The sequence below is a fragment of the Anastrepha ludens genome, chromosome 3 (assembly GCF_028408465.1).
Source record: "Anastrepha ludens isolate Willacy chromosome 3, idAnaLude1.1, whole genome shotgun sequence".
In the NCBI taxonomy this organism is placed as follows: domain Eukaryota; kingdom Metazoa; phylum Arthropoda; class Insecta; order Diptera; family Tephritidae; genus Anastrepha; species Anastrepha ludens.
The window spans coordinates 86,023,161-86,134,053 of record NC_071499.1 but is presented as its reverse complement, the minus strand read 5'-3'; the positions used below and the strand labels follow the sequence as shown (position 1 = coordinate 86,134,053).

Below are 110,893 nucleotides of genomic sequence, written 5' to 3'. Positions count from 1 at the left end.
AAATGAGCATTGACTTGATTTTCGAATTCTCCAATCGCGATTTTTTGGGTGGTGACTCGTCTGGGGCCTTCCATTCAGCACTTTGACGCTTAGTTTCAGGTTCATGTTGGAAATACCACATTTCATTACCAGTTACAATGTTGTAAAGGAAGTTCTCGTCTTTTCTCGCCGCGTTAATGAGGTCTTTCGACTGTTGAATTCTGAGCAATTTTTGGTCCTTAGTTAACTTGTGCGGAATGAAACGTGCACAGTCCTTTCGTAAGCCCAAATGATCAGTTAAAATGCGATAAATCGATGGATTGGAGATTTTCAACTCCGATTCCATGAATTTCAACGATGATTTCGATCAATTTTTGATAAATTTACGAACGATTTCGATGAAGTTTTCGGTGATTACCGATTTTGGGCAACCCATTCATTGACATTTATGTCCTCACAACCAACTCTGAAACGTGTAAACCACTCAGGAACTCTGGCACGAGATAGAATATCATCGCCATACACTTTTCTCATCAATTCAAATGTTTCGTTAAATGTTTTACCGATTTTAAAACAAAATTTGATATTAGCTCTTTGTTCAAAACTCATTTTTGTACCGACGACACAACCACACTGACACTTTAGACGCAGGAACTTCGCTTCCCCATAGCAAAAATTTCACATTCGTGAATGAACTTACAGCTCCTCATTACTTTTACAATTCACTTGAATAATAACAAAAAAAAAAAAAAAAGTAAAGTACTCTTGCAATTCCAGGTGATGGATTATATTTTCAATTTCAAAGAATTTGCAAACAAAAATACATTACTAGCACATAATTAATACCAATTACAAAATATAATTCCTTGTAATTGGAATTTAAAGAGAAAACGTTTGCAATGACTTCGAAGGCATGAAAAAGTAATCGATTCTTTTGCTGGGGATTGTCAATTATAATCATTCGGAAATATTATTGAAATTGTGATGTTATTGCACTTTTCAAATCAGAGGTAGCCGCAATCAAAGAAGCGGCTGATTGGCTACTGAAATGCGTACTAACAGTCAAGAAAGTAAATATTTACTCCGATAGCCAAGCGGTAATTAGGGCTCTCAGATCAATGATGGTGCATTCGAAATTGGTCAGGGAATGCCTGCCCCACTTTCGACTGCATCCGAATTTTTTGACATTAGGATCATTTAGATTCCTAAACACAGCGACTTCGCGGCAAACTGTGAGGCGAATGAGCTGGCCAGAAAATGACATGTGGGGTGATTTCCCTGTGAAGGGAGAGAAATGGGGTCCCCCTGACCACCTGCGCTCTGCTCCTGGAAAAAAGGGCTTCGCGCCAACTCAGCGAGCTCTGGGAAAGTACACAAACTTGTAATGTCGTTAAATCCTTCTGGGCACAAATGGTTCGGGGGCGCTCAAGCGATCTTAAGTTGACAAAATCTCAGCTATCGAACTTCGATGTCAAAGGATGCATTCGATTTCTTCGTCCAAGTGTGCGCATTCCTTACCTTTTAACCTAAACCGATTTACCGAGATCTGCTTCCGTTATTCCAATGCACGCCAGTGGATGCAATTTACTTAGATTTGTGGCTGCTACTTGTTCTTTAACTTTAAACCTGCGTGCTCAAGAAGCTTTGGTAAGTATTGATTATACCACCGTAGGTTATATTACCACAATGCCGAATGCAGACAAACAAAAAAAAAAAAATAGATTTTTCCGCTTTATTGACAGTGTGAGCATTTTACTTCAGTGAGTCTGCTTCGAGCATAATCTCTGGATAATTTGCTTTTTTGGATGAACTAATATTGGCACCACTCTGGATTGGCTTAGTCATCGATAAATTCCTTCAGGAGAATGGTACTAGGACCGGTTTTTAAGTGTTAATAGATTATGATTTCCAGTTGGCTCTAAGTTTATAGAATAAAAACATTCGAAAAAATATTTTAATTTAGTAATAGAAACTCAAAACCATGGAAATTTTAAATTTACTCTACCCTGTCGATATTCCGAAGGGAAGTTACGTTTCAATTGAGATATTTTCAGAAAAAACGGAATATAGAACATTGAAAGTTTTAGTAGGCTCAGTGCAGTGCTTGCGATGGATATATATTATATATGTACCTTAGGGCGGGCCGATTTAAAAATCGCTCATTGCTCTGTGAAAATCGTATTCTAGGGATAAAAATAAGAACTTTGACCCATTTAGAGTGCTCCAATCGAGTCCAAATGTATGACCGACCCCCACTAACTTTGGACGGCCGATCCACCCATGCCAGTGGCACACCCCCTGGAACTCCCCTGGGGGGTTCCCCATACAATCATTTCAAAATATCACCATTTTTGGCCTTTAGAGAGAGAAAAGAAACTAAAAAGTTCGACCCAAATTGGGGGACATCAGAATTCGTTTTAGAGGTTTGGTTTCTTCGGCAAAGTTTCTTATTTTGATCCCTAAAATATGATTTTCACAGAGCAATGGGCGATTTTTTTGCCTCCCCACAAATCGACCCGGCCTAATGTACCTATATATGGACATATATGAGATGCATATTATTATTATTTGCTGGAGCGCCGGCCAGGCGCGCAAATTGCCGAAACAAATAAGTTCCATTGTGGTCTATTTGCAACTTTTAACTGTATCTGTGGTCACATGAGCGAATCGTCAACAGTCGTGATTTCATTAATAGGCTTCACCACCATGTCCCTTTTGGTCGTCCTCTACGACAAAAGCATTACGGATTCCAGTTCAACGACACGCTGCTGATGTCAGTAGCAGATTTACAGATTGTGGATTATGTATTAGAGTGGGCCGAAAAGTTTTTTTTTGGGATCGAATTCGAATGGTGCTTCCGCAGTTGCACTGTTATACTAATAAAGTGTGTGCCAAATTTCCGCCCAATCGAACGATATCTTCTGTCGCCAGCGGAGTCCTCAGATATTGAAATTTCAGTTGATATTCTGAAAAATTTTATTTTTTCAGGATATTTTTTTCTCTATGCATACATTCCGGAGCACAATTCATACCAAAAATAAGGACTATAAACCAATTAGACATAAATTTACCCAAGATTAAGCAGCTGTACACCATAAAATAATAATAAAACGTTATTGATTGTGTAGCTTTTTGCCTACTTTTTATTGCGAAAATACGAGTACATAAATATTTCTGTAGCCCAGAACCCACCACGTTTCCGAGATATAGCTATCGTTAATTGTAATTAAATAAATACATAAATAATTATTCATTGTTTTTTATTACTCGCTTACTGAAAAATAAAAAAAAAAGGTTTTATTGTTATAATTTGACATGTTTGACAACAGTTTGTGTAAATGATCCGAATCAATTTTGTTTCATTTGCAGAGAGTATATGTTTAAAGAATACCGGTTAATCTGACACTGTTCGTAATTGAGACTTACAAAAATTACTTTGGTCACCCTATGGAAATGAAAAATAAGCCTTGGATTCCTCAAAAGGTATGCAAAATATGCGTTGGGTTTCAAATAAGAAAAGTAATAAATTTAGGTATGAAACTGCTGCGGTCTGGAAAGAACCCGTGAACCACCACGACGACTGTTATTTTTGTTTGATTAACATAACTGGCATTAACCGGAAAAATCGAGCTAAATGGGAGTATCCTGGCCTACGGTCGACATATAGACGTGCTTGAAGCCCTAAGAGATATCACCTGAACCTCAAGCTGATCCATCACAGGAGGAGCCTATGCGTTCAAAGGCGAATACTGACCGTAGGGATAGTGACTTTGAATGTGTCCTGGAAACGCCAAGACCATTCAACCAAGATGATTTAAACGAGCTTTTCAGATATCAAAGTCTGTTTCTGAACTTTTGGCTTCTAGGCTAAAGAAGAAAACTTAGTAACAAAGGAAACTAAAATTTTTTATTACCGCACAAAAGCACAAAATCTTCTGAAATATTTTGCTGAAGAAGATGATTTTGAATTTTGTAAAGATATACCTGGTTTAATGGCTCCAATGGGATTGCAAAATTACGTTTCTAATGAATGGCGTTTATTCATAGACTCATCGAAATGGAGTCTAAACTGCGTTTTCTTGCGCTATGGGAATAAATTTGGGTCATTGCCTATAGCACATTCTACAAAAACAAAAAAAATACCAGTCTAACGGTTAGACGCGATAGAAGTGAAACCTTCCATAAAACAAACTGAGAGAGAATGAGACGAAAGCAGCATTAGGAGCGGGATAATTATAGGTTCATTATAATATTGCTATAAAGTTCATATTTTATTTTCTTCATTTTATTGTTATTCATCCTCAATGTTTTCAATTTCAACAAATGAAACGAGTGGCTTATGATAGCTAAAATATGATACAAATGCTTTGGTTTCGATGTTGTCAACATATCTTTGAAATACCGCGTCAATTGTTGTTTTTGATCGTGTTGTCGATTCAGTTCGATTGTTACACATTTTTAAATTGTATGTTGTATTGAGAAAATCAATTAAAGGAGCTGTGCTCAATGCAAAATTTACGGTAAAATCGCCACTTAAAATCATTGGAACTTTATCATAATCTTTTCTAAGTATCCGCGATACTTCTGGTGTATACTTTATTAAATTTTCGTGAATGAATTCCGTGATGCTATTTATTGATTGATTCGGTGAAATATAAATTGCCACAATTAAAACTGTTTTTCCATTGCTCAATCTGGTTTCGTATGCCCATATTTCTCCCACTTTAGAGAGCTGAACAGACAGTGATTCTAGTTGCTGTGCATTCAGATCTATCTGTGGAGTTACAATACGAGCACCGTCATTTTGATTGTGGTATATTGCAACACCGCCTGCAATTGTGGTATATTAAATATTTAAAAATGAAAATATTTACGAATATAAAAATAGGGACGCAATACAGCACACGCGGTTGCTTTATGAGCGTCGTAACGCGTATATTACACAGACGTACTAACATACACACAAACATTCGTGGGACGCTTGGTCTAAGCAAGTATTAGGTAGTGTAGTATAGGTATACATAATGCCTTCTCGCTCACCGTGGCTCCGTAATACGCAGGCGCGCACACATACGTACTAGCATACATACAAATATACATACGTATGACGCTTGAACTAAACACCAAAGCAAGTAATAGGCAGTGTAGTATACATACTACAATACTCACTATACTAGCGTGGCTCAGCAGTACGCAGCCACACACACGTATACGTATATCAACATATAACGCTTCGTAGTGTCGCTTTTTCGTTTCATCGATTCTCAAATCACTCGCAACGATTCTAAAGAAGTTTTCACATCAAAAAGAAGAATATACAATTGTTGCCTTGGTTTTAGATAAAATTAAATATGTGGAACACAACTGACTCATATGCGTCGATTTGAAAATGGTAAATTTCCTTCTAGGCCAACAAAGTGGTTACACAAAGTATCCCTGTTTTCTTTGCTTGTGGGGACAGCAGAGCTAAAACACAGCATTGGATTAAAAAAGACTAGCCTACTCGGGAAGCGCTAGTTCCCGATCAACAGAACGTATAAACCCATCTCTAATATCAAGGGATCATATAATTTTGCCTCCGTTACACATAAAACTAGGGCTTATAAAACAATTTGTAAAAGGTCTTGACAAAAAAGGAAATTGCTTCCATTTTCTATCAAAAAAGTTTTCTAAACTAAGTGCAGAAAAGATAAAAGCGGGAATTTTTGATGGTCCACAGATAAGATCTTTAATAAAAGACTCAACTTTTACGGACGTATTGACAGAAATCGAGAAACACGCAAGGAATGAATTTGTTTGGCCTGTTCAAAATTTTTTGAGGAATAAAAAAAGTTCTGATTATTCCCCACATGTCGAAAAACTAATGCGTCACTTTCAAAGTTTTGGATGTACAATAACATGAGCATTAAGTTACACTTTCTTCATTTCACCTAGACTATTTCCCTGCCAATCTTGGGGATCTAAGTGAAGAACAAGAGAGCGTCCTGGTGGAAACCTTCGTACTATCAAGGCTAAAGGAACGCATATGATGGCTGACTATTGTTGGAGCATTCAGAACAGGTCTCTGCCTTCAGCTTCAAAAAGAAAATCAAAAAAAAAAAAAGTTTTTTTTTCAACTTAAAAACTAAATAAAGACTTTATAAAAAGATTTGTGCGTCATATTTTTTTAATAAGGGCTGATACTGAAATTTCGGTTACAGATTTGAACTTCTCATACAAAATAGGCCAAAGATCATGTGTCATAACCCAATCATCTGATATGCTGTTGTGCAGAATAATTTATGATTTGTGCACATTTCTTGCCATTTTTTTTTATTTATAATCATAAAACTCATTTCCTTAAAATCCTTTAGAACGTGAGTCGAAAAAAATTACAGTCCCAAATCGTCGGCGAACTAAAATTAGACGTGGCTAACGACCCGCTAATTACTCGTATTTAAAAAAGAAGAAATAATCAATTCACTACACTAGATGAATCGCCTATATTGAATAAGAAATCACAAAACATAATGTGACTATATAAAAGAAATAAATAAATAATGGGCGCGTACATTTCTGATAAGTGGTTGGCCGAGCTCCTCCTCCTTAGTAACGTGCCTCTTGATATCTATATATATAAAAAGGAAATGATGTTCGTTTGTACGCATTTTTTTGGGCCGCTACGAGGCCAATTTTATTCGTTCTTTTTTCATATTATAGGGATCCACTAGGGGAAGGTTTTTAGCAAAAAAAAATTTTTTTTAAATATTTTCTTCATATAAAAAAAAGAAAAAATCAAAATATTGTACAAATTGTGTTTTTAGTGAAAATTGCCGCAGAACTTGCTCGATTCTTAGATTAAGTTTCGAATTAACATTCGTTTTATAGGTATGTACAACTTTTTTTGAAAAAATATGCGAATTTTTCGTTATTGTGAAACGATTTGTGTCGTGTTGCTAAGTTGCAAATTTTTTTCGACGGAGAGTAAACATAAACAACAACATGTTTATGATACAATCATGAATAATGTTAGCCATGGAACTGGTGGATTGTATTTCTTGGATGCTCCTGGGGGAACAGGAAAGACCTTTTTGATTTCATTGATATTAGCAACAATTCGATCAGATAATAACGTTGCATTGGCACTCGCTTCTTCCGGAATAGCGGCTACATTACTGGAAGGCGGTCGCACAGCACACTTTGCGTTAAAGTTGCCTTTGAATATGCAGGTAAATTAAACACCAACATGTAATATTTCGAAAACATCTGGAATGGCAAAAGTTCTTAAAGTATGTAAGCTCATCGTATGGGACGAGTGTACTATGGCGCACAAGAAACCATTGGAAGCTCTTGATAGAACTTTGAAAGATCTACGAGGAAGCCAAAGAGTCTTTGGAGGTGCCATGATTTTATTGGCTGGAGATTTCAGGCAAACCTTACCTGTAATCCCAAAATCTACGGCTGCAGATGAAATCAATGCATGCTTAAAATCATCGTATTTATGGAGACATGTAAACACGCTTACACTTGCTACAAACGTACGTGTTCAACTACAGAACGATCCGTCAGCAGCTGAATTTTCACACCAATTACTGAAAATCGGAAATGACCAAATGTCTGTCGATCCAACAGGAATGATTACGTTGCCTAACAATTTCTGCACTTTTGCACAGTCTAAAGAGGCATTGATACAGAGTGTATTTCCAAACATAGCTCAACATTACAAAAGCCATGATTGGCTCAGCGAAAAAGCAATTTTAGCTGGGAAAAATAAGGACATCAATGATATAAAAGAAGCTAATGGGTAACGTTGTCGAAGCAACAATTTTGAAAGGGAAGTACAAAGGAGAAGACGTTTTGATACCCAGGATTCCACTAATTCCAACGGATTTACCAAACGTTTGCAGTTCCCTATTCGCCTTGCCTTCGCTATTACAATTAATAAGGCGCAAGGACAGTCTCTACAAATGTGCGGTATTAATTTAGAATACCCAATTTTTTCGCATGGACAAACGTATGTAGCTTGCTCACGAGTAGGCAAACCATCGTCATTATTCATTTACGCGAAAGATGGAAAAACCAAAAACGTTGTCTACCAAAAAGTGTTACAATAAAGTTCGAATGAAATTCTATCAAAGAATTTGCTTTGTTTTGTATTAATTTTATTCTCTTTCAGCAAATCATTGAATTTATCGCCTAGCGAAGCGGGCGAGGGTACGCTAGTATAACATAATAAAATATTACTTACTCAATGCCCGCCTTTCGAATACGAATTCACCGATTCATAGTCGCGAAGTCTCGGTAGTTCTGTCAGAGAAAATGAGGAGCTCATCTCGCATACGAACTGAATTCATTGTGTTTATTGGGTAGGCATTCGTATTAACCCTCATGCCCATTTTTGTTGATTTTTTTTCATATTTATATTTTATATTATTTTCTTTATTTATACTATTTTCATTTAAGCAGAATGTTTCGTTTTGATTAGTCAAATATTTTCCAGAACACAATAAAACAATAATTGTACGTATTTAAATATACAGATGCAGCAATTAAATTTTTATTGAATGTATAGCTTTACGCAGTTCTCGATTTTCTTACTTTTTGTTTATAGGTATTTCAATTTCAGCTTTAAATACAATGTCTGTTGTATAAGTAACTTTATTTTTATTTCCATTTCTCTTTATATATATTGGATAATTTTTAGATCAAATTATGCATAAGTAATCTGATTTGTTAGCGCCTGTTTTATCTCATCTGTTCCACCAACTACATACGTTCACATCTACATAAATACTCAATTTCCAAATTGTTTACATGGTAGACTTTCAACGGCTATTATCAAGTTGACCTGCAAAGGCGATTTTTGGAAACTTTTTTATTAAATATTTTGCTGAATTTTAAACCCGTCTCTTAACAGTCGATTAAATTTTCCACTCAAAAGTTCCATCTTTCCGATATTTTGCAATATCGTAAAGTTTATTGTTGTGTTGAATTTTTTTCTTTGTTTTTTGTATATAGAATGGCTCATAATATATGTATATATCTTTTTTTTCATAATTACACGCTACATATGACAAAGCTTTTAGAGTTCACTCTTTTTTGTTTTGTATACATTTACAATTTTGTACGCTTATAATTTTGTAGATATCTGCATTAACTTGAATTTCTTAACAGAAAATAGCGATGAGAGTTTCGAAAAATTATTTAAAAATTAATTTAAGAACTTAAACAAAAAACTAAATGTATAAAAAATATGTAAGTGTACTTAAATTTAGGACCATTCAAATAACTACGCGTAGAAAAGAAAATCGCTCATTTGCAGAAAGATTGTCACAATAAAAAAATAATGATAATAATGAAGAAATAAATACAAAATTAGTTATATAGGCATAAATGACCACCTTTCATACAAAAAAGGTGTCTTTGCATCATCTGGCATAGTAATTGAAAGTTTTGAAACAGTTTTTCACGAATTTTTCTATTTCTTTTAGTTATGACGTTCTTGCTGCAAACGAGTTAAGCGAATAATTTCATCGACGCACATTTGGTACAGATGCAGCATATACACATGTGGTCCATAGTTTTTGTGGTAGAGTGTTTTTGTAGTCTTAAAGATCTAATAGATAGTTTCAAAGTAAAAAAAAAAATGCTTAAAAAATTAAAAAGCAGTTAGTTACTAAAAAAATATGGCATGTCGAAAGATGTGCATTTCATTTGATATTATTCGTAGGTTGCCCCCTAAACACAAAAAATGCTTAATATACTTATATAAAAAGCATTTCGTTAACACTAAAAACAATATTTGCAATTTCAAACGTACAGTGAATGTTAATAATAATCGTACTGATATTCATTTGCATGTTCGAAATATTTTTAATTTTTTTACTTTTTTTAATAATAAATTAATTAATTAGAAATATACAATATATAAAATTTTTGTGTAACTTTGGAACGCCATGCCAAGAAAGCAGTGGTAATCTTAGGTTATACAAGCACAACCGTAGGTAAATTTGGTAATATGTAGAATTCATTTCCTAACAAAATAAGTATAAATTAAAGTTTCGTACTTTTTAAAAAACGTGCAGGAAATAGATGAAAAATCACCAAATTAAAAAAAAAAAAAAATTATCAAGTTTTTTGGGGTTTTTAGAATATGCATTATTGCAGCTTATTATTATATATTTCAGTTAAGTTTAGTAGTTATAGGCTGCAAATTTTCTCCATTGAACGCGTTCAAGTATTTTTTGTTTCTGAGCAAATGAGCTGCAACCGAATTACCCACTTGTTTTTTAATATTTTGTAAATTAAAAAAACAAAAACTGGACTTTAGTTAATAATAGGTCTATTTATAAGTTCGTGCGGTTTTACAACAGATGGCGTAACTTGATTATTATTCCATCGATCCACATTTCCAAACATTCATTGGAGAGCTACTGTCGTAAGGCACAAACGTCAGTATAAGTTTTTTATTTGAAGCGTAAACAACAATATTTTTACCACACTTGAAAATGTCGAATTTCGTGCCAAATAATGTGTTTTTGCGGGGAATTCTTCTTCATTATTTTAATATGAAGAAAAAAGCAGCCGAAAGTCATCGTATCTTGGTGGAAGTTTATGGTGAGCATGCTCTATCTGAGCGAACGTGCCAGAAGTGGTTTGCACGCTTTAAAAGTGGTGATTTTGGCTTGGAAGACGAAGAACGCGAGGGTGCGCCGCCAAAGTTCATGGATACCGAATTGGAGGAATTGCTCGATCAAGATCCGGCTCAAACGCAAGAAGAGGTTGCAAAAACTTTGGGAGTTGATCAATCAACCATTTCCAAACGTTTAAAAGCCATGGGAATGATCCGAAAGGTAGGCCATTGGGTGCCGTATGAATTGAAGCCAAGAGACGTTGAACGCCGTTTTATGGCATGCGAACAACTGCTTCAACGGCACAAAAGAAAGGGTTTTTTGCATCGAATTGTGACTGGCGATGAAAAGTGGGTCCATTACGACAATCCAAAACGTCGGGCAACGTATGGATACCCTGGCCATGCTTCAACATCGACGTCGGCGCAGAATATTCATGGCCTGAAGGTTATGCTGTGTATCTGGTGGGACCAGCTGGGTGTTGTGTATTATGAGCTACTGAAACCGAATGAAACGATTACGGGGGATGTCTACCGACGACAATTGATCCGTTTGAGCCGAGCACTGCGAGAAAAACGGCCGCAATACGCCGATAGACACGACAAAGTTATTTTGCAACATGACAATGCTCGGCCACATGTTGCACAAGTGGTCAAAACATACTTAGAAACGCTCAAATGGGATGTCCTACCCCACCCGCCGTATAGTCCAGACCTTGCGCCATCCGATTACTATCTCTTCCGATCGATGCAACATGGCCTGGCTGACCAGCACTTCCGTAATTACGATGAAGTCAAAAAATGGATCGATTCGTGGATTGCGGCAAAACCGACCGAATTTTTCACAAAGGGAATCCGTGAATTGCCAGAAAGATGGGAAAAAGTAGTAGTAAGCGATGGACAATATTTTGAATATTAAATTTGTAACCATTTTACGTCAATAAAGTTTCAAATTTCGAAAAAAAACCGCACGAACTTATTCATAGTCCTATTATATTTTTTTTTTGTTAGAATATGTAAAAAGTGGCGCAAAACTAATCACCTAATTTTGGTTTTGGATAACATTTTTACCAAATAAAAAAAAAATATTTTGGATGATGGAAATCTTTATTCTGATTTTTACGCTCTCCATTGCTTGACTGTTTGTATACTGCAGTGTGCAGCTGTCTATTTCACAAGTGTCAAATAGGATTGACGTACGTCGCCATTTGCAAAAACTGAAGTAGGGTGATTAATTTTGCGCCACCTTATACTATATGTTTTTTTATAAATAAAAAAAAGTAAACATTGCGAAAAACAGCTGTACGATTTTCAGTGACACTTACTGTACATAAGGATGGCTCGCATTTTTGAACACACGGTTAGATGGCCAAAATTTTGTCGTGTTAAGTAAACATAGACCTCCACACTTCGTAAATTAACATTGAACATAATTACATAAATGTTTTTTTTTTCGTTTTCTATTTCAACACTCGTTTGAATAGCTTACATTAAAATATTTAGCAAAATTAGAAAAATTAAATAGAAAAATAAAAACAATTTCTGTAGTGAACCACAATTATAAATCACTATACAGTTGGATTCAAGTATCAAACAAATTTATTTATAATTATATTGTTGTTCGTTTCAAAATAACAAAAATCAAAAAATAAACTTTATGGGATTTGGTGGCTCCTTTGTAAATTACTACTTTTTTCGTAATGTTCAGAATTATTTCCATTGGTCGAAAACTGTAACTGGATTTTCTTATAACTGCAGTGTACATACCTATAATAGCTGGCGAGATTCGCTTAGTAATTAAGTCTCATCGCTTTTGTAAGTCAAATAACAAACTTTTATATCTTTAACGATAGAGGTTTAATTTTGAAGCGATGGAAGGCATTAACACTGAAATTTTAAAATCTGTTTCTTTACACTATAAACGCATTTGGTTTATAGAATAAGAAAGAAAAGAGTTGTAAACAAACGTCTAAAATGGCGTCAGCTCAATAACTGACTCTGCAAAATTCTCTGAGAACCGAGTACGGCACTGCCATATGCGCCGCCTTTTGCATTCTCTCAAACGTGAGTCTATCACAGAGTACTGTGATAACAATGCCTTAAATTTGTACCACCAGTCATACGAGTAGTAACCAACAAAGTGCATGGATGAAATATTTTTTTTTAACTTTTTCAAGTCTTGTAACACATTTTGTCGGGGAAAAGGAATTTATGAAAACCAAGTGAAAATCGTGCACTAGTAAGTTCGCCAGCTTGGGTGAAATATTTTACAACTTTGCCAGTTTTTTTTTTTTGCTTTCATTGCGTTATCAATAAAAAAGAAAGTAAAAAAAAATGGGATTAACGAGTTACAACGTCTAGTATGCCGAGCTCCTCCTCCTATTCGTGGCGTGCATATTGATGTTGTTTCTAATACGTTTAGTATTATTGGATAATCCTTTCTAAAGTCGTCCGAACTGGCAAGCTTTTACTCTATGATAGCAAAAATTATTTTTAAAAATGTAAGCTGCATTACCTATTTCTAAAGTTCAGTCGGCTAACGATTTTCTATGGTTAACTTCATCAACGATTAAGGGAAATAAAAACTAACAAAAAATTAACTAAATATTCAAATCTTTAAAATAAAAGAAAATAAAAAAATTATAATTAGTGTCATGGCGTGGAGTTGTTGTTCATTTCATTGATTAGCCTTAAAATATAATTTTGTGTATTTCAAACGTAACTATTAAATATTAGAAATTAAATACGTATCACAATCAAAAATATTCAATACATACATTTTAAAGTTTATAAATTGCCTTTTTGTTTGCATTGTCGCTAAGAATTAATTAACACTAAATGTACATACAAATACAACTAAATATGTATAAGCATAAGCATCTAAATATTAAAAACTAAAGGTTTAAAAAGACTAGCTTCGATGAATTGCATTGAATATTTGTCTTACATGCTTACATTATCCGTGGTTGCTTTTGCTTTTTGAGCGGATTGCGGATGTCGGGATTTCGGTACCTATTTCGGTATTTTGGTTCTTTGTTCTTTTTGGCTGTTTGCTGATTTCTGATTCCTTACATACATAAATTCAAATCAAATAGCTTAGATAGTACGAAAACATAAATTGTACTACATATACACTTACATACATAAAATAACTTGTGTGCGTGCGGAATATCGTTTTATAGCATTTCACTTACTTTTCGCTTGCTTTTAAAAATTTCAACTAAGTTTAAGTCTGAAAGAAGCATTGGCAAGCCAATTAAATATTATTATTAATTAGTTAATGTATGTATGTATGTAAATAGTTTTGAATAAAATGTAATGTTCAATAACATTTGTTTGTTCTAATTAAAATTCACACCTAAGGCATTTATACCCTTTCTTTTCTGCGCCTCAAATTTAATTGCTAATTACACATTGTCACCCTGTGTAAGAGTCGAATGTCGTGTTTGTTCTTTGGGGGGTAAACATATGTATGTACTTATGTAAATGCATCTTAATACAAATAAATATAGAACTGTTTTATCGTTTCTAATTGTATCTAAGTTGGTTGGTAGGTTGTGACTCGAATGGTGAGTGCTACGATTTGGACTGCCACAATCAACAACTATATTTCTATATAATAGTAGCAATAGTAATATTCTAGCCAAAATACATACATATATGTGACTGTCAATACTTATAAAATATAGATTTTTTGTTGCGGTGTTTTTTGTTTGCAGCTGTAGCGCGAAGGTTCTTCACGAACCAATCAGTTCGTTAAGAAGCAAGGGAGATCTGACAAATATTTGAGTTGCTACTAATTTTTGGTCGAGCAGACATACATATATATGTATGTATACTATACATACATACATATGTACGTGCATATGCGCAGCTTAGGCCATTAATAACTCCTCGTGTAGACCTTCGACGTCCAGTGACTTGTTCGACTTGAACATGTAGTTGCTATCCCCTTGACTGGATGTTTGTGATTTCGAACTGGATGTCATATTAAAAAGATCATCGAGGTCCTCGCTGCGCCGGTAGCTGTTGAAAGAAAAAGTTAGAACATTTAGGTATCTGTTTGTGAATAAATTAAAAATAGCGCTGCTAGAATTTAGCAAATCTATGTTAATGATTAGCGTACTTCGGGACTTGCTATGCGTACTAAGTACATACATACATATATGCACACACATACATATATTGTAAATATAAACGAATATTTATTACTGCAAAGAGGAAACGGGATTGATTTGTCGATGTAATTTTTATACTCAATGCATAACTTTGCCCACATAACGGTTGTGTCACCTAATATGATGCGATATGATGGCATGGCGATATCTGCATCGATAATATTCGACCTAGGCATGGCTCTTTGTCTGACTGTGCCAAAATTTATTGCTAGTACACGAGTTCCCAACTCAAGAGCAAGAGCAAAAGAATGTATAGAAAAACAACCACACAAAAATTGGAGTATAACTTTGAACTAGAGCTTATATAACATTATGCGGGGGTACAAAATTATTATAAGTGGCGCGCTAGAGACTTCAACTTATACTCAAATGAAAGCTTGAAAAATACGCGAGTTGCCACTTTTATGGGCTTAGATCATAATAGTTATAAGCCCATAATAATGCATACATACATATATGTTTATTATAGCGTAAGTTCAAGGTTTAACTTGAGTATAAGTTGAAATCTCTAGCACCTTAGATTTTTGAGCAAAATAGGGGTAAGTGAAAGCACCCAAAAACAAGTTGGTATATTTTTTACCACCTCTTTTCTGAAAATCATGACGCAATGGGCACCTTTAGAATCGTGTTCTGTGCGCAGAAATACACCAGAAACCAGGCGCATACCACAAAAAAAAAATATTATGCTGGTTTTCAAATAAGCAAAGTCCTCTACTGTACCAAAATTATAGTCGTCAACAGGGGTGACGCTATCAACACTTGAATGCGTTGCGTGTTTGTTTGATGAGAGTAGATACATATAATATTTTGTTTTGCTTTCGGAACATGAGGTGAAGCCATCAGCATATGCCAGTAATTTTTTGAGTTATATCCAATGTCTCGAAAACTGTTGATTCGATTACAACAATTTTTGATGAGCTATTAACTGAATATTTTGCATTGGACAACATAAATTATACCACAAGTTCTTCTACTAGCAGAATCTTTCATGAGAAATCTCCTTATAAATAAAAATCATCCGCTGTTTGTACACTGTTTTTAAAGCCGAACCTATTTAAAATTCCGCATTTTTTGTATCCAGTTTTATTAAAAAACAATGTCGAACATTCATTATATGGAGAAAATGCGCAAGAGTGTTTTTTTTTATTTTTTAATGTTCATTAGTTTCATTAGGAGATCTCAACGTCTAACAAAAACCATATAAATCTAATTAAAAAATTGTATATAAAAATTTGGAAATTTCCATAAATGTCGGGCATTTGCTATAAGGAGAAGATACCACCATACTGCATACCTAAAATCTTTCTAGAAACTACCATGGAGTTGGGATGAAAGTTTGTGGAATTTTTCTAATTTTTGTATAATATTAAATTAAAAAAAAAATTAAAAATGGGTTTATATTATTTTAGTTAGCTATAATGAACGACATACAGTTTAATACAAAAATAATGAATATTCAAACACAAAAATAAAAAAAAAATTGACAAAACTGGTTAAAATGTTGATGTTCTGTTGTTTTGTCGCGGAATGTAGATATTTCAAATGTTTTTTTGGGAAAAGAAACCAAAATTTGATACCAGTATTAAAAATGTTACAATTTCTCGGTGGCAAACATTCATTAAGATAAGTGCACAATTCGTTATTTATTGAAAAATTAAGTTTGCCAATGCTGTTACTGCAAATCAGCAACAGGCGGCGATGAAGAATCTGTCGCAAAACGCAAAACACACGAGGAACGTTCTGACGCTGCCCGATCTGCAGAAATTTATTCAATATGTGCAAGCCATCATTGACGACCATAAATGAGGGCTCTTGCGAGAGATGGTAATGTTTCTGAGGGTCTTATCCCTAGAGTTGTCCATGAAGATCTTCGATATAAATCCTACGTTACACGCCGAAGACAGTTTATATCGAAGAAAGCACGGGAAGAGCGAGTTATCCGATCGAAACGCCGTCTAAACAGAATTAAACACCCTGAAGCGACTGAGATCTAATGGTTTTTTTTTGTGACCACATCCAAAATACCAACCGCAGAAATTATCAGAATAGCAAATGGCTATGCTGCAATCCTATAATCCACGATGTTTCCAGCCACTGTTATGGTTTTGGGTGTTATGAGAAACAATGGACATACATATCACGTCACACTTCTTTACTCAAGGATTTCGAATGAATTCTGCTATATTTATCGAGGTTCTAGAGGCAGTAGTGAATCGCCCGATTAATAGTATATACGGTATTCCAGGAAGACTCTGTTCCTTCACATAAAGCGATGTCAACACAAGATTGGATGGCTGAAAATGTCTGTGATCACATAACATTGAAGTAACTCCTCAGACCTTAATGCTCTGAATTACTATATATGGGTCGTAGTTGAGCGTGAAATCGATAAGTATCCTTAAAATATCATTTTTTTTCAGAAGGCTGTAATTAATACCATTATTGCCCATATGAATAAGGGTTATTTAATTCTGGCATGCAATCGTTCCGTAGCTAACAATTGAGAAGGTCAAAGATAAGTATAATATATAAAAGCGCACAACTTTCCGATTGAGAATACGTATCGATAAACGATTATAGTCTGAATATCACTTGATAATATTTAATTCGATTTGCAAGGAACTGTAAGCGGTTGTGTGATACGAGAAGTTATGAATTGGCGTGGTAAATAGTGAAAAAGCGTTTTTTTTTGACTGTTGTGAGAAAAAGTGTAAGTGTACAGGTAATGCACAAAAGGGACAATCACAACGTAAGGATCGAAGCCTTGAAAGAATTAACATACAAATATTTCATATAATATTATGGAAAAAAGAGAAAAAACATATTTTCATATTCATATGAACAAACATTAAATAAAACGCACATTTTGGAAGAGGACTAATGCAAGAAACGGATGTGCTACATATTTTTTATGATAAATGAATATGTCTGATTTTTTGAAATTTCTTAAACGTTATCGAATATAATTTCCATCACAGAAATGTGGATGAGTGCGTTGCTTTGGACGATATGGGCGAAAACACATATAAAAATATTAAATAAAATGAATAAAAACCTTTTTTAGTTTGTGTGAACGCAAATGGATAGTTGGCCATTGCTTTTGCCTCAAAGCGCTTGTGCGGATTTGTGTCCATCTGAAAATTCAGAACCAGCATTGCCGTTTACTAAAAATAGCATTCAATCTAGTAACAAAAAAATCTTAACGTTTAATGTCAAAATTTGTTGTGTCGTAAAATTTACATTGCTTTATTTTCCCGATATGTAAATAAAGGGATAGTGGATGATTTTTTCAAGCCCGACTTTCGAGCAATGATTCTGGGCTCCATCGGCTGAAGGCGAAAAGTGTATGAAATAAATTAAGTCGATATTTCGTAGGGGAAATAAGTAGAAAAAATTGAAAAATATGATAATCGAAATACTATTTTCAAATCTCCGAAAGCTTACTCTTCGGCATCTATTGTTGAATCTCCAAGTGAATATCGGAGATGAAATAATGTCACGTAAAACAATCTGCTGTTCAAATATGGCATAAAACAGTAGCATTTTCCATTTTGAAAGGAAATCGAGAAACTCATTTCAATGTTAAGAAAAGCTCGATCTGAACCTATCTTCTATTTTCATGAATCATATTAACATTTTGGATATGTTACCTATACCAGGTCTTCTTAAAATTTTTCCAATAGCGAACTGCTTCAACTGAACAAATATATTGGCGATATCTTTTCGGGGGTACTATATAATGTAATAATGCGAATATAGACATTTGGTAATAATAAATCATACAAAAAAATTTAAAATAAAATAAATATTTAAAATAATAAAAATGAATACCAGATTCAGTAAATTCAAATTCATTAAAAACAAAAAAATGTAATATATTTGTGCTAACGTGTTGGGTGGCAGTTTAGATTTGCATAAAGAATTAAGCCCGGGTTGAATATTTGATACCACTGGACGTTGGATCTATTCGAAGTTTTGCAGAGTTGACCGACTTTTTATTGAATAAATGTTAATGTTGAAAATGCGGCTTCGCATAAATATGTGGTACAAAAGAGTAGAAGTATATTTAGTAGGGCGGGTCGATTTAAAAATCGCTCATTGCTCTGTGAAAATCGTAATCTAGGGATCAAAATAAGAAACTTTGCCGAAGGAACCATACCTCCTCTAAAACGAATTCTGATGTCCCCCAATTTGGGTCGAACTTTTTAGTTTCTTTTCTATAACTCACTGAAATTAAGTTTTTCATTTACATATGTTCTGACTAAATAAATTTCTTAAGAGAAAAAATAGATATTATTATAAATAAATAATAAATATTATTATAAATAAATAAAAATAAAGAAAAACATAGCCATTTAGCTGATTTTTTCATGTAAAGGCCAAAAATTGTGATATTTTTAAATTGGGGGACATCAGAATTCGTTTTAGAGGTATGGTTCCTTCGGCAAAGTTTCTTATTTTGATCCCTAGAATACGATTTTCACAGAGCAATGAGCGATTTTTAAATCGACCCGCCCTAATGTATATTATTTACAAAGGAAAGTCGGGAAACTATCGACTAAAATTTAAATACTTAAAAAGCATAAATTGCACTTTGCTTTCACTTACGGCAGAAAGAAGGTTCGCATTACGTGAATATTCCGTTTTAAATTACGAATATTCCGTTTTACATTACATTTACGAAGATTACACTGTCGTTTATTCAAATTAATTATTTCCAAACGAAAGGGGCCGTCAATGTTGATGTTAGAAGCTTCGGTTAGGACTGATCTTCTTACTTCCAAAGACTTTCGGTTAGTCAAAAACAAATGAGATTGAGGATTGCAGGCATTTTTCGAAAACTCAAGTTTCAAAGTTATATCACTCGATAAGTCGGCAAATCTTCTGAAGCATTTAAATCTTAATGAGGAACATAAGTTATTTGAATTGAGTATGGTTTATAAAACCAATTTCTCAACTTCAACATTTTAAGAAATATATTAATTCATTTCAGATGAGCAATTATAATATTAAGAATTAAATATTTATTAAAAAATTTTGCAGTGGACTGACATTTTCTGGGAAAGTGTGGCTATATCTGCGGAAATATTTTTTTTGGTTCACAATAACTACAAAAAAACACCTATTTGACAATTTTTAGAAATTTTTAATTATTTTAGAAGTTAGTCTTAACACATTTTTATTAAAAACTATTATTCTGATTTTATTTATTTTCTCACGCTCGTAATACCGATTTAGCTATTTTTTAAGCAGTTAAAAATGATGCTGCTTTCTTCCCATTCATATTTTTTTATTTTGCCATACAATTTTTTTTTTCAAAAGTTTTTAACGATTTTTAAAATATTTCTGACTTCTCAATCGATTTAGGGTCACGTTTTACATTCCGTTAAAACTTATTCGTAGAAAAAAAAATTTCCGCAATGCAATGGACGAAAGTTTTTCACGTTTTTCTCTTCAGGCCCAATTAATTGTATGAAAAAAACGCATGCTCGGTCATGCTTGCCTTAGACTCACTGTGAATCGACACTTGTTGAAAAGTACGATGCAGACAAACGTTGTCCACAATGATTTGTGGCTTTAAGAACTATATTATTTATCAAATATTTTTAAAATGCGTAAATCCACTTCAGTGAAAGAATCGTAACAACTTCGCATTGAAATAAAAAATTTAAAGTTTTGTTAAAACATTTTTTTAAATTTAAAAATAGCAATGAAATCTGATATTTCAACTGTTATACTTATGCCCGGTTTGACCAATCATTTTTAAAATTTGTCTGGCAGTGAGAATTTTAAGTTACACAACTTTAATTCGAAACTTTGCTGTTTTAAATTTTAACAGCCTAATTAAATTAAAATTCGTTGGTGAAGCCGGGCATTAGTTTGTATAAAAATCAGTATCTCCGCAGAAAGCCGTGCTTTGGCATGTAGCAAACAAGTTGTACAAGCAGAATTCAGGGCTCCGTGTTTTATAAAGTTAATGATTTTGACAGCATCACAAAGTTACTGCACTTAAATCGGCAATTTTTTATTTTTTTTGGCTATAAACTTTTGAAAAAATCTAGCATTCACACACATCACTGCTCCAATCCACACGACTTATTTATATACCATATATATATATATTTCTTTATTATTAAAATATCCTTCACACTTTGATCTATTATAATCCACAAACAGGAGGTCTTGTTTCTTTGTATTTGCCGGGTAATCTCCGGAGTTACAGAATCGATTGAGAAAATTCTTTTTTTACAAAAAACTACTGTAATCTGAGTTTCGCAGGCTATGCTATAGGTTATTTTAATACCTCGAAAAATGTTGATGATTTCACGCATATCCTGGTCCTGAGAACACTGAAATCGATAATTTTCGAAAAAAATAGGACTGATATATAGTATATATTTTTAACATGGGTAACAAACGAAAGGCATTTAAAAAATTTGATGGAAAAATAGTTATACATTTGGGGCATATTCTACGGAACCCGAAATATGAACTGTTGCAACTCATATTACAGGGCAGGATTGAAGGAAGAAGAGGTTGTTGTTGTTGTTGTAGTAGCAGAAACATTCCCCATGCATATTCGAGGAATGCTGCTGAAGTGACAGTCCTTGGCTGGCTATAAATCCGGATCGTTCCGGTTAGGAAGAAGAGGTATGGGACGTAAGCAGTTTTCTTGGTTGAGGCACATAAGGCAGTGGACCGGTATACAACGTGTGGGTCCCCTCTTGGAAGCAGCTAGAGACCGGGAATTATTTTCAAATATATCTCAAAAATTGTATTACAAAAAAATAAACAAAAATAAAAAAACAAATTAGAAAAAAAAGTTATTACTTTTAAATTGTATAATCGCTTACATTCGATTACGAATAGCAAATAAAAGCAACTAGTTTTATATGTGTATATACATACATGGCGTAACAGCCTTTGTTGTGTGTTTGGCCGAGCTCCGATTTGTGGTGAGCGACCTGATATTTTCCAAAAATGAAGGGATCTACAGTTCTATGCCACCTCCGAACGGCAGATGTTTTTTTATGAGAAGAAATACACTCAGGAGTTTGCCATTGCCTGGTAAGGGACGATCCGTATTAGAAAAAGCTTCTTTTATTGTTTGCTGTTTCAGGCCTCGAACCCTATTCGGCAATGGTGGCTGCTAATATTTTTGTATAATAAAATAAAGTTAATTTGAGTCCAATTTGACTTAATCGTAGTGCAAAAGGATATTTAGACTTAATTCAATAAGGGAAATTAAATCAGATTTTAATGTTAAACATTTTAATATGAAATATTTAAACATTCACTCCGGATAGTTTTAAAGACAGAATTGACACTCTTTTAACAATTGACGCTAATTGCAATTCATTGGTTTAACGCGCAGCAACGTACACCGAGTATTCGCTTGTTAATAATATTATTACTACTTGTTGTATGTTAATCATTAATTTTATTTTCATTATTGTTACTTTTATTCTTTTTTATTAATTATGCTATTATTATTATTATTATTCATGATATGCATTGGGTATAAAAATTTCATCGAAGCATTTGGTTTTAATTTTTTGTTTACATTTTTATGATGCAATTACTTTTCGTTTTAAACGCATCCAATTTTCTAGCGTACATACACACATACAGATCCAGAGGGTTATATTAAATAAAATACTCACTTAAATTTATAACCAGCGATACTAAAGGCCCCACAATGATAAGTTTTTATATAAAGAAAATATGAGTTGTCTTTGCTGAATAACAAATAAACGCTTCCGTTAATTTTAAGACGAGATTGACGGTGATTATATTTCTAAATCCATTTGAACTGCTTATACTTTTTAGATTTATTTAAATAGTTACCAAGACTTTAAACTAATAGCCCTTTCTTGTTTGAGTTTTTTTTTTTTGAGAATCTTTGGATAAAAGTTCCGCTTTCACCTACACGAAACAAAAAATTATGTAAATTAAATTAAAATTAAAATTAAAATAATCTTAAAAGTTCCGATATGATTTTGTATGTATTTAACTTTGGATTAACGTCTTCGTGAATGAGTAACAATAGGGGCTTTTCATTGCGACTCAGTCTCTTAGTTATTTTTTCGATACGCAGGTATAAAATAAAACGTAAAAACAATTTGCGTCTCGATAAAATAAACATTGAGCTTAAAACAAAAAAAAAGGTGGTTTCGCAAAATCAACGAAGAAACGAAGAAAAAAAAACGCGTGAATAGGGCTCATACGCATATTAATTGGAAAAAGCTAATTATTGAGGAGGACCTCAACGAACACCATTCACAATTGATTGCATTATTTTATATGTATGCAGCTTTATTGGCCTTCAACCGTTTAATACTGAGGTATAAAATAAATACTATATATCTAAATTTCAGGCTCACTCTTACCTGCTCACTGGGCGACTATAGGTGGACATTGCAGGACTGGCTGGATTGTTGCTATTGTTGCTTTCATTATCTTCACTTTCCTTATTCGTATTCGTACTATTGTACAGATCGCAATTATCCAAATATTCGGTACGTAAATAAGTGTCGAGTTCGTTTTCATCCTCATTATTGTCAACGTAGTCTTGTTCATTGTCTTGATCCTGCTGCGATTCTACCATGCAAAGCCACTGAGAATTGTGATTGCGGAATTTTTCGAGCTGTAAAAAAGAAAAATATCGCAGGAAACTCGATTAAATAATTGTTATTGGTTGAATAATTTTGAGCATAATCAAAAAATTACAAATTTGTTTATAGAATATCGTCTTATATTCTCAGACTGAATTGATAACACGCATAATGGGAGCCGATGTTAGGGAGAAGAAAGTGCGGAGAGGGGTGTAGTGATTAAATGGCTTACAAGTAATTAATGATTTTTTTTACCTAAGAACTAGACCTTCTAATTACTATGAAAAATCGATTGCTGAGTTCGAATGTCCACATTTTTCATTCTCTCAAATAGTTATCGAGATATGACCAAATAACGTTGGGGAGATCATAAAAATGTCTAATATTTATAGAATCCGTTAACTAATTAAAACAAGTAATATATCAAAATAAATGTTATTAAATTTGATATCTTTTTCATTAAATTTAAACCTTTTCAAAATATTTACAGAGTAAAAAAACCTCTTTTTTTCCAAAAATATGAAAATTTTCGATTTTCTATTGCAAGAAATATATAAGAAAACGACTTTCGAAAGTTTTCTCTTAGCCATTTCTTAGAACTTGCATATCTAGAAATTTTACGATATAAATAGAATAAATCTTCAAATGAATATAAAAGTTATTCGCATAAGAATAAAAATACTTATTTTTGTTTTGAGTTAAATAAAGTTTAATAAGTGGCCAACTCAGAATTGATTTCTGTGATATCATTTTCTAGAATTTCTTGAATTCTAAAATTACGTAATAATAACATCTATATAAAATTATTTGAAGAACAGCAAGAAGGCGTTTTTTCTAGTCAAATGGCGCCCTTGCATGGGCAATCATATAACCTAACCTAAATATGCAAGTATGAAAATTGAAAGATGAATTAACAACAATCTCGAAAAAGCAATTCAAATTTACTTAAAATTTAATTCTTGCTCATTTGTAAAATAAGGAAAGATAGGAGGGCGGTTCAATAAGTATCCGTGTTTGATGACAGAGGCCGTTGCTGAGGGAAGTTGGTATTAGCATCGTTGTTGCCAACTATTAAACGACGGCAAAACAAATTTTAAACTGATTGAAAGGTTAGTTTGGATTGGCAGCTATTCGAATAAGACGTGTTTTGTGATTTTCGCTGAGATGACAAAGGAGTAGCATCGTTCGGTAATTCGCCTTTTATTTTTGGATGGGGAAAAATGAGCGGAGATAAAAGAAAAATTGGATGCTGTCTATGAGGACGCTTCGCCATCTATGACTACACTTAGAAATATTGGTTCAACGAATTTAAACGTGGGCGAACATCCGTATTTGATGAGGAGGGACCTGGACGCCCGGCAGGCGTGGTTACCGAGGAAATCATTAAAAAGTACACGATATGGTTCTCACTGATCGACGAATGAAAGTACGCGAAGTAACAGAGGTCATAGGTGTGTCGACCGGAACGGCAATAATATTTTACATATGTAAGTTGGCGATGAAAAAGTTGTTGTTGGCGCTATGGATGCCGCGATTGCTTACGGTGGACAACAAGCTGATGCGGCCGTTAACTTCGAAGCTTTAGAGTAATTTAAGCGAGATCCGAAGGAATCTTCGCATCGAGTTCTCACCGTTGATAAAACCTGGATTCATCATTACACTCCAGAAACTAAGGAAGAATCAAAACAATGGATTTCTCCCTGAGAATCTGCTTCAAAGAAGGCGAAGACAGTACCATCGGTCGGAAAGCTCATGGCGACGATTGTTTGGGATGCGAACGGCGTCATTTTTGAAAAAGGAAGAACGATTACTGGACAATACTACAGTGAGTTTTTGGACCTCTTTCACAAAAAATTCTGGGAAACACGGCCGCATTTAGCGAAAAAGAAGTTGATTTTTCACCACAATAACGCACCAGTACATTCATCCGGAGTTGTCGCCGCCAAACTGCATGAATTGCGTTATCAATTGCTGCTGCATTCCCCGTATTCATCTGATCTGGCGCCCTGCGACTTTTTCTTCTTCTTCCCTAACATGATGAAATGACTAGTGGAAAAACTTTAGTTCAGACGAGGAAATCATCGCCGAGACCGAGGCGCATTTTGGAGAGTTCGAGTTGGTCGGAACGTTGAAAGAAGTGTATCTTTTTATTTCTTTCTATGTTGAAAAATAATATATTTTGTTTTTAAAGGGTGTCTTCATTTCTATCACGTGTTATTATTGCACCTCTTTCGTATATACAAAAATTATCCTGGCTATAGTTTGGGAAAGTTTGATGATATCTTCATCTATCCATGTAGGATATCTTAAAAAATTGTTATTTCGGAATCAGTGATCGATTCTGAATATGGTAATTTGGTTCATTGGTTTTTGTTTTTAGCTCTAAACTAGTGTTGTTCGATTTTAGTAAAGAGTGCTTATTTTATCGGCGTCGCGCCAAAAATTGCTTGAGAGGGCAAGCGTACTACGCTTAGTTTTCAGAAAATTTGACAATCAATTATTGAGCTGATCTTATTTTAGAGGTTACTTATTTACAACACTCTTATATTTCTAAACCCTCCAGTGATGCCAAAATGAGAAAACGTTTCCCTTTTATGGTAATTGAAATTATTTAAAACTTATCTCAGAACGGTATTTGACGTTTCAGCTTTATTTTATAATGAAAAAAAGCTAATTTGCCACTAATAAAATATGGCATCAAATTTTACAATATAAAAACTTGAATGATGAGTATGAATTTCCAAATGTAAAAAGTCATTGATATTGTATTAATTTCACGAGAGATTCTCTTCGAAAAAGAGAAAATTCTTTAACTTAAACTTTGTTGTAAAATATGTAGAGATGTGTTTTGAAGTTCACTACGTTTACTAAACGTAAATAAATGTGAAAGAGTTCCACGTTTGATAGCTTCATCAGAAAAAATTATTTGTAACTGCTTTAAGTTTCATGCCATGAGGGTGGGTTTATGCCTTAAAAAATGCATATGTGATTTTTGGCTGTTTATTATTTTAAAATTATCTTCGCTTTTAAATTAAATTCTGACTTTTAGACTCAAATCGACCAATCAGCTGTACAAACCATATAAAAAAGGGACTTTTCATGTTTCGTTGTAAATAAATTAATCTCACCTTGATCCGTTTAGCCCACTCGCTGTCACTAATTGCAATAATATCCAGGCAATAGTCACAGACCTTTCGTATTTCTGCATTCTTGTCATGCATCAAGTCGATCAGATACGCCGGCGATTCAGTCTCTTTAATCATATATTCGCGCGTGCTTTCGTGTCGTAAAATTTTTTGAAATACGAAAATGATCTGCAAAACAATTTCGTCGTCTTCCTGTTTGGCCTTCAGCAATTCGATCAACGAGAGCACAACTTTTGCGCGACAGAAAAGCAACGCACAGAGTTCATCATGCGCACAGGTACCCAAATAAACAATTGTATCGAGCACCATGTCATCCAATTTGGCACCTGGCACAAGTACATCCCGTATCCAGGGTATTAATTGGAAGTTTTGCAATATTTGTGAATAATCCAAGTCGGCTAGTGATAGATTACCAAGAATACCGAGACATTCCACCACAAATGATTCGTCGTCACAAATTGTTAATATGCGAGCCAAATCGCCGACATAGTCGATAAATTTTGGTTGTAGGGTTTCGTTTTGTGAAAGATTACGTAGTAATTTCATCAATAGCGAATCCTGATATTTGAAAGCACGATCCATAAGGTCATGCAGACGATTGCCCTCCACCATGATTTGTGCATTACGTTTATTCAGCGATAGATTGATGCATAGTGCTATGAGATCAAGATCAACTTTGCTATTTAAATTGAGAATAATGGCATCAGTGGCCATTTGAACGCATTCAGTATGCGTGAATAAGCCTTTCACCTAGAACAGCAAAGAAGCGTAAGAAAACATTTTAGCTGAGATGAAAAAATACTTGTGCGATTATAAAACTTTGAACTTACCCAATCATCTAAGCTCATGTGGTAGAGTATCTTCATAGCGATGCCGTGATGCTTTTCGTCATTAATGAACATCACTAGCTTTGGTAGGTAACCAGCACCGACCATTTTCCGTCGCAACACACCATCGAAGGATAAATTAAAGACAAGTTTCAAAGTTACCTGTGCCAGATCGGTATGACCACTTTGGAATAGGCGCGGCAATTTGGCAATGATATTGAATTCTCCCATATCATCTTTATTGTCGCGGACGATTGATAATTTTTTCAGGAATGTGGTTACCAACATTAGCAAGTCGATATTTTGTCGATCCAATGTCTTGACAAGCATCTTAACAATATGCTTGCGACGCATCTTTTCCTCCAATTTTATATTCTCGGCCATATTAAGTAACAAATAGAAAGCAACGCGCAGTAGTTGTTCTTGTTTCTTGGCAAATACCTTCAACTGCTTGTTGAGACGATCGATTTCCTCTTTCTTCACCTTAGGATCGTTGCGATCAAGAGCCTCATTGCTGGTTGCTTTCATGTCGCCGTTCGACGAGACACCTGAGTCGGGGGTGGCCGTACCAGCGGAAAGCGCCTCATGGTAACTACTATTGAGTACTTGACTTTTCATCAATGAGGAGGACATTGAGCCGTGGAAACTAGACCAATTACCGGACTTGGGGCGCTGTTTCAATTCTGGTATGCGGCGACGTGGGGGTTCCATCTAAGTAAGGAAGTACAATATATATAAAGTACATACGAATACTATCTATGTCTTTAGTCGGGCAATATGTAACTTACCTCTTTTGGTTTTTCCTCATTCATTATATCAAGAAAATCATCAGTGCTGCGATTCAGTTTCTCTTTGCTAGATTTAGCTGAAAGTGGTGCAGAGCTAACGGGATTCTTTCGCACATCCAATTCATTGCGCATGCTTTCATAGCGTCTCAGTTCGTAATCGATCACGTCCATGCAGAGGGAACCAATCTGGGAATCAGTAATAATTATATATTTATATACATATGTATATAAGTACTACATATATATTCAATGAGTCAGGTACCACACCGAGAAGGGTGAAGAAATGGAGCCCTAACTTATAACCCTAGACTTGTTAGTTGGTATACAGATGTACCAAAGTTAACAGTCTCAAGCATAGAGTGTAGATTGGGTTTTTTTACGGGTCACTGCCTTACATCTTCCCTCATCTTAGAGATCATGCGTAAGCACTGCTTCGGTTCTGCATTCCTTGTCTCGTTGAGTCGTATCGCAGATGAGAAGATCATCAATTTACTAAAGCATGTGAAGCAGCGTATCTCGAGTATAATTTGAAGCCTGCACCTCCATTAATTCTTTGGGCTATAGTACGGACTAGTTCTGCCCTATGTGATATCATTCTTGGTCAACCAAGTCAATCTAACATACCCTACATATGGATCTGGCACTAAACTATTCTTGCGATGTGTGTACATATATTTTAGATGTCAGTTCCAACCTCCGCCTGCTTAAGCCCCGGCGAAAGGTGCATCTTTTCTTTATATAATTGCTAAGCACTATACAATCGGATTACCATATCCAATCTAATAAATGGATCACATCCTTCAGCTTCAGAAAAGAGAAGTATGGAAATGCTGTATTGGGTACCAGACCATTGATGGATTGCAGGGAAGGAGCAGCTCCTGGCCCACAGAAAGGTCCCATGGATCGGAAATATTTTGTTATTTAAGCTGATCAGCATCTAAAAGGCTAATAAATAATTTGCCATAAAAGGAGTGAGTTAAGCTACCATAACCAGTTCCATGTAACTCACTGCGTTCATATCAAACTATGCCTGGAGGATGATGAGGCATCTTAAAATATTTTATGTGAGTGGCTGGATCTAAATTAAAACTTTTGAAGACGCGTATAGTTGTTCATATAGTTATAAGATTTACGATTACCATAAAACCCTTATCTTTAATGTGGTAGTCCAAAGTTGTCTTGGATATTGGAATTTTATGCCATGATGCCAGATCAAATAGACAGATGAAAGGGTATTGGTATTGGTTTTGCCCCTTAACATTACTCACCTTATATTGCACAATAACGGGATGGAACTTCGTATAAGTCGAAAAACAGAAGAATATATAAATAATATTCGTCGATAGATCTAAACTTTTGCGCCAGTCCTCGCGCAATACGCGTGACAAAGCGCTTAGGCAAGCCTCTAATGGAAAAACGGAAAATTTTAATTAGTTTTATGTATGCATATAAATTTTAATGTTCATATAAATTAACCATTTTTCTCCAGTTCCTCCAGATTATCTGGATTACGGGCCACTTGCAAGATCATAGCCGAACCACGTATTCGTTCGCTTAAATCCTCATACAACAACTCCACATACTCGTCAATATTATTGATGGAGACATCAGCGTTGGTAGCTGGTGTTTTAGCGGGCGAAAGAGCGGCAGAAGTTGGACTATTTTTGGCGGTTGGGATACGCTTTGCAGATACCACCGAACGATGTTGGCTGTTATTGTCAGCGATGTCTAAAAAATGTATGATATGACAAAGAAGTTAAAATTTTGCTACTTTACTAAATAAACACAAGTACATACATACATGCGCATAAATATTATTATTTATTTTTACCTGCACCTGCATTGTCTTTACGATTCTTCAGATAGAATATTATCTGTTCCACATCCGCCAATTGGGATTTGTGTATGAGATCACATTTGTCTACGACTTCCCTCGCTAATGCGGCAGGATCCGTTTTGGCATTCAGCGAACGTAAGCGTATAATTTTCTGACAATTCTGAAAATATAAAAAAAAAAATTCAAAATTATTATTATTATTAGATATATCGCAAATGCTTATATCTACTTATAAATACAAATAAAGAGTACAAAACCATAAAAATATTGGCATTCAATATTTGAGATACTCGAACTGGAGCAATGTTTACGTGATAGAAACCACTAAGAATAGCCTACATAAATAAGTTCAGGGAATCGAGCACAAAAACCCCAATTTCTGAATTAATCAAACAGCGGTATTTAGTTTATTTTGAAAGCGTTTATTAAAGGTCTTTACTTTTTAGTACCTAAAAAGTATTCAGCCTTTATCAGAAGAAATATATATATACAGTTAAGGAAAAAACTCTACATACACCCTCTTAGCTTGTATTTCTAAGATATTCGTAAGGTAAATTAATAAAGCGTTTGCATTAATATTTAAAGGACCAATTTTTCTGAATTTCTTTTCTATTTGCCATTTTTAAAGTTAAAACGTGTTTTACAAATCGCTTTCTGAATTTAAATAATTGTAATGTTTGACAGATAAAGCAAATCAAGAAAACTAACGGGTTTTTTCCCTTTAAGTTCTTCATTTTCCTATGTATTTTAAGAGTTGCCAAAGCTGTATGTAGACTTTAGACTAGTTAGATAAGTTACCAATATTTTCAAACTTTTTTTCTTCCAACATTCTTAACTATTAATGTCGTAAACATTCACATTAAAATTATGTTGAATATTATCACTAGTTCTCTAGAAGTTGAAAATAGTTGGGTGTATGTAGAGTTTTTTCCTTAACTGTATATATATATATACATATAATTGGTGCTTAAGTCCTTGTTTTGTGTGTTTGACCGAGCACCTCCTCCTATTTGTGGAGGACCTACAGTTTTCAGCCGACTCCGAACGGCAGATATTTTTTATGAGTAGCTCTTCCATGGCCGATATATTCAGAGGTTTGCCACTGCCTGCCGAGTGGGGACCGTTATTAGCAAACCTTTTTTTTATCATTTTAGTTTTTATACACTTTGGTTTCTCTTGAGTTGTCATTTTTATCAGCAGGGAATATAATTTTTTTCCATTTCCGTCACCCTTCTTAAATTCAACCTTTTGTAAGTGAGCGTAAAAACTCGGATGTCTATCGCTTGTTTATGTGAAGAGTATAATGATTTCAAAAAGTGTCTAAATGAAACGATTTTATTGTTTTTTAACTACAACTATTAAACGACACTTAAGTGTATTCTTTTTATCGTATTCTTGCACGATATTTTTTAATAGTTGTAAGGAGATAATACATTTTTGAAACGGAATCTGCTACAAAAACCTGTAATTTACGTCATATCCAACATTTTAGTGATACATTTGTTGCCTTTTTGTTAAGAATTATTATTATTATTTATTGTTGGACTAATATGAAATGTTATGCAAGGTGGCGAAAATCAATCAGCCTATTTGACATTTGTGAATAGAAACAACAAACAATTTAACGCGTAAAGGATTTCCTTCACTAAAAGTTATTATTTCAATTTCAATTTTGCTAACAATGGAACAAGAACACATTCGAATGCGATTTTCTCAGAGCTTTACGAAAGGGTAAAGTAGATTTTGTGCATTGATTCAGCATTTGTTTCCATCACCACGATTCTAATTCAAAACAAGAGGCTAAAGAGTTATGTAAACCAGGTTCTACGGCACCGAAACGAGTTCGGGTGCAGAAATGGGCAAAGAAGGTGTTAGTATCAGTTTTTTGAGTTGCGAAAGAAATTTTGTTTGTGGATTACATGCAAACTGGTAAAACAAAAAATTCTGACTATTATTGTAACCTTTTAGACCAGCTGAGGGGAAAAATTCGTGAAAAAAGATATAGTTTGCAAAAGAAACCAAATCTGCTTTTCAGGTACATTTGCCGAAATTAGGTAAATTTCTTTCGTAAAATTAGGCTCAAGTGGAAATCTCATTTTTTCTGACCAGTTTGCATGCATATATATTTTTATATCGATGTAATTTTACTGCTACAAACTTCTGTTGTGAGATTAAGGTTATAATGCCCTTGAGCACTACTGCGCACGAATACGAAAAGTTCGAAAGATTTGCTGGCTTGTGCCTAATGATAACTGTGATCAGTTTCGTAAAGGTCAAGTTTCTTCAACTTTCAGCAGTGTTTTCATTTCTCACTATGCCCTGAGTCGGTCTATGTTACGCCATTATTAACTCTTTATTCTAAAACTAGATAAAGTCCCGTTCGGCTCACTTTTAGCCTGGAGCCCCAACGGATCATATCTTTGTGTTCAGATCTTGTGCATAAAATTCAAAGCTAACCTGTTTGCAAATCTGATGCTGCTTATTTTCATAAATGGTAAAAGTTGTTTTAATTTATAAAAATTTTTGTTACAATACTAAATTACAATGCGTTGAAAGTATTTTATATGGTAAAACTCTCAACATTGTATGTATTTACGAAGATTTCAAAAATCAAAGAGATTTTTCAGCGACTTTAACCTTACACTTTATATATGTATATATGTAATTTGCATAATAATAAAAGTATTATATTTTATTACAAAAAAACTGTGCACTCAGTATTTTTCAACATTTTTTTTAAAGGTTATGAGTAAAAAGTTTTTACATTTTTAAAATTAAAATTAGTTGTTTAATTAAGTTTTTTTAGTTAAAATTTTTTATGCCTTTGTTTTTTAAATAAATTGTTAAATTTTTCTGAATTTTGTACAAAGTTTGAGTTAAATGGTTTTTGTTGTAGACTGCACTATGTATTATAAAAAATAAATACAAAAAAAAAAAAAATTAAATACAAAAAAACTTGGTAGTTCCTATTATTTTGGAAACGGGTGTATTTCATACATATGTATGTGTATCGGGAAACGAAATATTTGCCTACTTGAGCAGGGTGAGCTCTGAAATGTTTTCATTGTGCCGTATTCAAATTATTACACTTCCAGCTTTAGTGCTGACAGCTGAAGATGTTACACCTGCTCTTCACTGGTTATGAAAGTCAGATAAAGAGCGGGAAAGGTGTAACACTTTCTTTTTTTGAATATAAAACAAGATCAGTTTAGAGGTATCGGATTTTAAATTGTAATAAAACAACAAAAATTCAAAATTGATTGGGCAATCTTTATTATTAAAGATAATCCCTTTTAAATGTTTTCTCCAATTGCGCCGTAATCGGACATCTTTAATTTTAGTAAATAGGCTTTCAATGCCTCGATCGAAGTTGGTTACTCTCAACGCATTTAGACACTGCACATACCCCCATAAATCAGAGTACAAAGGTGTGATATCACACGATCCTGGTAGGCAATCCACTGGTCCGAGACGAGAGATAAATTGCTCACCGAAACGACCGTCTTGTTGGGAAAAATTTGGTGGAGATCGCGGGCTCCAATTTCCGCCATCAAAAACTCGTTTATCAAGGAGCAATAGCTTTCGCCATTCACTATTGGCGCCAGCCTCGACTTTGAAGAAATATGGACCGATTATTCCTCCAGCCCATAGGCCGCACCAAATGGGTGTTTTCAATGGATGTAATTGCTGCTCTTGTATGGCTTCGGGTTGCTCTTCAGCTATCTTCTATACTATAAAGGTGAATGTCTGTACGTTGTCCGCGCATCACTACGAAACGACAACACCAAATGACGTAAAAATTTTTATATATTCATATTTTCACCCAATGAAGGTTATAGGCATGTTTTTATGATTTTATTTTCTGATTTTATTCAACGAGGCATAGCAACGGATGCCGGGTATTGTAATATTATGGTTATTAATAAAAAAATAGTTTCTATGAAATTATTGTTTGTAATTATTTTATATATATATCATATATCATATCCTAAACTCCTCAAAACTACTCCTACGCGAGCGGGGCCGCGGGCTAAAGCTAGTACACCATAAGTTGGACCGAGCGCGCGATGAACACTTCACAGAGCGTCGATTTTCAAAATACAATTGTACGATTTATAAACGTTGTTGAGCGTAAGTCTTTCCATGACCAAATGTCAATGAATACTGAAAAAATTATGTATTAAGTTTAAAGTAATCACGCGTGATCAGACAAAAAACGTAAACGTTTAAAAAGTACCTCCCATCAGATCACCCTTTACTACAAATCATTCAAAAATTATTCACCCACTTTGGTTTTTGAATAACTTTTCATTAAATAAAAATATTATATTGAGTAAGGGAATTCTTTATTTTGACCTTTATGCGCTCCATTGCTTGTCTGTTGGTATACTGCAATTGACTAATTCACAAGTGTCAAATGCGATTGACATACGACACCATTCAAAAGATAAAAATCTTCCTATAAGTTGATTAATTTTGAGCCTCCTTGCATAACTTAAAACCAGCTACGGCCCCATTCTACATATACCCGCCCCCCAATAGAATGCGAATTTACATTCTCATACACATAAACACGCAAGAAACAAGAAACCAGTTCAAGTACAAGTAAACAACAAAATGACAAAATACAAAGCTTACCACATTTCTTTTCTGTGCTCTTGGAATATTTGTTTACGACCATTGGCTATGTAAGATTTTCTTCTTAGTGTGTCTTAGAGCACACTAGCAATAATTTTTCGGACCTTGTGGTGTATTCAGATTTAGTATTTCAATTTAATATAAAAATTAATTAATCAATTGCTCTATTCTTTCTAAGAACGAAATTTATGAAGGATTGGAAATGTTCTTTCAATTTAACTTTCAAATAACCTATGTATGTATCTCTAAACTTTAGTGGAAAATAAATCTATCTACTTTTGTGTCTCATCTGTTTCTACTTTTAATTTGATACAGCTCTTGGAGTCTTACATCTGATCTTATCGTTTGAAAAATATAAATTTGGTAAGCGTTCTATTTAGTGCACAAGCATTTTATTTTACACACAAGCGAGGTCTCGGACCTTGGCTAGTAAAATATATTTGTGCATATTGATATCAATGTCTTGTTAAAAGGGAAAGGGGAGGGGAGAATAGGTTTGTGGGTGATTGCTATTCAGTAGGAGCCAACTTCGAAACCCATCGGGGGCTTGAAGTACTAATCGATAGAAATGATTTTTTCTTGTCTTCGAGTATATTCCTGAGCACAAGTGTACGTATACAGAAAACTTTTTTAAATCTCGATCCTAACGGAAGTGGCTCAATATCGCAACTTAAATATTTCCTTTAATATGAGGATGTCAATGCCACTGTAGCCGAATGAGTTTGTTCGTAACTACCATTCGGTGGCGTCTGGGTCCAATACCCGATGTGGGCATGAAACACCAAAAGAAAAAGGTTTTTTCTTATAGTACTTCCCCCTCGGTAGGCAATGGCAAAGGCAAAGTGTATGTCTGCCCTGAAGGAGCTTTTATAAAAACACCATCTACGCTGCGGAGGCGGCGTAAAACTGTGGGTATCACAATTTGTGGAAAACCTTCAAGTAGCGCATCACAACTCGGAAGACCAACCAAACAGCCAACAAAGGATGTAAGCGCCAATTATACATACATACAATGCCACTTAGTAGGTTTATTTTCTGCAACAACAATATTTTTTTATGCACCGAACTCAATTCCCGAATTAATCAGACCATGAACCCGGTTCTTAGAAATATCTCGCCACCAGCGCTACCTAGCGGGTCAAAACTTATACACCAGCCCTGGCATACCTGCAAGAGCACATCAAAAATTCATCGTAATCTGATGAATGGTGTACGAGGCAGACAGACAGCCTGACAAACAGTCAAACAAACATTTATTTGTATATATTAAATGTACATACATACATACTTATAGAATTACTCTGATATAATTCATGTGACCCCTATTTATTTTTATTTCTTTTATACGTGGAACGTACTTATAGCTCTGTGTAGAACCCAGAAACAGTGTAATAATAAGTATTATGAAATGAATACTAATTATAATATAAATCACCCTTTATAAGCGCAATAATAGATTTCATCGATTTAGTCTGCTTTCGAGACATTACGTCAAATGCCATGACAACACTGCAGTTGAACTTAACTGACAACGAAAGAAGTCAATGGCACCTAAATACATAGCAATGGCAAAAACGTTTTGTATTCGCATTTGCATAATGTGCAATAAAGCCACAGCAGAAATAAACAAATACCTGTACATATGTACATACATGTATACGTATACTCGTATATGTACATAAATACGTTAGACCGAATAGACAAGCAGACGCAAATTTATATGGGCAGATAAATAATAATATTCTATCACGTTTTTAAACTTTACTAGTATGGAGATACGATTTGTTTGGTAAATCACGGAAAAAAAGTAATAAAAATATAAATAACGTGGATAGAAGGCAGTCGCGTGCTGTGGCTACACCTACTTGGACGTAATTACCTGTGCGCATACATATGTATATAGACGGCTGTTAATAATTTATGTACATGCGTGTGTATATACCTGTGGTGCCTATGGTAATTTCGGTAAATTTTATCATTAAAGTTTTGCTGAAATATTGCCATGGTAATGAATGAACCTCACAAAAATTTGTCAACAAAAAATATAAACCTACAGATAAACATACATATGAATGTAAGAGTTTTCCAAGTATTTCTGTGTTCAAATTAATAATTTCTGAGGAGGAAAGTTAGACCTGTGTCTCAAAATCGCGTTGAATTGGCGGTCAGTTCAATAATAATGGAAAATAACAGAGCTGAACGCCGACCTGAAGGAGCCAAGCACATATCGCACACTTACATCAATAGTGTCATAATGAAAAAAAATTATAATAGATAAATGTTGAAATCGCCAGTATTTTCAATGTAATCTCTCTGTTTATGAATTTTTGGTACAATTTAATATTTATTACGATTTCGGAATTAAACCGAATTAAACTTCTATTCGGAAATTAAATCTATAGTGCAGGCGGCTTCCAACAAAAGAGGTGGAGCACACAGAGAATCGCGCTTTTATGCTGTTCCACTAGTGCTTTCAGCGAAGCTTCTAGTATGGATGAAAGATTTCAAAGGTGAGCTCTTTAACAAACCGTTATTCGGCTCTGAGCGAATTTGACAGAATCAGCTGGTGGGCTGACGTTGCTTGAGGTGTGTTTAAAAAAACTGAGATTGTGTTGGTGATATATATGAAAAAAATCAGCCAATGACTCTTCGTTGCTATCTGAGCAACGGCTGATTGAACGAGTGTGTGAATACAAATGAAATGATCGTGCAGAATCCGGTTGCCGAATCCCTAAGTGACGTGGCAGCCAAAATTCCCCTCACAATTTACTTTTTCATCATAGCTATATGAGATACCTGGTAATCTGTCAGCCTTAAGTAAAAGCTAAGTGTGAAATGCTTACACTAGGCTGCCATGTATTACTTATATATAAGTTATTTTACATATTTACTTTTACACCGGGACGTACCTGTATAGTAAATTGAAAACTTTGTAGTCGTTTTTCTCGACATTTTGAGTTATGATACTATTGAAGTAAATGACCGTATGTTCTAAGCGTTCATATGTAAAGTTTCCTTTCAAGACCACAAAATTGATTATAATCAACCCATACCTCTAGCAAGTCGCAGCCACGGTGCATAGAGATTTTTGAAGAACTGAGTTCTGACTAGGCGTATAAAAAAAAGTGACGTTTTCTGGATGCCATTGTAAATTAAAAAAAAAATAACGGGTTTCATATGTGCGTAGTTATTGAGAAATGAACTTTGAATTTCACTATTGAAGCTTTACTCAAATTTTCGCTACTTAGTCCTGATTTACACAGAGAAATATTTGGAAGGGCAACATTTTGTTCATGGGAGAAGGACGGACGGGAAAGAGAGACGAAGTGGTTTTTATTTGCCGTACTGGCGACACGCTTTGTGCTTCTTATTTGTATTGTCAAACTTAAAGAAGTAAACGCCAGATGCAAAGAATGTTGCCGAAACCCATTTTGCTCGTGTAACCGCGAATGAAACGTCAAACGAGTTTTTCCAGTGTCTCCCTTCCAGATGTCTCTGTGTGTAAATCGTGACTTACTGTCAAAGTTGCAACGTATCTACCACATATCCGAACTAAAAAGCACATCAGCTGAAAATTCCTACTGCCCATCGAACCAGTACATACATACATACATGCTAATGTAAACTTTATAGGTATACAAATGTGTGTACAAAGTGTTTTCTGCGCGTCAATTGAATCCACACAAATCAAGTGATAAGCACACAAATTTGTGCATTTGTGAATATGCATCTATGTATGTATGTATGTATATTCATCGTAATGGATGGACAATTGAAGTGTAGTACTTTACGTGCATTATCCGTACTTTTCTTCAATGAAGAGCAGAGGCAACAGCAACTTTGGAAAATCAATGCGCAGTCGCGTAGGCTCGCGCAACGTCCTATGTGTACATATGTACATACATTTATACTGCAAACACATAACGAGTCAATTGTAATTTATAATTTCCGCTTAGACTGGTAAGTGCTGGCACCAAAAAAGGGGAGCCTTAGTGTCATTTAAATTCACACAAGTACAATCGCCTTTTTGATGGGTCAACGCCGCTAAATTTACTTACATCCATCTATATAAGTATATGGTATATATATGTACATATATGTGACTATACAGTGTTTATGCATGAAAAGCTAAGGGCAAAATTATAAGTTGGCTATTGAAGTACTTCGTATAATACCAAAAAACTAACTAAATTATGTCAATGGTTAATGGTAAAGGGGTCGAAGAAATAGCTTCTGTCTTATCACTCAGTTTATCCCTCTTTAGGATGCAATGGCATACAAAATTACAAGATTTTTATATGTGGGTAAAAAAAAGTTCATAAATTTGAGAGGAGTTACATTCACCTCCTTCACATATTGGTCGTTTTACTGCTTTCGGGAACAAGGGTAACGACCCGAACCATTATAATCCGTCTAAAGTAAGCGGGGCAAAATCAATCATCAATCGGAAGATTTATACGTCAATCATATGTATACATATGACACTTGTGAACTAGACAGCTGCAGTATACAAACAGACAAGTAATGGAGCATGTAAAGGTCAAAATAAAAATTTTCATCACTCAAAAGCGTTTGTTTTCATTTAATAAAAAAGTTATTCCAAAACAAAATTGGATGTTTAATTTTACGCAATTCTTCACATAGTTTACATTCTTTACATAAAGATATAATAAATTGTGAGGAAAGAAGATTTACTTTAAAAAGGCTTCAGAATTTCGTGTGCATCAGTTTTGTGCTAAACAATTTCTAAACTTCCTCCCTAATTGCGTGGGCCTGTAATTGCCATTGAAAGTCGGCCCCCACCCCGATTGTGAAATCGAAAGAAAGACATCCTACATATTAACATTATTCTCTTATATGTACTATTCGATTTCAAACGACTGCTGTTCCCCATTCGTCTTCTTTTCTGTGACTATAAGCTCAAAGCTCAACGTCAAGTGTGCGAATTAAATCGCATGGCGCAGAAAATATTGCCTACCACAAAGCACTTCAATAGTAATCCAACAACATCTGCCAAGTTCCACATAGTTTTTCACCTAAGAAGTAATCCTAAAATCTGAAGTCTTGATTTTTTTAAGTTAAGGTATGGTCGCCAAAATCAATACTGAATTTCTCCCTTCACCGGAAATATGTTTTTGAGTGGTTGTGGTTGTAACGTCACGATCGGGCACCGCTTGGGATTTATTCTGCTTACGAAATTTCATTTCAAATGTTGTTCTCACAATTATACACTCTTTTTACGGCAGCAACGAATCGAGCACCAGCTAATACAAAACATGGTAAAACAAAGTGGGAATGTGATGATTTTGTTTAATCAGGTTAAACTTAAAAATTTACATTAAATGACAATAAAGATAAAAATTTATTTGTTCTAATTTTTCTTAAAATTGTTGAAGTTTAAAAAAAATGGTTTTTGAAAACAAAGGTGGTTATGTATGTTATAAAATTTCAGTTAAGAAAGGTTCAAATAAGCTGACACATTAAAAAAAATATGTTTGTCCTAATTTTTCTTAAAATTATTTAAGTTAAAAAAATATAAATTTTTTAAAACAGTTGAGATTATGTACTTATATTAATGGTTCAAACAAGCTGTGGTATTAAATATAAAATTTTGTTTGCACGTCAAAAATTAATAATAAAAAAACAAATTTAGTTTTTATAATTATAATTTAAGTACGAAATAAAGTATATTTAAAGTGCATCGGTCATATTAGCGGCAAATTGAGAGAAGTAAAGTATCTAATAAGCAATCAGTCTCTGTATTTTACGGAAGTTTGCTATATGATTATTAAGATTTCTACTTAGCTCAAAATTTATTTTAAACGTTGCTACAGCCAAATTAGCAAAATGACAAGCTTGTATTTTTTAACTTTAGTTGAGATCACTCAAAACTCAACTAATGACTCATGTTCGAAGTGATAGAAGTGGGCTACGTGCATCCATATGAGTAAATAGGTACGTATATTCACGCATATTTTATTTCATACATTTGACATACGAACCAAAGTTGCACATAAATGTATCAGCAAAAAAAATTAAGCAAGGCTACAAATCAATAAGTTTTGGAAATTGCTGTGAGGCGTTTAGAACATTCACATTTGAATGTTCCTCTGTTTTTAAATACATACAAAATGGTGTAACATATGATTAGTATGATTAAGCAACAATATCTTAAAATTTTTACTGTCTCGTTTTATGGTTAATTTCAATAATTAGCTAAAAAGTATCGAGGAAACAAAGGAAAAAACAAAGAAAAAATAGTACTAAATTAAATCGTTGCCTAATCTTAACCAGAAGTTAATGTTTTTTTGAGATTTAATGATATAAATTAACCTTTGCATGACAAAAATCATTTTTGGATTATTAGGTAGTTTGTTCGTGCCCGTCAATTTGTAATTAAATAATATTAGTTGAGCTCAATTAAATGTTAATATTGTTTTAGGATTGTATACAAATTCACCTTACATCTGCTATAAATTTCCTTTGACGGAATAGAAAACATTTCCATAAAATAACTATCTATTTTTTCAGTTTAGGTTCCGTTATTTTTATATATGCGTATTTAGGCTTAAAGGTATTCTAATGTTGCTCACATAACGATTGTAGGTAACAACATAAAGGAATCGAGACAGATATAAAAATATATATACCAACACATACACATCAAACTTGGTACACATAATACCCTTTGTCAAACGTAGGTTGGTATTGAAAATGAGCGAAATCAGTCAATAGCCATGCTTTAGGATAAATGCGTGTTTTTCGTTGCAAGATGGCCTCCGTGGTTGAATGGGTTAGTACGTGGTGTGGGCCGGTTCGAGACTCCGGGCATGGAACACCAAATTTTCATCATTTGTTTTTTCTAAAATCGGCAGCCAATGGTAAGCCTCTGAGTATATTTCTCTCATGAAAAAGCTGCTCATAAAAACATTTGTCGTTCGGAGTCGTCTTAAATTTGTAGGTCACCCATTTGTGGAAGACCCATTAGGACGCACATCATAAACAAGAGAAGAAGCACGCCAGTCTAAGCTACAACTCTAATACTGCGAGTTTGTTTGATTCCAAAAATGCATATTCAGCGCAAATAAAATTTTGCTAAGACGTACATTTCGCTAAAATGTTCGGAGTAATTTTTTTTTATTTCCTTGATAATTATTAAATCACAAAGGTTATTTGTAAACTTTGCTACCGCTCCAAAATTTAGTGAATTTAGCACTTCCTTACTTGTTAAATTCCAAATAACCTTTCCACTTTCTCCTCAGTTTTTCCGTCCTCGAGAGGCTAAGGTTTAGGCACTTCAGCTCTCATTTTTGGCTACACTTGTGAATAGGTATAGCAGGTTTATACTCATATATTGCTTAGCTGACCAATTCCATCAGTAGTATGTAGCGGTTAACACAAGCCTTAGTGTTCATCGTTCCATATTTTGTATTTTTCCCCTGTTTCATCTTTCTTTTCTTTTTGTAAAGGGTATCACAAACAAGACAAATTTGATTTACTGCCCAATTTTGTCCTCTATGAGCAACCATGTAACCTAACCCAACCTACATTAAATACAGATATTTCTCTTGCAAAACAAGTGCGGCGAAAACTATGTAGTCTTGGGTTATGCCAAATAATGCCATAGTAGGCTAGGTAAGGTTGTAACGGTTGCCTATGGGACACACTCAGGCTCATAGCTCATTGTGATACCGCGTGAGGAACGTATCATTATCTCTCCTAAAACCAGTACAAACTTGTCAAAAACTTCAGTACATTCCTGATTTCTATAATGCTAAGATGTTCCAACTCATTAAAGAATTGTCCACCTAAAGTGGTTAATCTATGTCTAGATAGAGCAGGGCATTGACACCGAAGATGCGAGATCGTCTTTTCCTCTTACTCATTTAGTCAGTTTCTGTAGAAGCTATGTATTTGCACGCCCATCCTCTGGACATGTCTGCATATTAAGCCCTAGTAAATTTTGTTTTAATTATTCTTTATGTTTTTTCAGTAGGTGGAGCTATATTTATGAAGACTATTCATGATTTAAGACATTTTATATTATGTTGAGATATATGAGCATATATACATATACATATATGTATGTATATATACAAGGTGGTGCAAAATTAATCACTCTATCGGAAGATTTATAATTTTGCAAATGGTGTTGTACGTCTATCTTATTTGACATTTGTTCAACTAAAGGCCAGAATAAAAAATTTCAATCCCTCAAAATCATTTATTTAGCAATAAGGAAATTCAACAATAAAACTGGATGATTCATTTTGCGCCGAATTAATTTTGCATTGATGTGAGTGGTTTGAATGTTCGAAGTTAGGCTTAAGGGCTTGTTTAAATGTCAAAAAAGTAAAAAAAAAAAAATTTCGTATTCAACAAAAAACAAAAATACCAATTACGATAATAGTTTGTTGTTTAAAATGACTTTAAACCCAAAATAGTAATTAGATTGCTAGGAATCTTGGTATCTGTGAGACATTTTCGAGCGAACCAGAATTTCAAAACGAAACACGTAATTATTTCAGCATACTTATGCCTTTGAAGAACTCACTTTTTCCAACAAAAATATTACAGTAATGAATGTTTAAGTATGTACATCCTTCATTTCACTAAATTATGTCATTTCTGCAAGAAATCAATATTCCTCTAATTTTCTTTTTGTTTTAAAAAGCAGCAATGGCAATTTAAAATGTTAGGTATGTCAAGAGCTTCAAGGAAAAATATATTTTGGGCACATTTCCAATAGCCTATTGCACCTTAAAAAAGCTATTCGAGAGAAATGCGCAAAAATCATCCTTAGTGTCCTTCAGTCACTCGTAAATTCGATGCCACGTCGACTAATATCAGTTACAGTAAATAACGGTGGGCATACAAGCAAGCTATTACATATACCTAACTTTAAATTGTTTTCTTAAAATTAATTATTTTTTGAAATTTTTACAATAAAAGGCTGAAATAAATATTTAACATGTTTTATTCTTAAGTCTTCCCTTATGCCAAAAGGTAAAGAGATGTATGCTCTGATTTTTTGTTACAAAAAGCATTTTTTTGTTCAATATCCCATAGAGCCATTTCGCTTAGTGTACATTATTTACTTCATTGAATTATGCGATTTCCGCTAGAAATCAGTATTTCACTTATTTTTTGTTTTTGCAAAGAACAGCCAATGGTAATTTAAAATTTTCGGCATGTCAAGAGCTTCAAGGAAAAATATATTTTGGGCACATTTCCAACACAAATTACTGAGAGAAATATGACTTACGAGTACTGGTACATACAAGCATACGAACATACATAGTTAGTATGTATCCAATAAATATAACATTTCGTACGCATTTTCTTTTAATAATAAAAATATGCACATATGTATATTTATACTCGCACCTCACATTGCCAAACCTTGAAGAAGGTCAAGCTCAGTAAATACTCCATAGGCGCATAGAACCGCAGGCCAATTTTATTTTTAGTGAAATTTATTACATAAATTACAAATGCTTTTGTAAATGCGCAGGAAATCGCCCTGTCATTTGTGTGCACTTCCTTCATAATGACAACTGCGGAGGAAATTCCGCTGCTGGGGTAGAATCACAATGCTGGGTTGGCATAATGGCTGGTTTGCCAAATGTGTCGACATTGACCTACATTCGCAGTTATTAGTTCTAGCTTATCTGGGAAAAGAAGTAGCACATAGCAGAAGCAGTTTCAGGTGTAGGGAGAATTTGATGAATGCTTTCGAATACCTATGATGCAGTTGTAGCTACAATTTATAAATTTTTTTTTCATTAATTGTTTTCCACTGGAAACAGTGAGTTCCTGAAGACTAAGAATATAGATAGTATTTGGATATGAATGAAATTTAATTAAATAATACAAAATGGCTTGATCTACATTTTCATTCCTTAATCACGAAATCTATTACGTTTTTAATTGGTTTATTCATTAGGGGATTCTCCTTATGAATCTCATCAGCTAAAAACCTATTGCTACGCAGGTTAGTGAGTAGTTTATACAAAGCTGATAAGGATTTTATATCTTATGCCTTCATTTATTATTTTCCACCGTAATATTTATTATTCATTTACAGCCCGCCAAAAATGTTGTACATCACCATTTTGACCAGTTTTGAATCATTTAAATTTTTTGTTTTGAATGTTTATTAGTTTTTTTTATAAAATTCGATATAACTAGTTGCCTAGCAAAAACGTTATAAATCCAAGTTTCAAACCCAAGCACAACATTTTTTTATGCTATTAAAATTAAACCAGTACACTAAAAATATTTTTAAATGAAAATCGAGGTAATAGGATAAAAAGTTTGTCAAATTTTTCTATTTTTCATGTAAAAAAGGACTGATAGACCAAAAACTGAACGTTCTGTTGAGAATATTGCTGCTGTATTGCAAAGTATTTTTGAACAACCATCAACATCGATATCCCGACGTTCTCGACAATTAGGCATTCATGAATCGACTTTTTGGAGGATTTTACCTGTCGACGTGCTAATGGTGGGCATTTAAATGATGCCATTTTTCACAAGCCGTATTTTGATTAAAAATAGTAAAACCTGAAATAGTCAAAATTTTGACATGTTTTATTTTAAACAACATCTGGGCGAGACCCTTTAGATGCGTATTTATGCAGTTCCTTGGCACGTAATATTTTATTTTTGGCTACGTTGCGTATAAGATACATACGTGCGGGTGTGCTATAGCGGCAAACATATTCTACATACCCATGCACATTCCTAAACAAAGAAATGTACACAAGCGCGCATATGATCCATTCATCCAAAAATATGCAAAATTACGCAGACACGGAATGAGTATCTCATTAAATTAATGTAAGCAGCGACGGCAGTTCGCAAAGCTGGCAGGTGGCCACCGCTGTTAGAGACGCCTCAAGTTCATTACCTAAGATCAGTGGACTTGCTGCGCCTAGTGTGTATCTACGCATGCATAAACATACATCTGTATAAATGTTATGCCTACATATAATCGTACATAAAAAAAATCAGCACAGTCATGCTCTTTTAGCTGTCTGCTAAAATTATCTGCCGACTAGTTAGGCTCTCGTGTTTGCTTTCTCATTTTCATATGTACCGTTGCCTATTTGCGCTTTTCATTATTTGGCTTAACGCCCACCTGTGCATTTTTACGCGCTCGTCTAATGTTACTCATACGCCCTACAGTCCATTCGTACTGCAGCCGGTATATACGCTATGAGGCACTCACGCATTATCATTCTTTTTTGTCTGATTTTGTATTGTGTTACAAATTATGACATTCTTCTATATGTACATTTAGTTCATTTTGTTATTCTTTTTAAGAGCTCAGAATGCACATTGCGTATTTAAATTTGTGTTTCTCAAGTGACAGATTATACGTCAATACACATATCTACCTCTGCTGAAGACATACTCCAAAGTTGAATTCGTTAAGGTATAGTGTTGAGCAAACACGTTACATAATCATTATCACGATCAGGGATACACATATTATATTTCGCCACAATAATGGAAATATACTTCACTTTTATCCGAAGAATATGTCTTAGTTTTCCCAGAGAACGTACAATTAAATGTTTACCCTTTAGAGAATAAGTTTAGGAGTAGGTGTTTACCTGCCTGTAGTATAAATGCCATGAGCCCATTTTCTTACTACTTCAAAACCTTGAAGTAAAATTTATAGCCCAATCATGTAGGTAGTAAAAGCAGAATATTTCTATGTACTCTTAGTAGAAGTTCACATGGAAAAGCGGTCTCTGACAAGGCTTACAGGTAACCAGTTGGAGCATGAATTCCTCTGGGAAAACTATGGTCACAAAGTAGGGTACATCTTTACTTCAGTTATAACTGGAATATACTTTCGGGATATAGATGGGTTACAATCAGGCGTCCTCAACCGCTGAAGAACTTAAGCTAAGTATCTGCGCTCATTGGCACCGCAGACAGCTTGTAAAATTGAAAGCCTGTCATTTTGAATAATTCAAACACTTTAGTTCGATCGGCGTTACATGAAATGAGCAGTTTTCACGAGCATGGGTGTATTTCAATGTTATTGGTAGAACATTTCAATGAAACTCAGTCGGAAGTGAATTACAGAACCTGCCCGAATAACTCAACTAGCTTTGTATGGCTTGAGGAGGATTAGATGAGTTGAGCTAAGTGTGTAAATACAGGCTGAGGTACGAATATCTGAGCTCCCTAAAACTCGCAAATCTACCATGTTTCACTGATTCGAAAACCAGGTACCCAAGTACTGACATTCGTCAAAATCAAAAAAGGCTATGAGTGGTGCTAGAAGAATCTTAAGTTTTATAGCCAATTATTTTTTTTAATTTGGAGTTGATTTTATGGAATATTTAACTCCATCGCCAAATAATTCTAAATATGATAATTTTTTAATCCATGATTTGACGCTTAATTCAACGCCTAACTTAATGGACATTTTTACTTATATATTTTTAACCATATACTTTAACATAAACAAGGCAGTGAAAAATAAATCACCCCATCGCACAATGGTCTGAAATTCAAATATTTTGGCATAAATCCAAAAATTTTTTTTCTTATTTCAAAAAAATAGGTACGCAGTATTAATTGAGACATTTCAGTGGTCTAAAATATACAAAAAATTATTTGGATATGGCAACTCTGTTCTAAATATGAGCTGTAAAACATGATGCTTCTGAAGCAACAACAAACTTGTAAACAGTTCAGTAAAATATTGAAAGAAAACAGCTGTTCGATAATAGTTAAAAAGGAAAAAAAAGAAATAAATTTATAATGGAAGAATATAAGAAAGGTATCTATTTTTTAACTTACTAACTAAAAATGCGGTTTATTGTGTCATATCTGTATAGTGTGGAGTTTTGTTTAATAGCTTTTTTAACCGAAAATTTCGTATTAACCTGGGTTCTGTGGAGTGAAAGTTGTGTGTATTGTCCCGTATTGTTCCAGATTTTTATGTTCGGTGGAAGCTTGGGGTATGTTCTTTAAAATCATGTATGTAACATTTGCCCGTTTTTGCCCCATTTAAGTTTATTTGTAATTTTCAGCAACCTTTAAATTCCAACACGAAGAAATGCTTGGAGTTTGGATAGAGGGCGTCGCAAAACTAATGTTGTTTTGGATTGGGTTTTTAAAAAATTAATGCTAATGAGTTAAGTTTAAAGAAAAAAGATGAAATAAGAAAAAAATACAAAATTTATTAGCATATGTTAGCGAAAAATTATCAAAATGTAATCGTATGGTTAATAGATTTAAAGAGAAATACCCCCAGTGGGTTTCCGAGACAACTATTATTGAAATTTCTGAGAATGATTTTGAAAAACTCTGTTCAAGTAAAGCAGGACGCCCAAAGGTTAGCTACACAGATGCAAAAGATCGGCTTAAGAGGAAGCTGGCAAGTGATCTTTCTTGTGAAAGCAATGACAATGTTGATTTTTTGATTCATGCAACTACTATTGCGGCAAAACAATCAAAACAACGTGATTTAGCATTTATTTTAAAGAAAACTGCGCATCAAGCAGAACAAAGCGAAATAAGAAAAGCTGTTACCTCCAAAAAAACCCGAAGCAGTTCCACTAACTCCGGAAGAAGCTCTCGCATTTTTACTTGAAAAGGATTTAAGCAAAAGACAATATATCAACATGGGGTTGTTAAATAAAGAAAGGAATTGCAATATATGTATGGTATATCCAAGCTATGAGGAAGTAATTAAATGCAAGCTACTTTGCCGGCCTAAGGAGATATCTGTGTCGGAGTCTTCAGAAAAAATTCAAGAAAAAATAATATGACTGATGTTTCCAATAGAGCAATGGATTCTTCAGACCCCCTTCTTTCCAGCTTGTCTTTATCCGCTAGAGAAAAATATCGGAAAAGAGAGAAGCTACCAGAAGAAGTAATACATTTGCTTGCACCTTCAAGTGAGCTTCAAATTTTCAACCACTTGCCAGGGGGATCTGAATACGATTCGGATAATTCTGATTCCGATATATCGGAAGCAGACGTTGTGGAGAACGCTTTAGTTTTAGATACGAAAGACTGTGATTTCGAATGATTTGCTTGGTACATATAACTTTTTATATTATATTCAAGTGAATTTAATATTGTAATTCTGTAACTTCCCTCTCATTTCAGATGTACAGTTAATGTTATTATAAAAATAATTGTTTCAGTAAAAACATATGTATAAATATTTGGATAATAAAATTATTTGACCACTTTTGCCTATCATATGCAAATTTTTCATTTTATGAAACCAAATCTTTACTATAGGTCCAAGGGAGGTACTCCCAGGGACTGGTCGATTTCAATTATTTTTGGTATCATCGATGCGTATTACGAGAATAACACATTTATCAATTTTCGTTAAGATATCGCAATTTTTGGAACTGAAATTCAAAAATTTTTACTATAGGTCCAAGGCAGGTACCCCTGGGGAATGGCCGATTTCATCCATTCTTGAAATTTTTCTTAACTAAGTCATATATAACTTATATGCGAAATTTTAAAGGCCTAGTACCACTCCTTCTAATTTATGCCAAAAAATTTGAATTTCAGACCATAGTGCATCGGCAGAATTATAATTTTTGTAATTGTCGTTGTACGCCAATCATATTGGATGATTAGTAGTACTAAAACGCATTACTTAAGTTAGACGTTAATCTACATATTCCTAATAATTTGGGAGTTCATAATGGTAAAAGAGCGATTCCATGTCAAGTGTTTCAACTATTTTGGACATTGTCGTAAATTTTTCTCAAAATTGGTTTATTTCTTGGCTTAAGTACACGTAGCGGCGCTTGAATAGATTTGCAAATGGACGTAATAAGAATATACGAGTAGGAGTCAGAGGATAAGTTATAGAAACTCGGCTTTCAGGTAATAATAAAAAAATGGGGAAAAATCTAAGGGGAGTGTTTTTCAAAATGGCAAAACAAAAGCTGCCCCAAAAATTTTGAGCAATTAAATCATTCTTTTCCAGAAAAAACATTCTTTTTTAAATACATTTTATTCAGACATTTCCTTTTTTTTATATTTTTAATCCTTCAAAGTTAAAAAAAAAATTATAAGGATGTTAAAAAGAAACAAAGATATTTCACTTTAAAACTCTCAATGCCAAAATTTTCAACATTGAATAAATTTCAAAGTTATTAAATTGTATTCAAAAGTTTTTCAGCCTACTCCTTAATATACTGAACGTGAGCAACTCAAGCCTATAAATAAACCAAGGTTTAAAAAAATTGGCGATAATGTTCACAATACTTTACTCACTTGACATAAAACGTTCAAAAGTAAACAAACCATTTTTCGGTTTGAATTAAAATGTGCTATAATATATAGATAAATTCCATAATTTACTTTAATTAGTCTGTCAACATTAATTATTAATTTTTCATCATTCCAAGTCTAGATTTTTGATACCTCACTGTGCAAGCACAAAATATTTGTATTCGCATAAAGTAAATGGGCGCGTAAATTCATTGCAATTTATTGCAAGCTACAAAACGCTGTAAAAATCTTTTTACCCTCATTCTAACACTCATGAATATTAATTTAGCAGTAGAAATCTTATTTTCATATCCAATAAGTTGAAGTCTGATCACCTCAATAATTCTCAATCTTCCCACGATTGGCATGTGATTGATAGATGATTTTTATAATAGAAATAATATATATGCGTATGTCGTATCCATACATATACATAAGTGTATTTGATTGGTGTGTATCCAAAGGAACCCATAACTGGTCCATTTTAGAACGACGCTATTCCCTGCTCAATTCTCAGAGAGCTTTGTTCAACCGTGGTATTTTTGAAATTCTGCACTTGCTTTGAACTATTTCACGCTGCTTAAGGGTGAGACATTGACCTGGTTAACTATATGTAAATAAAAACTGTTTTATTATATTTTTTACCTTTTATATAAGATATTTTATTTTTTAATTGGGATAACTTCAGTTTTCCTCAAACTTCGAGTATTTATATAAGAAAAATATGTACAATTACACTAGTCTACAAGGAAAAGTATCCGAAATAATTTAAACTAATATCTGCTTCTCTGTCCATGCAAAATTCGGATTGATAACTAAAATTAATTTATTCGTTTGAGTTTTCGAGATATCCTAACCTAAAAGTGCAAAAAACCCCATTTTTGCCCATATTTGAGGTTATGTAGCCTTGCAGATGTTTTCTTTCACCAAAATTAAAGGATGGCATCTTTAAATACAATCCTTCTTTTTTCAAATGGCGTTTTGTTTGCTCAAATATCATTTTTTTTCGCAGAGATATCGCATTTTGAAATTTTCATGTTTCGAAATTTTCCTACACCTGAAAATCGATTAAGATAACATAGACATGATATAGTCGCTTACTAATTTTCTTGGGTTTGAGGGCCTGAAATATATGGATTAATAGTATGTAAATTTGGAGTTTGTGGGAAAGCCTGCTTGCGGTTATGTGGGTTAGCCTGCTCGCGGTATGATAGGGGTGGTTTCTAGGGGTTAGGGCTAACCCAAAGGTTAGATAGTGTAGGGGTGTGGTGAGTCAGCCACTTATGGTGTGAGACAAAATTTTAAGAAAAATAAGACTCAATTCAAGAAAATTAGTAATCGACTATATCATGTCTATGTTATCTTAATCGATTTTCAGGTGTAGGAAAATTTCGAAACATGAAAATTTCAAAATGCGATATCTCTGCGAAAAAAAATGATATTTGAGCAAACAAAACGCCATTTGAAAAAAGAAGGATTGTATTTAAAGATGCCATCCTTTAATTTTGGTGAAAGAAAACATCTGCAAGGCTACATAACCTCAAATATGGGCAAAAATGGGGTTTTTTGCACTTTTAGGTTAGGATATCTCGAAAACTCAAACTAATAGAGCAATTCTGAGGCCAGATTTGGATTCAGCGCATCATAAACCTTCGGAAATATATAGTCTGGTTTCTGGGTCTGAATGTTGGTTAAATTTTGTCGGCCTGTGTTATTTTATTTAAAACATTACCCGTCACCGGTCATAGTTTTAGTTTAAATTTGAGTGAACTGCCGAATTCCTTCTTGAAAAAATGGCTTGCTTTTGGAGGTAATCCATGAATTTTGCAAATATTCACATTCTTTAAAAAAAAACTACCGAATTCTTATGAAAAACCAGTAATGGGGAGAAGGAATGTTTAATGATTATGAAGTTCGTAAGTTTGAGGTAGTTGGGCTCCAAAAAATACTCTGAACTCATGAAGGGGTGCCCCCTTCTTCATCTTTCAAGTCTATTATAATAATAATAAAAAAACCATAATGGAGTTCCTACGTCATGCTAGCGGTTTGACAACATTCGATGCATCTTGATGTTTTTCCCACAAAGAGAGGACTAACTATTTTATGCCACATTCGAAAGGCAGATGGTTTTTGTATGAGGTGCTTTTTCAAAGCAGAAATATATCACCGAGTGTGCCACTGCCTGCCAAGGGACGGCCGCAAATAGAAAAAAACCTTTTTTTCATTTGACGTTTCATGCTTTAGATATACGGCCTGCATTCGCGTTCGGTTTTCTTTGATTGCTCGGCAGAAACGCAACGAATTCCCATTTACTCGGTATTTTCAAGACTGGCAAAAATATTTATGTTAACACTTTTATTATTATTATTATTTAAATGCAATGTAATAACTAATTTTTATAAATTAAAAACAATTCAATGCCCAATTTATGCGCCCAAAAGATTTAATATCACCAGCAAAGATAAGTTGATAAGACTACTGGCGTTACACTTTACATCTCATTGTCAATCCCACTCTTCATCTTTTTTATACCAGTTTTCAGACAGTCAGAAAATGAATAGCGGAATCTTCTATAAGTACATATATAACAACATTATTTTTTGCAAGACTCTTGGCGTCACTCATACGCGGAATTTAGAATTTTTTAACTATAATTTACATATCTTGATATTTTACACCGTGCGACAATAAAATTTATCCAGAAAAAGTGCAGTTACATACTCGTTTTCTCATTAACTTATTTTTTAAAGAATTGTAAGGTTTTAAAGGACAAACTTTTTCAAATTATGGTTTTAAATACTTGTACTTAGTCCTTTATCGCATATAAGCCCATACGAATCAGTTTTATTTCCAAATTAGGTATCATATTATAAAACAATTTTAATCCATCAGATATATATTTAGCAATAATAAAGTACCAAAAAATTGCCTATGATTGACATTTCGAAATAACCTCACTTTTGTGCATTTTCAAAAAACGATAACAGAGGAAAACGAAAGTACTTTTTGATAAAAAAAATATTTTTATGGAGTCGATATAACACATGGGTTGAAAAGTCCCCACGGGTTCCACCGTGAAACAATGTTTTTCAACGCTTTGTTAATTCATGCAGTAAAGGATTAATATGGACTTTTTTCTGGTTAACAAAAAAAGTTGATTTTTGTTGCACGGTGTTATACACTAACAATAGTCACAAGTCAACGTTTAAGTGAGTTATGGAAAGAGGCTTGGCATGCGTGGAATTGTCGGTTGTTGCAAAAACTAAGTATATTTATATGTATACATATACTTCATTATTGCTGTGCTATGCCCTCTTACTTAAACATTCGGGCGTTCATATGAGTGGAAGTACATTCGTGTACGAAATTGCATTTATTTAGAATTGTAAGGTTCGCATTGACATGATTATTTCTGCAATATTTGCTTTATTCATGCTCGATGAACCAAATAACTGTGTTAAAATAGAGCATGAAAACAATCGTAAATGGCAAAAATGAAGAGGTTGAAAAAATGTATTCATGGCAAGAACCCGTCTTGACATGGAGAAATAAAGGTTTTTATTTTAAAACTAAAACGAGGCTTCCCAAGCGTAAAAATTTTATTGATAATATTATAACTGAGCAATTGGCTCCCATATGAGATATTTAGTAATGGTTTATATTCTTTAGACAAGAAGTCCAAAATAAACAAGGCTGAGGTAAAATAGTAAGGACATGACTCTTCTCTGATAACTTCGAGTTTATTTATTCAAAATAGTCCCCTCTGGTCTCGATAAACGACTTGGAGCGATCTAAAAGCTTTTCGAAAGAATGTTTCAGCTCATTGACCGGAATGTCCTTCAGGATGTCGGTACAAGTGTTTTAGATGGCCTTTCATGGCCAAATGCAATTTTCCGAATAGGTAGAAGTCACAGGGAGCCATATCAGGCGATTGCGGTGAGTAATCGATGGATAAAATGTGATTTCTAGTCAAAAAATCAGTCACAAGAGTGGATCGATGAGATGGTGCATTATCATGTAATAAGCGCCAGCTTCCTCCTTCGAGGGTATTCAGGGCGAATTCGACGAATGCGATGCCACAAACGCTTCAAAACACGAAAATAGAAAATTACATTGACGGTTTGGCCCATTGAAAAGAACTCCTTGTGGACAATTCGTTTGGAATCGTAAAAAAACAAATGAGCGCCGACTTGATTTTTGACTTCTCCAAACGCGAATTTTTTGGAATGCGATAAGTTCTCTCTGAATTCCGAATGGCAGTCATTTATTATTTGGAAAAAGGATGTCAAAAAGGTTTGACTGCTTATTTAGCAGCAAAAATTTTGTTTAATGAAAATCCTTTGGTATATGAACTTATGCGCTTAAAATATACCGAAATGGCACATTTGCAATGAAAAATAAGACTCAAATAGGGAATTACATCCATATGGAGAAGTTGTGCGGAAATTTAAGGCCGCATTCGTTAGCAATTGAACAAAAAGCTGTGGAAGAGTATTACAGAGCTTCTGGAAAATCGTAGCAGAGACAGTACGTGTACGAAATTATTAGAGAATCATTCGTATAATTGTATTATTGATTTATTCAAAAGAGCAAACATTCCCATTATTTATGGAATATGCCTTCATTCATAAGTCTCCCTCAGTTGACCTCGCTTCCTGTTGACCCAGTTTCCCAAAATCTTGGTGACGGTTTCTGGCTCTATTCCACGAATAGATAGCTCAATTGAATCAAGAGCTTGCTTGCATATAAGAATATCGTTCCTTCACAAAGAAGTCGATTGTCGTTATATCTCAGCTCCGAAGTGATCAATTGACATCGCCGAGACGGCTGAAAACGCGACTACCGAACTCGGCGCACGATAAATCGGCAATAGCATGCGCTGTTTAGCATGGTAGGCCATCCTGCTGAAACCAAAGATCATCCAAGTCCATTTCTTCAACTTCCGGTCACCATCGCTCCAAAATCTGCATCAAACTGTCACTCTCTCAAGATATATTGGATTATCGACGATCACAGGCGGATTTTTCGCTCCTCTGATGCGTCAGCTTTATTTGTTAACATAGCCGCCGAGAAAATATGATTTGGCCTTTATTTCAATAAACACTCTCTTTGGCCTACACATCATTGATTTTGGATACAAGTTTGCAATACTTCCCAACGTTGTTCAAGCAAAAAGCGATTAATTTCGTTCCACGGAGATATGATACGGAATTTCTGTCAAGAACTCTTTGGGGGGGAAGTTGTCGTTGTCAAAATAACAAATGATTACAAAAATAATACTATGTGAACTACCCTTTAGCACGACCCCAATAACTTTGTTCCTTCTGGTTGCCGCAAACTATCGACATACCATTAATTTTTAAGGAAGGTATATTAAGCTGTAAATTCTATTTGTAATTTAACTATTTTTGCTTTTTTGCAATTTCACTAATAGCGAGTGCTTGAGGAGGAAAGATTCATATCTGCACAAAAATGTTCATATGGTACTTTATTATTAAGTTTAATTAAAATCGATTTAACTGAAAGATTTTTTACTCCAATATTTCATGATAAAAGCAATACTTTCTAATATTTCAGAGTTAATCTCTATGCTCTAGTTTATTTATTTGGCTATAATTAAAAAGTCGTTTATATGATACTTTAACTGTTTCCACTTGTTTCATTGGAATGCATATTTGAGGAGGTCAAGAGGTCGTTGCAACTCAGAGTAAATAACATAAACACATACACATAGATAAGTGCCTTAGTATAAATATACAAATAATGCACTAGGAATAGATAAGCAAAAGTTTAGTTGTTGCATTTCGTTTACAACTCCTTAGATAAATGTACATAAATGATAAAAATCCATTTCATATTTGTTTGCTAATTGGCTCTACGGTGCTTTGGATGATAAGGGGCAAATAAAAATAAAGTGTGTGTGATAGAGTTTTTGTAATGGCCTATTTTAACTGCATTTTGTAATAAGTTTTTCAAGTTTTAATAGCCAAACCAATTACAATATGTTTAATGGAAAACATACATACGCCAACTTAACATATTTATAACAACTAACTATTACATTTTTAATGTATGTGACCTAACTAGGGATTCGAAACCAGACGATTTGTTCTCATACACAGCCCGTTGCAAAATCATAAACACACCACCATTTTCTTTTATAAAAATATATAAATTTTTAGTTCATACCACAACAAAAATCATATAACCAAAGTTCTAAACTCTTTATAAAATTTTTAAAATTTTATCAAAACTTTCAACTTTTTAACCAGAGTTTTCAGAATTTTTCTGGGTATGCAGTTTGTAATTTTATCATACAAAGTGTAAGTTTCAAGTAACTTCAAAATACCGTTGATTTTTGACAATTTTTTTTTATTGAGGGTGCTGGGCTATTTCTTCCATATAGAAATATTCAAGCACATACTTTGTATGGAAGTAAAGGCGTAGGCAAACTATAAAGTTGTGAAATATCACAGTCTATTTTCCGAACCCATAATCTTTATTTGAGACCCTAGACCACGAGGCAGTTGTCAAACAAGGCGTATCATGTCAAGAAAACAAGAAAGTGATCAGCCAAAAAGGACCAGAAATTGCTAAAATATGCACAAAATATACCAAAATGAGAGAAAATCGAACCTGAATTCTGGTTCAAACATACTAGAAACATATCGACTATATATGTACATATATGATATTTTGCTTGTAATGTGCGCATTTCTGTTTTTCCACAAATGGAGGAAGTTAAAGCTTTATGCCGCCTCCCAGCGGCAGATGGCTTTTATGAGAAGATTTTGTATGGCAGAAATACACTTAGATGCTTGCAATTGCCTACTGAGGGCCGACCGCTATTAGAAAAACTGTTTCAATCATTTGGATCTTCATGCTTCGAACCTGCGCGCATCCGTATGGCAGTCACGCAGCTACCACTCAGCTACTCGGATTCTCCATGTCTTGCATAATTACTGATGTGCTAAAATCATATACAGTAGGTTCTGTTTTTATGCGGTAGATACGTTCCGCAAGAAACAGCATAAAAAAAGCTACCAGTTCTATAGTAAAACTATAGATACGTTTCAAAAGTGCTAAAACCGCATAAATCGGAAATAATGTAACAAAATCGCATAAAAAAGGGCACTAGTCCCATATTATAACTATAGATACGTTCCATAGACCGCATGAATCTGAAATAATTAAATAAAATCGCATAAACAAAATATTGTATTTTTGAAAATTATATCTTTATTTAAGAAACGTCAGAATCGAAAAATAAATTTAAGTCAGAAATAGAATCAGACAATACCCACATGTTGCGCGTTCGTTTAGGATTTGGCGTAAAATCACTTTCGTCACTTGAGGAAATGTACACGTCTGATCTAGATAGTTATGCAGGCGGTTCCATACTTGTAGGGTTAGCATTTCTAATGTAATCTGTGATGAGTTTTTGCTTAGCTGGTTTAGAATCTTGTTTATATGTACAATTCCCGATAGGTCGTCATGCATTTTGTAATTTAAAAAAAACCGCACTATTTCAAAACCGCATAAAAAAAAAGCCGCATAAAAACAGAACCTACTGTACTAAAATATGTGAAGCGCCAATTCTTTATATAAATAAATACAAACATATGTATGTATATATACTTATAAGAATATCCCTGTCGCAAGCTTAAAAGAAATAACAATCAACTTCTGGCACAGGGTGACATTTGCTTTCCTTACACAGAATTATTGGTTTAGGTGGCCGCCGTAGTTGAAGGCATTTGAGTGCGACTACCACTCGGTAGGGTCTGTGTTCGAAACCTATGAAAATCCTAGGTATGAAAAATCGAACCAAAGGTTTTTTCTAATAGTGGGCGCTCCTCGGCAGGCAATGACAAACCTCCTACTTTTTTCGGCCATGAATGGGCTAGAAACACGAAAGTTTTTCTAGTATGATCGAAAAACTTCGCTATTCATATCTCAAAAATTGCTTGTCTGAAAGCAGTTACGTAATTTAGGGCCTAAAATAAATTTTACGAGTTCAGCTGATGTTTTTGCCTCCCTATAATGTAATATTTTTCCTGAGATAAAATTTTAATTTGGTTTTATATTTTTTTTTATATCTGCGGCTCTCTTCTTCAAAATTTTCTCGTTTTTCTAGGTATCTATGCATCTGTTAAGCTTTCTATTTTCATATTTCTAAAAATCACGTTTACTGCGCTTTGTTACAGCTCCTCCTCTTTTTGTATTTACCACATCTTTCCTCTACCACTACAACTTTTAACGTTTTGAAGAATTTTTGTTTTCAGTTTATAATCTTGATAGTATGTTTTTTTAATGTAAATTCATCAATATTAGAGGAAGGTAATGGTGGTAATGGTTTTAATGCGCTGAACTGGTTTTTAATCTGTCAATACTGATTTGAAATATTAATCAAATATTAGGAGCCGCTTCTTTGGATAAAATACGAAGTATAAAGATGCAACCAGTTACTTGAATTTTTAAGGACAAAACGGATATGTGCGTAGTTATTAGCAGCTACAAATAAATCATGTATATGTATATGCATATCAATGTATGATTTTTTTACTTTCATATGGAGTGTGTGGAGATAGTAAGAAAATTAAAAGCCTTCCGGTTCGAGACGCCCTAGTAGGTCTTCCTGCTCCAATTCATATTTATGAATAAACCTTTGGCAACCCAACATTCTCTTTTTCAAATCGCAAAAATATTCCTATTCATATTTCAGCTTGATTAAATTGTAGTACATTACTGATTTACATTGAAGTGTTACCAGGGCTGCAGTAGCAGCTGCTTCGCTGCATCCAAAGTCGGCTGTTGTTTATGTACGTACGAGTAGTTACATATGAAAATGCACCAGACAGTAAAATGGTAGGTAGCACAAACATTTTGACTATTTCCCTTCAAATGTATGATGTGTCTTAAAAGACCTACAAATGGAAGTTTTATGCCTCCTCCGAACGGCAGTTGGCTTTTTTATGAGGGCCTTTTTCATGGCAGAAATACACTCGGAGGTTTGAATTGCAAGAATGAAACCTCTTGAATGGTTGAAATTTTTATAACAAAAGAAGATAATAGTAAAAGTGATTTTTAAACAAACTTTCAATTCTTTATAAATCAATTATTTTTTTAATTAATATATATGTACTATGTTTCACAAATATATTTAAAAAATAAGGGGATGGCTTTCCATTGCTACCACGATACATTTTCTTATAATGTGTGAGCATGTGGATCGAGTTTAAAAATTATAACATATAAATGTAGTCACTATATCACCCTTTTGATTTATAGTACCTTTTATAAATTGCCATTAAGAACTAATAGCAATATTTAACGTTAAAAATGCTGAATTTTTGCATAAGCTTGAAAAATGCCCTATTACAGACGCTTATTTAACTTAAATACAAACACAGAAAAGTATTAGTATTCACTTGCAAACACTCCTCATTAATTTAAGATTTGATTTAAAGCTATTTTTACTCAATAATATTACGAATTTTATTAAAATTCTATTATTGCAAATGTTCTTCTAATACCGTGCAAAATAAATGTGCGGGACGGACAGTAAAAGGAACGATAGTGAGAAAAGAATAAAGCGAAACCGAAAAAACCCAGTCAACCAACAATGAGGGTCAACATAACTTTTGTAGTTTTTAACCTTTGGTCTTCGATAAATCGTTATTTTCAAAAATAGTGAAAAATCTTCCTAAAAAATCGCGATAAAATAATATTTTCATAAAAAGTGAAAATTTGTAATACAAAATCGCGCGATGAATCGATATATCATTATTTTCAAAAATAGTGAAAAGTTTTACTAAAAAATCGCGATAAAGTAATATTTTCATAAAAAGGAAAATTTGGATTACAATCTCGCGCGATCTTTTATTCAAAATTTTCACCTGAGCCGCTTTTTTTGTACATTTGTAAATGTACATACATATATGTGTTGCAAAAAAAAATTATAGAAAGTCAAAATTTGGAATAAAAAACCGCGCGATTTTAGCCCAAATTTTCGCCGGCGGCGCTTTTTTGTTTTAAAATACATATATACATGTTATAAAAAATACAAATTTTTTTATAAAAATAATGAATTTTTCGCCAAGGTCAATTAATTTTACGATAATACAACATTTTCATAAATAGTATGAATTATAAAACCTAAGTTAAATGTTTGCTGGGTTAACAATTGCTTTATACATTTCTCATCAACGATATTTCAGTTTAAGATGCAGATACGGTCGTAAAAAAAATACTTTTTAAGCTTTTCCTGAGGATTCTAAATGGGCCCTAAAAGGCTGGGGCTTTCATCGTTATAATGGTGTTCTTTCTATTGGGAGTGGTGGGTGGAGATACGCCCCCTCTCCCTCCGCCCCTCATCCAAATATATCGTGGCAGTAATGGAAAGTTTAGCCAAAATAAGTTATAAATTTGTCTGTTATTAGATTTTTGGCATTGCAATTTTTTTGAAATATGCACTGCTAGTTCTGGCTATGGCCATGCTTTAATTGTATTACAATAATAAACGTTTCTATAAATATGAATACAAATATAAATCCCTGCAGGGCGCTTTCTAGTTTAGTAACTCGATTAATGTAAATTTAGTTTCAAAGTATGTGCATAACTGCGTAAAAAAAATGTGCACTTACCGGCAGTGAAATCGCTGTTGCAGCCATCATTAATTTTTATTGTACGATTTTTTACTTTAAAAAAGCAATTTGCTAACACGAAAACCAAAATAAAAACAACACAAAAAGCGGCAAGCGTACGCTTGGGGTTATCAACAATTAACACGACTTTTTTCTTAAATCCGTATAAAATAATCGTTTTTTCACAGATACTTGATATGCACAATCTTATTATTATTTTAAGAGTTTTTTAAAGAACTGTTAAATAGGTAAAAAAAAAAAAATGTAAGCTCCATCAAAACACACAATATCATTATTATTTGTATTTTTGTTTTTTAGAACTTTGAAATCAGCAAATCCGGTAACAAACTTTAGGTTATTAAAATCACAAATGCAATACAGAAACAAAAATATGGAAAATACTAAGTGAGTGCGATAATGAATGACCAAGGCATGATCACATCAACATGACATCATTTTCTTTATTTAAGTATCATTTTCGAAAATTATTAAATTTCCTCAGCCATAAGGTTTCAGTGCTATCGCAGAAACGTTTCGTAATATCCGAAACAAAAACAAAGAACATAAACAAGAAATATTAACAACCGTCTCTAAATTAAACATGAATTTTCAATACTCCGCGATTTACACAAAGGCTTCTTGACAAAAAACAAAGCAAAAAACAAAACCAAAAAAAAAAACTTGTTTCAAAATTGAATTTATGCTGAGATCAAAACAAATATTCAACGCTAAAATCAAAGATTTATTCCAACAACACCGCGCCGTCATAGGACATTCTTATACGCACAGCACCACTGGCATGACACTGAAATATACTTCAATTAATGTGTGATAAACTCGTATGTTTGCACGCTATAGGTACTTATGTTTGTATGTATGTACGATAAAAAACCGTCAGAAGGCAAAACAGCTAGCAAACAGCTTAGGCGCTGGCCGATTCGTTACTGATTGTGAGCTGCCACGGGCGCTTAATTCTGAGCACCGTTTTCAAGTCTACAAATAAGAGTTAAATAATTTTGCATACTTATACATATACATGCGTGTATATACATATGTGCCTATAATTATTGTTCTTGTTTTTTCGTTGATGATACATTGTAGGCATACCCAATCGTACGTACCTACATATGCGTGTGTGAGTGTTCGAGTCAAATTTGACTATGCACTTTGTGGGCAGAAGATTCTCAATTTTGAGCGAATTTCCACTTGCTCATACTCGAAAATAGTTTCCATAAGCAATAAGTATAATAACAATAATGAAGTGTAGCGTTTGAGTATCTAACCCAAGCACGTTTATGCCTAGCTTCCTTTCCCATTTGTGGTGTGCGAAAATGATGTAGGCGATATGAACTCGGAGGCTTGCCTTGTACATAGGTACGAGTATTGTGTATGTATGTCGAGGCGTCAGAAAGTTATTAGAAATTAGTTTTTCCAACATTTTGATGCGCTAGAACATGAGACTGAACTCACAATATTCGGAATAACAGGTAGTGAGCTACGCACAAGCACTATAGTACCAAACTTTAGAAGCTGTTGTTGTTGTTTAAACAGGGAATAATACTGAAATGACACCCCTTGGCCAGATTGAATTTCTTTTCCGAGTGGCGAGAGCACGCTTCATAAATGGGAAGGGCAAATGCTACTTAGATAAATACTATTTTAACCCGCTGTAGGCGGCAAACTCATTATAGAAGGCAAGGATGATAGATTACCAGGTTTGCTATTTTACTATGGTGAAAAAGGAAATAGTGAGCGGAACTTTGGCTGCGACGTCACGAAGGGAATTCTCCAGCCGAAATCTACAATTATTTCACATGTATTCACACACTCATGCCATGATGCAAAGAATAATGAGATGGCGCCCATCGTGGTCCCGTTACTTTGCGCTCAGCGAATTTGACAACTAGTTACGTGATTTTAGCTCCAGTATGGCCAGATTACCATTTTCGTAACTTGATTTAGCATTTTTTTCTTGTTATTTTTATTATTTTTTGTCTCGGAGTTTTAGTTCATTCCACATGACATTTTTCTAGCCTATTCTAATTAAAAGTAATGTTTATAATTTTGTAAAATATACATTTTTTAATAATTATTTAAATAATTCACTCAGTTTTATTTAGCTTTTCTTTTTTTTAACATCTGGTGGCATTGCCCGTGATTGCCGGTGTTGTTGGTGTTCTTCTGCTTTCGGCAGTCAAATCTCTCTCTCGCTACTGCAGAGTTGCCTAGCTTTGGATATAAAAACGCACTAAATGCCCATTTAAAGAAAATAAAACACGAAATTTTTATTGTGTTACTTAAAGAACTTTGTATGCGTGACAAATTGTCTGTAGAATGTGCGTTTTTTTTAAATAAATGGGTTATGCTTATGTATAATTTAATTTATGAGTTTTTTTTGTTAAGCGAGACTCTTTTATTAAGGGAACGATTTTTTTGCTATATTTGAAGTTATGTAATTAGGTAAGGTACTCTCTTTGTAAAAATGTCAGTATGGTTTCATTAGTATTTTCTGGCTTATTTTTACTATGAATACACCTCTTGATGCTCTATGTCTCACTAAGGATTGATGACCGGAAGAAACGATTACACCTCTATGGTTTTAATTCGCACTCAATAAATTTAAAGGCGTTTTAAAATATGTAAAAAGGATTTCAATCTTAAGAAGAGGTGAGAGCGGGGCATTTAATATTTTTGCATAGCCTTAAATAGAGCCAAAAATTAAATTTGCACTTTCAAATTATCAAATTTTATAGGAGTAAAAAAATTTTCATTAGCACTAAAATCTTCTCAGAGTGGCCTTTTTTAAACTTCTTTTGTATAATAATACAGTTTTTTTTAACCTAAAGTTTAGCTAGCCTTAAATTAAAAACAAAAAGAAACAAACACCAAACTTAAAAATTGTCGCATTTTCGGTATAAAAAAGCACTAAATTTATTGCGAAGAGCAAATGGTTGGCAATACTGCACAACTCAGCAAACGTGACGTCACGTACGCTCTGATGGGCGCAATCTTGTTTCTATCATTCTTGCACTCATGCAATAAGTCGTTGCTCAGACGGCAACGAATTGTCATTGGTTGATTTTTTCGAATAACACCAAAACAATCTCAAATCGCTCTGAGCCAAATAACTGTCTGTTAAAGAGCTCGACTTTGAAATCTTTTCACCATGATAGAAGCTTCCTTCTGTAGTCAAAAATCATTTTCTTACTCAAAAAATGTGTAATAAAGTGAGAAAATGAGGACGCGCTAGAACGTGAATGTCTTTTCTCGTGTGTGTCAAACAGTCACGACCTTTATCTGAGTAAACAACAGATAAACCTTCGAGCTGCATATCAGCTTCTTTTTTTGTGCGCACAAGAAAACTTAAGAAATAGAAGACAACGAACAAATTTCGACAAAATATTTTCTTATCCAAAAGTGAAATATTGATAATGCATACTCAGTGTACTCTCTCTTAAGCAGACACTTAACTCCTCATCTGCACCTTCTATAGATTACCTAAAAAGCCTCTGTTAAAACAGAAATGTCAAGTGGAGACCGGGAATTTCACGGTCTGTCTTCCCGAATTTCTTGCCATCACTGTCTTACCCTCAGCTGTCATTTACTACTTTGACAACCCAATTTTTTTTTTGATTTTCGTGTTACCGCGCCAAGTGCATGCGCGAATACAGCGATCTTATCTGTTTGATGGCATTTTAATATATTAAGACAAGGTGCCGACATGAGAAGAGACAAAGTCAAAACAGAAATTTGACAGATGTTGTAGAAGGTGTAGGTGTATGGTAAAAGACTGAAAAATATTCCGCTTATGAGAAAATTGTATAAAGTTATTAATAATCTGTGACAATTCTTTAATATTTAATCAATTTTATTTCCGAGGCCGGAACATATGCATGTTTGTATGTCTATGTGCATAAATATTGGACAAAATAAATTCAAATTTCAATAATAGAGAGAAATACGAGAAATGTAAAAAACAAATTTTGTGGGCATTCAAATGGATTTTAAAAAAAGACAGAAATTTTAGCTTGTCAAGCTTTTCCTTTAATTTCTATATCTTGGAGATGCATTTGAAGATCAGTGTTTCAATGACTGAGATCGCTGTGATATAAGAGAAAAGCTTTAGTTTTGTTCTAGTTTTGTATCTAAATAAGGCTTGTCATAAAAAGTTAACTTGCCATTAATCTAATTTTCAAGTTCATCTTCAGAAGATGTGGCCGACGATTCTTGCGAAGCAATTACCATTACAGTATTGATAGTTTTTACATCTGTCTCATTTGTGAAAACTATGACTATCTAAAGGACTATCTTACCTCGACATCAACTGAGCAGCTGCTGAGAGTGGAAACTCGTCCTCTGCGATCCAACCGCTTTAGTCATTAAAGTGACAAGTTGTTTGTTTTCCAAAAGCCAGCTTTTCCTGCGCTTTGTTTATATTATAAAAAAGAGGTTGTCTGTAAAGTCGGTTTACTGATGATAATATAGTTTAACGTGACAACGTCATAAGAAAATATTGATGGAATGGTTGCAATTTTCAAAACAAAATTTTAATTTTATTTGTTTGATAGATATTTTGTATGGATATAGAGGAGGAGGCAAATGGAATTGCAATGGAATAGGTCAAGTTACATTTACACAAACGTGAAAAATGACGAAACATTTATCAAATTCATGAAAGATATCTTCAATTTCGATTGTGCATCAGACGTTAATAAGTCAACAACACTTAGAGGCATCATCATCGATTTGCCTTTCACAAGACACATTACACTTGAAACACTCCCTTTCATTTCCTATTTTTCCTATCATCTTTTATTCTCAACAGAGAATTGGTTCATTACCGGAGAATTGAATGAACTGCAAGCGAGAGCGCGAAAAGAACGACAAAGAGCACAATCGGTCCCCGCGTTCGGCAACGTTCGACATCTGGCTCTGTCCTACTGAGTGAGCATATATATGTATGTATATGCGCATTTGTACATAATTTCACATACTTGTATTTGCATATGCCTTCTTCCTGTGTGCATGGTAATGAACCATTTCTCTGTTGAGAATAGGACGATGATAGAAAAAGTAGGAAATGAAAGGGAATGTTTCGAGTGTAAAGTGTCTTGAAAAAGGCAAATCGATGATGGTGCCTCTTAGTGTTGTTGACTTATTAACGTCTGATGCACAATCGAAATTGAAGATATCTTTGATGAATTTGATAAATGTTTCGTCATTTTTCACGTTTGTGTAAATGTAACTTGACCTATTCCATTGCAATTCCATTTACCTCCTCCTCTATATCCATACAAAATATCTATCAAACAAATAAAATTAAAATTTTGTTTTGAAAATTGCCACCATTCCATCAATATTTTCGTATGACGTTGTCACGTTAAACTATCGTCAGTAAACCGACTTTACAGACAACCTCTTTTTAATAACATTTACTCAAATGACTTTCTGAATGAACCGAAGTAACAGTTTTGCAAGCTATCCGTTTATGAGGAAACAGAAATATCTTTGGTGGAGGAAAAAACGGATAGTAGAGACAATTTTTAAAACTCCCTAAAAATGTTTGTGACGTTGCTACAGTTTTTCGCTTATGGGAGGTGCCCGTTTAAGATAGTTGTCCGTTCGAAGAGAGTTCACTGTACTATATACATAATATTATATATGTTTTCTTAATCAGGCCCAATACCGAGCACAAAATGTGGCACTTCTGGTTGTTGTTGTTGTTGCGGCAGCACACACATTTCCATACATGGACGGGAAAGATGTTGAAGGTCATTTTATTCGCTTTAAGAAAAAATTTCTCGCTCGCTCTTTAATTATTACATTCAAAACTATTATTTGAAGAAGAAATTGAGAAAATTTCAAAAAGCTTAGTACATCCATATATTGTCACAAAGGGTAGTACGTCATTAACTACTGTAAGTACCCAAATGCCAAAATTTTCAGGGTCTTCGTGACTCCCCCAAGGTGGATGTAATATACTTTTTCATTTTTACTCTTTCATTTATTTACTTAAAATCCCATTTGCCCTCTGGTAGTTGTTTTCGGTTTCTTTGATCGTATTTCGTGTCCCTGGTGGGTTTTAAGATTTGTATATTTGTAGATTTTTCATTTTCATTTCATTTGATTTCTGTAATAAAAAAACCATATTTGCTTAAAGATTAAAAGATTTAAATAAATATAACAGAGTAACGCAAACAAAAGGTGCAATACTAGAATATTATTGTAACAGATGTCTCGCTAATTGATTCTTAAAAATTAGCTCAGAAGAGGAGCAATTAAACTCTAAGGAAGAAGAATAAGTGTTCACAATATAACCCACAATATCACTCAACTTATGGGAGTATTCGTGCCATAAAAAGTCTTGGCTATACCCACATAAAATATATATTGAAGGATACGTGCGGGATACATTAAACCTAATCTTCATAAGTAGACATGGACAATCAATAGTGCCCAAGATGATATCAAAGACAAAATGCAGCGCCAAAAAAGTACACCTAGCATCTAAAGATATTTCGCAAAATGTTTAGTCACTGTGGTCCCTTCTACAGCTTCTTCTTGTACAGTAAAAAAAAATTAACATAATTCCAATTTTCATTCTTGACAGATTTTTAATACATAACAAACTATCAATGATTAGTCTTGAAGTGGAATCCAAAAAAAAGAGGTTTACGTATGTAAATAGCTACAATATCATAAAAATCGAATTAAAAAAATTGTTTTCCAAACAGTAACGTACCATCCTCCATCAAGCAAATGTACGGCAAAAATTGTGTTCTGAAGTTTTTTGTTTTTAAATTTATTACAGATGCTTATGACATTACGAATTAATTACAATACATGGTTTAGGAAAAGATTAGATATGGTGAGTACAGATATTTAAATATTTCAAAACCTAAAAATACTCTTATTTATGCTCTTCAGCATATGGTTGGTGCCGAATGGGTTGGTGCATAACTACCATTCGGAAGTGCGCAGGCTCGAATCTCCGACAATAAAACACCAAATGATAGAAAAAGGATTTTCTACTAGCGCTCGCCAATCGGCAGGCAATGACAAAGCTCCAAGTGAATTTCTGCCATGAAAAAGCTTCTCATAAAAAACTATCTGACGTTCGGAAACGGCTTAGGGCCCTCCATTTGTGGAACAAAATCAAGACGCATACCACAAATAGGAGGAGGAGCTCAGGCAATTGTAACTTCATGTCAATTAGAACTTCAAAATTGTTATAAAATGTGGTAGACTAGCGTCAGTCAATAGTTGTTACAGTAAAGCAATAAGCAGAAGCACTTTATTATCTCCTATTAAAAAAAAATTTAATAATTTTTAAATTAAATATTTACATACTTAAATTACCAAATTTAATCACATAATCAGCAAAGCTAATTTGAAAACCTGTTTGTGTCAAGTTAGATATATTTACATACATATATACATACGCATATGTATTTTTATTTATTTGCGTGAAATTGCCTAATTTCTTTAAAGTAAAATCTATGAATTTTTTCTTTTCATTTTTCACACTCATTTGCATAAAAATATAAAGAAAAGTCAAAGCCTTTTTACCAATACTTTTGACTTCAAGAAAAGCAACAGCTAAAAATTTAATTGTCCACGGTTTGACAGTAATAGCAATAAGGTCAAAAATAATTGAAAAAAAAAAAAAATTCGATAATAATTTGCATTTAATCGTAAAGGCACTAAATAATGACCACCATGACACCAGCAGTAACAGCAACAACAACACTACCACAACCTATGACAAACCTTGGCGGAGAGCAGACGAAAGACACAGGCGCAGGCGCGCGACATTCAACAAAGGCGAACGTGTTAATATTGAAAATCTGTTTATGATATTTGCCAGACAACAACAAGCCAGCGTGCCAAATCGAAATGTGTGTAAACAAAAATCTACGAGTGGCCGATAGCAAGTTGATTGTGTACATATAATATATATATACATAAGTATTTACATACATGCATACATATACATATATGTTGTATGTACCGTTGTATATACTATTGTATAGCCTTGTACACGCTTGACACGTGTACCTGAGGTAGAGTGAGGATAAAAGCTGTTTAAGCTGGCAAATAATTCATATCTTTCTTTACGTACATACATATGTACATACTTACATATTTGAATCAAAACGGCCTTCCACAAACTCAAACATACTCCAAAAGCTATAATGCCTTTTTAAGTCAATTTTTTTACTCGCTCAGAAAGCGTACAAGGAACGAGTTTTCATTAATGATTCTCGAACCGAATCGTTTTTTTATATTTTTTATAAACAAACGAAAGTTGTCGCAAGTTATCAAATGTTTACTGATTTTAGGCTCAAAAAGCATTCATAAATATAAATATTTATTACTAGTTATTACCCGCTGTTCTACCCACAAAGTGTTTTTCATTTCATTCATCATATCTTTTCGGAGATAACACAATTTTTGTTTATCAAAATTTTCCTTATATCGTAAAACAACATGATTCATCTGGTCTAAGTAAACTTACTTTCTTGCTAAGCCCAATGCGACAACTCTGGAGTAAAGCATTTTGGATTTTCTTATAATGTGAAAGCTAACAGACACAACAAATTCATCGTTCCAAAATTTAATTACCATCATCTAGATTATTTTTCATTAACGCTGTTAAAGTGTGGAACTCATTACCCGACACTGTGAAGGCTGGACTTAACAGATTTAACTTCAGGGCACAAGTCTATAATTATTTTAAAAGTGTTTGATTGCATTAAAGTAGCGCATTAAATTTCTCTCTACATTCTCTAATTATTCGTACTACTTTTGTTTTTTTCTTTTCTAAATCCTTCTTTTCTTTTCCTACTGCTTCTTTTCTTCTTATTATTATAGTTAAGTTAAATATATTGGATTGATTTGTAAATGAACTGGTGTAAAATTTAGATTAAGAAACTTGTCTGTTAAAAACATTCCAGTTTTTTATAATATTGTTGAAGTACTATTAAAAGACCTTAGTCTTACTATGTACTATTTATATAAACAAATAAATAAATAAATAAATAATATGAAAGATAGTCAGTGTTAGAATTAAAATACAATTCCCTTTGTAAATAAACTCGTATTATTCTTAGATACGACGTTACAAACAAAATAAAATTTAGAATTGCTCGCTCTGGTCACGCTTTCTGATTTATATTATAATATTTTAAAAGAATATTATGGTAGTTTAGGTTGGGTTACGGTGGTTACCACTCTCCGTTAGGGATAATGTGAGAGTAACTGACACTGCCACGTCATCAGGGATTCGGCAGCAGTATACTGTCCGCTCATCTTGCACATATTCACACTCTCGCCCTATATCACCAACACAGTCTCAAATTTTTCGTAAACAAACCACTGTCATAACCCCGGTCACGTCAGCAAATTCAAAAGCGCTAAGAATCGGTTAACGGCCTTATATTGGCCACACCTCTGTATTATGTACATCGTGGATGCATGGGCCTGGATGCCTATTGTGATACCACTAGTTAGGGCTATAGTTTCCTCTCTGATTCCCAATGTGGTAAAACCAATAAGCGTGTCCCTAATAAGCGATGAAAACTGTAGAGTGCTGCGGATTCTAAAGGGTTTTTCAATCTTTTGTTTATTATTCAGTTGTTTATGCCAAATCATCTTGGCAAGTTACACGATTGAACAGCACGTTCAAATGATAAAACTTTATTATCAAAATGAGTGTTCATTAACGCAAACCTTGCGCGCATTGCGTCCATTTTTCGGTAGACGTGGTAGCCCTTCCAATTTCTTATGACCCATATTGAACCATATGGACCTAGACGACACGTGGTTCCAGCAAGACGGCGCTACGTGCCACACAGCATTTTATTCCATTTCAACATCTACCCGCCCTTATTGAAAAACCCTTTAGATCTGCAAAACACCCAAATAAGTAAGAGTTTAAACAACGAGGTCGCGTTCAACACTCTTCTCCCCCTTACCGACTGCGACAGAAGTCATTAGAGGGAAACCTCATGCATTTTCCAAATGTCCCTATTAGGCAGTGCCCAATGATGATATCAACTACCGTACTAATGGAAAGTCGGTCTAGACTATTGATAGATCTCGTACGTGGTCATTTCTACTGTTAACAGGCGCATGGTGGACCGACCAGTGGATCAGCTGGTAAAGATAAAGAGATTACCACACACTGATTTAAGATCATTTTTCTTCCTGACTTTACGAAAATGGTATCGATCTATTTCTGTTATTTATTTTACACTTCCATTAAACACTATTTTATACTTTTTAATTCTATTTGCCATTGAAGCGTATTGTTTAGATTTTTAAACTATTATTTATTATAAGTCCTTGTAAGTAAATTTATTACATCTTATCTTCGGTTCAATAGCGCACTTTTATCGAGATTCCAATGGATTTACCGTGGCTAGGATATATAAGAGGTAAAGTGCATTTATTCAGCCCACCCTTAGCATTTCTCTTCTAAAACACTGGTCGGCATTTGATAGCAAAATCATGAACCAATGCCACAAGATCGCGTAAGATGGAAAGAATAAAAAGTTATTTCCTGGCAGTGACGTCGCTTTCTTAACTCCATTTTTTATTGTTGTCAAGAACTATGAACTACAGAATATAAATCTCTAAAATATTTATATGAGAAATGAAAACTAACAAGGCGTAGCAGGTTTCAAAGCCTGATTATACCTAAATAACATATTCCTATTTATGAATGCTGTTGTTCGTTAATGATGTGAGGCTGTGGAATTTCATTCCTGATACTGTTAAGGGGTTAGGGGTAGTCAGAATTTTCAAAAAATCGATTTTTTTTTTTTTTTGGATTTTCTTAAAGTATAATGTTTTAAAAATATTGTGTAAAAATGTGAAGTGAATCCGACAAATACTTTTCAAGTTATTCAACAATTAACAAAGGGCGCTCGGCCGCTCCGGAGCCGATAGCAAAACTTTAAATGCGTTTTTCTCAAAACTATGTTTTTCAAACTGGTGAACACTGTAACTTAAAAACCGCTACGTAGATTTCAATAAAATTTATACAGCTTTTGAAAAACATAAAAAACCTGTGCCTGATCGAAGGATTTTTTTTTTTTCAAAAATTTCGATTTTTTTTTAACAATTAACTGTTGGTTTTTTCCCGAAAATCTGAAAAATATTTCCCGAGGCTGTCATTTTGTTCATTTTGAAAAAAAAACAAGCTTCGATCCGGCTCGAGATTATCTATCAATAAAAATAATTTTTCTCATCCGATTGGTTTTAGATGAATCTGCAAGGACTTGTGATGTTCACCGCAAGGGACTTCTGGAGAAACGGGCTTCACACAAACAGCGATAACTTTTTTGGTAAAATTTTGGTGAAGTCAAGTTAAAACATGATGTTTTTATGCTATGTTTTTATTTTTGTTAAATAAATTAATTAAGTAGCAAAAAAAATTCGTGAAAATCATCATTTTTTCGGGCCTCTGACTACCCCTAACCCCTTAAGGCTGCGATAAAAAGGGGTAACTATTACTCTTGAAAAGATATACTACATAATTATTTTACCTCTACGTGTTAGATGTTATGTTTTTGTGTACAAAACCAAATTTAATGACTGCCAGTATCTAATATTTTATTACAGCCACATTTGACAAATAACATAAAATAATAAATAAATACGGCAAAGCCAAAATGAAGAAACTAAAGAGTGATTTTTTAAGAGCTGTAGGAAAGTGTTTCAAAAAAATACACGTAAAATTCAGAAAAATGCATGAAATTTTTATTTAAATCGATAGTACAGTCCATATATTATAATTTAATGTTTGAGGATTATTTTATGCAAATGTTGACCGCGACTGCGCTTCAAATGGTCCATCCGCTTAGTCCAATTTTGGCATACTCTTTCCAATGTTTCGGCCGGTATCTCACATATAAATGCTTTACTGTCGTCTTCCAATGCGTTAATTGAAGCAGGTTTGTCTGAATGTACATGAGCTTTAACATAGCCCCACAAAAAATAGTCTAAAGGCGTTGTATCGCACGATCTGGGTGGCCAATTGACAGGTCCCGAACGTGAAATAAAATGTTCACCGAACTCGCCTCTCAACAAGTCCATTGTTACTCGTGCTGTGTGGCATATAGCACCGTCTTGCTGAAACCACATGTCATGCAATTCAAGCTCTTGCATTTTGGGCAAAAAAAAGTTGGATATCATTTCACTGTAGCGCTCACCATTCACAGTTACGTTACGATTCGCAGCATCTTTGAAGAAGTACGGTCCAATGATACCTCCAGCCCTTAAACCGCACCAAAATTCGACCTTTTCTGGATACATTGGTAGCTCTTGCAATTCTTCTGGCTGATCTTCACTCCAAAATCGACAAATATAAGCAGAAATTTACGTACCAATTGATCCAAAAATGAGCTTCGTCGCTGAACACAATTTTTCGATAAAAAAGTGGATCTTAAAACAGAACACGCATTTTTATAATAAAATTCAATGATTTGCAAGCGTTGTTCGTTTGTAAGACGATTCATGGTTAAATTATAGACCAAACTGAAGATGTTAGACAGTGAAACAAAACACGAAACGTGCGTCAGCTGTTTAAACCAACTGTTTAAAAAGATAGTAGCTAAAAAATTACCCTTTAGCGCATGAATAAACTTATTATGTAAAATCTAAGGTTCGGAAATATTCTTTAAAGAACCTTCACTTTCATACATTTCTGAGTTTATTTCAAGGAACAAAAAGAACAGTCACCTCGACTTTACAAATTGAAAACGTTACCCGAATTCTGAAATTTAACGAATAAATTGAATCACAACAGTTATTAGATGAGAAATATTTTTTTCATTGCCGATTTATTTCCCCACGTATACATAAAAAAAAAAATAAGTAATTGGCGCGTACACTTCTGTTAGGTGTTTGGCCGAGCCCCTCCTCCTATTTGTGGTGTGCGTCTTGATTTTGTTCCACATACCCTATGATTAAAAAGTATCGGGAAGGTGATGTTGACTGTTTCCATATAAGATAATTAATGGGGTTAGAACAAACTTGTAACCCTTCCAGGCATACTCACAAAGATATGGATCATTTCATTGGAATTGGATGGGCGGCTTAGTGGTGTATAATAAACAATAGAGTATAACCAACAAATAAATTTTTTATTACATACATTTACATAATTTTTTATTTATAAAAATTATATATAAAAGATTAATGGTTTACTGTAAATATAAGAAAAAAGTAATAATAATAACCGCAAAAAACGTATAAAAGCTGACATTGAGATGATTAGATTTTTACGTGTTGAAATATTATATTTGTGAAGCACAAATTGCACGCATTTAATTATGGTTATTATTGTCTACTCAATTATGTATGTACATCTATGCGTACTATGTGTATGTATATATAGACAACTCAATTACAGAATGAATGCTTTTATTTTATGTGTGAAGTAGCTTAACTTGTGTATTGGATTAAAAATAATTAAAATAATAATTTATAATTACATTCTCGTTACAAAATTTTTTTTTGGAGCTTTGATTCCTACAAAGTATGTTTTTCAATTTAAAACAACTATTATTTAGCAATATATTATTTATTTATTTATTTCTGCCCCACAGAGAGATGTCTTACAGATTAATATAATTATTAAATTTTACAAAAAGATTAAATTTAAATTACTTAAATAACATTCAAATCTATAATATTGCTGGAAACCAGCTCCACTCACTAAGAACTTTAAAATCGAACGCATGACTCGTTAAGGGAATACTAAGTAGACTTAATCATTCACCCTGTGAAGTCTGCAAGTAACCGTGGCGATGAGTAAGCGGCAAATTCCATGCAATACTTCCTTTATGAATGCTCTGTACTTCGAAGAATTTGATTGACTTGTCTGGGGGATCACTTCTTGGAAGAGCCAGATGGTTTAAGCACATATTCATAAGAAGAACTGGTTGCATTCGAAGAAAGAGCTCGGGATGGTTTAAGGACATTTAGGGAGAGAATCGAGGCAATTTTTCCTAGACATCATAAAAAGAACTTTAAGATTAATTTAATAATCTGTTTTTTAGTTACTTTTTAACTTAGTTACTTCAAAATTGCCAAATAACATAACGAAAACTTCAAATCGCGGGATAGTAAGACCCGATACGATGTTGCGGCGTACATTAGGAGATACGGCTCACGAAAGTTGTTTAGCGGAAACCGCTCACAACTTTTTACTTAAGGGGTTATATACCTTGTGGTCCGGTGAAATTAGCGAAAGTTGGGTTTTTTTTAAAGATATGTAGCAATAATTTTATTGTATAAAAGTTTTTATTATTGGATATTACAATGTTTAAAGAAAAAAAAAAGGCTTTGTTTGTGTAAAAATATTTAAAAATGGCGGAGTTATGGCGTTTTCCCCCAAGACCCTTTTTTTGGAAGAGGCTTGCGGTGGACGCGATTCAAGTCCACCAAGTCAACTGAAATCAAAAAATCGAAAAGATTTCATTAGTATAGGGTTATATCTTCTTAGTGAACGATCAATATATTAAATATTTTGATTTTTGTGAAAATAGGAACATGTTTTTAAAAAACTCCACTTCTACAGTCCTAAAATTGGCATTAAAAAATTCATATCTGCAAAATAAAAATTTATACATAAAAAGTTGATCGTTCACTAAGAGGCGACATCAATTACGAACAATTTAAAAAAAAAATTATAAAAATCGGTTGAATACTTTTTTTGCAATCGCGTCCACCGCAAAAGCATTTTTGGAAAAACACGTTTTTGAGATAATCGCGTTTAAAGTTTCAAGCGCCGCATGAGGCCGTACGCTCAGGACGTGACGACGCACAATTTAAAACGCTGTAACTTTCGATCTATTGCTCAGATCTCTATGAAATTTTTGGAAAATGTTCTCAAGAGATTGTACTTTACGATAAAGAAATAAAATTTATTTTGATTTTTTTGAAAAACACAAGGTATATAACCCCTTAAGCAAAAATAAATAAGTGCATACCACGCAATTAAATTTTTAATGATAGCATATTATAAATTAAATATATGGCATTAAGTATCATCACTGGTATTTAAACAAAATATTGCGAAAGGAAAACAATTTTTTTATAGTGTTTGCTTTTCTTGAAAAAAATTGTCACCCCATTATAGGGTAAAATTTCTAAGTTATGCAAAGCGAGAAAAAAGAGAAAAATTCAACAGTTCCACAAATTATGTATTGAAGGCAATAAAAACAAGCAAGGAAGACTCGATCCGGACGGTATTTTATAGAGCTGCTCACATTTTAATATAATTTGAAACGGGCTGGCTCTTAAATTTTGGAATCAAAGTCCTAAACGAGATACACGCATTTACTCAAAAGTGGGCGTGGCATAGCTAAAATTTTACTTGCGTTGTAGTTTTTTCTTGGAACTATCATTGGTATCAAATGTGGGTGATTGTGCTTCATTCATAACAGAGATAGCACGGTGGTTCTGTTTTGAAAATTACCGTTATGTGACCGATTTCGTTTGTTTTCAATACCATACTACCTTCGATAAAGAGTAACCACATTTCATTGAAATATATTAATTTTCGTTCGAGCCTTCCTGCGAACTGCCGAAACTACTAAATCGACTCCTCATTCTGAGTATTTCGCTATTTATTTGTCTTAATCTACTTCGTTTCCTTTTTGCTGTTATACATAAATGTTATGTAGACAAGATTACTATTAAATAATCTATATATATAAAAAGAAGTTACATTTCCTTGGTAATCTTATAACTCAAGAACGGGCTCACCTATCCAAACCAAATTTTTAGGCTTTGTTTGGACTATTCAGTAGTTGGTTTGTGTTTTGAAATTTTAAGAATTGGATACCAGGGTCTCAAGAAATAGGCCAAAACGTGAACCCGGGTAACCCTAGGATGTGTTTGTACAATATGGGTAGCAAATGGAAGCTGTTGATGATTCTATAGTATAGAGTATTTTTGATGCCGCTCCGTGACTAGGGTCTCGAGATATCGGCCAAAATGTGGACCCCGATAACTTAAGGATGTGTTCGTACAATATGGGTAGCAAATGGGAGCTGTTGATGATTCTATAGTATAGAGTATTTTTAATGCCCCTCCGTAACAAGGGTCTCGAGATATAGACCAAAACGTGGACCTGGATAACCCTAGGATGTGTTTGAACTACATGAGTATCCATTGTAAGTTGTTGATAAATGCTAATGAAAGAGGACTTTTCTTTTCGCTGGGTAACTAAGGACTCCAGATATAGACCAATTGGGAACTCGCCTTCAGGTTAAGAGATTGCATTCTTATGTACTACAACCAGTTAAAATGTTTTTAAAAATTCAGATCCGTTATCTGCATATATTTCTCGAACTGTACAGATTCAAGGTCAAATATACCATAGAACTGGGTCTTTGCTACCATTCCCAGATGGTGACCATCAATTTTTGCAAATATATTTTATTGGTGATGAGAATCGTGAATTAGATCAGCGCTGTGAAATTTCGACGAATACGAGAAGATCAATCGTGAATGAATTGCAAACAATGTTCCATCAACACAATGAATTGGTGAAATTGTTCAAAGTGGCACTCGATCTGATGCCCACCGATGGCCACAAAATCATAATAAAAGCCGATAAAACACCAATTGGGAGCACGCCAGACGATTCAATGTACCAACGATTGATGAAGTAGCTATTGTTGTGGTTGGTGAACAGTTTCGGCCACGAGATATTGTTTTGTATCGTTGAAATGAGCAATTACAACGTATTTCAGAACTCCATCGCTGTTATGATGCATTGCAATCATATCAACATACCAATGATAAATCCAACAACTGGTACATACACATTTTATTTTTGTTTAAATATGATTTTTAAATAGTTTTCATACCCTAATTAATTTTTGCATCGCAGGTCAAAAATCAACGAAAACCGTCAGTGCGATGAATTTTTATTAGTATCGATTAATGATTCGCCCTCAAGAAAACAATTTTATTTTGCGATGCTATTAACTTTCGCATCAATTTTTTTATCGAATTGCAAGTCATTTTGGACGCAAATATAATAAAAAATTGAATGCTCCAGGAGGAACTGGAAAAACATTTTTAACTTTATTTATTTTAGCATAATTTATTTAGCGTAAAAAATTGAAATGGAAATTAAAGAATCAAAGTTTAATTACAAGTTTTTATCGGCTCTTTCACCTTACCTGTATACCTGTATATATGTAGGTGACCACCACAATCAAATTTTAAAAAAGTACAGAAAAGGCTATTGTGACATCTTTAGAAAGTATGTTGAATGAAAAAAATCAACTAATTCAACTGTTTAAACATTTTACGAGTTCTATAAAGAAAACTTAATATGAAAAATCTCTTGCGATATAAAACAAACATTTTATGTATGGTGGTGCGAAGCCCACTGGGAAATGCTAGTAATAAAATAAAATTGAATATTTACAAAGTTCACCCCGAAATTTTCCCATGGCGAAAAATTTCCCTCTGTAGCATTTTTATCCGATTAGAGTACAGCATTTTCAGAAAAGAACACGCAACCCTTGCGCAGGGCACAATAAATGCAAAATTATTACGAGAAAAGAAAACACTATTATACTCATATTTCAATTTAAATTCCTTCCTCTTCATTTCCGGAACTATTTGACCTCCCCTTGCAGTTAATAACTTTACAAATAATTTCCTCACCTATGCAAGTTTGACAGGTGGAAAACCTCGGTAACCAATAATAGAATTTTGAATGCTGTTTTATCTTTAGGCGGCGAAACATATCAGATAGACTACTAGCATATGAATTTACATACGTATGTATGTATTTACTTACAAAGCGTAAATAAGGCAAGAGTGATAATGCAATGAAGTAAGTTTCGCAAAGCGTGACCAGTTAATTTAAATACAGTTTCATTAATAAAAGTAAAAGTTTTAAAAGAAGCAGTAAATACCAACATACGAGTACGAGTCGTAAATATTTCGTGGATTTCCTCGGAATGCTATATTTGGACGTAAAATCACATTTACGTGCATATTAAGATGCAAATATATAATAATTTATACTCTTAGCATGAAGGTAAAACACGCATATATATTCACATATAGATAATACTCGTAGTATATTAATTCACTCAAGTACGTATGAACGAGTGTCTGTGTCTCCGAATTCGTGTACTTGCATATTATGTTGGGCGTCTGCATGTAATTTGTCAGTAACGTAAAGCTGTCGTGTTGTTGACTTGTTCCTATTATTTGTTAATTAATTAACGCTGTTTGAAACTTCACTTTTCATTCATACTATACTACGTACATGTGCACAAACATGTGCTAATACACGGTGGCGCAAAACTAATAGCCCTATTGGAAGATTTATTTATAATTTTTGCAACTGGCGTCGTACGTCAATCATATTTGACACTTGTGAATAAGTGCAGTATTCAAACAGGCAGGCAATTGAGCGCATAAGGGTCAAAATAAAAAAATTCCCATCACTAGAAATACTTTTTTTTTATTTAGTAAAAAAAGTTATTCAAAAACAAAATTAGGTGATTAATTTTGCGCCACCTTGTAGTGTTTGCTGTAGACATAAATAACTTTTTTTACATTTTGCACAGCAAAAAAAATCCATTTGTGACTACAGTACACAAAAAAAACATATGAAAAAATGCTTAATACGAGTATACCACGTTTCCATAAATGGAATAAAAAGTAGGAAATAAATGTTCCTGGGCTCATGGAATTAGTATTGATAAGTGTGGGCTTTAAAGTTTTAAGAGTAGTCATTAGCGTACGACCGAACATCGATGTTTAAGGCCGAACCGAACTCACGCCAATCTCAGCCGAAGGCGAACCGAAATCGAACCGAGTATTTTAAAGGGCCCAAGTAATAAACAAGCAATGATTTCGTAAAGATCCATTGCCTTTTTTAATCAAAAAGCGAAAAGATACATAGGTATGTATGTAAGTCTCAACCGCATTCATTTCAACTAATAACATATATGTACTTATGTATGTAAAAAAACAAAAATACAATTCTATTTAATACTTATAGTTCAATAATTTTTGAATTGTAATACAAAACCAATAGCTCATTGGCATTTTCATCTAGATTCGTCTACCGGTATAGAGTTGACTTTCAGCTCCGAACAATTACCCACTAGCCACACGCGAAGGAAGAGCAGATGATAATTTAAAGCAATTAAAACAAAAATTTGGATTTAATACCAGTGCCGAAATATGCTACAAAAACTAAAATTAATCAAATAAAAAAATAAAAAGGTTTAAAGAAATGTTGGGCCAACGTTCAGCTCCTTTTCAACCCAACCTGAAACGAAACCGAACAGAACTTTGTGGCCGAAGCCGAACTTCGATCGTTCTAAATTCACAAAAAATGTTTGTCAAAATCCATAGAAATTCCATTGCCGTGAAATATGCGAGAAATTTCGTATGTATCACACTGCAAATCAGTACTCAGTTCACTCCGTGAAAACACCGCGCCACATGCCGGCAACATTTTTCACACCTACATTTAAAATGCACAAGTCATTTAAAATTGAGCGAAAACTGATAGTTCGTTTGCGAATGACTTTAAATACTCCGAAGGCATGGCATTTTTAAAAAGTGGTGTACAACGGAGGGTTAAAGGAAACGTCTTGGAAAAAGAATGAGTCAATCTTCTATATACATATGTGTGCTAATTCGTTTAAAAAGCCTTTTTATCAATTGGCCAACTGATAAGAAGGGCGACGCCCATCAATTTGACGTTTCTCATTTGACAATAAATATTGCTAGCAACATTTCATGGCTGCCAATTTAGTATTAGCCTTTAGCCTAAACAATTTATGAGATTTAATTCGTGGTCTATATACATACATATTTTATAAAAAAATGATGAAACCTAAAACACTCTACTAAATATTGAATTGCAGCCGGGGTTTGACCTATATTCAACGTTTTAAGTCTCTAGCTTATTGGTAAGGTGCTTAAAACTTGTCTGCAAAGTTCCTACTGAAACCTCGGATAAACAAGAAAGCGAGTTGATATAAATGTGGCAACAAAATACAAGTAATACAGCTATTTTTCCTCATTTATGCTTTTGTTAAAAGTGCTAATTATTTACTGTAGCGTGGGGATCGGCCGTCGAAGCCCTCCACTCAATGAATATAAATATACATATATGTATGTATGTATGTATGTACATACAGACTTTTTTATATTTATTGACTTTTGACTTTATTTATGTGCATACATACATATATATAAACATATATTATTATTAGCAAGTCCGCTTGCTTTCTTAAAAATACACATTGTACATATGGACATAGCTATATTTTTTTCTTATTTAAAAATATTTACTTTTAATATGATGTGTTAATTTATGCTGAGTCTCAATGTTTATTTAGCACTTAACTACTCGTAAAATACTCAAATAGCAAAATGTGAATAAAAACAATAAAAAACAATAATAATACAACCTTGTGTGGTTTGGGCCGAGTTTCTTTAATTTACAGTTTTTAGTTTGTAAATTATTTATTTAGCTTTCTTGCTATTTTCAATTCATCAAATGAAATTAATACTATTGTCATAATTTTGTAATTTTTTGTATGGTTTATTTAATGCTACATTTATTTTATACAATCTTTTCTTTAATATAATCGATTAATAATCTTCTTTATATAGTAATTTTTTTTCGATTTTAACAGTGTTTGGCAATTCATTAAATAATTTTAATCCTTTCTATACTATAGTGTTTTGTGACCTACTAGTTTTGTGCATATTAATTCTAAAATCCTCATTATTCCTTAAATTATATGGTTGCACTTCTCCCCCATATACTAGTTGTCTTGATAAATATCTGGGTAAAAGGTTATGTTTCATTTATCAAATATGAATAATAAAATAATCATTACAGGACTTTGGTTGATGTTAAGCAATTTTAAACAATCGAGCATGCATGTTATGTGTTCAAAAAAAGAATGTAAAATATTTCAGGAAGTAATAGTAAGAACCAAAAGAAGTAAAAAATCTTAACAAATATGAATGCACGAACTAATGGTTAGGAAATATGGTAAGTTATTTTTTTCTGAAACATTTATTTCCAATCACCTGTTTATTTATTATGTACAAACGAACAAATGGCAAAAGCAAACAATAAATGAAGGTTAATGTACACCAAGCTCGGTTGAAACATATCAATCTTTGCCATATGATATGAATTCTTTCACTCAATTATTGTTTGAGTTGACACAGACCTACACACATACACGTGCATACATAGGAGATCGTTCGGATAGAAAAAATGTATTTGTCTTCCAATTTTAGTAGAGTTCGGCAATTCGGATCTAAAGTTTTCCTTAAAACCCATCAAAGTTGATTGCCCGCTGAGGTTTTCTGATTAAAATATTTTTAGTTCTTATTTCAAGGCCACATGATTTGTCACGGCTTTAAAATACGCTAAGTAGCTCTAAGCCAAATAAAACTAACATATCCTAACATTCCATTTGAATTGCTTTAAATAATTTTAAGTCAACTCTAGGTAAAACCAATAATTTATTTATTAATATGGGATAAACATTTATGCATAACAATCGAAAATGCTGTTGCATGTTAAAGGCCCAATGCTAGTTTATTCCCCAGCTGATACGTTTTTCCTCTTGCTCCCCGATAGTCTCTCATCGGTTAGACGCTTCTGTTGGCTATTTGTTTTCATAGAAGTATATTGACATTTCATTGCTGATAAATAAATGATAAATGACGTCCAAACATTTATCGCTAGCCAACGGCATTGAGACTTTGCTTAAGAATAAAGGTGCTATCAGACAACTTTTTGGCAAGCAATTTCGAAAAAATAAATTTTAAATATTATAGTCCATGTATACGCAGATGGCTCAAAAATCGAGGGTAGGATGAGCGGAGGTGTATATTCCTAGCATCTAGGGAAGCTGCCGAAGGGAAGCTGGTAGCTGCCTGGCTTCTGCAATGTCTTGCAGGCTGAACTGATGTCAATAGTAAAAGCCGTGACACCGTGTGTGTCCCATGGTGGACCGCTACAACCTAACCTAACTTAACCATTATTGAGTTCAGTGCAATTCGGAAAAAGCGGAGAAATTATTCCTGACCTTTGCCATTGTTAGTTAGTGGAATGCCATCTTCGGGAAGACTCTCATCAATTTTCGAAAATCGTGCTTTACGGAAATAGTTTGAAGTGTTGTTGCTTCGAGTTTACCCAGAGATGTGTTGAAGAAATACATAGTTTCAAATACATTAATAGATTTTTTCAGCTCTGAGGCTGAACTTGCAGTGTCAATTTCCAGAGGTAAGTATTTTACAAGTAACCTTTTTTAAAACCTTAACAAATTTTGGATTATACCTTGATTAAGAGAAGGCTCTCATCACGCCCGTCCAAACGTATGGCGAAGAAGCTTGGACGATGACAACATCCGATGAAACGACGCTTGGAGTGTTCGAGAGAAAGGTTCTGCGTAAGATTTATGGATCTTTGCACGTTGGCAACGCAGGCGATGGAACGATGAGCTGTATGAGCTTTACGACGACACGCAGCGAATAAAGATCCAGCGGCTTCGTTGGCTGGGTCATGTCGTCCGAATGGATACAAACGCTTCAGCTTTGAAAGTATTCGATGCGGTACCAGCTGGTGGTAGCAGAGGAAGAGGAAGGCCTCCTCTGCGTTGGAAAGATCCAGTGGAGAAGGACTTGGCTTCACTTGGTGTGTCCAATTGGCGCCGGTTAGCACGAGAAAGAAACGACTGGCGCGGTTATCGCGCCAATTAAGAAGAAGAAGAGATTGGCTTACTGTCATGCTTTGCATTCGTAGTTTCTTACAATAAAAATCAAGTTGCTTACGTCATCAAAATATCGAAAACTGTATCACGTTCGGTTACAAATCGCTTATCTGTCACGCATTCTTTCTCATTTTTCTTGGAAATCAAAAAAATACTTTCGAAAAGCTCTTTTCGTGTATAGTGTGACTGCATCTGTAAATACTTTCCGAAATTATTCATTTTGACAGTATTGTGGAGGCACTTTGCTCCCCACGCCTAAAGACAAATTAACACAATTAAAAACTTTCTTTCACAAAGTCTCAGCTTGAAATGCGCACCCAAATAATTATGGCTCTATTATTAAGCGATTCCAATGAAAATGAAAAAAATACATAAAGGCACAGTAATTAAACCAAAAAAATAACCTCCATTTGAAAATCGATTAGCGTGTGAGAAGTTTTCGGGATGGATTGAGCGCCAGTCATGAAATAGTGCGTCCTTGCTTTCTTCGAAACTGAATGCAAACTATGTAAGAAATGTTCTCGCTGAGGTGACCTTTTATTTCTTGTGAATAGTTATGAAATTTCTCATTGACACGCAAATGCAAATGGCTACTAAAGAATAAAATAACGGTGACCCAACTGAAATTACTTTATAATAAAAAAAGAGCAAATATGCACTGGGTGGCTAGTGGGAGCTCAAACACATTTCTACTCGTGCAAATTCGCGTGCGTTTATGTGTAAAGCTAATAATTAAGCTTTTTTCTATTACAGGGCTTGGCCTGCAACGGAAAATATTAGCAGTGGACAGCTACGGTCCAATGCCGGAAGGTGTTGTGCGGTTTTACATCAGAAGTGTTAAATAGGTCATAAGGAAAGAGTGGAACTGGCAAGGATTCAAAAGCGATGATGTCACAGTTTCCTTTGACTGTTCTTATTTTTCACAATACTCGTATATCGGAAGTGTGAAAAGAAATTGGACAAACAATTGTGGGGAAAGTAAACACGAATGGCGAAGTTATGATTTTAATAAAGGGCGACAATATTTATTAAATGGAAGTAAAAAATAATTTTTTCTATATGAAAGATGTTAGAAAATAAGCTGTTTAAAGAATACAAATTATTTATGGTTGGCAATAATTCATAGAATGAAATAAGAAATAATATATGTATATCAAAAATTACCAGTCGTATAGCGAACTCGATATCAACAAATCATTCTCATAAATTAAAATATTATACGAAAACGAAAATTCCAAAATTTAATTTTGTGCTGAAATTTATGGGAATATTTCGTTTATAGGGAATTTGCGATAAAGCTGTAAATGCGAGGTGTTGTTATAGAAGTAGAAAACAGAGACGATATTCGAGCTGTTATAGAAGAATTATTCATAAACAAAATGCCAGTGACTGCAAGGTACTTAGCGCGAATAATTCTCTTTAGAACGTAGCAGTTTTCTATGTTGTATACAAGTCAATGCAGTCATAGCCTTTTTATTGAAAAGTTCTTTAATTTATTGAAATAAAAAATTGAATTTTTATCGCGTGCAAATGTTTTTGAAGGTTTTAGGAATTTTCAAAAGTCGCCTTTGTTTGAAAAAAAAAATAGTTTTAAATTAATTAACACAGCAACAAGTAAGGCAGTGTTAAATTCGGTTCGCACATTTTACTAAAATTTAATTTTGGCTGGCTGTTAATTTGTGGAATTAAGCAAACTCATACACGATTCTAGAGTTATAGCTTGTAACAAAACATACATATACTTATTAGGTACCGCAAAATTAATTATGTATACATTAGGCCTCTTCCATTCGCCATTTTTCCACTCGCTATCTTTATGCTCGTTTAACTTAACGAAAAAATTTGCACGCAGAAGCAACAACAAAGTTATCGACCAAGATTCGCCGCCAGCGAGTATGGCTATAGCTCATTGAACTGGTATAACTCACTGTCGTACAAAAACATTTAATTTAAAGAAGCTCCATACCCGCGTTGCCAACATATTTTTATTTATACCATTTGCTTCATCTCTTCGCCACTTGCTAACGATTGGCAAAATTTTGCATTTATACCAACAGTCAATCTGCCATCGATGCCGTAAGCAATTTCAACAATAACAGTGTTGTACTCGTAGTAACTCATGTTCGAGATTTATTTGTCAAGCAAACAAACAAAATTAAATTGATGTGGATACCAGGTCACTGCGGAATTAAAGGCAATGAGTTCGCTGATTATGTCACGAAAAGTGTTCATAAGGAACCGGCTCTGTATTTTGACGTTCTGGAAAAAACTGACTTAAAACGTTTAATAAAGCAGTACCTACATAACAAGGCTCTATTGAAATGGAATGAGTACTTTCATCATTACACGACAATTAATCCCTTCAGAGTAATGCCTACCTATTCACCGGAATCGAAACATGCAGGCATTTTGCTGTTCGCACGACTTCGTTTAGGTCACACGCAGATCACTTACAGTTACTTGTTACACTCTGGAGATGCTGTTTTTGTGGGTCATCTAGAACATCAGTAAAGCAAATCCTAGACGAATGCACCCAGTTTACCAATACCAGGCGAAGGATTTTTGGCACTGCTCTCCCTTCACAACTTTTAGTTAATACAACATTATCAAATGTAAATACTATATCTAACTGATGGCCTTGAGCTAGTGCTGTTCTTTTTTCTTGCTATTTTCTGTATATTCATATACTTAATATAAAACATGATTCTTATTCTGCTAACGATTGGCAAAAAGGAATGGTCCATTATATAATTGGCGTGTACGTCCAACAGAAAAATTATCAAAAATCAACGCAATTTTTGGGCGACTTGAATTTTGAACTTTCTTATAAAATTGCACTTTCTAAAAATTCTGATTAAAAAGTTTGAACATTTAAAATTTTTTTTTACAATAAATTTTGTATAAGGTTTGGAATTTGAAGTTATATCGTTTTTGTTGTAGTATAAACCATATTTTTATAAAGAAAACAAAAAAAAATGTATTACAAAATAAATGAATAGTCAAAACTTGCCAGGGCACATGGCTTGCTATTATTTTTGACACAGGTGTATGCACTGGTTCATATCCTTTGCTAGGAGCTTAGCCGAGTTTCTCCTCCAATCCCTGCCTCTTGATATTGTTCGACAAATGGAGGGACAAATGGAGGAACCCACCGTTTTATATCTCCTCCGAAAGCCAGTTGCTTTTTTTATGAGGATCTTTTTCATGGTAGAAACACACTTAGCTATTGCCTGTCATGCAATTAAACTCACATGCTAAGCGTTTAGTTTTGTGAAAGCAGATGTACCCTTAATTTGAATTTAAATATTGTGTGAGAATAACTGTGGGAAATGTGTTATTGTAGTTTTGATGGATTATTCGCGTTAATACAGCTAATATCGTCAAATAAATAGTTGCCATATTACACAGTTAGAAAAAAACAATAACGCATCTCTAACTCTTTACGATGTGACTAAATAAAGAAATAACAAGAGCAAATGAACGACTGGAATAAAATAAAAAAGTCGAAACAATAAACTGCACGAAATGACTATTAATGTGTTGATTTTGTGACTATACAGGAAGCGAATTATACAGTATTTTATCTTTTTAGCAAAAAAGATTGTTTAAATGAACAAAAATAGAGGCTTAGATAAGTTGTTGAACTTTAAATACCCATTTAGGCGCTCAGTGATGTCGCCATACCTTTTGAACGAAGAATCAATGTGTCAAATATTATTTATGTGCTGATTTTATTTATTGTATTGTGAGTATTTTATTGTTTTTCTTAAATGGAAAATGATTATGGAAACGAAATGCAAACAAAGAGATAAGAATGACGATAACATTGGTGTGGGTACGAACAAGTCGAGAGTTGGGGATGACGATGACGTTTGCATGAATTATGAATTTTACTACGCGCAAATTTATAGCTAAGTGCGAAACGTGACTCACATTGTTCAAACAAAAGAAGTCAGGCTTTAACTAAATAAAATAAAACGAAAATAAAAAATACTCAAATATTTGTTTCTTTTTTGTAATTTTCAAGTGGGTAAATGGTGCAAGAATTAAACAAATGTAAAAAATTATTAATTTAATTGAAGTGGAATTCTGTCCATGACAGGCATACGAGTAATGAATGGGTTGGCATGTGCGTGTGTGTGTTTGTGTTTGTGACGCATATGTGAATGAGTGTGCACTGTGGTGCGTTTGGCCAAGCGCAACGTGAATTTTCAAATTGAATATTGTGCCAATTGGCATCTGAAGTATAATCAAAGAAAAATTATGAAGAAAAAAAATCGAATAAGTATAATAATTACAATAACGAATAGAGGACTTTCATGCGTTCATTAGCCGGCTGGCCAGTAAGTTGCGTAGCAAAATTTAAAGTACTGTGTGCCATATGCCCACCTCTGTATACGTATGTATGGATAAATATATACATATGTATGCGTGTATGTTTGATTAACAATTGAAACTAAAATAATGAAGTGGTTGCGAATATTTCATCCAATTGTGGTAACGAATGCAATCCACTTTTTTGTTTAATTTTTACTTTTGTCTGATTTTATTATTTATTTATTTCTTCTTTTTCTTTTTTATCAGACATCATAGCCAGCACAGCCTTCCACTACTTCTGCTATTTGCTATTTTAGCAAACGCGTGTTGCCATGATGACGAAACGGCAATCCATAACAACAGAAGTTGCCAACTATGATATGTAACCAAGTTTGAATGGTTAAATATCTATGTATGTACATATTTGTATGTGTGTGTGTATGTACGCACAAGGGGCGTTCCACGTTAACCGTATCAAGTAAAGTAAATTGAAGCCCTCTAAAGTACCTTGAAATATATTTATTAACATTCAAGTCACAGGCATTATGAATCTTAGAAATTTAACGTTAGATTTCTAATCAGTGATCCCAAAAATTCCCGCGGAACAGGTTTCATTCGAATCCATTCTAGTTTTATTCATATTTTATGTTGGACCCGCCTTTTCGAAGATTGGAAAGGTGACGATCAGTCCAATTTGTGATCAACGAACCAAATTTATATGTTTGGAAAGTTTATTTGGTGTAAAAAGTTGGATAAGGCCCCATCAAAAAGCACGCGAAACGGAAGTAGAGTTTTGATTTTTTTTAAGTTTGGGATATAAAAGTCTTATATGAGGAAATATAAATGGATTTTAAAAAAAATTCACAATGGCGCCAGGCGCGTTATATTTAAAATCCGGACTTTTATTTTTGTCTTTAAAATTTTATATCTCCTAAGCTGCCAGATGGATTTTAAAAACTGATTATACGTAGTAGCTTGAAACATCACAAATATTTTTTTATTAAATTCTAGAGAACCTCGAAGACGTTGTCGTGCCTTAAACACACATTTTCGTTTGTTCCGAAAATACTATTTAAAAGGCAGATAAATTGTGAGAAAATTACCCTTAGCTTTTTATGTATGAGACTTATATTTATGGTATAGCAATGATATATCGGGTGTGTTTTAAGAGCTTGAGAACTTAAAATGATAATACGAAATAGAAATATTTTTGGAATGCTCTTTTTTATTATAATCAGAAATTTATTTTTTTAATTTAAGGGGAACACCACTGTGAACGCGTGAAAATTAAGTGATTTTCATGAGTTTTTTTTATAAGTAGGGATGAGGATCGGACAAATTATAATTTATTTAACATATATTCAACTATACTGACACAAATTTTTTTTTTTTAAATATTAAAAATTATAATTCTTATTAATATTAATGCAATGACGTCATAAAAAACTGATGCACCCTGGTGGCCACGATACAGCGGTGAAAAATCATCTGAAAGCAAAAAACCAAAAAATTCTTAATCTACACATCAAGGGCTATCGTCGTACGTGGCGGCTTTTTATTATTTTTTTTTGAGAAAATGGTGCGAGTTTGAAAAATAAGTTTGTGTTTTTACCCTGTTTTTGTTTTCGAAAGGCTTGAAAAATTATTAATTTTTGGAACGGCTATGTACGACAGTAGCCAATACATTAAAAAAAAAATATTAAAATCGGTTCATAAGTCTTCGAGAAATAGAGGCCACCGTGTTTAGAAAAGTCGTTTTGAGAAAAATGCGTTTAAAGTTTCCATTGGCCGTTGTAACTCACTACATGCACTTATTGTATTGGGTATAACTTCGTCAATTTTCCAGAATTTAAGCAAACATTTTTGAATGCATCTAATTTAAGAAATTGCTAAAAAACAGCAATTTTTTTGAAAAATCACAGTGGAGTTCTCCCATAATATCCGGCATATGTCCATTCTGGCTACGATTTACATGTTTCATTCGATCAGTCCAATTTTGGCCGTATGGCGTCAATGGTGGCTTGAATATTGTAATAAATCGATTGTCAAGCGCGCTATATGGCCAGTTGCGCCGCCTTGTTCCAACCGATTTCGTCGATGTTTAGTTTATTATTTGGAAACAAAAATGCAGTCAGCAAGGCTTGATAACGCTTTCCATTCAGCGTAACCAAAGCCTCTTCCTCATTTCGAAAGAAATAAGAACCCATGATGCCGCCAGTGCTCTATTAACTTCGCAAACAGATGTATGCGTTTTTTTAATGTTTTCTTTCTGTTTCAAAGTAAATTTCCACGATTTGGAGCGTCTTCGCGTTCATAATTCATAATGACTTTTCAAACCCTACTGAACAGAAATGTCAAATCCAGTTTGCCATTCTCAGTTGTCAAACCATAGTTATCGATATCGATAGATCTCATGTAGCTAAAAAACACCCTATGCTATAGATTGTAGAATATAGAGGGATATACTGGATTTGTGATATATTTAGCTATCTTCGCCTATATTCTTTGACAAAATAGCAATTAATTTTTTATACTGTGTACAAACTCGTTTGTATTTTTGTGCATACAGGAATTTTTTTTTAAATTTCTTCAGCAGATAACGAAAGATTTGTGAATGAGCCAACATTATATTTTTAAAATTAAATGACAGAAGAAGGCGTACTGGTTCTTATAAGTTTTCTTGATAGACGCGTTCTGTTTGATGGCAATGTTGTTATATTGTATGTGTTAGTATACTTACTTATAAATTGCCTTTTTGAATTTTTTTGCCGACAGGTGGCATCCCTACCCAAATTTGTTAATATCTTTTGTACTCAATATTAAAAAAAAAAAAAAATCGGAACTAGCCGAATGGGTTGGTGCGTGACTACCATTCAAATTCAAAGGAACGTAAGTGAAAGACCATAATGAAACAAAAGTTTTTTCTAATAGCGGTCGCCCCTCGGCAGGCAATGGCAAACCTCCGAGTGTATTTCTGCCATGAAAAAGCTCTTCATAAAAAATATCTGTCATTCAGAGTCGGCTTGAAACTGTAGGTCCATCCATTTGTGGGCAACATCAAGACGCACACAACAAATAGGAAGAGGAGCTCGGCCAAACACCCAAAAAGGGTGCACGCGCCAATTATGTATATATATATAGCGTATATATATATATATACATAATTGGCGCGTGGCGTTGAATATATATATTCAATATTTTAATACATTCTTTGAAAAATACCGTTAATACGTCTCTTCTAATTTTGTTTTTATGTGTCGAAAATCTGGCAACACCATCGTTCTCGAGGTTTTCTTTACAAACCTTACGCAGTCCGAAAAAATAAACTAAATACAAAAAACAATAGGCAAATCTGCTGAGCGCTTGCGCTTCACGCAAAGAAGGAATTTATTTGAAAATTCACCTTATTTTTTTAACAAATCTCGTTTGCAAGTATGTACTTATAAGTGCATCATTTTTGAGACATAGTTATTTTAACTGTGTTACGCACCCCGCTTCCCCCCACTAAATATGATACTTATCGACCGAAACTGTATAAGGCAGCTTGCACGCAGGCTTGAGCGCACTTTTTCTACTTGAATGACCGTGAAAGCAATTGGTTGAGCCGCATAACATCTTTTTGTAACTCTGATTTTTGGGCATGCATTTGACCCGTTTGACGTGGAATACCCCAAATATATTTATGCATGTACAAGTGTTTACATGGTATACCACATTTAGTATTGCACCTTTATAAGTAGTAGGTGTATCTGTAGGCATAAAAGTATTTACAAGTGCTTAGAAGTTGTATGTGTGTAGGTACGAACGGCAGTAAGTTGGTAAGAAACACTTTGCACTTTTGCGCTTAGCCTGATTTATTGTCTTTATTTCAAAAAATAACAAAAAAAAACAAGAAAAAGAAAAAAAAAGTTCAGCAAAGCAGCACCATAAACCAAGAGCGATTCAAGAGCTTTCTACAATAGCTGCCAGTATTAGTATAACAGACGTATTGATGGACAGTGCGTTACTAGTGGCAATAATCTGCGTCTGTCTGAACAGAACACAGACCACTTTAAATATTTTTTTTTTGTTTCATAAATTAACAAATATTTACATCGACATAATATAAAAAAATAAAAACTAAAAATAAAAAAAATATATTAAAAAAAAATTAAGATGAGTATGCAGAAATTACCTCCAATAAGGGAGGCAGCGCAAATTGAAAACTTTGAAACGATTTTTCTCGGAGTTCTGATTTTTTGAGTCACGGCATTCTTCCAGCAAATTAGAGATTTTTGTCATACATATAAACCAATAAATACCAAATTAGGCACTCATGATGCGTTACTACGATTAAAATGATAGAAATAATTTTCTCTAATACTGGTCTAATTAATAGAGGCCATTTTCATTTCTTTCACATATTTGTGCGTAATTAAGGTTAGTATTATATAATATTTATGCTAGATTAGGTTGTAGTAGCTGTCGCTGAAGACAAGGGCACAGTTGCGTATAAACAAAATTAATAATCAATTTTTTTTGAAATTGCCTTTTTCACGAAGGAAAAAAAAGCTATATTGAGCGATAAAAATCTTCATTTTGCCCTTGGGGGTCAATGGGGCGCATCCATTGTTTGTCTGTGTGTATACTGCAGCCGTATAGTTCACAAGTATCAAATATGACTGACGTACGACGCCATTTGTAAAAATTAAAAATCTTCGGATAGGATAATTTCCAATTCCTTGCATGGAGTGTTTTTTTAAGAGCTTAAGAACTTAAAATGATAATAGAAAACAGAAATATTGTTGGAATAAATTTGTGTATGGTAATCTGGTAGATATCTCATGGTACTCATTTTTTTATATGATATCCGCCGCGGGTACGAGCTACATAGTCCATCCGTTCAATCCAGTTTTTGACTACTTTTTCCAATAAATCTGGTCTTATGATGGTTTGAATATTGCAATTACTCTATGCGTTGAATGACAAGTTGCACCGTCTTGTTGGAACCAAGTCGATGTCATTTCAAAAGAAATAAGAACCGTTGATGCACGTAAAATGGGCGAAGTGGACTGTGAACAGGTATACTTTTTTTAAAGAAAATTTATCCAATTCGGAAACCTTGTTCTGGCGTGAAACAATTTATGATGACTTGCCAAAACTTACTGAACTGAAATGTCAACACAGCTTGCCATTCTCAGCTATCGATACTTCTCACACGCCTAAAAGAACACCCAATATATGCAAGAAGTTTATCCCTTATACTGAATCCAGAAGAAGAGAAAATGAGAATTTGTGGTCTTCCCCTCGTTAATCTAGCAGATTTTACAGTGACTTCAAATAAGTGTGCCCATCCTTTGCGCGTGCCTCATTTCGGTGTCAGTATTTTAGCTTGCTTTTTAAATATCTCCCGTTCGTTTCTAGGTTGCCTTGAGATCCGTCCACCTTCATCTTTCTCTAGTCTTTCGAAGAAGCAAATTCTTGGTCGTAGTTTGCAGCTGACACCCGGCGTACAATCGCGTTCTTTTATATATGTAGACAGAACCTGTACTTTGTACTTTGCGTACCAAGTCCATCTGCCATACATTTCCCCTCTATTCTCTTATGATCTGAATCCCTGTTGAGACCAGCGACAGATCACTGCTAGTTTAGAATTGAAAGTGAAAGAGTTCAGAGCTTTGACCACTACTAAATTTTGGTAAACCCACTTCCGAGCTGCTAGCCGCTTTCATGACGGCTAAGATTTCGGCTTGAAAAACGCTGCAGGCAGTGATCAAGCAAAACTGAAATTGTATTGCATTACTATAAATGTTTTATTTGAATTTGACTAAAGTAATAATATTTATTCGGCTGTTGATGGATTTAAAATAGTCGCAATAAATTAGAAATAATGCGTTTTTTAATTTTTTAATGGGCTTTCATCACCTACAAATAAACGGGTTCACGTATCTATTTTATTAATAAATATGAACGTATAAGTTAGGCGACCGCCATAGCCGAAAGGGTCGGTGCGTGAATACCATTGGCAAACTATCGAGTGTATTTTTGTCATGAAAAAGCTCCTCATAAAAATCATTTGCCGATCGGAGTCGGCTTAAAACTGTAGGTCCTTTATTTGTGGAACAACATCAAAACGCACACCACAAATAGGAGGAGTAGCTCGGCCAAACACCTAACAGAAGTGCACGCGCCAATTATTTATTTATTTTTTAAGTAATAAAAACAAAAATTTGTTACATATATTTTTTATATTTTTAAATGTTTTGCTATTTGCTTATATGTGCACATGTAAATGGGAATGTGACCTGTGAAAATTTTAGATAAAATTACGTTTTGTGAACCTACAGTTTACAATATATAAAGAGCTCTAATCGTGGTACCTTTGGCCTGATATGTATCCGCTCATCTTACAAGCGTGTACATTAATTCCTTACTACGCAAAGCCCATTGAATGATTACGACCCACTGTGCGGTAACCCGGAGGACGCGGCAAATAAACTAAAGCGTCAAAGTTCTGGCTTAGAACACTCTAACAACACAAAGGTTGTTATTACTGCTTGTAATTTGTGCATACACACATATACATATATGTATGTACACTTGAGTATGGTAATTGTTTCTATAAGTTCTCATGCTGTCACCATATTACTACCACCACCACCACCACCCTGGGCATGATTGTGTCTTCCAAAAGGAAAACCGAAGGCGGTCGGTGACAAGGCGATCATTAGAGGTTAAAGTGCTATGCGAGTTTGTGCTTTCCAACCGTTAGGTGGTGGAGTTATGTGGAGGGTTTGGTAAGAAGAAGAAAAACTAGTGAAAGGATTGAATGAGCGAAAAATCGATAGCGACTAAAATGTACTTGTATCGCTGGATGCCAATTGAGTGCACTTCGCTAGGTATGCACATATGTATATGGAGATATATGTACTTTGAGTCATACATATACGCAACTGGGATTTCCGCAACATTTTCCAGAGTATATATGTACACTCGTGCAATATATAAGTATAAGTATATGCTGGTATCAATTTACATACATACGAGTATATTATTTTATATAAATGTACATGCAATTGTGTGTGCAAACATTCATACTCGTATTTGATCGTGTGCACGAAAATCCGCTTAAGGCTTTTAAGTGCATTTCTTGGTAGTTCTTTGCCACTAAACTAAACTTTTCATGTTCTAAAAGTGTAGCTCAAATGTGGTTACTTAAAATAGGCATTTTTTTAAGTTGGCCAGTAAATTTGATAACGCTGAATACTGAATGTAAATCGGGCATACTGGACAAAGTGTCAACTGTGAGACCTAAAACCTAAGTAAGTCTATAATATTTTCTCGACAAAATTGTGGCATACAATTTTTCTTCAAATTAAGCCATCGAGGTTAGCAAATCGCCTTGCAGTTTTTGCTCTTTTTTAGTGTTTATTTGCTCATAACTTTTACTGTTCTGAAATAATTTTTGGTTTATAAAGTTTGATATGAAAATATTGTGGTGAATAAAACTAGTAATATAAATAATAATATAATAAAAAATATATAATATAAGGTGGTGCAAAATTAATCACCCTATCGGAAGATTTATAATGTTTGCAGATGGCGTCGTACGTCAATCATATTTGATAATTGTGAACTAGACAGCTGCAGTGTACAAACAGACAATCAATGGAGCATATAAAGTTAAAAAAAGATTCCAATTACTAAAAATAATTTGTATTATTTATTAAAAAAATTAATCAAAATCAAATCGGATGATTAGTTTTGCGCCACCTTATATTGTATTATAACTGATTGGATAGTAGGGCTACCAAAAAAATATTCCATCATGTTTTTTATCACACATTCTAGCAACAAACTGATGGAAAAAAATAATTATAAAAACGTTTAAAAAAAATATTTTTATTTGAGTTGTTAGAACATATTTTGATTATTTATTGTGTACCAAAAAAATCTGCGGAGTAATGATTTATTCAATCTGGAGCGGGTTTCTACGGTTTATGCATCTTATGTTCCGATACGTACAACATTGAATGAACGTAATCAAGGCGAATTTATTAAAGATTTTTAAAGGTGTACTACGTAGTAGGCCGTTATTCGGCTTTGAGCGAAGTTAACAGATATGCTGATGTCACTTGGGATGTATTTTACAAAATCTAGCTTGTTACTATTGGCTAGCCACGCAGCAGCACTCGTACACCATTTTGCAGCTTTCACATTTAATTCATCGTATTCGCAAACAAATCAATGGAATGAGCATTGGCTGTGTTGATTTTTATGGTATATCAGTACCTTAAGCTAAATTTTGTGAAGCACATCCCCAAAGTTCCCTCCAACATTTTTTTCATCATACCTAACGAGCAAACCTGGTAATCTTGTGGTAGACCAGGTAATTTGTTTCGCCGTGCGCATAAAAGAAAATGACAAAAAGCCGTTCCGTTCGCACCACAGCCGTATATTTCTAGCTCTAAAGTTCTATGGCTGTGCAACATAGTTCATCCTTTCTCTTTTCTATTTCCTTTTGTCTTGACATTTCTTACGTACAAAACGTTTATGTTGGTCTAGTGCCACCACCGTTAGTGAATGAGCCTTGAATTGAATAAAATTTCAAGTTCTTTTGATTCTTCCAAGCAAACTAAATTGTGACTGACTGAATTATATTGAATTATATTATATAGATAAGTATCAACTATTACCACCAAGTTTTTTGGTTGTAGTCTGTAAAAAATTGTGTACCTATTTCCAGACTTGCTTAGAATAAGAAATGTCGAAAATGATAATTAAAATGGAATATCAAAATGCAGATTTACCGCAGACACTCGTATTTTCATAAAGCTTGTTCTGCGCCCGAAAAGGAATATATGTTTCGACCGCCAGTAAAAAAAATTATCAAAACCCAATGCGCTTTTTGAGCTACTACAAACTTGCTCTTTATTGTAAACAAATTTCAATGGGAATTTCTGATGAAAATTTGGGGATTTTTTTATTTAATTCCCAAAAAGTTTGAAACTTGGAGAGAGTGAACCATAAGAAATTATTAAGATTTGTATGTATTCAAATGTGTATGAAATTGAATAGCATATCTTAAGGCGCATAGAAAAGCATTAGTGGAGCATATATTTATTTATAATTTATTTTATTTGGAGCATATATTTAGTTATTATTATTATTATTATTATTAGGCTACTGCGTACTGCGAGCAAAGTAGATCTATTGTGCAAAGCTTGCTAAGGTACTCTATATTTTGAGGCTTTTTAAAAATTTTACCACATTCTGGGGTTTATTGTTCCATAGTTTATAGTAAGGCGAAAGCATCCCTAATAGCAGCCTAGTGCAGAATATTTACGAAGAATGTGTTCTGAATTTTGAAGGCCCATTTCACAGAATCGGCAGATAATGGACTCAGAGGAGAGGCCAATGTGGTTTAAGTGATATCCCAGGCTACAGTGGCCTGGGAAGTAACCAGTTAAAAGACGTAAGTCTACTCTGCTAAGTGAAAGTAGCTTATCAGAAATTCCTCTGTCCGGCGTTAAGACTTGTAAGTCCACAGAAAGGTTCAGTACCAATTATTTTATTCTTTTTTTGCTAGTTGGTGCGCTATTACATTTCCCTCGTGTCCTTCGTGTCCCAACCCAGTAATAATGCTTTGAAGTTCCCTAGCATATTAAGAAGGTTCAAGCAGTCATGTACCTTTTTTAAGGTGATTTTAGTTGTTAGAAGATATTTGTGATATTACATTTATATTGTAAGTGCTTATAATAAAATTTTAGAGCACATTTTGTGCTTTTGAAGAATATGGGTTTGTCATATTCAAAATGCATTGTTATTAAGTACGTTAAGTAATACCGAATTTGAGCCAATCTATTGTTATAAAACATCTTAATCATAAACAACCAAAAATTTGTAGCATTGAAACAATGGAGTAATCTTCGGAAAGGTATCAGGTGGCAATATTCAATAATCAGGTCGCTGTAGCCGAATGGGTTGGTGCGTGACTACGATTCGAAAAACGTAGTTTCGAAACTCGGTGAAACTCCAAAATGAAGAAAAAGTTTTTTTCTAATAGCGGTCGCCGCTCCGCAGATAATGACAAACCTCCGAGTGTATTTCTGCCAGGAAAGAGCTCCTCATAAAAAATATCTGCCGTCCGGAGTCGGTCTGAAACTGTAGGCCCCTCTATCTATGGAACAACATCAAGACGCACGTCAGAAATAGGAAGAGGAGCTCGGCCAAGCACCCAAAATAAGTGTACGCGCCAATTATATATATGTACATATATGTAACAAATTTTTGCAATCAGCACCTCAATTGGAAACCAAAAAAAAAGGTGGCAACACTATCAAAAAATATTCTAGTTGAGTTACAAAAAATGTATCAATGTATAGGTATAAGCTTTAATACTATAATATATTTGAATGGCGTTGCCATATTACTTTAAAGAACAATTTATATGAATAACATAATTTAATGAAAGGTTAAGATACGGGCGCCAAAAAAATGTTTTGAAAATAACGAGCAAAAGTTTAATTTTAATTATTTGTCTAAGGCGTTGCCACTTACTCCTTAAGATGAAAATAGTAGATAATAATAATGCAGATGAATTCAATATTAAAATATGGGTGTTACTCAGTTTATGATTGAGAACGTTTGAATAAAAAGTATTTTGGAATGGCGTTGCCACTTATTTATTATTTAATTCAGAAAGTATTGGAATCGCCTTATAATAAAATACATGTGCATCTAATTTAGACGAAAACCACTAATGGTTTTAGCACAACATTTTGACCAGTTGTGACAATTTTTTTGAGTTTTATAACATCATAACAAAAGCATCACTAAGACCAAAATTATGAAATGTCAAAAAGTTTTTTAACAACTTCAAATTTACATTTTACGGTGCCAAAATTGAATATTCTATAAAACCACATAACAAAGATTATTTTAGCAATTCTATGTCAAAACCGGGGAATTAGAATGAAAAAGTTTGTAAAAATTTTTAAATTTTTGTAATATACAAAATTTCAAAATTCGATTTATATGATTTTTGTTAGACAATGGGCTATAATTTATGGGAATAAAGTGAATATTTTAAAAGAGGGGGAGCTCACATTAGGCAAAATATTTATGTGCCATTTGCCGTGGGCTGTAAGTGTCAAGTACATTTTATACGCAAGGGAAGCCGCAGGCACTTGCTGGTATACGTATTTATATTATTTAAAATACTGAAAATTATTAAATATATACAGTTCTTTCAAACGGTTTATTGTGTTTTTTTTTCAAGTCTTAAGTTATCTGGTAATAGGACTATGAATAAGTTCGTTTCGGTTTTACAACAGATGGCGTAACTTGATTATTATTCCATCGATCCACATTTCCAAACATTCATTGGAGAGCTACTGTCGTAAGGCACAAACGTCAGTATAAGTTTTTTATTTGAAGCGTAAACAACAATATTTTTACCACACTTGAAAATGTCGAATTTCGTGCCAAATAATGTGTTTTTGCGGGGAATTCTTCTTCATTATTTTAATATGAAGAAAAAAGCAGCCGAAAGTCATCGTATCTTGGTGGAAGTTTATGGTGAGCATGCTCTATCTGAGCGAACGTGCCAGAAGTGGTTTGCACGCTTTAAAAGTGGTGATTTTGGCTTGGAAGACGAAGAACGCGAGGGTGCGCCGCCAAAGTTCATGGATACCGAATTGGAGGAATTGCTCGATCAAGATCCGGCTCAAACGCAAGAAGAGGTTGCAAAAACTTTGGGAGTTGATCAATCAACCATTTCCAAACGTTTAAAAGCCATGGGAATGATCCGAAAGGTAGGCCATTGGGTGCCGTATGAATTGAAGCCAAGAGACGTTGAACGCCGTTTTATGGCATGCGAACAACTGCTTCAACGGCACAAAAGAAAGGGTTTTTTGCATCGAATTGTGACTGGCGATGAAAAGTGGGTCCATTACGACAATCCAAAACGTCGGGCAACGTATGGATACCCTGGCCATGCTTCAACATCGACGTCGGCGCAGAATATTCATGGCCTGAAGGTTATGCTGTGTATCTGGTGGGACCAGCTGGGTGTTGTGTATTATGAGCTACTGAAACCGAATGAAACGATTACGGGGGATGTCTACCGACGACAATTGATGCGTTTGAGCCGAGCACTGCGAGAAAAACGGCCGCAATACGCCGATAGACACGACAAAGTTATTTTGCAACATGACAATGCTCGGCCACATGTTGCACAAGTGGTCAAAACATACTTAGAAACGCTCAAATGGGATGCCCTACCCCACCCGCCGTATAGTCCAGACCTTGCGCCATCCGATTACTATCTCTTCCGATCGATGCAACATGGCCTGGCTGACCAGCACTTCCGTAATTACGATGAAGTCAAAAAATGGATCGATTCGTGGATTGCGGCAAAACCGACCGAATTTTTCACAAAGGGAATCCGTGAATTGCCAGAAAGATGGGAAAAAGTAGTAGTAAGCGATGGACAATATTTTGAATATTAAATTTGTAACCATTTTACGTCAATAAAGTTTCAAATTTCGAAAAAAAACCGCACGAACTTATTCATAGTCCTATTAACTTACCTTTTTCTCCTCAATCATCGGATTGCTTGATTGCTCGCCGAAAACCGTCGCTTCCAGTTGATAGTTGACAATTAGTGCCTTATCGGTTGGATGGGGTTCAATTGTGCCACCTTTCCAACGTCTGCGCGATAATAATTGATTATTAGAATTGATTACCTTCTTTTATTTATTAATTTGATTTTTATCTTTATAATACAATGATTGTGTTAATCAATAATAAATGGCGCTTCATAAAAACCGCAAATAAAAAGTATAAAACGCATTTAGCACAGCAGATAATTTCAGAATTTCGCATTGTGAATTAGTTAGTGTGCAAAATTAAGAGTTTAATTAAAGACGTTTTAATAAACACCGAGTACTGAAGTATTTATTTAACATTAGAGCGGTGTTTACTTCAACGTTAATTGAGAATTTGTTTTTTTTTGTTTTTGTAAATAAGGATGCACTTTTACTTATTTCCGTTTGACATGCCGCTCACTAATTCGCGCTTCTGACAAACCATTTACATTTTATTTATTATGTATTTATGGTATTTAAATTTTGCATGGTCTGCAATTAGCACATTTTGGCACATTTATACGTACGCACCGCCACTTTAAATACTGCCCAGTTTTTATATCATATCGTAGAATATCATTGTACATACAAGTATATGCCGATATATAAACTTATAATTACTTATTATTTATTACCTATTTATTTACTTAAACAAATCTCAATTTGTTTTTACCGATTACATTAAATTAGAGCTCTCGATTTTGTTGGCACTTTTTCGAACAGCCCGCTCAAATGAGCAACGAGTACGCGCACACCTGTTCGTTGCGCATTATTCGTGCATGAGCTCGAGTATATGGCGCCGTTTTGATTAGTTTGACTTTTTCGTCAGCTGTTTTTTTTTTTAATTTTATAAATTATTTATACGCAGAGCGCAAAAGCTGTTAGAAAACTAAACAAATCCTGACCAATAAAACTGACAAATTTTATTTAACTGCACGAATTGTTCAAAAGCTTGAACATTTTGAACAAACATTTAAGCAATGAAGTACTTGAGTAATGAACGAGTTGCGAATGAGCGAGTAGCTGGGGCTCTACATTAAGCAAAAGAAATATTTGCGCTACACAAAAAAAAAGGAAAAAATCCATAGTAATTTTATTTATACTTTAGTTTTTTCTTACATCGATTTATATATGTATATGTATATTGAAAATTATTTTTTCCATTAAACGAAAAAAAAGTAAGTGCAAACAAAAAAAACAAGCCATCACGGCGTTGGCAAATTACCTGACAGCGCAACAATAAAATTTTTGCTATTCAAGCTTACAAATGTCACAATGCCAGTCCTTCTAAACTTAATTTTGAATGCTCCACTACACTTCAAATAATTCTGAACTTGTTGTCATATACAGTATACATTTTCATTTCCATTTAAAATAATATTATAAAATAAATATTTGGTACTTTCATTTTCATTAAAAAAATATTTAAAAAAATACAAATGCATTTGTCTAAGTCTCGCAAGACAGACGTATCTTGAAAAGTGTATTTTAAACAGAACTCATAAACTTTTTGCATTTATTGTAGATGATTTAATGGAAAAAAATCTAAACATGTGCAAAAATAATCCGCACTTCTTTGTGTATGTATTTGTACAAGTATATATGTACATATGTATGTGCGTCTTCAGGAATGAATACAGAGCATTTCGGAAATTCGCAAAATGTTATCTGCTTTTAAAAAATATGGGTTTAAAAATTAAAATCGAAATTATCGCTCGTATAACTACATTAAGGGTGTCCTTATTTGTTTGAAAAATATTTGTTTGAAAAATATGAATTTAAAACTAAAATTATTCATACCATACCTACATTAAGGAGGTCTTTATTTGTTTAGATTTTTTGAAAGAAAGATGATTAGAAAGAATGTTGTTGTAACCGCGCCACACATTCAACACTAAAAATTCTGCCGAAATGAGGGTTTTTGGCCGATTATAAATCCGGGTCGTTGAAGTAAAGTGGACTCGGCAAGGCATGTAAAATACGTGCTTAACATTTTGGCTTATCTTATATCGTTTTAAGAGGGCTAATCGCGGCATTGGACCTTATCTTGCGCCTTCATGAGACATTGCAAATTGGTCTTTTATGTTTTTATAGTAAGCAGATATTCACAAAAAAGTTCAATTTTGGTTCAATTTTTATACTGCTACGGTGATTTTTACGAATCAAATATTGTAATATTTTCCACTCAGTTGTCCTTCATTCATAATTCGTAACTTTTAATTGGTTATAATGGGAACTAGCTGAAAAACGGCTGCACTTCGAGTTCTTAGATCCCCAATAAAAAATGGTCAGATTCACCTTCGCTACTATTTTAAAAAAGTACTGACATAAAGAAACGCATATGAGGATATAGCGAACTAAGCCTTATCACTCATAAATCAGTTTAAACAACTTCCCAGGAACCCAGTGCACCGGTAAAAAGAACAATTCAAAATGTTCAAAAATTTAATTAAAATATTTGTTTCAATTGATATGTATTGCTTTTTTGGAACAACATCAAGGCGCACGCCACAAATAAGAGGAGGAGCTCGGTCGATACCTATTTACATAGGTATATCAAAGGTCCACTTTTAAGATGTTTTAAACGATTTTGTTTATAAAAAAATTAAAAAAGATTGTATATATTGTACTTAAGAAAACTATTTTCGTTCAAAAATACCAATCCATCGAAATTGTATTGTATTTAAAAAAAGGGTGCAAACTTTCCTCTCATTTTTTTATTGTTCTGTAGTGAAAAAATACCTTAAATATGAACATTGTGCATTGCATTGTGGTAGAAAAAATTTATTTGAGGAAGTTCGGAAATGCCATAAAGAGGTCCCGATAGTCATGGCTAATCGAAACCTTGCGACGATGCTTAATTTAAGAGCATGCCTAACATTTCTAGGACGTATGTATGTATGTATGTGATTTATTTGTGCATTTGTTTTTGCGACTGGTCACAAACTTTTTCATTTTTTGCTAGCTATATGGATTTTTAGCACATGTAAGTTTTAATTTTTTTTTTCATGAAAAATAAAAATATCTCATAAGACGCTGTATATTTTTAATTTATCAACTCATATAAATATGTATGTATATATACTTAGTGCGGCTATACGTTAGAAATTCCTGCTTGAAAATAAAATAAAATCAAATAAGAAATGTGCTATTCTTGCAAATTCCTTGTTTTTTTTAAATAAAAAAAAACTTTTTTAAGTGAAAATTCATTTTGCACCCCAATTCTCCTTTTGCTAAATGAAAAATGAAATATTTAGTTTGACGTCGTTGTGATGAAAATCCCTTATTTGAAACGTCCACCGAACATCAACGACATACGCAGCAGCTAACTACGTCAACGTGTTGTTGGATCGAAGAGACGCGTGTGCGGACGACGGTGCACACCGTAGCCGTATATTCGTATGTATGTACTTATATTTGTGTACAATATGTATTTTCGCGTGTCGGTCGGCGCGCAGTCGGAAAACGCGGTGGAAATGGAAAATCGATAACGCTGACACACACATTTCAGCTGCAGTTAGGCGCTGGGAAAAAAGGTGCTCCTCATCAGCTTTTCGCTGAGCATTTTTTTCTTCTTGCTTTTCGATTACTGTTAGTCATACTTTTACTTTTTTCTTCATACCTACATACATACATATATTTTAAAATTCAATTGAAATCATAAATTTATGTACTTTTAAGTAGTGGGTTGAGCTGTTTAACGCCAACTACGCTTGTGATGAGGCACACTTGTTTTTGGGGCGTGTTTCGTTGGTGTCCCGCAAAAAGGGGTATTGTTTAATGTAAGCTCATCTTTCACCGCATTTTTTTTCTTCTTTTTTCTATTATTTTCTTTGCAACACAATTTTTATGTGATTTATGCATGTAAATTTTTTCCTTACTAATTATTTTTATTATAATTATTATGTATTTTGTTTTGCCTTTTACATTCACTCACTTTTTTATAAACTTTGCATCGTCGCTTGTTTGCATTTTTTCGCCAGTTGTTGTTGCTGTGGTTGCTGTAAAAAAATGCGATTTTCTATATGTTGTCGACGCTACTGGGATGCGTTGATGTCGATACTTTTTTATAAATGGTTTTTCTAGTTGTGGTGAATTCACGTTTTGTTGCAACTGCTGTTGCTGTTGTTGTAATTGTAAATCGCCGGCAATTGCATTAATTATATAATAAATATAATGAATAACAAATAGAATGAGTGTTAGGCCCGCGACTATTTGAAAGAGCAGCAGCACAAATGGCATACGCGACGCAGCGACGCAGACGACCGTTTGCCGATGTCGATGCCGATTGTCGATTGCCAATACCGACCACGTCCAAACGCTTGCTCCTCTCGATTCGTTCTGACTACTGCTGTCAGCTAGCTAACTGGCGAACTGCTGTCGCTGCTGCAGAGTTGGGCTGCTAGTGATGGTTCACCAGCTAGCTGTTGGTAATGTTGCGGTTGTTGTTGCCTTTGACGATGACGATGATGATGACGATGTTGTTGGTGATGATGATGATGATGATATTGTATTGGTGATATACTCATTGCACAGTGACTAAAAACCACATAAAACCTAGATATGTTTCCTTTTTAACACACTAAGGGCCATGTCGCACGCTTTTGTACTGAAGCGTGCAACAGGGGTTGTTACACATTAGTCCTCATCCTTCAATTTCATGTACACAGTACTGTTTATAATGTTTTTATATGTAGTAGGCTGATATTTGCAAAAAATGTTGGTCCAATTTTTAAAGCGCAATGCTGATTTTTACGATTTCTGTTTCGTTGTTGTTGTTGTTGTAACAGTAATACATACGGTTTCGTTGTATGTGATCTCTGACATGTTAAGGATGTGGGTTTGGTAGTCCGAAGCAAAATTGTGTGAGTAACTTCGGCTGCCACGTCACAGGGTACTCGATAGCAGAATTCTCCCCACCTATTCACATATTCGTCCAATCAGTTGTTGTTCAGACGGCAACGAAATAACGAGAACGATGGTTGGATTGGTTTTTCTTTTTTGTATATTACCAACATAGCCACAGTTTTATTAGAGACAAACCGCCAATAAACGGATTCCTTCAAAATCACGGAAAACCGGGTAACGGCCTGGTGTTGGTCACACCTCTGCAATCTGTACATCGTGAGGCCAAGCCATAAAAAAATATGAGACATATTAAAAAAGTTATAAAATGCAAAATAATCAACAAGGCAGATCGGCGATCGCTGAGAAATCAATATATATCACCTTTATACCGCTTTCCAACACCGCTTTCTTCTTGGCCGCCGGTGAATATTATCGTAAAATCCGATGGCAACTAATATGTTAAAGACATTTCTTTAATTCAACATTTAGATACTTGAAAGTTTCTCTTATTTACAGAAAAGCACATGAGTATCAATAGTTTTGTCGTTGTCTACGATTGACAGAAAAATTCACGGTAACCGGTGGGCGTAAGTTATGAAAGGAAGGTAACAGTTGAATGAGTACAATATTTCCGATTTTTTACTTTTTTTAAGTTTCCGGCAGATCCTATTCCTTTTTTAATTCTGTTTCAAATTGAAATAAAAACTAAAAAATGTATACACTTCGCTTAACCATAGCCCAAGAGAGAACCGCTTTTACTAACAAGTGCTAATGTGGGCATATTCAGACATGCCAACTGAATAACAAATTCCTCCCTCGACAATCAAACATCGTACTTTATAAGCCCACCTACTTTTGTTCGAGTTCGCTCAAAGTGTTCGAGGTAAGAAGTCTGCTTTAATGAGGGTGAGCTGCATATGATTAACCTCACAGACTATATCTAATTTAACAGAGAGAAGAAACGTAATTTAATCTAGCCAAAGTTGATTTAAGCGATATATGAAAAGTGTAGGAAATGAAATCTAGCGGCTATAAGGAATTGACCTCACTTTTATTTCTAAGTGGCACCACTTAGGGATACATTTTAAATTAAGAAAAACAAATAAAGTGTAATTATGAGTTTTTATGAGCAGAAAATTAAAGTAAATAAAATTACATAAAATGAAGTATATATATTTACAAAAGCGTAATTAAATAAATAAAAGAATATTCTATTTTTCGGTCTTCGAAATAATGAAATAAGAATCTTATTAAATCTTATGCAAGCGTGAAATTTATTATACGAAGCAATTCATAATTTATATAACCTTATTGCTAGTATATTCAAAAATAGGGCTAATTTTCGAATTTATATATAAAAATATAGCTTTAGGATTATTGCCTACCATAGTGTCATTTCTTTTTGTAAACAATTTTAGTGATACTCGTGCACTGTGACATTGCTGCCGTACGTCGTCTCTATTACGAGTATCTGCTCAATTGCTTTCGAGTAGCTACAGTTTCTATTGTTATTGTCGTTGCTAGTTTGCTGTTTTGTTGTTTTATCGTTTTTGTTGGTAATTATCAGTGTGTATAGGAAAGAGGGTGGTGTTGGTGGTGGCATTGCCTGTGTTCGGGTTGTGCTTTGTGTACGCGCATTCGCATTCGTTGTGCTTGGTGGTTTTTGCTTTATATTGGTGTACTGTTTTTGTACAATTTGTTTTCGCTCAGACATTTATCATATTTGTTGTTTTGTGTTTTTCATCACTATCAACATTTTGCACAATTCATCTGAGCTTTTGACATTTACATAGTGGACCGAGTGGAATGAAAACAATCGTTACCAACATTAAATTTTTCGGAGGTAAATGCTAATACGAGTAGATGTAATACAGTAACTGTCGAAAATGGGAACACGCAAGCTGACTTAATGGGTGTAGTGTGGAAAAAATAACTGATGAGTGATTGAATGCTATATAAAATAAATGTAATTATGTACGAGTAAAAGATTTGTATTTTGTTTGAAACTTACACTAGTATATACTTATATACAGGGTGAACGATGTGAAGTGTTACCTATTCAAAACACCATAATTTTTTTGTTTAAATTAGTTTTTATTGATTTCAAAGACAAAATTGTTCAAAAATGATTACAATTTTAACATATATTCACCTTATTTCGATATGATCACCTTTTGCCTTGACTATAGTCTTCAAAAGGTCAAAAAATGAGTTGCATGCTGCTCGAATGTGATCTTGAGGTATTTTGGCCCATTCTCGTATAATCGCTTTTTTCAGCGCATCCATACTGGCATATTTTTTAGTCCTCACCTTGCTCTCCAAAATAATTAGACCAGATGGAATAGTCCATCGGATTTGCGTTTGGCGAATTCAAAAGCCATTGTGTGGTCAAAATGAAGTGTGGAACATGATTTTTTAACCATTCTTGGTTCACACGAGCTTTATGAGACGGTGCCGAGTCCTGTTGGAACGTCCATGGTCTACGACCGTAATGTTTGCGTGTCCACGGCTCTAAAGCAGCTTCTAAAACATTTTCCCGATAATAAGTCGCATTCACTTTGATACCAACGATTGGAGAGCGTCCATCAGCGGTCACTGCGGCCCAAACCATTACTTGCGATGGGAAATTGCTTCGAGTGGCCATACGTAGGCTCAAATTCTCGTATGAGCGTTCGGTGAAGTAAACACGATCGTTTTGAGTGTTTATGAACTGCGCAATTGGGCAATTTTTTTCATCAGAAAACACAATGTTAGGAAACTGCCACGTTCGTGCAAGCGCAACAACTTCTTTGCTCTTTCGAACTTTTGCTCGCCGAACTTTTTTTTGCTGGTGTGAAAGATCGTGTGCTTTTTGGAACTTGTAAGCCTTGACCTTGAGCTCATTTTTCAATATGCCACGAATGCTGTCTTGCGATATTTTCAGTTCTTTGGCCATTTTTTCCACTTCGACGTGGATTTCTTTCACCTCCATAGCGTTTTGCAATGCTACCAGTGTCATTGTAACGTTTTATAGTGCGATACACAAACATTTTATTCACTTTGAGGTGACTGAGCTCGCGAACAATGACTGGTTGTGATTTTCCAGCCAAATATAACACAATCACACTATTACGTTTGAATTCTATCACAGAAAAAAAAAAATTCAACAAAACTGAGACGCAAATGCTTTTGATGGCTTATAAACAATATATTGAACCGTCATTAGAACAATTTTGACGTTGATGTCATGAGCCGTTTTACAGATACAAGCAGTGTGAAGTTGGTAACAGTTCATATAATTCACCCTGTATATATATATATATATATATAATTGGCGCGTACACCCTTTTTGGGTGTTTGGCCGAGCTCCTCACCCTATTTGTGGCTTGTGTCTTCGTGTTGTTCCTAGAATGGAGGGACCTACAGTTTCAAGCCGATTTCGAACGGCAGATATTTTCTATGAGGAGCTTTTTCATGGTAGAAATACACTCGGAGGTTTGCCATTGCCTGCCGAGGAGCGACCGCTATTAGAAAAATGTTTTTCTTAGTTTGGTGTTTCACCGAGATTCGAACCCACGTTCTCTCTGTGAATTCCGAATATTAGTCGCGCACCAACCTATTCGGCTACGGCGGTCGCCTAGCATACATCCGGTTATTAAAAACTATTTAGTTTGCACCTGGTTTGTTCGTTTGTTTTGTTAGAAAAACCAATAAACTAAAAAATTGTCTACTGGGGGGATTTGCACTGTAACCTGAAAGATCTTTTGTGCCCCTTCGTGGATTCAGAGTACTTCTTTGAGCCCAACTCATTGAATAAATTTTAGTATTTGTCCTATTTTACGGAGTTTTATTGAGTTTTATTTCCTGCTCTGGTAAAATATTTTTACCCAAGTGCTTGTGCCGCTTACGTAACAATGATGAGCACGATGACAGCACATGTTTGGCGGTTTTATCTTAGCCACTACAGAACCTGCAAGTTCCTTTGGAGTATATTCCTAGGCTACTAAAATGACAATTCAATCTACAGAGCCGTACTAGAATTCTCGTGATGATTCTAAAATTATTCTTATTTAATTCCATACAAATCAACAACCTTTTACGCTTTGTCAAAAGCTCAGGATGGTTCAATATGGAAAGGGAAATGTAGTCCAGCCCTCGCGGCTCAAAACGGACCCATTCCGTGGTCTAAGTGGCAGTTTGATCATCTTTGTCCTTACTCTACTTCAAGAATTTTACTTTTTCTAGGCCATAAAATAGTTATGAGCTTATGACTGTCATTTCACTCCCAGTAATCCTTTGTGGCCTGGAAAATTAATTTCGTCCATATTCCGAATAACGGCGCAGATTGTCTGCGCATAACAGGAATCTTGAAAATGAGAAACAACTGTATAAATCAGTAGTAAATAATGTGAGAGAAACATCAGTATATACGTAGACAACTTCACGCCCATTAGAAAAGGCATCAATCCAGTAGTCGCTAAAACTGGCTACGTTAGAGAGAGTGCGTCAAGCAACAAAACAGTGCTGATTTGAAGAAAATATGCTTTTAACAGCAAGGAACATTGTTTCTTAAAGTATTCCTTCGAAAAGAATGGAGATAGTTGACTGCTTAGAGATAGGTCTATAATTAGCAACATCATTCTCGTTAGCACTTTTCCTTAAGAAGAATGAGACAAAGTGCATCAACATCTGTCCGCGTAGATTGTTTTGAACCATTAATATCCCTAATTATAAAGGGTCTTTCAAAAGACGCTAGATGTAGTTTAAAAATAAAACAAGCAAAAATTTAGACTATTTCACGTTTCCCTATTTTTATTCAAAATATGGCTCTTAATAGGTATATGTGAAAAATAACATCACTTAAATGTCCACCATGAGCACGTCTATAGGTAAAATCCGCCAAACAGTCGATTCATGAATGCCTAATTGTTGAGAACGTCGAGATATCGATGTTGAGTGGTTAAAGGTTGTTCAGCCGTACTTTGCGCTGCAGCAACAATATTCTTAACAGAGCGCCCAGTTTTTGGTCTGCCAGTCCTTTTGCTCTACTTAACATAACCAGTTTCTTGAAAGATTTTCACCTTTGAATTGTCGACTCATTACGACAATTATTTCCATAAAAAAATCACTAATTTTCCGATAGGTCATTCTTAAAGATCGGCCATTTTATCTTCAGAAGTAAGACTTAAGTAACCAAAATTTAAAGCTGTGAATTAATTATATTAGTAGAAAGGATGACGGTTATTGACTTCATTGCAAACAAAACTCGATTTAAAGAGCTTGGCAAATAAATTGGCTATATGAAGAGATGAGCTGGCAAAATTTCCGCCAAAGTAAACTGCAGATGGATTTAATGAAGTGAAGGCTTTAGAGGTCGATTTGATCCCATATGGAATGTTATTTAGGCAGTTGAATTTCTTCAAAAAATATTGATAGTTGTTGAAATAAATTGGTTCTAAGATTTGACGACTTTTAGAACTACGTTGATTTTTGAGTTTCTTTTATTCGTAAGTCTACCGCGGGAGCTTAAAGCCCAAAGTAGAGGTGCCATAATCATAACGCCATAAATTTGCTGATACAACCAACTTAGAGGCAACACTGTAATCGATTAGAGGTGTCATGCCATAATTCCGTAGTCATAACCAAACCCGGAGAGGCCTATTGAATTCCGCTTTTTTGCTAAATGACCTTTTATTAATTAAGTGAATATTCCTTAAATATATTTTATTCACTTGATAGCCAAATATTGAATAACAGTAACGTCTAGCCCAAA

At 34.0% G+C, this 110,893-nt stretch overlaps 1 protein-coding gene across 4 annotated transcripts; it reads right to left on the bottom strand.

Annotated features, from left to right (window-relative positions):
• Positions 1-11,471: 11,471 nt before the first annotated feature.
• On the bottom strand, positions 11,472-104,630 carry LOC128858363 (kinesin-associated protein 3). 4 transcript variants are annotated; one of them, XM_054094558.1, is made up of 11 exons: positions 104,231-104,630; positions 100,237-100,357; positions 29,974-30,139; positions 29,619-29,870; positions 29,411-29,547; positions 28,143-28,328; positions 27,358-28,065; positions 26,510-27,277; positions 23,157-23,413; positions 17,822-17,900; positions 14,488-14,614 (listed from the first exon to the last, which is right to left on the bottom strand). In XM_054094558.1, the coding sequence occupies exons 1-11, from the start codon at positions 104,533-104,535 to the stop codon at positions 14,588-14,590; spliced, it is 3,006 nt and encodes a 1,001-aa protein (XP_053950533.1). In that variant the 5' UTR covers positions 104,536-104,630; the 3' UTR covers positions 14,488-14,587. The 4 variants fall into 4 exon arrangements, 3 of the variants coding, with proteins under 3 accessions (XP_053950531.1, XP_053950532.1, XP_053950533.1); XR_008454003.1 differs by lacking the exon at positions 17,822-17,900 and adding an exon at positions 22,431-22,692 and having other exon boundaries at positions 14,525-14,614; XM_054094556.1 differs by lacking the exon at positions 17,822-17,900 and having other exon boundaries at positions 11,472-14,614.
• Between the last annotated feature and the right edge of the window lie 6,263 nt (positions 104,631-110,893).

Coding starts and splice junctions, on each gene's coding strand:
- LOC128858363 (XM_054094556.1), bottom strand. CDS start 104,535: ATGCCATTTGTGCTGCTGCTCTTTCAAATAGTCGCGGGCCTAACACTC. Junction 29,871..29,973: donor TAAAGACAATGCAGGTGCAG/GTAAAAATAAAT, acceptor TACATTTTTTAG/ACATCGCTGACAATAACAGC. Junction 27,278..27,357: donor ACATGAGCTTAGATGATTGG/GTAAGTTCAAAG, acceptor TTGCTGTTCTAG/GTGAAAGGCTTATTCACGCA.